Source organism: Phocoena phocoena, chromosome 8, assembly GCF_963924675.1.
Source record: "Phocoena phocoena chromosome 8, mPhoPho1.1, whole genome shotgun sequence".
NCBI classification, from domain to species: domain Eukaryota; kingdom Metazoa; phylum Chordata; class Mammalia; order Artiodactyla; family Phocoenidae; genus Phocoena; species Phocoena phocoena.
Window position 1 is genome coordinate 14587591 of NC_089226.1, and position 144179 is coordinate 14731769.

Below are 144179 nucleotides of genomic sequence, written 5' to 3' on the forward strand. Positions count from 1 at the left end.
TAAAAAAAAACAACCCAAAAAAACCACAACTTGATTTCTATTTTAAAAAATCCCAAATCAAACTTAACATCTGACAAGGTTTTGACCTTTAGTATTTTCAGATATTTGATTGAACGACAGTCCTTTAGAAAGATACATTCATTAAAAGGTTTTTTTTTTTGTTTTTTTGTTGTTGTTTGTTTTTTTTTTTTTTTTTTTTTTTTTTTTTAAATCAAGGGAGCTGCATGGTGCTCACGGCATTGGCCGGGGGTTTGACAGAGGCAAGCGGGGTGGTGGAGTGGATCCCGGCAAAGGAGTCTGGTTGAAAACGTATATGTAGCTGCCAGGGCTTCCCCCTTGATTCTTGTCATTGGTCTAAAAACAGGAGGGGCCGGGCTGGAGGTGGCGGACGGTAATGGAGGGAGCCAAGGGACCAAGTTCCGGCCAAAGGGTCAGCGCCATGCAGCTATTCTGGTTACACAGTTGTCACTGGCCACCAGGAAATGCAGCCACGACAGGTTCTAGCAGCGAAGCTGTGAGCTGGCTCTGTCACTGAGAACTGACCAGGTTTGCAGCTGTTACTCCCTTCGGGATGCCCCTTAGGGGATTCTTGGGAATGACCCACCACAGTTCCTCAGTCTGCACTTTTGTGCGGAGATTCCCTTGGTCACTTTCAAAAGAAACTCGGAGGTGTTTTGTAGATAGCTATGCCATTTTTTTTTTTTTTTTTTTTTTTTGCCTTCTTTCCCTCTTGTAGGGAAACCTTAGCTTATTCCCCAAGTTGCTGGCAGGTACGCTGAATTTTGGCAATGGACTCAAGGCTGAGCTCTAAGAGGAATTCCTCATTTCCGTGGTTGACAGGGAGTGGAAAGGCAAGGCAAACCATCTGCAGCTGGCAGGAGAAGGAGAGCTGGGGGTTCCTCCCCTGGCCTCAGGGTTTGGGACTGGTAGAAAGAGCTGAGGAGGGGCTCACAGTACAGCACGGCCTAGCAGGGCAGTAACTAGGTCTATTTAGCTGAGTTTCCCCCACCCCCGACTGGCCTTTGGGTCTTTCTCAAGATGAATTCGTGACCCATCAGTGCATTAATCATTTCAGTAACAAATGCAGCTTAAGGTATTTTTCTTTAAAAAAAAATAGGAATAAAAGGATTTACAAAAAAACCTCACACAGTGCAATAATAAAGGAAACCAGACACTAGTGGAACCCCTTGGGCCACTGTATCTTGTCACGGGCAAAAGGAGGAAGGGAGGTGAGGTCTGGGTAGAGTGCTTTTCCCCAGTCCCCTGCTGGCGCTTCTCCACGATGACAGGGAGTCTCTGCCTTCCTGGCCACAGTGCTGGGCTCCTTGCATGACAGTGAAAACAGTGACCATGTTCCAGCAGAGCCACCAAAGTTCTTAATTAAGGTCACGGAAGAACAGGGAGCCCAGGATGGAAGGCACAGCAGAGCCACGAGTCCCGGGGCAGAGAGCGCTGGGCTGAGTCGTATTGCTTCGCTAGACTTCCTTCCGTAGAAACGGGCTTCTCGAGGCGAGAAAAGGTGCCTCGCCCTCCACTGGACTACACTGCTCTGAAACCTTGCAGCTGACAGAGGCAGAGGAGAATCTGTTTTATCGTGAGTGGTCAGACTGTGCTTCAGTTTCAACGGGCTGCCCCAAAAGAGGGCCCAGGGGGATCCGGGGTGGGGGGGGGTGGTCTTTGCAGGCATGAGGACTTGGTGGGCAGAGGGAGAGGGAACGAGGTGACCTATGAGGCAGATGGTGATGGAAAATGTCAGGTTGCCGTTCCGCTTGGTTGCTAGCTCTGAAGGAGGAAAGACGAGGGAAGTGTAGGTTCCCACCTCTCAGCACTGAGCTGCTCCAGAAAGGAGAGAGACAGGGCAGGAAAGAGGAGAGGAAACTGCTGTGTCGAGATCCTACCGCAGCCTTTTCAGGAGCTTCGATTTGGGAAGGAGGGGAGTGGCCCGATGGAGTTGGGGGGACCTTCCTTTGCCATTTATTGTCAAAGAGCAAACCCAGGAAACGTTTATGTCAACAGGGCACAAACAAGCTACACATTAAACAACAAAAAGTACACCTTCCAGGGGGAAGTTGGGCAGGAAAAACCAGACTTTGCGTGTTCAGCTGAATATTTTCTCTAACTTCATCCTATGAAAATAAAAAATTATTAAAAACCGATCTTCTTTTAAATTAGGACAATACCGCGGTTTAAAAAATAGCCTTGTCATAAGTGCTTCTCCCTATGAAGTGCTTCTCATAGAAAAATATACAAAATATATTTACATTTATAAAACCTTAAATAGTAAACTGTAAACAGAACAGAGTAAAATCCAATGACTTAATTTAACAGGTTCAGGACACTGTCTTGGGGAAAGGAAGAGAAGAAACATTTGATGCTGTTTTGACCACATCCTAGGGAGTAATCAGGGCAGTAGTGTCATTTCATTTACTTTATCCATAGATTTTGTGCAGGTGGCAGAGTTCCCTCGGTACAAGGTGGTCTAGTCCCCAAGTTTTGGGCCTTGAAATCTGATTAGTGTTCTGCCTTCAACTGGACACTGACCATTTAAAAATTAAGTCTTCCTATGTCTTAACAAGGGGAAAATAAAGTTATCACGTCCTAGGAATGGGGCCCAGGGGTTACCCTGGTTGTGATACTCTGGTTGTTGCATGATTCAACTATTTAAATAATCTTCCTCTTCTAAAAAATCATGCTACATATATTTCTTTAAAACTCTCAGTGGAGTTTTATGAAAACGTCTCCAAATTCTGTCTGGTTATGGCCAATGGCTCCTGTCCACTTCCCCACTGGGAGTGCTTACAGGCTCAGGGAACATTTTGTAGGCACATCCTATGCCCAACAGGGAGTGTCCTCGAGCAGGGAGTCACTCTCCCCTACCACCCAGAGAGCACGGGAAAGCAGTGGGATGCAGAACGGGGGACGAGAAAAGTGGAGTGAAGAGAAGGAATGAGAGGGAAGCCGCTCCTATTGTCTAGAAAGGTGACTGTCTGAGATAAGGCTCATGGGGTTAACACTCCCACTTACAGCCCACAGGCTCAACGTCTGGTAATGAACTGGCACAACCCCAAGACAGCCTTTGACACCAAAGGTGCTAAGAAATCCTGTCTCCCAACCAGAAGGGAACTCTCAAGTGGGAGCATCGTAGGGAAAACCACCAGACCGTCTTTGTTCAACACACGGCTACAGGCTGGGCCCGGCTGGCAACCAACCCCGCCCGCACCGGGGCTGTGCCTGACCCCTTGCTTACAGTGCTCTGGAAAGGCCAAGGCAAGGATGGCAACTTCTCTCTGAGGAGGTGCTCAGGCCCGATCTCCCAACATAACTAACCCTCTATAGGCTCCTTCTAGGCAAGTCTGCTAGGGACCCGTTTCCCGCTTTTTAACGGCACACAGAGGGGCCCCAGCAGAAAGCCGATTGCGGATCTTTTCTTCAAGACCTCATCTCTCTCCAGGACTATGATCACATGTATAATGTGAATATGGGACCTAAGGGAGCCCAGCCATCACGGAGGCCCCTCAACTGTGCCCACTCAATCCTGGAACTCCTGGCTGCTGGCAAAGGCCTTCGGCACTGTTTTGGAGGCCCTGGGTCCTAGTGCTCCAACAGTGGGGAGAAGAGCAGCTTTAGTTTAGGAACTTCCGGCATTTCTTGGCACCACAGTTGCAGGGTAGCTTGTTGCTGGCATCCTCAATGGGGAACTTATAGTCGTAAGTGAGTTCCTCCCCTCGGTAGATTTTGCGCATGGCAAAGATGACAATGTGCTTCTGCCCGTCGATGTTAATAACCCGAGAGTAGCAGTTAGGCTCACATGAGTGATTGATGAAGCGGGCAGCGTTTCCGTGCATGGTGGCATCTACCACCTCGGAGTCATCGATCCGGAACATGTAGCAGCCGATGCCCTACAGGAAGGAGAGCGGAGAAGAACCTTTTATTACAGCGCAGGCTTGACAACATTTCCCAACCTTTTTCTGATGTGACCTTAGCCACTGATGAACAGGTTCTTCTGGTAAAATTTCTGGATTTCTCCCATCTTTCAGGATGCTTCCATGACAAATTCCTAGATTACAGGCACTAGACTAGAGGTTTCTTAGTGTCTCCACAGGCAAGAGAACTGTGTGCTTGTGATCCTGGGATCCATTCAGACAAACCTTCAAAGAGTACCTTTGTGTGCTAATCCCGAGAGTGGACTGGGCCAACTACAAATTCAGTGATGTTAAAATGTAAAAAAAAAAAAAAGTCTAATTAGAATATACTAATTCTTCTGCAATCTAGGGATCATCTTTTTTTTTTTTTTAGGGATCATCTTTATAGTTGATGGCCCCTTTCTATAACAAAAGAACTGGGGAATGAAAGTGTGGAGCTCACCTTGCTGTCATAGTACTTCTCTCGCTTGTCAGTCTGTATGGAACGGATGACATTACCAGCGTACTCAATCACCATCTCACCTGCATCGATGTTTCTCTTACAAAAAAGACCCCGGCCATGGATGGGAGACCTAGGACATAAAGATGGAAAAGACAGCTGCGGATTTTGCAAATAAGGTTAAATGTGTGAATACATGAATAAATGAATAAAATCTCCTGGCCTATTAGTTCCCCAGGAGAGACAGAGACTTGGAAAGAATCTGGACCCACCTGATTTGAGGGTATTAATCGCTCTAACAAACAGCCAAGGATTAAAGATTTCTCCGTTCCAAAGCCCACCAGAAGCAGCAATACTTTAAAGCTTACTGTGTTAAGTTCCTCGTTCAACACAAGGAGTTGCAGGGTCCCAGGACATCAGGTTAAATTAGAAATATCGATAAAAACCTCACTTACTGAATGAAGGAGGTCACTCCAGCATTTGATCCACTTTGATTTTGGAAAACTTCATTAGTTTTCTATAATTCTTTCTACAATTTTAGCCATACCTGTAGACACCAACTGCCTCCTTAGAAGTCTTTTTTAAGTGCCGGAAACGCATGGGCATTGGCAGATCCATACTAGTTGCCCTCCTAAAGAGAGACGGTTCGTTATTAATGAATTCTCTTCAGGAAATCATCAGTTTTGAGTCTTGGATCAAAGGTTCCTAGAACGTATGACTACACTATTCTGTGTGTTCAATCCCAAGCATAACAAATGCCTTATAAAATTAGGCCTAAAATATAGTATGTTATATATGAAGTCTGTGGTGGTACATGCAAAGCTGACAGAGTACACTACAGTTAAAGAAAATAAAATATACATCTTACAGTTATTTGAATTTCTCCTCTAAAACACATTCCTCTCTCTTTGCCAGCCAGCTACTGTTACTTCAACACAAACTCTATTTCAGTCTTCTTAAATGTTATCTGGGAAATTGTGATCTAAGCAAAACTGCAACAGAGGGAAGCAAAGAGTATTTCTTTCATTTTATTTTTAAATTTTTTATTTAAGTATAGTTGATTTACAATGTTGTGTTAGTTTCTGGTGTATAGCAAAGTGATTCAGTTATACGTATATTCTTTGCGGAGCACAGGCTCCGGACGCGCAGGCCCAGTGGCCATGGCTCACGGGCCCAGCCACTCCATGGCATGTGGGATCTTCCCGGACCGGGGCACGAACCCGTGTCCCCTGCTTCGGCAGGTGGACTCTCAACCACTGCGCCACCAGGGATAGCCCTATACGTATATTGTTTTTCACATTCTTTTCCTTTATGGTTTATTACAGGATATTGAATATGGTTCCCTGTGCTATACAGTAGCACCTTGTTGTTTACCTATTTTATATACAGTAGTTTGTACCTGCTAATCCCAAACTCCTAATTTATCCCTATCACCTTTCCCCTTCGGTAACCAAAGTTTGTTTTCTGTGTCTGTTTCTGTTTTGTAAACAAGTTCATCTGTAGCATATTTTTGATTCCACATATAAGTGATATGATATGGTATTTGTCTTTCTCTGACTCACTTCATTAGTAGGATAATCTCTAGGTCCTTCCATGTTGCCGCAAATGGCATTTCACTCGTAGAGAGCGTTTCTTAGGACCGCTCTCCACTCCAGACTTACCGAGCTGACTTCAGCTGCACCTCCTCCTCTTCCTCATCATTGGGGTTGTATTCAGGAGGCTGCCGGTGCTTAGAAGCCAGGAAGTTAAACATGTCAAATGCTGACTTCCTGGAGCCAAAAGATGAAAATATACTTAGAGAAATACTTTAATAGAACCAGTGAAGGACAGTGTTAACACTGGAAATCTCAAAGGTTAAGTGGGAAAATAATTATATCGTTAGATCATAAAATCAAGACCTCAAACTGCTTATGGAAAGGAAGAGAACTTGCCTCAGGTGGACTTCTGCCCTGGCCGAGCCATGAGGGTTCAGTGGAGGTTCATTGGCCTCCTCTGGTTTGTGGAAACGGAATTTGTAATTCCTACAGTGCTTGGCACCAGAGAGTTGCTCAATCAGGAACACAACTGCATCGTGGAGAATCCCCAGCATCCTCAAACCGTTCACACCTGCAGGATCAAAGGCACCAGGGTAGTGAGGAGCCCAGCCAATAGGAAGCCACATACAACCACAGAAATGCCTAAGCCAGGGAATCACTCTGCCAGAGGCTGCTCAGGGGTGAATTACACTAAAGACAAGCTAGAAATTAACCTTAGATAGCCGCTAAAATGATGCGCATACAGATCCATCAATATGGAAAACACTCATGATAGATTAAGTGAAAAAAGCATGCCACCAATCTATGGACTATTTTCTATGTTCTCTACGTACACAGAAATGCTATATGTGTTATTTCATTTCATGGCATAATGACCACAACAGGCAGGAAGCGCCAGCTTCATCTCAAGGTAAGTAAACCTAGGCTCACACCCAAGGTCACACATAGCTACTGTGACAGGATTTGAACCTTGGTCTGTATAACTCTAACTATGATCCCATTTTTGTTTACAGGTAATGGAGTAATAAGCTCACACACACACAGGCACCTCACTAAAATTTATAAGGAATGTTAGTGAACCCCAAACACAGAACTCTCTTCCGTGCTGTTACAGTGAGCTTATGGAGAAATACACTCAATAGCCACTTTGTTTTACTCACTTAGTCTTATTCCATTAATGAGCATTTCTTATTATTTAAAAAAAGACATTTACGTAAGTCTGCTGGCATAGATGGTGAAAGGCTTTCTAAAACGATTGGCTTCAGGACTTCCCTGGTGGTGCAGTGGTTAAGACTCTTGTGTTCCCAACGCAGGGCACCCAGGTTCAATCCCTGGTCAGGAAACTAGATTCAACATGCATGCCACAACTGAAAGTTTGCATGCCACAACTAAGGAGCCCGCCTGCCGCAACTAAGGAGCCCACGTGCTGTGACTAAGACCCGGCGCAACCAAATAAATAAATAAATATTTTAAAAAATAATAATAAAAAAATTAAATGATTGGCTTCTTTCCTTAAAGGATGGGACATAGTAGTAATTGCCACACCTCTTTTTAACACTAGCAAATAGCTAGTTAAATAAATAGTATATCACTTACAATTATTGTTTTTGGTATTAATAGATACCAAAATAATAATGGCATCTATTGTGGACAAGATACTATTTCATAGGCATAACTGTGTTAGGATCACACATGCAATTCCAACAGACCCACAGTTTGTGTTATAAAGCATATTTATAGAGATGTAACCCCAGTGTAACCTGGAGCCATACGCTATGGCTGGAAGGATATCCGTGTTTAAATGTTAACAATTACTTCTAGGAGGTGGGACCCCGTCCACCAATTTGTTATTGTGGTGATTAGCTTCTCCAAATTTTAGAATTCTACATCTTGTATAATTTTTTAAAAGAGGGGAAAGTTATTATCAGGTGCCTAATTTCCACTTCACTTACAAGAATCTCTAAGGGATATAATTTGGTTTTAGTGGCAAGCAGAAAGTTAAGTCTCCAGATAAGCAACATTCTTATGATCACAATCGTTGTTCCGATTAGAACTCAACCTATAAAAGTATAAAACACAAGTCGACAATATAAGAGATTGAAGTCATATAAGACAACGGCAAACATTTTTTTTTTTTCTATACAACACTGATTTTCCCTAAGAATTCCTTCCTAGGAGTTTTAGATTGCTGTGGATTCCTAGGTAGAAAAAGCCATTAAAAAACATACTTAAGTGTATTTTCACAAAATTCATTTTAATGTTTAGGCTGAGTGTTCAACCTTCACTGGAGGGCTTACAATGAGATTGGACACTGTGTCAATAATGGGAAAAGAAAGATGAGTTACACATGGCCCCTGTTCTCAAGGAGCCCTTGGCAGAGTGAGGCAGATATGAACACAGACCTTGCAATGTGAAAGCAACCAGATAAAGGTGTAGTATAAAGTACTACAACAGGGAACAATCTATTCTCGTGTGGGCCATTCACTTGTTCACCCAACAAATATTTACTGAGCACCTACTATATCTCCCGCATTCTTTCCATCTCTCCACTGTGCTGGACAGAATCTTGGGAAAACAAAGGTGAACAAGACAGGAAGGTACCCGAGACAGAAAGGTCTCAGATTTTTTTTTTTTAAATAAATTTATGTATTTATTTTTGGCTGAGTTGGGTCTTTGTTGCTGTGCGCGGGCTTTCTCTAGTTGCAGTGAGCGGGGGCTACTCTTCGTTGCGGTGCACGGGTTTCTCATTGCGGTGGCTTCTCTTGTTGCGGAGCATGGGCTCTAGGCACATGGGCTTCAGTACCTGTGGCTCGTGGGCTCTAGTGCACAGGCTAAGTAGTTGTGGCATGTGGGCTCAGTAGTTGTGGCTCACGGGCTCTAGAGCGCAGGCTCAGCAGTTGTGGTGCATGGGTTTAGTTGTTCTGCGGCATGTGGGATCTTCCTGGACCAGGGCTCAAACCCATGTTCCCTGCGTTGGCAGGCGGATTCTTAACCACTGCGCCACCAGGGAAGCCCAGGTCTCAGCTTTAATGTCACAGAACCCTTGGACCCTTACCTAATACCATACATAAAAATTAACTCAAAATGAGTCAAGGACCTAAACGTAAGACCTAAAACTATAAAACTCTTAGAAGAAAACACAGGACAAAATCTTCATGACACTGAATTTAGCAATGATTTCTCAGATATGACATCAAAGGCACAGGTAACAAAAGGAAAAACAGACAAATTGGACTTCATGATGATTAAAAAATTTTGTGCATCGATACTATTTTAAAAAGCTAGTATTCAGTGATTTCTCTGAATTCTATCTCAAATCCCTTCAGTCAGGATAATGATCTTAATTTGGCGTATTAGGGTACTTAAATAAATCGTGTCAGGTTCATTACTTTATTTTTATTTTTTAATTTTTGGCTGCACCACACGGCTTGTGGGATCTTAGTTCCCCGATGAAGGACTGAACCTGGGCCCTCGGCAGTAAGAACAGAGTCCTAACCACTGGACTGCCAGGGAATTCCCAGGTTCGTTATTTTAATTAATCCTCACAACAAATTTTGAAGGTTGCATTAATATTCCCACTTAAGGAGATTAAGCCTTGAAGAAGTACACCTGAAATAATACTGATAGCAAAAGGGCAGAAATAGGACTTGAACTCAGTTTCTGTCTCCAGAGTTCATGGTTTCTAACCACCATTCCATGGGGCAGCAAAAGACATGGATAAATGAAAGCAATCTTTGTGCCGTTGGCAAAAAGGGCTGAGCTACTCAATTTGAGACTGAGAACACTGAGCTTGGGATGCCGGTTTCCTCCAGGAGCAGAATCTTACACATATTATCAGTAATCATTTCAGAGTGACTCCTGGGAGAGGTCATGTACAAATTTAATTATAGTTCACCCAATGACTGCCACCGTTGGACAGAGCAGGACCTATGAACCATATTTTCCTGCCCCCAAAGTATCTCCCTCACCAATCTAAAAAAAACAAAAAGCAAAAAAGACACTATCCAGAGTAAAAATGGAGGCAGCCCACAGAATAGCAGCAAATATTTGCAAATCATGTATCTGATAAGGAATTAATATCCAGAATACATAGAACTTATAAAACTCAACAACAAAAAAACAACCTACCTGATGAAAATATAGACAAAGGACTTTGAATAAACATTTCTCTAAAGAAGATATATAATGGCCAATAAGCACATGAAAAGATGCTCAACATCTCAAGTCATTAGGGATATGTACAGAAAACAATAAGTACTGGTGAGGATACGGAGAAATCGGAATTCTTGTGTACCATTCGTAGGAACGTAAAATGGTACAGCCACTGGAGAAAACAGTATGGTGGTTTCTCAAAAAATTAAAAATAGCATCACCATATGATCCAGCAATTTCACTTCTGGGTATATACCCAAAAGAATTGAAAGCAAAGTCTTAAAGAGATCTCTGTACACCCATGTTCACAGCAGAATTATTAAAAAAAAAAAAAAACACAAAAATTTGGAAGCAATCCAAGTGCCCACAGATGGATCAACTGATAAAGTAAACGTGATACATACATACAATGGAATATTATTCAGCCTGAAAAAGGAAGTAAGTTCTGCAACATGCTACAGCAAGGATGCACCTTGAGGACATTATGCTGAGTGTACTAAGCCAGTCACAAGAGGACAAACACTGTATGATTCCACTTATATGAGGTACTTAAAACAGTTAAAAATCACAAAGACAGAAAGAATAATGGTGGTTACCAGAAGCTGGGGGAAGAGGAGAATGGGGAGTCATTGTTTAATGGATACAGAGTTTCAGTTTTACAAGATGAAAAATTATGGGGATGGATGGTGGTGATGGCTGCACAACAAGGTGGATGTATTTAACACCACTGAACTGTATACTTAAAAATAATTAAGATGAGATATGGGGATGTATGTACATGTATAGCTGATTCACTTTGTTATACAGCAGAAACTAACACACCATTGTAAAGCAATTATACTCCAATAAAGATGCGAAAAAAATAAAAGAATAATTAAGACAGTAACTTTTATGTTATGTGTATTTTACCACAATAAAAGATATTCATCTGTAAAAGAAAAAAAAACGAATGAAGTACTGAGACAATGTTACAGTAGAGAGAAATCTTGAAAGCATCATGTTAAATGAAACAAGCCAGTCACAAAAGGCCACGTATTATATGATTCATTTCTGTAGGAAATGTACAGAACAGGTACATCCAGAGAGACAGAGAATAGATTAGTGGCTGCCAGGGGCTAGGGCTGAGGAATGACTGCTAGTGGGTATGGGGCTTCTTTAAGGAATTATGAAAATGTTCTGCAATTACACAGCAGTGATGGTTTACACAACTCTGTGAATACACTAACAGCCATCGATTTGTATGCTTTAAATGGGTAAACTGTGTAGTATAAGGTTTATATCTCAATAAATCTGTGAAAAATGATTTTTTTTTTTAAAAAAAGGTTGATTTTTTTTTTTTTTTTTGGTGAAATCAACCCTGTAGCTTAGACCCACAAGTTACCAGAGGATACTGAGACAGGAGTAAAATGACCGCTGCAGCATTACCTGCAAATGAAAGCTGCTTTAGGCGGGCGTTTGACCGAGCCTCCTGGACTTTGTCTGTCAACGACTTCCAGGCATCTGTGAGGAAATAAGATAATTCAGTCAAACATCTCTTAATACCAATGATGTGAAAAGATCCCCTGCTAGAACAGCTTTTTGTTGTTTTCTTAGTTTAAATCAGTTCAGTGAATAAGAAAGAAGCTGGGAAGGTGCCCCACCCAACTGTGCTCCTTTCTGTTACAAAGGATACAGAAGCGGTGAGGAGGTTCCCACCTTCTGAAAATGACCCCTGCATCCTCAAAGCACTCACTTCCCCTGAGGGTAGTCCAGGTCCCAAACCTGAATGTGTGGTATTAACTCTACTCCCTGTACTGCTAACCAAAACAATACCAGCACTAACGGTTAACCAGGACTGGGGGAAGGAGATCACAACCTCTCAGTTCCTTACAATTAAGGGGTGTAACTAGAAAACCTTTACAATCCCTTCCAGCTCTAACCTAAGAGTCTACGATCTCTTCCTATCTGTTGGATTTTTCCCACACTCCACACTCAGTACATCTTATGCGGAATGTGTACACTCAAACTAGTTATTTTTTTGTTCTCCTCACATATGTTTTTTTTTTTCAGTCACCCAGGCCGGAATCTTCAGAGCCATCTTTGAGTCCTCTCTCTCTACCCTCTATATCCAAGCAGTCATGAATGTGTCTGTTCTTCTCTCCTTTCCTTTCTTCTTCTACTGGAAGTGGGCTTTATTACCTGACATCTCTATTGCAGTAATACTCTCACTAGTGGCCTCTTGCCTTCTAGTGTCTCCAACTCAATCTATCTCATATGCAGCTGCTCACATAAATGGTACTACTGCAGCCCTAGCTGAGCAGAGCCTGTGCTGTTGGGCTGACCTAATTTAATCCACTCACCTTCGATACTTTCCGCACAGATCTGAAAGCCATCGTCACTTGAAATTTCAAAAACAAGTCCTTTTTTGGGCTTTTTCTCAGCAATGCTTTCCTTCCGCTTCTGTTCTTGCTGGAGCCAAAGCATCAGTGGAGAGCTGAAATTACTGTCTTCTTCTTCCGCCGTCTTAGGTTCTGTGAGGGAGAAAATAGATAGGGGCCAAAGTGGATGCCACAGCAAACACTTACTGAGGACTTTATGCACGTTTTATCTCCAAGCCTAACAACATTACACAGCTGGTTTTATTACTCCCATTTACAGATAACAAACCTGAGGTTCAAAGAGGTAGAGCAGCTTGCCTGAGGTTACAGCTAGGAAGTGACCAAAACTAGAATTTTTTTTTTTTTTTTATGTGAAGTTATGCTGTCTCTCTGGTAGTTTCTGGTATGACAATCTGACAGTTTTCCAATAAGTAACTGCCCTCAACAGAGTCAAAGCTAAAAAATAACGATAGTTAACATGTATGAAACACTACATATGAGGCACTCTTCTAGGAACTTCCTGTATTAACTCAGATAAACCTCACAACAATCCAATGAGGTAGGTGAGAAATGATCTAAACTTTAAAGGTGAGAAAACTGAGGCAGAGAGAGGTTAGGCAGCCCATGTTCATAGAGCTAGGAAGTGGTAAAGCTGGGATTTCAACCTATTTGACTGCAGAGTCTGTACTCTCAGCCACCACCCCTCACACTGCCTTCTTACAGAGACGTATCAATCCTCTCCAGGAATCAGCAAAATCAGCAGAATGTGACTGCATCCCAAATCGTATGGCTAAGCATTTTCTCTGCCTGGTCTTCTTCTGGGAATCCCCTCAACGGAAAAGGACAAAGTCTTATATCCAGAGTTCTCTAGTCTCGAAGTGACTAGTTGTTTACTGATGAAATTCATCAGGACAGAAGTGCTATGGAGATGTATCTGGAGCCATAACCTAAATCTGGCTATATTATATAATAAAAATGGTTCTTGGTCTTCACTAGTGACAACTAAAGGATGAAGACAGCTTATTGTGAGCTATTTCAGTCACACTGCTGTTACAGCAAACAGAGCAGAAGAGTATTTTATAGGTTTTAGTTTCGTGTCCTTTGGCCAATCACTTAACATCTTTAGCGCTTTGACTTTTTCTTTTTTTTTTTTTAATCTAGAAAATCAGTAGGTAGAGAAGGTGACTTTTACAGTACTTCTGGCTTGGAAATTCTGATTCTAACCCGTTACCCACCCACATACCTGAATTTTCTTGTTCATCTGCTGGATTCTGTGTTGTCTGAATCTCAGGAAGAACAGCCACTTGCCTACATGAAAAGAAAACCAAATGTGAGATGTAACACCAGCTAGTTCTTCAATTCAAAGATAAAAACTGTCCGCAATCTACCATACAGCTGTATCAGTCATACAACCACTAGACGTGAACCACAGGATGCTGTGTGAACAACCTGTTGAATGAACACACCACCACACTACTGTAAGATACATAACATCAACTATCTTCTGTGAGATTCTCTCCCAAACATTTGACATGAAGTTTCTGCTTTTGGAGTTGTAGACTGTGTCCTTAAAATTCTTCTCATACCCTTAACCGTTAGAAAAAAATAAAAGGACGCTTGTTAGAAGCAGTTCCGGAGTTCCTTAAATGAATTAGCTGGTTTAATTAAAAACAAAAGCTGGGCTTCCCTGGTGGCGCAGTGGTTGAGAATCCGCCTGCTGATGCAGGGGACGCAGGTTCGTGCCCTGGTCCGGGAAGATCCCACATGCTGCGGAGTGGCTGGGCCCGTGAGCCATGGCCGCTGAGCCTGCACGTCTGGAGCCTGTGCTCCCACAACGGCAGAGGCCACAGCAGTGAGAGGCTCGCGTACCGCCAAAAAAAAAAAAAAAAAAAAAAAAAAAAAACCAGCCTGCATGATGAACTAGTAAATCAAACCTATTTTCACCTTTTACAATTAAATAAATCCTGCAAACAATTCAGAGGCAGATCAAGAGGGAACCAGTTAAATAAATTACTGTAGGTCTACACAACAGAACTGGAGGCAGCCATTAAAAAATGAAGTGGCATAGAGATATGTGCACAATACAACAGCTGGAAAAAAAACAAGTATAGAACAGTATGTACGGCATTATTTATTTTATGTAAAAGGTATATACGGGGGCTTCCCTAGTGGCGCAGTGGTTGGGAGTCCGCCTGCCGACGCAGGGGACACGGGTTCGTGCCCCGGTCGGGAGGATCCCACATGCCGCGGCGCGGCTGGGACCTTGAGCCATGGCCGCTGAGCCTGCGCATCCGGAGCCTGTGCTCCGCAGTGGGAGAGGCCACGACAGTGAGAGGCCCGCGTATCGCAAAAAAAAAAAAAAAGGTATATACATATTCAAATGTACACCATGCATATCTGTATGCATAGAAATGTTGGTATGAACGAAAAGAAATTACAAGCAACAATTACCTCTAGGCAATAAATTGGGAACAGGGTAGGCAGGAAGAACGTGGAACCGTTACCCATTACTTAAATAATTCTTTTTTTTTTTTCTCTTTACAAGTATGTATTAATTCCATTAAAAAAACTTTGGCCCAAAAAAAAAAAAAAAAAAAATCAACACAAATCAGGAAGGACTATTTTCCAAATGAGGTGGACAGAACTGAGTGCTTCACCTCAGGGAACTAAGTCTTACACTTACCCTGCAGGCTGCCCACACTCTTTCTGTGGTGACTGCTCCACGTTAGCTATATCCTGCTGCTCAGCCTCTGCTCCTGGAGCCCTGGAACAGAATCATTTGTATCTTTTCAAGAAAAACAACAGTAAATATGTACCCAACAAGGAGGTCAGTCTAAAGAAGACTCTAACAGGATCTGATAAAATTTATGGGCTGAAAAAAGTAACCTGTGGTGATACGGGTTAGACAGTGGTTACCTTGGGGGGTACTGACTAAGAGAGGGCACCAGGAGCCTTCTGGAAGACTAGAAATCTTTTATGTTATGATCTGAATGGCAGCTACATGGATGCATACCTAGGTAAAAATTCACTTTGTGTACTTTATGTATATTTTAATGAAAATGTTTCAGAAAAGGACACCATGAGATCTACAACAGGTGGTTTTGCCCTCCAGACAGGAATAATCATCCCTTAGTATCCTACCTAAGCCTCAGCGAAAAAGAAACAGGCGCAAACAGCAGCACTGTTCTAAGTCAGAGCAAAGAGCAATGAAAGACGTGGTTCTGGGCTTCCCCGGTGGCGCAGTGGTTGAGAGTCCGCCTGCCGATGCGGGGGACACGGGTTCGTGCCCCGGTCCGGGAGGATCCCACATGCCGCGGAGCGGCTGGGCCCGTGAGCCATGGCCGCCGAGCCTGCGCTTCCGGAGCCTATGCTCCGCAAGAGGAGAGGCCACGACAGTGAGAGGACCGCATACCAAAAAAAAAAAAAAAAAAAAAAAAAAAAAAAAAAAAGATGTGGTTCTATCCAAGGGACCAACTGCCAACGGATGGAACTAAATTTTACTCTATAAATCAGCACTGTGAGGGAAAAAAACAAAAAGAAAATCAAATCAAAGCCCAGAAAACCCAAGTAATACAACGTGGGCAGAGGTGTGTCCCTCCCAGAAGACCACTTCAACAGCCTCTAATCCAGAGCATGAAACCCCTCAGACCCAGCAGAGCCAAGGTCTGCATCTCTCACCCTGTGACTGAGGTCAGGGGTGTCGTGTTGGCTTCTTGGTCTGGAATGTGTGCTTCAGAAGAACTGGTCCGCAAGTGGGAAACTTTGTGCTTCTTGCCACTCCCTTTGTCCAAGGGCAGCTGAATCCGTTTGATTTTTGGTTTGGGTTTCATGGGCCCCGGCACTGAGGGACTTGCTGACTGCTGTCCAGAGGACGGAGAGCCCCCAGGAGAGGTGGAGCCGGCTTGCATAGCTGAGGATAAAGCCTTATTCTGCTCCAGCCCCATGCTATTAGGAGCATCTACCGTCTGGGTAAAGTTGGAGCCCTGGGTCCCTGGAGCAGAATCAAGATCCCGCTGGGAAGAGAGAATCCCGGTTTTGCTGGCGAGGAGCTGGTTCACATGCTGGAGCTGATAGTGTTCTTCCGCTTCCCCTGAAGGCGAAGCAGCTGTTATGCCCGCAGTCTGAGTCGAGGGGAGCACACAGATGCTAGATGCTGCCGTCATTGCAGCAGTAGCGGGAGTCTGTGACGTCCCCAGTTGTGGAAACATTCCTGAACTTGGCGGTAAAGCCACAGGCTGGTCTTGAATCCCCAGGCTCTGCTGGCTGGCTTTGATTAAAAGATTGCTTATGGAGCCGATATCCGGGCTACCAAGCAACCTCGGGTTGGTTAACGCGACATGCCCTGGAACGGACGCGCTACTTGTAGGGGCGGTTGTAGTTTGCATGGATACAACGTTCAAGACGGAGGAACCGGAGGCCAAGCCAGACACAGGCCCTGACGTGAGGTGGCCGGTATCCTGGCTCATGGTGGCTGCACCCGCCGCCGGGGCAGCAGCTCCTCCCACGCTCTGCGGTAACAGGGGCGCCTGTTCAAAATACATGATGCCGGACTTAGACCTTTTTATGATGTTGGGGACAGTTCGGTGAGATGAAGTATTAAGTGACCCCAAGTCTAACAGATTGGGATGATTTGGAAGCTGGGAGGGTGTGAAGTTAATCAATGTCATGTTGGAAACCACGTCGGAAGGGGCGATATTTGAAGGGGTACTAGAGGGAGCGAGTTTTTTATTCTTTCGGGTCTGCAGGCGAGATATGGGTCTTTTCTTGAGTCCAGAGGATGGAGTGGCCACTGTGGTACTGAGATCTGTCCTCTGGCTGGCTTCTGAGACCAAAAGCTGGGGATCTGGAGGAGGCTGGACCCCGATAAGCAGGCCTGAAGGTGGACTGTTGATGTTTGGTGGGAAGCTACTCTGAGTAGCTGCAGGGAAGGAATGTAAGTGCTGGTGATGAGGCATGGGGAGCAATCCTTTGCTAGCAGGAGGGAATAAAGCCTGGGAAGTCGGCAGGCTTGGACTGAGTCCTGTGGTTAAGGTGAGACCACTTCCCATGGGCCCCAATACTGACGTGCTTGTCTCCATCACACTGGGTGCAGAACTAACAGAAGAGGTCAGCTGGATTTTTTGGGTCACTCCGTTCGGAAGAGTCTGGAGAACGTAAAGTGGCTGCATGTTCTGGTTAACGACAATGAGTTTCTCGGTGGCTGGTTTCAGGTGGGGCGGAGTGGTCTGGACAGCGGCATTAGAAATCTGAGACGGGCCAGGGCTATCGGTAGAGTTGGGCACGTATTTCTGGTTCTGGATAGGAACGGTAGGGGAAACAGGTACCTGAAGGCCAGGGGTGCTACTATTTCTAGTTAAATCCTGATTGTTGCCATGACCTTGCTCCACCGAACCACAAGGAGGGCTGGAGATGTGGTCTGCATCCATGTGACCTTGGATAAAGTGGTCAGGAGTCATGTGGCCTTCAGGGCTGGGATCTACTCCTGGACTCAGCAGGGAGGAGTCACCTTCAGAGGAGGCCACAGATTTTTCTGGGATGGTTCCTCTCTTCTCTCCTGAGTCTGAGATTACAGCTAGCCTACTGGGGTTCTGGCTTGGGACAGTGGGACTCCGGGTGGTCAGGACAGAGAGGTCTGATGGCAGCTCTAGTGGCAACTCGAACTGCTCCTCTGCTGAGATGGAGGAAGAGACACTGCTGTCCACGGCTTCCGTCGTCGGCAACTGCTGAGAAAACACTTCGAAAAGACCCATGTCTTTTTCACGATTACTATCAAGACCCAAACCTTCACCAAGATTCAGGAGTTCCGACGAAGAGGACTCTGGGCTCTCACCCAAAGCCTGCATGGACGGAGTATTCTTCAGTACAAAGTCCATAATGTCCGAGGGCAGGATGTTCCCACAGTCGTCACTGTTGTTGTTGTCTGAATCCGATTTCAGGAGCTCAGTATTATAGGTGTCCAGTAAGTTTTTGTCTGAGGGGGTGCTTGTGTGGACCCTGCGGCCTGACTCCAATGAGCTGAGCTGAGCTTCCAAGGAATCCTGTCCCTGTGCTTTCGCTCTGCTCACAGCGTGGCAGTTCTCCATCTTTGGCTCATTTTTGTGGCCCACAGAGCTCTTAATGACGTGCTCTTTCTCACCAGTGTCTTCAGGCCGATCCATCTTCAAGTTCTCTGTTCCGTTTTCTTTACTGTTTCTTTTTGGGATCTGGCTGCCTTTCCTCGTTGTGGCTGTGACGCTAGTATCACTCTCTGTCCCATCGTCAACACCATCCAACTGTGAGATTTTTGGGAGATCACATTGCTCCTCCTCCCGAAATAAATTATGGGGTGTCAGCCGTTCCTCTCCCCCTGAAGAAATCACTGTCCTAGTGAAATTGTAATAGTATAAATCGTCTTCGTCGGAAGTGCTCAAGTCATCGGCCCCGTCCACCTGTCCTTCGGCGGATCTCTTGCCTCGCTTCTTCCCAGTTGAGCTGCTGTAAAACGGAATGTCTTCTTCGCCATAGGACCTTACTCCATAGAGTGGGGTGAGCCCAAAGAACATGTTAGAACGTGCCCGGGCACTGCGACGGGGATATCTCCTCTTGAAAGAGCCATCCTCCTGAGGTTTGGGGCCATCTGGAAGCATCAGGTTTCTGTCCTGTACTGGAAGATTCTGATAGTTATTACTTTGAGAATCCTGGGATGAGGTATTATTCGGGCTTGCTTGGGCGACTGGACCATCCCCTGGACCTTCGGAAGTGGAAACTGGTTCTGTTGGAGATGCTGACTCTATCTGCAAAGGGGAAAGAGGACTACTTTCTTTTAGGGTATTCTTGGACTGACTCTCACCCTCCATTTTTAGAGGTGTCAGTGTTACTTTGACTGTGCGTTTCCGGGGTGTCTGTAATTCCTTGGCAGACCCTTCTACTTGCATGGATGGAGCTTTGGGGACTCCTGGAATAGAATGGACTTTGTCCCCAATCTTATCAGAGGAAACATTATTACATGGTCGTTGCCCCATGAACTCAGGAGGCAAAACTTCATCAACAAACTCTGGCTTTAGGTTTCCTTCCTCACCAGTTGCCACCTGACCAGGTTCCAAAAAAGATTTACTGGAATGCTTTTCTTTGAACATTTCTTTACAAGATTTTTTCCCTTTCTGTCTCCTGTCTCTGGAGCTGGATCCCACATGTTCGTTGATGATGGACGATCTGTTGCTCACTCCAGATAGCTTCAAGGTTTTGACTTCAGTATCTTCATCGGGAGGGGAGTTTGCTGACTGGTTGGAATCTGTCTGTTGGTCTCGATCGTTCCTCTGCCCTCTCAAATGGAGTGGCGGGAACGGGAGGGCCTCTTTAGAAGAAAATGGCACTGAAGACAGTTCAGCAAAAGTGCCCGTTTTACTAACATTTAATTCTCCAGCTGTTGCATTATGAACCTGTGGGGCCAGTTTCGGAAGGCCAGGGTAAGCCACATTATGTGCCGATCCCTCTGAGTTCTTGGAACTCGGCATTTTGGTCTTCTCTCCCTTCGAAGAGGAGCTCTTGGATGTTGAGTCTGAAGCACTGGAATGCTTCATTTCTGAAGATGAAGAGCCATCGAAGTGACTGGTTTTAGTGCCCATAGTAACTACCGTCCTTTGCAGATGTGAAGAGGTGGGAGTGTTCTGCCCTAAATTAGTGTTAGAATTCAGTGGCCCTAAGACATGATCAACCGCTTTGGCACTTGACTCGAGATCTGCAGCGGTCCCTACGGTGGCGGCTGAGGAAACACTGTTCCTGGAGTAAGCGCTCCCAGTTCTCATTGGAGACATTATCCGGAGTTTAGACCGCTGGGGTGACAGGGAAGAAGTACTGTGACGCCTGGAGCCAATGCTTCGAAGTCCAGAGGAGAGTAAAGGGTCACCCACTGTGACTATCTCATGAGTGGTTGGGGTAGGGCTTCCTAAACGAGAGAGAAAGTAATAAAGCCCATTACAGATCGGACACATGTGCTATACCACTGGTTTCAATGACTTGGCTAGGTATGTTTACAGCTAACGGAAAATCAACATTTTCCATTGGCAGAAGTCACCAGGATAAAGGTGCCTGACAGCATTACAAACTAATCTTTGAGCTGACCTCCTTGGGTCGGGTAGGTCAGTGAAGTCCTTTACCTGCAGAAGGCAGTGGCCGACAGCCAGGGGATCTCTGTGTTGGAGAATAGCTGGGTGTTCGAATCCTAGGGACCTTTGAGATGACGTGATAGAAACAGGAACCAGAGGTTTGTGAATGAGGAGGTCGATCTGGTGATGGAGGACTTACAATTTCAGCTGTGTTTTGACTTTCTTTAGGTGAAATTTCTGTGGCAGGAAATAAAACCTCTTACTAAAAAAGTTTAATTAAGATATCAAACAAATGAACCAAGAAAAAGCCAGCTGTCAGGTAAGTACCAAAACAGAAGCAAATGTGACCTCCCAAAGCAATGCCTTTTTCCCACCCGTCAATCACAATATTCCCCCAAATCTAATTCAAGTCCCACCTTGATTAAAGACTAACCTGCAAAAGATGTTGGACTGTGAGCAATGGTCCTGTTTTCATCATGTTCAACAGTGCTGTTGATATCTGGCTCTACAACCGGAGGACGGCATTCCACTATCTTGCACGTGTACACGCAGCGTTTGCGAGCATCCGTGGTGCTCCAGTACACCCGAGAACACCTGCACGCAGATGGTAACGATCACCGTGAGTGCGAGGACAGAAGCAGAGACTGACATTTGTCAAAACCTCTTCTCAGCCTAGGTTCCCTGGCCTCCTTGCTTTACAAAATTTAGCTTTATTTCATGGATTCTTATTAGAGGGTCTCCTGGTTAGGGTCCTCCAAGTTTTTTGAAGTCCTTGGTTTTTCCTGGCCTCTCAGAAAACAGCATCAAATTCTTTTTTATTGTGTTGTAAGCAGGGGACAAAATTAGTAAAACAGCCTAAAATGCAAAGAAAAAAAAAAAGAACTATTGATACTACAAGAAATAGTTATTGGCCTTCAGGAAGGGATAACTGCCCCACCATGTGTACAAAGTGAGGAAAGAACAAACCTGGCATGTTTCCTTTGGGAGAAAAGCCCCCCGAGACAAGAGAAATGGAACTGCTTCAAATCTGCTGGATGCTGATGGAGCCTAGCTCTTTAAGAGCTGCCAGCTAAATGTGGAGTAGAGACTGTGTTTTCACAATTGAAATGCAGAATAAATCAGAGTATATAGAACAAAAGGGAGACTCCAAAGGGGAAGAGAGAGGAAGCGAATTTTAAATTTATATCGTCAGTTTGCTAGAAGTTTAAACAATTTGCTTCATGTGGGAAAGATTACAAATTCTTACTGGACTATTTGATTGTTATCATAGGGGTTATTTTTAGAAGGACCTATAAAATGTAAAATGAGGACAGAGGCATGAGGTGTTTGATCCCTGACAACAAACTGGACTTCTGAACTGAAGTGAACAGAATTTAGTGGAATCTTAAAGGGACTGGCCTGGTGTTCTACCTAGGTTTTATTTGGAAATGATTCTGAAATTATGTCAACAATACTTTCCTCCTACAACTGGATCTAGCTGACATAAAATGATACTTTAGTCCCAATCTACGAGAAGTTGCAAAAAAAAAAAAAAAAAAAAGGAATTAGTTAAAAGTCGCTAACAAGTATGGCTCTACCTTTAATGACCTACTCACTGCTTCAGGGTGCTCAGGGGGTGGGGCTGCTGTCTTCTCTCTACAGAGCTACTTACTGATATCCAATAGGAAAGAGCTTATCCTCACAGTCAGAGAGATCGTTCAGAATCCCTAAGCAGTCAATTGTCATGGAGCCTGAGTAAGAAAAGAAGAACCGATCAGAGGCAATCATGAGAAGGCCCACTTTCTAACTGAACACTAGGAAGTACCCCAATGCCACAGCCAGCCTTCCCCGACAACCAAGGCCCAGGTCATACCAATCATCATGTGGATATTTTCTGGTTCTAAGCCGTTGAGAAACTTCCTTCTCAAGCTGATTCCTTCAAAGTCCACAAACACTCTTCTAAAAACTTCAAATCCATTCTCAGGAACCACCTTAAATGAAAAGCCAGGGGAGCTATTAGGCTATCCCTTTTACACACCATACTCACGACACTGACTCAGAGGGAAAGTGCAGAGCATATCTCAAAATCACCCTTCTGTTTCACTAGCAGTGCCTCTGTTATTCCTCCTAAGAGGAGGTGATTCTAGGAATACCTAGAATCACCTACTAGGAACACCTAGGAGGATGGTGAAATACAGTTTACCATCTTGCTATTTTCAGCCTCTTTTCCTAGAGAATTCAAAAAGCAGCTAAAGCTGTCTCACCTCGCCTTTGATCAAATCCCGATGTCGTTGGCAATATACTTTTTTATCATCCAGAAACACACAGTTCTTGGCTCGGGAACACATGAAATGATAGTTGCTGGTGCAGGATGTGAGGCAGCAACCCACAGTGGCTCCTGGCTTTTGGCAGAATTCACATCTCTAACAACCCAGAAAGAACAGAGTCCAAGTCAGACTTTCAGAAGTTTTAGCCATTTTCCATCTCCCCTAGAGAGTCACCCCATTCCGGGTTTCCCACAATTCATTTCGCTATTGCTAATCTGCTGAATTACAGAGAAGTGATACGAGCCATGAAGCCTCCTCTACAAATCCTTTCTTTCCTAGGGCCCATGCGGCCTATGATTATTAAATTTAAATACTACAATTTGATTTAGAACTTGAATCAAAACAGTTTTTTCTAGGATGCACAATTGATTTAGAGAAGATGAAACTTTTAAGATCGATGTTAAAAACATCATCTTGGTAGAAAGCTGTTATATCCAAAAGAACTCAGTTCTGGTAAGATTATACTAGTCAGAGACGTTAACAGTTCTTAATTACTAGGCTTAACTGATGAATTTATGTGATTCAAAGATTTCCTTCAACTAGGCTGTATGTTACTACCTCATTCTGTCACAGTCACAGTCTGGGCTCCTCTCCAGGGAAGACTTTTTATTTGTGCTCTCTGCACATTTTACTTATGTTTCTTATGCATGTGCTATTTTTTGTTTCTTCCCGATAATCCTTCATTTTCTCCCCCCATCAAAATATAGCTTTAAAAATTTTACTCCTTCATAGCCTTTTCTGATTACTCTAAGCTGCTACCAATCGCTTTCTACATCTCCGTGTATGTATTTTGTGGGTTTATCCTATGGGGCCTCAGAGTGCTGATTCAACTGGAACCTCTGAGGTCATTTTGTCTAAATCACTTAATAAATTAATACCTTTCTTGGGCATCTGAATTATCTCCCCAACTGGATAAGACTTTGTTTTCCATTTCTTTTGTACCCATCCTCCAAGGGTCAGACCAGCAATCTGCCTACAGGGTACACCAATATTTGCTGCTGGCTAACCATTCTGAAGGAGCTACGAGAAACACCAGCGAGGCAGCATTTAGCCCCAGAAAGAACATCTGGACACTGAGACGGAGTCTCTTCCGTAACATTCACCCACAGGTTCTTACCAGCTGCTTGCCCCTGATCACAGCCATATGCACATTCTTCAGTGACCCATCATCATCTTCAAACACTTCTGCCGACCACAAAGCGCAATTTACATGTGTCCATTCGTTTTGGCCAATGTAGAGCAAACGGCCAGCATCCTATGAAACAAGAGATTTCCTTTTTTCTTTGAAGAATATAATGTCAAATAGGGTTTTCCTTGGTATTAGCTTTCCCTCATTCAGGATAACTTCAGTAAATCAAGCCTAATTCTTTAACTTAGGGGTGCACACAAAAATCACAATTCGAAGTTTCTTTGTTTTCACTTCTCACCTTTTTCGATTACCTTTTCCACAGGCTGGAAATATTTTATAATCATAAAGGATTAAAGAACAAGCAATATGTGTTAGGTTTACAGAAGTGCCCACTGACTTCTTTAATGCCATATTTCAAAGCCAGTTCTCTCAGCTTGCCTTAAAAACCTTTTTTAAAAAAACTGTAAGCTTACTATGTGCCAGGACCCAAATAAGGCTTTACATACATTATTTCCTTTAATCCTCATAACCATTCTGAGGTAAGAGCATTATTATCCTCATTTTAAAAATGAAACTGAGGGTCAGAGAGGTAAACTCTCTGCCACGGTCAACAAGTAGGCGGCAAAGCACAGCAATGAATCCAGGCAAACCGCCAGACCCGGGGACCTTAACCACACTGCTAACAACTACATGAAACACAAGCTATTTAATGCGCAACTTCTGTTTTATTCGCTTTCATAGAATCTTTTTTTGAGGAACTGCCAATAGAAATTACAAGATATCAGCACGTTAATTTAAGGCAACTCATCTTTTAAATCAATTAAATCAGTTATAGAAAAATAACCCCCAAATGCCACAAACTAAGCGACAAATATTCACTGAATAAACGGCACTGGTCACCAAGTTTAGACGCAAAGAGGTCGTTATTGGCTGGTCTACTAAGCAGGACGGACCCAGTGCACCAAGGTACTTACATTAGCACTGTCGTCACCGTACGTCAAACACAATGCACACTGTCTATTATCTTCTATGCCCGGGGGTGGGTTCAGTTCTGGACTGTCTTCTCGACTCCTATCGGTACCTTGGAACCCAGAAGACATACAGTTAAAATTGGCAATACTATGTCTGATACCCAGGAAAAAAGAAAACAATTCAGCTTAAATAGCCTAGAGCCTATGAAATCAACACTTTCAAAAAGTGTTCCAAGTTACGCTACCTTACTATCCGTTACATTACTTGTATCAATTCTCTGTTAACATTCCAAGTGAAGCAAAAATGATGATTTTATTACATTTAAGGATCACCGGGAAATTTTTCCAATACGGAAGTACATTAAACTTAGAGTCACAAAGTCAATCATTTGCACCCAGAGAGAAATGGATAACAAGTCTTCATTTGGTGTCTTACTCAAAATTGGTGGTGTAGGAGGATGCAGAGGAGTTGGTGAGTCTGGCTCTCCAGGCCCTTTAGGTTTGGGAGCTGGAATGATTTTCTTCATTAAAGGAGGCTGCTCAGTGTGGCTGTTTTCCTCTCGCTCCTGCCACTGAGCATAATTATGGTCAAGTGAAGGTGGAAGCACTGCGTTTGGTAACATCCCACTGCTGGAAATAATTGATTCAACAAGTATTTATTGAACTCCTACAAGATACCCAGAACTGTACAAAACAGTCAAATTCTTGATATCATCAGGTCTCAGGCCTGGGCATAAGCCTCACAGACTGTAAGAACAAGTCACAGAATTTGAAAACTGCCTACACAGGACTTTATTATTTTTAAAAATATAATCCCGATGTATTGTGACTCTTGGTTAAACATCTAGAAACAAATGATAACCTTATCAATGCGTCAAAAGGATTTACTGGAATAAAAATTTAAGGTTATACACGGAGAATCAAGAACTGTTGAGAACTACTGAGCCTGTGCTCCGCAACGAGAGGCCGCCATAGTGAGAGGCCCGCTCACCACGATTAAGAGTGGCCCCCCACTTGCCACAACTAGCGAAAGCCCTCGCACAGAAACGAAGACGCAACACAGCAAAAATAAATAAATTAATTAATAAACTCCTAAATAAGATAGAACCCAGCTATAACTGGGCTATATATATAGTACGTGTATTGTACATATGCCACAAGTTCCCTAAAACAACAAATACATAAATAAAGAAAAAAAGGGCAGCAGACTGCAATAAACATTAAGTGTTGTCTCTAAACCAGCAATAAAAAGGCATTTCAGGGCTTCCCTGGTGGTGCAGTGGTTTAGAATCCGTCTGCCAATGCAAGGGACACGGGTTCGATCCCTGGCCCAGGAAGATTCCACATGCTGCAGAGTAACTAAGCCCATGCACCGCAACTACTGAGCCTGTGCTCTAGAGCCCGAGTGTCACAACTACTGAAGCCCGCGTGCCACAACTACTGAAGCCTGCGCGCCTAGAGCCCACGCGCCTAGAGCCCGTGCTCTGCAGCAACAGAAGCCATGACAATGAGAAGCCCGCGCACCACAACGAAGAGTAGCCCCCGCTCGCGCGACTAGTTGCTCATGCAACTAGAGAAAGCCCACACACAGCAACGAAGACCCAACACAGCCAAAACACAAACAAATAAATAAATAAAATAATTTTTTTAAAAAAAGGCATTTCAAATGATTAATCTTTAATATTAAAACCTAGTCTAAAAAAACCCCTCAATCTAAAACTATAAGAGCGCTCAGATTTCTAGCTGATGAAGCGAAAAAAAGTAATACTGAATTTACTCACTTGCTTGATACTTTATTTGGCTCCCAAAACCTGGACTTTTTGACACTGAACCATGGAAAAACACGTTCCATTTGCTAACAGAAAAACAAACAAACAAAATGTAAGCATGTGACCATTCATTTGGAAAGCACATAAAACCCAACAACTTCACACCAGCTTCTCTGTCAATATGAGGATGATTTCAGGCCACCAAAGGAAAGATCCATCCACTCCGGAACCTCACTAATCTCCTCCCAAAGAATCAGAGGAACGAATCAAACGAAAAATGATTTATACACATGACAAAGCAAAACATAGATGAGAACAAGTCTGTTCTGTTCATGTGGTAACAACCCACGGATTAAGCATCAAAGACATGAACTATTAATATCATTCACCCGAATAAAGAAGGACTTGACCATGCTGTTGGCTTTTTTAATCTCTGGCTGCCCTCCATCTGAGTTAATGGCTGCTTGAATGATCTTCACGATATCATCACTGAACTCCAACTGTATACAAAAACAAAGCATTAATTATTCATAGAACAGTGTGCTCTCAAAACCACTTCCTCTTCCCTCCTAAATCATCCAGCACAGAGAACCAATAGAAAATGCACACCCCATTCTAATACAATGCAAGTTCTCTTCAGTGGAGGCCTTTGGGATTCAGTTCATAATTAACTTGTGGCAGTCAAGACATGCCAGGCTAATAAGGTAAGAATGCAGATAAATTAGCTGTATCCTGGTAAGTTACCAAACAGGGCCACGATTTCTTACTTAGACTGAAATGAATAAACAACTGAATAGCAAACACGGACCATGACATAACAGATGATCATTTCCTGCACTTCCTTAAAATCATAAAATTAAAAGGCATCTATCTAGAAGTGAACATCCATCATAAAAGGACATATTATTCAGATATGATCTCAAAAGGGGCAAACCAATTAATTGCAATTAGTAATTTTCCATAAACAGTTTTAATATAAAAATAATTTTAATATAAAAATAATTCTTGAAGAACTCAGGTGAAAGCCAAATAAAAAGACACTACCTTGCCTATCATAACCCATCTCTTCCAAAACACAGAACTAAAATGACTCACATATTTTTAGGTATTTAAAACCACATGACATTTCTAAATACAATACAAACCATCCTTTAATGCTAACACCCAGCCTCATCCCCCAAAAGACCCAAGGAAGCTAAACTGGAGCTGGAAATTTGGGTAGTTTGCTGTATAGACATACCACAGATGTGTAGTTCCCTTGGTCCATTTTCCTCTTGACTCCTTCCAGATCTAAAGGCTGTTGATCTTCCTGTTTGCTGACCTCAGTAAGCACTGGTGGATCAGGGCCTTCTGGGGAGCTGCGGGAAGGTATACTCTCCTCTGTCTCAGGATTTAAGTCCGGAGGTTTGGCAGCCTGTCGTCAGGAAAGATATGTTTCTTTTATCTAACACTGAAAATGAGGCACCTATGTAGATTCTACTAAAATGAATAAAGATGGTACTGAATGATGCGTACTATAAAACCTAAAGAACTTGAAAATAATCAGAGATTTCTCAAATACGAGAAAAGGAAAGTTAAAACAAGCTGGCTATCTAATAGCTTGGCTAGGCTCACTAAGGAGCTTTGCTTGATAACTCCCAACCTAGTATGAAGAAACAGAAACCGTCCAATTCCTTTTGAGTAAGACACAGATACAGCTAATTTTCCTATTCAAAAAACAGACTCTGTTAAAAGATAAAGCAGCAGCCTAGCTCTGAGTTAAAGCTATCCATGTGGTTCTTCCAACATTATACCTGTGTTCCCAATGACTACTTTATGTATATAGTTCATGACTTAAACGGACAAGAAGCAGTGATTTTCAAATCGTGTCCTGAGGAGCCCTGGAACTTTCCTGGAGCCGAAGGGTCTCTGGCTCCACTACCACCCTCACAGATCAGGCCGCCATCCTGCTCCCTCTTGCCTCGAGCACCACCACTGCCTCCTAACCACGGCTCCTGCCTGTAGGCTCAGTCCTCTCCAATCCTTCCTCTCACTCCAGTCAGAATCATTTTTTTATTTTTTTCTAAGAAGCAACTCTGATCAGGTTACTCTTTTGGGTGAAGTCCTTCATTGGGCTCCCCATGGCCTTCAGAATACAAAGTCCAAATTTCATATTACAACAGCAAGACCTTTGAAAGAGATATGGCTCCTTCCTTCTTCTTACCCCAGAGAAGGGTTTTACTCTTGGCGCTAAAAATTTTCTTAATAGCCTAAGGCCAAAACAAGGAACTCGACAAAACTAAATAAAGAGTGAGGCAAAAGAAAACAAACTGAAAAGCACACACACACAAAAACGCACACATTCCACGACTAGGCACAAACCACCATTCGGAATACAAAATGAGACGTGGGCCTACCTGTCGGTAGCGCAGCAAGTGGCTGGTGGTCCGAGAGTTCAACAAGGCTGTCAGCACTTGCTTCAGAGAGATCTGGAGCTCTTTTTCAAGGGCCAGTCGCCACTCCGCAGGGTGCCGCTCAGTACAGTTCACACAAGTGTAGGCCACACTTTCCGGAAGATTAGACAGGATCTCATACATCTCATCTGGGAAAACAAAAACCTACAATGATGAGGTGCTCTGAAGAGTGGGAGACAGGGAAAAGAGAAAGCTATTCCACTGAACTTAATATCAAGCTGCATGTTCGAACAGTATTAAGACTCTCACACCCCTGAAGAACTCAGGATTTAGTCACTAGAGAATCAGTAGGTTATGGTATCCACAAAGGACAGCACATAAATATCTTAAAGAATGTGTTCAAGATAAGTGAGCACAAATTTAACACAATGTTCTTATTTTACAGACTAAACAATAAATTTAAAAAGACTTCAAGTAACAACACTACCATAATTTTATGTTTATAGTACTTTGGGGGCTGTAAATGCAGCTGTACCAAGAAAGAAGGAAACTGTAATAAAAAGACTCCAACCTTCTGTACCTGAAAGATTCTCACATTTGGAATGGACCCATCGATCACATTTCCCACACTGCATCATCTTACTCTCGTAGTCATCGTCATCATAACACTTATCACAGAGAGGGCAGAAGTTTCCTGAAAGCAAAGCAAAGTTTTCAGCAGAGCTCTGGTTCACATACCAACGCCTCTAAAGCCCTTGACTCACATATGCCAACGTGATGTAAAATGCCAGCCACCATATTCTGCTTCTGAAACTACTTACAAATGCCAGCATGCATCTACCATGGAATGTTTACACATCTGTAAAGTGTCAAGATTATTCTGAGCTCTCAGAATATGCCACTAGTTCTCTTCTTTAGACCCATTTTTAAAGGTCATGAGGTAGATTTTATAGACAACGTAATAGAAAAAGAATGGAAGAGAGAACTTTCTCTCTTAAACATTCCAAAGAAATGTTTAAATTTTTAAGAAAGAGGAGAGGGTAATGGGAGTAAAAAAACACAGTTAATTTACACTTTTCCCTTATTCCTAGTGCTTTTACATTAGAGCTTAGAGCAGTGCTTCCCAAAATTCGGAAGAACATACACCCTTCATCAATTTGTTTTATCCACGTATCACCTCTTATTATTTTTTACTTAATAGACTTAACATTGATTTGCTTATTTTAAATAACTTCAGTAGTGAACTTTATATCGTTATTATCCTAAGTCAGTTTAATGTATTGGCTAAAATTTTTTTCTAGCACAACTATTAAGATCAAATCTTTGACTCAGTACCACCTAAAGTCATTTCTGAAACAATCAAATGGATATATACCTCACTTTGGGAAATAGTGGTTTAGAGCATTTCTTTGTGGTGAGTTACTATAAAAAGTCTCCTTGATTCATCCCCCCAAAGATAACAAAACCTTCCTAGTTGCTCTAAGCCTCTGTGTAAGGAAAAGAGCAAGACCAGAAACTTAGGAAATTTGTCTAAATGGCATCCTGGACAAGAATGGTAAGACCTTTTCATTCCACTGCAGTGTCCAGTTCACCTCCCAAAACACTAAGTACAACCTCTAAAAGTTGACAAAACTGGCTTTTCTGAGGTACCTTTAGCAAAGAGTTTGGCACAATCATGGCAGAGTGAGAAATCGTGAGACCACTGTGCATCCCACCCTTTGCCGGGAGTCGTGGATCCACAGCTCTTGCAGCGAACACACTTGGTACAGATCTGGAAGAGATGAAAGAAATTCAATAGGAACTTCTTATTTTTAATATCTCTTCTTATTTAAGAAGGTCTCAAATGCAATCCATTTCTAGAGTTGACTTCTCTACTGGGACGGCTTTTCTTCCTCAAGCAGGACAGTCCTCTTACAATTTGTGCACGCCTGACAGTCCCATGACAATTCTCTCTGAAACTGCCCATTGTGTGAGAAACTCACCCAAACTTTCTTTTTCTTTGTGGGTTTGGTGGGGTAATTTGGTCCCAGGCACTCAGGGTGATAGCTGTTTCGGCACTTATTACACTCCAGCAGCTGCTGTAAGAAAATAAGAAGGCAAAAAGGTGGGCATCACCTCACCTTCACTGGACACCTGTCACTTAGTACCCCATTTCATACTTATCTTCAAGTAAATACAGCACATCACTGTGACGGCTTAAATTTCCTCATAAATTATTTACTCTCAAGGCATAGGGATTTATGTCCTGCCAAAGGCACTCAGTGGTGAACATTCTGATAAAGGAGATTTGATTTATTTTGAGGACCTTATCCAATGCCACGTTTTCTGCTATACTCCCAAAATTAAATTAAAACACAACAATAGGCAATCGATTACACCCAGTTAAACAGTAAAAACAGGCTAAGCCAACAGAGGAAAAATATGCATACGAAATCCTAGATTAAAAGGCAGAAATGGAGATACAAAGTAATACTGTAAGTGGCCCCATTACTCAGCGCCGTACCTTGGTGGCCTGGTGCTGCCTTCCACAAACATGACAGAACTTGCAGCGCCGACAACACCAGTTTTCCAGCTGGTCCTCCAGAGGGCGCTCGTGCTCCTCCAAACAAAACTTGTGGAAGGGCTCACAACAGACTTGGCAATACACAAACTAGGGGTAAGACGGGAACACAGAGGCGCTCAAATAGCACGTAGAAATATCAACCAAATCCTACCTGCTTACTTTGAGCTTTAGGAGTAGTGGTGTACATACTTTATTCAACATGTTCACTAAGCAATGACTATGTTAAAAAAGGAGAATACTGGGGAGTTTCAGGGGACTAAAGTAGTAATAATAGTAGAATTATAAAATAACTAAATAGATACAATCTAAGATTTAATAGAATGTGCTTAAATGCCATAAAAGAGGTATCAACAAAGAGCTAAGGCAATGTAAAAGAGTGGAGTAAGGGGAAACAGGGATGGTTTTAAAGGCTCTCTATAATCTACTAAATGACTGTAAGCTCTGGTTTGTCCTTCCCATCTCTAATTTTAGAAATAAGTTATTTTCATACTGATAAAGAGATTTTCAGAAATTCAAATGAGTGTGACTCATAATTTTCTTCTGCCATAAAAGAATCAGTGGGACAACTGGTCAAAACTAAATAAAGTCTACTTAAATAATTGTAATATACCAACGTTAATTTCCTGATTTTGATAATTATATTGTGGTTATATAAGAGGATGTCCTTGGTTTTAGGAAATACACAGTATAAAATTTAAAGGTAAAAGGGCATATGTCTGCAACTTGCTCTCAGATTTTAAGAAAAAAAGGTCTACATATAAAATGTGTGTACATATTTTATTTCTTATTTTGTACAATACATATACAAAGAGAAAAGGATAAAGCAAATTAAAAATATTAATGCTAAAAGCAATTTTACTCCAATAAAAAAAATATTGGGCTTCCCTGGTGGCGCAGTGGTTGAGAGTCAGCCTGCCGATGCAGGGGACGCGGGTTCGTGCCCCGGTCCGGGAAGATGCCACATGCCGCGGAGCGGCTAGTTTCCTGAGCCATGGCCGCTGAGCCTGCGCGTCGGGAGCCTGTGCTCCGCAACGCGAGAGGCCACAACAGTGAGAGGCCCGCATACCGCCAAAAAAAAAAAAAAAAATTAATGCTTGGGGAATCCAGGTAAAGGGTGTATGGGAATTCTTTGTACCACTCTTGTAGCTTTTCTGTAAATCTGAAATCATGTCAACATAAGAAGTTTTAAAAAATCTGAATGGAGGGAAAATTCATCAAGCACTGGTTATGCTTTAGGAGTGCAATATAGGCAGTGGGCTATTCATTTTCTAATTTCAGTTTTTAGGAATCCTGTGGGATTGCTGTCACAGCTACACAATTTAAATTAGAGCAATTACACTCTGGAAAAAAAAAACAACCTGTTTTAACACAGAAGTTGAAGTACTGGTGTTACGAAAATAAGTTATTCCTGTGGGTAACGTGTATGGATGTAACGAGAGTTAAGATTATGTAGGAAAAGAGGTACAGTAGACCCCTAGCACTTATATAGACTGAACAGTCTCAAGTTTCAACGCTATCTAAAGCAACTCCAGCACTTAGAACAATATATTGCTCGTAAGAGGCACTAAGAAAATATTTCCTTAGCGAATACCAGGCAATAATTTTGCTAATGTAATTTATTTTTTTAATGCCCTTATTTTATTTTATTAAATGTCTGAATCACTAAATTTTTTAAAAAAATATTGCTGAACGTTTACAATGACAATTCTGCATTTCTCCGTATACTTTATCATATAATGATGTCATATATTTTCTAAATTTCTTGAATCTATATTTAAGATACAACCATATAATAAAAACCCCAAGGAAAACAAAACTTACACCTCAAAATTATTGTTCATCCCATTACTATTTAAGCTGCTAATTTTTGCCCATTAAAACTCCTTTTTTCTTCACATATTTAAAAATCCACATACTGGTATCATTTTCATTTAAAAAGTCACTCTTTAACATATAACTTTCAGCATACGGTTATTTGTGAATATAATTTTGCAGAAAAATTACTCTATGTCTGATAGTTTACTTTTGAAATTATTTAGAAAGCTTAAAGATGTAGAAGAAAAATAGCGTATCGGATTATATAATCTGCATACATAAAGGATTTGCATTGAACTAAATCACAGAGGCAGTTTTGGTGAACTCTTATTCAATATTGTCTGCACTTGCTAATGCGTAATTTAAAATAGCAAGTGGGCAGGACTGAATGTCTTAGTTAGTGAGTCTCAATGATTGCTCCACATCTGGATTACAACTTGGCTTTGGGTTTTCTTTATGACCTTAGAATACATATGTGACAAATAATAACCTAAGGAGGTATTCAGGAATTGAGAACTGTATGAACGACAAATTACTGCTTCCTAGTTAAAACTGTGCTACCTTTTCTTCCCCTTATGGTAAAGGTGGCACATACTCACTGCAAAAAAACTCAGAAAGATAAAGAAAAAACAAAAGTCAACCACAATCCAACTACACTCTTAAGATTCTGGTGTAAATCCTTCAGAATTCTTTCTACATATATATTTCAAAAACATTTTTCCAAACCAAAACGGGATCATGCTTTTTACATACTATTTTGTGACCTGCTCTTTTAACTCAGTGATGTGTCATGGACATCTTTCCATGTCAATATGATTCTATATTATCATCTTTAGGACTTCATGTGTGCCATTATACGCAAGTCCTATAATTACTTTAACCGAAGTACCAGCCCCTTATTGATGACTTTTCGGGTTGTCTCCAATTTTTTATTATCATAAATACTGAAATAAACCCTTCAGTTTATTATATATATACAAATATTTATACATTTAGAAGGGTTTATTATATACATACATGTATACAAACATACATACACATATAATTTATCTAATTATATCCTCAAGATAAATGCCTGGAGTGCAATTGCTGGGTTAGAGGGTATACCCATTTTAAAGATAAATACATACTTCCAAACAATCTTCTCAGAAAGACTGTAACTAATTTAGATTTCCAGAAACAGAAAGTCTCCATTTCCACTTGATCCTTTTTATCATGCTTTAATTTACAGTGTTTGGTAATCAGAAGGCTTAACGCTCCCCTCCCACCATGTATTTACTTCTCGTTTTGTGAATTATATACTCCTGCCCTTACACTGTTTTTTTTTTAACTGAGTGTTTTCCTTTTTCTTATTAATTGCTAAGAGCTCTTTATAGACAAGGAAGTTTTGCTATTCAACATAAAACAACTATCAACAGCATATCTCTTTTTCTAGAGAAACATTATTTCTTCCATGTTTGGACGTCTAGCAAAAAATCAGAACTCTACTAATGAGTGAATTTAAGAGATGAAACTATTAAACTTTTCACACTCAATAACTGCTACTCTAAAAACAAAAACCAACCTGCTACTCTAGTAAAAAGCAGACTCCTTCCTGAAATTTCTAAAAAACTTCAAAGCATTGCATTTGCAGGTTTCAACAGGATATAGTGCCTGCTATATACCAACAAAACAGAATAGAATGATTTCTTTCATCACAGCAAAATAATCTATCAGTATACTGTCTGGGGTACCAAGAAGCAGGATATCTTACCTCTACATGCCCACTACTGGCACAGAGAAAGCAAACCACCCTGGGTGTTATAGGAACAGAAGTCAAGATTCCTAAGCCTCCCATCTCCCACACATTTTCTGCTTCACAATCCTCCTGCGGAGAGAGAGAAAAAGATAATTTTGACAGTTTTACGACAACGCTGCACTGAAAAAACGCTGCATTGAAAATAAGGACGAAAAGCATAAAATTAGAGTGACACCAGAATGTCGAGAATATTTCATCTCAATGAGTTCAAAGTAACTGCCGCTTTAAAGATTTTAAATCTCAGACACAAACTCTTAAAAGGCTCACCTGTTAACTACAATGCAAAGATTTACTGGGATTGAATTTCCCTTAGAGTTTTGCTGATTCAAGCGATCATCACGGTTTGATAATACCTATGTGAAAGAAGCACTTCCTCAGATACTGTTCTCATCTAAAAGCACTTTACAGCTCAGGATGGGCAGGACTGGCTCCGTGCCTCTGTACTTCAGTCAGTTCACAGACTGACCTGGTAACACCGACCGGAGTTCTCACACACCTGAACCCATCTATTAATGGCAGATCTTCATTCGTCCGCCCCACCCCCCGAATGAATTTCCTCTCTTTCAACACCTTTGGTAACATCATTTTCTTGATTTAAAGTCCACGACACTCAATATACTCCGTGGTCACTGAACACTTTTACCTTAAAGTCCACTCTGATCCTGTGGACTCCATCTGCTGGGACTTTTTGCTTTGAACTATTGCCATTGGAGAGAGTGCTGAGGATGTTCAAAGTGCCTGCATTCTCCTGCTTACTGACTGGAGGTGGTTTTTCCTATGGGGATAGAAGATGGATAAAGAACAAATCCACACCCTGCCTGCCTTCACTCTTGCAACAGATAATAATGCAAATGACAAATCTTAATAGATCTGGAAAACATGTTTCCAATACAAGTATCCTAGAGAAACAGACAAGTAATCTTCAGGAGAATTTTTTTTTCCATTGAAGCATTTTATTGGCACGTATGTATTTATACCCCTAGAAAACACATCCCAGGCTTTTCCCTCCTGCGTGTCTTCATCTTGCTTCCTCGTGGTCCACGATGCCAGCTGAGGTTGTCAGTACAATGAAACCACACTGACCAGATGGGAGCAGGTTATTCTGCCATTTTTCTAGATCTTGGAGTTGCACACATCAAATCTGGGGCTGATCACTCCACACTTGTGTAACCTGCCTATGAGATTCAAAACAATTTTCCCAGCTCTGTGATCGTCAGTGATTTCAGATTTGCCAACGTAACCATGCTTCATCATCACAGTTTGAAACCGGACAGTAACTCTGGAACACGACTTAGTCAGAACCTGGCATTTGCCTCTCTTTTCAGCATTGCTGATGCTCTCGAGAGCATCAGCCTGGACGTGCATGCACACCACCATGGGGGGCACAGAAAGAACTGGAAAAGTCTTTAAGACCTCTCTCTCCACATAATAAAAATAGTGAGTGACTGTTATAGACAAATACTGCTAACGGACGTTGAGGGGGAAAAAAATTATACTCATCAGCCTGCAGCACAAGCATAAGCATGTGGGGCTACAAAGAAGGGGAAAACAACAACGGGGAAAAGAAGAGAAAAAAAAGGAAGTGAGCTAAAGCCTACACCTGAAGTTTGCTAATTTTAAGAAATTCCACTGCCATCTACACAGAAGCAGAAATGCAGTTTCACTCAATCACGTAAATGTCAAGGATAAGGCTATTTCCCTACAGAATAGAACACATCTTTGACAAATGGCAGGGAAACAAATCTTTCCTCACCTTTTCTTTAGGCTTTTGTTTTACAGGAATACTGGGGCGAGGAGCCACTTTTTTCTGCTTGCTTTGCTCTGGACCTAAAGAATTCAAAATAAACTGCCGTCAGATGCCACTAAATTTACAGTTAATGCTAAACAGCAACGATGACTCTAGCACTGATTGGCCTGCAAAGAAAGGGGCATTAGAAAAAACAAAAAAACATTTAAACTCTAGGCTTTAAATAGGAAATTAAGACAGTATCTCCAACTTAACTGGTTTTTGCTTCTATTTCTTTATTATTATATCACAGTTAAAAGAGAGCTAATTGGAACTTCCCTGGTGGTCCAGTGGTTAATACTCCACGCTCCCAGTGCAGAGGGCCCGGGTCTGATCCGCAGTCAGGGAACTAGATCCCGCATGCATGCCGCAACTAAAAGATCCCTTGGGCCACAACTAAGACCCGGCACAGCCAAAAAAAAATTAAATAAATATTTAAAAGAGAGCTAGTTTTCTTGTACCAAAGACTTAAAAATATACATTTCAGGTTTCCAAATGCTGTTTAAGATGTCAGTGTCCTGTGCTGGTACTTCCGGTTCGGCAGCTCTTCCTGCTGTCCTCACTCACCTGACTCTGGAGGTGGAGGCTGCTTTTTCTTGGGCTCACTAGGAGTGGTCTTGGGGACCTCTTTTCTCGGTGGTGCTGTGCTGGGGGGCTGTAGGGGGACGGCTGGTGCCGGCTGGGAGACCTGCTTGCTGGACTTCCTGGAAGAGGGCGTGGCCACTTGTTTGGCCTCAGGTCCTGGGGTGGAGGCATTCCCTTCCTCACTCTTGTCCTCCGGGGGCTTGCGCGGAGGTGGCTCACTGTTGCTTTTCTTGGGGGCGGGATCCTCTCTTGCCGATGGCGTAGACTTCTGACTAGAGTCCGCCAAGCTCTTCACAATACTGCTCTCTTTGCTCTCTTTCTTTTCACTGGTCTTAGACTTTTTCTCTTTCTTCTTCACAGCTGGGGGTGGGGGGGGAAAGCAAGATTATTTTTCTGTAAGTGAGAAAATTTTATTTAAAATATAAGTATAGGAAAAAATAAAAATAAAAAAAAAATAAAATAAAATATAAGTATAGGAATGTAACAATCTTAGTCTCAGTTTCCTACAGCTAAAGTTGACACTGGAAGACTCAAGAAAGTTAATGCCAAGTTGGCAAGTGAAACAGGTATACTCTCACTACTCTAGGAAATGAAATATAATGTAATTTTTTGTATGAATTTTAAAAAATTTTTCTTATGGAAATATTCAAACATACTCCAAGGTGAAGGGAAGAGTAAAATGAACACTCATGTACCTATCACCCAGCTTCAACAACCAACAGCTCCCTGGGAAACAGCAGTACTTGAAAAAAGGCTCGTATTCTCTTTACACTAGATGCACACAACTATATGACATTAAAGCAGGAAGCATTTGGGGGAAGATCTTTTGACAACACTACCTTTTGCTTGCTTCTGAAGGTAGGCTTTGGAAGGCATCCATTGTAGATTCTGACATTTTCTCATCCTAGAATAATAAGGGATACCATAAAGTAAACTTCATTTAGGAGAGAAGCAATTGAAGCACGTATTAATTCGTCTGCAAGAATCCGTGAACCGTGGGCTTCCCTGGTGGCGCAGCGGTTAAGAACCCACCTGGCAATGCAGCGGACACACGTTAGAGCCCTGGTCCGGGAATATCCCACATGCCGCGGAGCAACGAAGCCCGAGCACCACAACTACTGAGCCCGCGCTCTAGAGCCCGTGAACCACAACTACTGAAGCCCGCGCGCCTAGAGCCTGTGCTCCTCAACAAGAGAAGCCACTGCAATGAGAAGCCCCTGCACCGTGACAGAGTAGCCCCCACTCACCACAACTAGAGAAACCCTGCGCGCAGCAACAAAGACCCAACGCAGCCAAAAATAAATAAATTAATTAATTTTAAAAAAATAAAAAAGAATCCATGAACCTTTACTCAGGTTCATTTTGAGAGTTGAAAAAAGGACTACTCATTATTTAAATTCAAGCCTTTAAATCCTTTGATCAGCAATTTCACCTACCTTGAGGATCTAAAAGGAGCAAATATCAAATTATTTTTGAAATGGGACTCAAATGTCTTGCCACCCAGTACTGACTAGCACCACACACAAAACGATCAGTCGTTATTTCTCGCAGTCAAATCAGTTCTGCTCCCTTATGAGATTATTATTCATATAGTAATCTGAATACAAAATGGACTAAAATTACCCGAGTCCTTTGTCTGCCACTACAATGCTACAGGTCTATCTCAGGGCTTTGAGAGATATTTCTATCCTCAGTTTATTGAAACTCAGAACTTAATTTGAAGTTTAATATTGAACTGAATCCACTGCAACCCCTAAATTTAGTGCCATTTTATCTTGCTATCATATACATTTTTTTGCTGTTCTGTGAATTGTCTCACTTCTTTCCACTAATGGGACTGAGACAAGATTCTTGCTTAAGGCCAGACTAAACCAAAGCACAGAACTTCTCAGTGTCTCCTAGAAACTGTCTCCCCTTAAGTAAGTAATGCAGCATTTCTCCCAATTATGTTTTATATAAATCACTTTCATGTTTTATATAAATCACATTTATATCACACTTTCATGTTTTATATAAATCACATTCCTGGTGCCAGGCACTTGATGAGATACTCAACCACCAAAATTTATTTATGCAATTCTCTTGATCCACTTTAAACAAATTATCCCAGAGAGCAGAAAGTGCATCCACAAACTGACTAGAAAAAGGGAAAAAAGGTAGAGTAATCAAAACTCCCAGGGAATTCCCTGGCGGTCCAGTGGTTAGGACTCGGCGCTTTCACTGCCGTGGCCCGGGTTCGATCCCGGGTTGGGGAACTAAGATTCCGCAAGTGGCATGCGGGGTTGGGGAAGACTTCCACAGGCATGAAAATATGCTGAGAGTTAGAGAGTGGAGAGACTTATATCACCAATATTTCCTGAATGCCATAAAGATAAAGGTAATTTCAGTTGACCTGATAAAGAGCAGGCCTAAACTCATTGGTGATTCAGTAGAAACCCTCCAGAGTTGCACTGATACGGCAGCTCTAGACACACGTGGCTGTGTGAATTTAAAATTACATGGAGTTCCTCAGTCACACCAACCATGTTTCAGGTGCTAAACAGCCATATGGCTAACGGCTACCACACCGACCTGAGCAGATACAGGACATTCACAGCACTGCACCTGAGGATTTCTGATTTAAACACAGCCCAAACCCAGCACAGCCCAAAATCCAAGTGTGCAACTCATCTGGCAACTTGAGGTGACTTGGTACAGCCACACTGGGCGTTCGGGCGCATTTTCTCTGTGACAAGCAGGACGGTGGCCGAGACCAGCCCCCCAGAGAGACGCACACTCACTTGCAGCACTGCTTCTTTATGTTGCGGCCGCCGAACTTGGGCTTGTCCAAGCAGTTAGTGCACACGCCACAGTCCTCAGGCACCTGGCAGCCGGGACACTGTCCACACCGCCTTGACCGCCGCCCCTTCTTTACTGGAGGTTCCTGCGGCGCCTTGTTTCTGGTGACGGGTTTAATTGGTTTGATGGGCGGAGCAAGAGGTTCGGCGTCTTCTGAGCCAGCAATCGATGACTTGTCTGTTAAAGAAATGTGGCATTAGCTCTGACAGAGTATCTGGCTCCTTCCTGGGAGCAGAGGGGAGATTCTCAAAATCTACTGACGTTTGTATATACATTCAAACCTTGTTTTAACTGAGACTCCAAAAATCAAATTCATTACAATAAAAATATTCATATGCAGAACACAGAGCCTGTTTCAAATAATTAAATGTTTAAAAATGCCTATAACTTGCAGCTTGATGAAAGCAGAAATCCAAACAATGAAAACAAAATACAGTGTAACCGAAAGTCAAGAACATGAATTGAGGGAGTTCCCTGGTGACCTAGTTGTTAGGATTTGGCACTTTCACTGCAGGGGCCCGGGTTCGATCCCTGGTTGGGGAACATCCTGAAAGCCACGCAGCGTGGCCAAAATACAAAAAATAATTAATTAATGTTTTTAAGAAAAGAAAATATGATTACAAAAAAGAAAGTAAAGAAAGCATTTAAAAAAAAAAAAAAATGAATTGAATGCTTCTGAAGACTCTCCAAACCTCTCAATTTCATCTGAGCAGTCACCCATGAGAACATGTCTCACAGACCTGAAACCACAGGGCCCCCAGCTGCTGTGCTCTGAAATCCAGGGGTACAGAGGCCACAATTACCACAGAGGCTGCTCTCAGGCAGTGACAAGCGTGGCGGGGATACTAGGGCAGGCCTGTTCCAGGGAGACACGAGACTCCTCGGACAGTCAATGTTTGCTCAAGGGCTCCCTGACAGCCTTGCCGAGCTTTCTCACACTGCACGGCATCCAGGAAGATTCTGCCCAGCCTTCCTTCCCACTCTCCTTCACTAGGGTCAGACTTACAGAGCAGTCTGACAGCTCTCCCAGCCTTTCCTGACTCCCTCCCCATTTTCTCACTCAGGCATTTCCTCTAATAACACCCTTACACATTTAATCCCCCCGCCCCCTGCCATCTGGTTTTTGGAGGACCCAGCCTAACATATAATGCTATGAAGAGCCTACTGGGCACTCCCAGGATGATCAGCAAACAAACCCAGTGTCTGCTTAGACCTCAAGGTTGACATCCCCGACCTACCATCATTTCCCATGGAAGACAAAATCTTTTCTCGTTCTTCCCAAGGTAAGGCACTCAGGGTGGGCATGTCATCAGGAAACACAGCTCGTTTTCGGCCAAGGGCAACAGCAGCTCTTCTGCAGACGTGTTTAATCCGGGGTCCTCGCACAGAGGTCTCCGATGAGTCACTTTCTTGACCCTGAGGAGGAGGCAAGCCAAAAACAAACAATAACAACCATATGCGTTGAAAATATAATTGAATGAAGCCAAGGTATAGTTGATTAACTTATAGATTCAACACATACAACTCTAGTTTTTCCCAGCTGATATGCCATATCAATATATAGAAATCACCTACTTCTAAAATTGGCAGAAAAGGATTCTAATCAAAAAACAGAAATCAATTAAGCTTCTATTCCCAATTATACTACTTCTTTAAAATTTTCCTCAAAAAAAAAAATCAAGCTGCCAGTCTGCATTATCAAGAAGCTCATTCTCGTGTAAACTGGGCTTATCTAACCACAGACTGTTTCTTATATTTCCCTGATCAACAGAGAAGTAGGGGGAAATAACCTATAAATGGAAGTATAAAAGGCCACGGCTCCAAACAGAAATGTCTCACACTTTAAAGAGCCACGGCTCCTACCACTAGGAGGTTAACCAAAAACATCCAAAATGGTGTCGGAAATAAGTCTCATCATATTCCTGCTAGACCTCTCAACTGGCAGAATTACTAAATGTAAATGTGGCCCGACGTTGAATAACATTAAAACCTAAGTTTGTGGTCATCTTAACCTAACTTGACATGTTGGTATAAACACGCATCTACTACATGACGATGTTTAAAAACAATCTAAAGATTGGCAGGTTTTCTCAGAAAAGACCAGTGCGTAGCTCGCTTTGTTAATTAAAAAAAAAAAAAAAAGCTCTTCTTTACAAAAATCTGTTTGTCATCATCTTAACTAACTGAATTGTACAGCTTTTCTGTATCACAACTTGAGGCTAAGTGCTTCTCATATGTATTCTGCAGATACCTATTTTCTATTGGTCTGATCACTCACAACTCAGAGGAAGAGATTCCCCCCGTCCCTGTTTCCTACAGGAAGCAACAGTAAAACAATCGGACTGCAAAAATGCATCTTCAAAATTAAGTCACAGGGCTTCCCTGGTGGCGCAGTGGTTGAGAGTCCGCCTGCCAATGCACGGGACGCGGGTTCGTGCCCCGGTCCGGGAGGATCCCACATGCCGCGGAGCGGCTGGGCCCGTGAGCCATGGCCGCTGAGCCTGCGCGTCCGGAGCCGGTGCTCCGCAACAGGAGAGGCCACGGCAGTGAGAGGCCCACGTAACGCAAAAAAAAAAAAAAAAAAAAAAAAAAAAAAATTAAGTCACAGATTCCATCACACCAAACCCATTAAGTACAAAACAACTCAGCATTCAGGGTAATGTGGCCCCACGTACCTTTCAGTCTTGGTTCACCGCTTTCCTACACGTACCAGTCCAGCTATCCCCGTTCCTCAAGTATGCTTTATACTTTTCTATCTCTACCCTACACTGTTTCCTCTCCTTAAAAAGTTCTCCCCTATCATTTTCTACCTATCAAAATCCTACCCGTCCGTAAAGGACCACTGTGAATGCCACCATCTTTTCCTGATTCCCACACCTGGATCTAACTGAAACACTCAGCCTAAAACTTGCTCCTAGATGGGGCTCGAGAAACTGTTGATTTTAATGGGCAAGATGGAAAAGAGTACCTGTGCTTTGGGCTGGTCAGTTTGTTTAAGACTCTTACTCTTCTCAATCTTGCAGAGCTGGGCTTTGGCCTTTTTTAGGAGGCTGGCAACCCTCTTGTCAGTCATTGGAAGCTTGTCTGCCTGAGCCAACATGGAGCCTATGGAGGAAGTGGAATGTTTAACAGTGCTAGATGAAGGAGTGGAAAGGCAGAGGGTTTTCTCCTTCTCCAGGGATGGGGCAGTTGGGCCGAGGTCCAAGTTGGTTTTTTCCAGATTTCCTCTCCCTTTCTTTATAAGTATTTTGGTTTTGACAGCTGTTGTATCCCCAAGAGTCACAGAAGCAATATCAGTCCCAGAATCAAGTGATGAAGACTTCTTCCGCCCGGTTGCTTTTTTGGCAGAAGATGAAGTGGCCACATCTTCACCAACAACCTTCTCTTTGGAAACCCTACCCACAGGATACAAAGCAGAGCTACTCTGAATTTCTGATCCCTTTTTCCTTTTCTCTTTCCTGGACTCCCGCTTATTCTCTTTTTCTCTCTCCCGGTCTCTCTCTCTACTCTTGTCCTTCTCCATGCTCTTGTCAGCATCTCGCTCTTTGGACAGCTCCTCAGGGGCTTTGTCTTTATTTCTCCCTCTCTCAGTCTGAGAGCCTGGGGTAAACCAAGGGAAGAGAGGAGTGGGACTACTGGACGAAAATGGCTCTGCCGGAGCACTAGTCTGCTTCCTTGGTCTCTGGTTTTTCTCTGCAGATTCCCCAGACTGAGTCAGGGAGTGAGAAGGAAAAGTAAAAGTCGGGTTTAAGGCACTAGTGGCAAGAGGACTAACAGAAATGCTTAACGAGGAAGAGACAGAAGACGGTGGGGTGAGAGGTGACAGCTCAGAAGTGCTAAGCCTTCCACTTCTTGTCCTCATGGAGTGAGAAGGAGATCTTGGTTCTGATCGAATAGGGCTAAACACTTTTCTTTTCCTTTTCCTGTTAGATACTCCTGAAGAAGATGTTCCAGCAGAAGTTCGATTACTAGGCAAGGTTACAGACTCAAATATCCTAGAGTGAGCCTCACTTGGAGTAAATCGTGGAGCTCTCAGAAGAGGGCTCCTTTTGTGCATATCAAACCTTGTTCCAGAATGGAGTGGCGAAAACAATCGAGCTGAAGCAGCAGTACCAGATGTAGAAAACCCGGACGCGAAGCCGACATCCTCAGGAGTCAGTGGAGGGGGGCGGAAATTATCAAATATTGGTTTGCGAATAAGACCTTCTTTGGCATACTTTGCTGAGGAAAAGTACTGTGGCTCTGACCTAGAGTGCTTTAAAGAAGTCCACCTAAATGTCGGTTCTCGCAAAATAGACTTTCGCTTCCCTTGCATGGGAGCGGCAGAAGTAGGCAAAAATGGTGATGCTAAAGGGATGGTTGGAGGCATGAGCCAAGGTGTGTGGTCAGAGATACTGGAGGCTGGCTGCAGCGGGGGCGGTGGAGTAAGCAGGGGTGGAGGTGGCGAGGAAGAGGTCTGCTGCTGGGGGGCACTTTGTAGGGTGGACAACTTTTTCGTTGTTCTAGATCCAAAACTTCTCTCTGACACTGAATACCTTCTGCTTCTCCTGTCATTACTATCGTTTTCTGGGGACTGGGAAATAGGCAGTGGAGTGTGAACTTCGGGGGTATCGCTCCGCTCTTCAGGAAGTACCTGAATCTCCTCAGAGGCCTGAGAATCTGTGGAGGTATCAACACTGGGGCTACTGGACCGGGAGGAGTCTGAAGACATCTGAGAGGAGTGCTGAGAAGCTGCACTTGATTTTTCGGAAGATCCACAGGACGCGGCACTGAATCTACTATTCGGTGTAGACTCTAGTCGGGCAATTTTAATTGGAGGGTCATAGTCCTCATCCTCTATGAACCGCCGAGGAGTTTTAATGATCCTCGAGGAGATGGCACTGACAACAGGCATAATGAACTGTCGGATGTTTTTGACCTGTGTCTTCACCTTCCGTCCTTGCAGCTGCGCTGCTTCTTTCTCAATTTTCTTCCGAGCCCCCTTTCTTGCCCTCTGCAAGAGCTGCTTAGCAATCGTTGCATCTGTCCTTTTAGAAGAAGGAATAATCCTAACCGGCTTAATCCTTCGAGGGCTTTGTCTGACTACTGTCTTATCTTCTTTTGTGAGTGGAGGTGTTCCTTCCTTGTCTTTCCGGACCTTCTGGGGCTTTTCCAGTTCAGAGTTAATGAGGAGACCTGAAGGGGTCTTTATCCTTTCCGTTGATGGAGGCCTTCCTCGCCGGCGTACAATCTGTACCCCCTTCCTTCCTATTTGAAGCTTCCCTGTCTTAAACTTTGACTTGAGAGGAGAGAGTTTACCTGCTCTTAATTTTTTAATCTTTGTGGCTTGCTGAAATGTAGCAGAAGGTGTTCGTTTCATTTTCTTCAGGCTATCTTCTTTGTTTCCCTTTGGTAACTCTGAAATGTCCTTTCCATGCGTTATTTTGAGTTTTACTCCAGGGAAGGTGGGAGGTCTTCCTCTCTTCTTTTCTATACTTTTAGAATCTTTCTTCTTGATCTTATCTCCAGATTTGGTCTCTGATTTATTTAGAGGGGAGAACACAGATGGGTCTGAGAGGAGAGCTGAATTTCGGTCAGAGCCACTTCTAGGTCTCCCGCGAGGTTTTCGAGGACTAGTTTTAACTGTGTATAGAAATTAAACAATGAAGAGCATATATTTAGCTTTGTAGTTTAGGTCTTAACTAAGCTGAATATAATTTAGCACAAGCCATTCTGTACTGAACTCTACCTGGGTCTAATCAGTCAATAAAACATCTTAATTGTGCTTAGTTTCTTTTCACCAAAAACCTGCCTCAAAGAAATCAAGTAAATAACATCCTACCTAAAAGAACACTTAACTACCTTTTTGATAGAAAAACTAAGATAATAAGAGGTTTTCAACTGAGCAATTAATATATAAAACTAATTTTCCTACAACTTTGGGTGAACAAAAAGGTTTTTTCTGAATTAAAAAAAGGTGTGTTTTAAAAAAATCTGTATGAGCTTTTCCATATCGTAGCCACCAAGAGTTAATATCTGAGAACATATTTATAGTAAGTCATCCCATTTTTTAAACTCAGAATTTTGCCTTTAATAAATCTGAACAAGATGCTCTTCAGTCAACAACATACCAACTTCTACAGGCTACAATAATATACCAACTTCTATAGGCAGCTCAGCTTCCTATATTTTCAATCTGCTTTGCCAAAGTAAGTTTAAAAAGTTTCACTGGGGCTTCCCTGGTGGCGCAGTGGTTGAGAGTCCGCCTGCCGATGCAGGGGATGCGGGTTCGTGCCCCGGTCTGGGAAGATGCCACATGCCGCGGAGCAGCTGGGCCTGTGAGCCATGGCCGCTGAGCCTGAGCGTCCGGAGCCTGTGCTCCGCAACGGGAGAGACCACAACAGTGAGAGGCCCACGTACCGAAAAAAAAAAAAAAAAGTTTCACTGAAAAAGAAAAACATTCATTCATGAGACATCAGAATAAGATCACTGAACTCAGTGGTAGTGAACTAATCAGTGAAATGACATGAGATGTCCATTAATCTATTCCCCTACCTACAGGTTCTTGAACTAGTCTCAAATTACAAAAAAGATTTAACCATAATTGATGTCAAGAGCAAACTGACAATTTAAATCAGATTCCTTCTATTCTAAATAAAAGGAATTTGCCAACTTATCAATCAGCTCAATTTGCTGCTTATCAAGAGACTTCAGAAAAACCACTGTTTTCTAAAATTCTCTTTTTTTGTTTTTGTTCTTCTTTTTTGGCCATGCTGCACAGCTTGTGGGATCTCAGTTCCCTGACCGGGGATTGAACCCAGGCCCCGCACTGAAAGCAGTGAAAGCCTGGAATCCTAACCACTAGACCACCTGGGAACTCCCTAAAATTCTTTGTATAGTCTGTACTTTCTTTTCTTTTTAAAGATGCATTCTTTGTTATTGAAGTATAATTGACATACAATATATATTAGTTCCAGGTGTACAACATAGTGATTTGATTTATATACACCACAGCTTGATCACCACATATAGTCTGTACTTTCTAAATGTATTATGAGTTGCCTCCTCTATCATATCATCTCTTCTCTCGTGACTTTTCAATGTTTTATATGACTCAACATTCTTCTGAGATTAAAACCTCCCCTAAGAGGCACCAGAAGAGATTTATGCCATTATGATGAACATTTTAGACTATGGAACCAGCTTTCTAACAGAACAGAAATCAACAAAGGTCTTATTGTTGAGCTTTCTAAATATAAATGCTTTCCTCACCAATTAACTTGAAACTTCTCTTAATAGATTAAGATTCACAAATCTGTTCTCAATATATACTAATTACAACGAAAGTAATGGACTAGAAGACAGCAGAGAAACAGTTTCATTTCTTAATAAAGTATACACAGATGGTTTAAAAAAACAAACAAAAAACAACATTTAAGGTACACTTACAGCCAAGAAAAAAACTTGAGGAAACCATCAAGAAAGGGTTGTGAATTAACAAAATAAACTCCTACCCAGAAGTACATCACAAGATTCCTTACAATCTTGGTAGACTTGAAGCTGGCTACTCATAGGCCTTTATTAATTCTGAAAACCTCTTCTATCCATCTTTTAAAAAAAGCTCTTGGTGGACAGGTAGAAAAAGCAGAATAGAGAAGAGTCCTGCTCTGTTAACTTCCATAATCCACAACACATTCAAAGAACTCACAAATCAGTCAGAAGTAAACTGCTCATCATGTCTTTTCTGGGCCTCATTTTATTATCTATAAATGAAGGGTTAGACCAGACAATCTCTAACATCACCTGATACGAAGTTTTAAGATTTCATCACATCTTAAAGAGAATATTGCTACTGTCTAAATGGCAGAGATACTGGAATACTACTGGCTAAGTCCTCTCAACTAGAATGGCAATACCACCACCACTTGGGAAAGGAAAAATTGTCAACTTATGTGTTTGAGTTAAGATTACTATATAATATACGATGACTCAAATGAAATGCAAATGCTAACAAACATCACAAACTATGTCAACATCAAGGACCAAAAGCACAGCTAACAACATCATATTTAACTAGACTGTCTATGCACATAAAATCAAAGACAACCATACAAGAAGTCAGAATGGCAGCACAGATGGGGAATGTTTTTTTCATCAAAAGATCTATAGCCCTCTCCTATACAGAACAATTCTGCAAGCCATTAAATGTTATTTCCACTGAGGATCATCTTGCAGGAAACTGCTGTTAAGTCTAGAATTTCAAGACATTCTAGATATATTCTTATTGAGAACAATGACAAATATTGCTAATAAATGGAAATACCCATGTCGTTTTTATTTTCTTTATTTTAACACAGTTTTTCAAGGATCAGATAAAATAGTTTCATACAGTGCCAACATTTTGTTTTTAGTTCTTTGACAATAGTAGACCAAATTTCATCTGTAAAAAACAATGGCCAAATTATTTCCAAAGTCATATTTACTGCCATACAATTCAAAATGTGTAAATGTGAGGATGCTGCTCTCAGTAGGTAACCTTCAATTTGCCTACCAGGTTTTGCAAGCATTCCATGGAAACCCAGCCCCCAAGCATTATCAAGGATAAACCAAAAGCAGCCTGACAGAGAGGTCCCTTAAAGAGGTCTAGCTCATAAGCCATTTCCTACTTAGTGTGAGGGAAAGGGAAGGATGCACCCAAAAAACCCCAGTATTTAAGACCACCCTTTACATGCAAAGAAGGCAAGGGGAAGTCACAGTCTCTTAACAAACAAAACGTAAAGATGCCATGCATTTAACTGGCCATACCTGAAGGAGACCTTGTGGGACTTCGTACTCTGACTTCTTCATCTGAGCCAAAACCTAAGAACTGCTCATCCTATAACAAAGGAAAATTATTTTAAAATCAGGAAAAAAACAACAAAAAAAACATGAATCTGAACATATCCCAAAGAAATGCCCAGAGGAGACACAAATGAATTTGGAAAATTTAGCCTCTATGTATTACTCATCATCATTCATATGGATATTATTATAAAATAACTTAATACTGAAATAAATGGACCCAGCCATATGGCTTCATTACAGACAAATAGGAGCTGTGTAGTAATTGAACAATGCATCGATAAGTCACCTTTGGTGCACAGTACATAGGGGACAGTCCTAAATTTCAAACTATAGATACAGCCCAAAACAATTAAAGAATGACTTTAATTCAAGTAAGCAAATCAGTACAATGGCAGAAATATACAGCCCCAATAAAACAAATACCTTTTCAACAGGTAGTTAAGTCTACAGACACATAAGGAATAATCTACAATATCATAATCTCTTGTCTACTAAACATTAATAGAGACTGAAATTGCCATTATCGTCAGTTCCTTAACTCAGGAATTGACATTTAGATGTGATTTCTATACATTTGAGATCCAGAGATTCTCAACATGCATTTTATGGCATCATTTTTAAATGCCCTGTGATAAGAGACTTAATGGTGGGCAGCAGCATTTGTGAAAGGGATGATGAATTGACTACACCAATTCAAGAATGCATCCAAGAATAACTGAAGGAAGCATCTTATTTTCAGTCATACTGAGAAAAGGCAAAAACTTCTCTTTCCCTCTAACTTTTAACCTGCCTTTTAAAAAAATACTAAGGATTTAAACGATTTCGAACAAATTGTCAAGAAATATGGTCTATTTAAACAACCTGATTAATAGAAATTCACCGATTCAGAAGCTAAGAGTTCTCTACAAAGAAATAAGAATTTCAGATGCCAGAAACAAAATCCACATAAAATAAGAACAAAATAAGGAATTATAGACAGATTTTCTTGTACCTCCAATTTATACTGATAATCCCCAAACTAAGTTCCAACAGTTAAAGCCCCCCAATTGTAGAGGGGGCCACTTCATCCTCTCGTTTGTCGGCACGTGCCACCACTGAAGAGAGGGAAGGGCTTGTCTGAGGTCTCAATTCTTTTATTTATTGGAGCGTTGTAAGGAATAAATGAAATAATTTATGTAAGTTATGTAATTTATGCAAAATCATTCATAAAACTATAATGTGGTGTCCATATTGTAGTTATTATTGATGTGGTTTTAGAAGCTGAAGTTCTGAAGGGCCAAATGACTTGCCCAAGATCATACAGTTATTTGCAAGTAACTTCCTACCATAATGGCTACAATCTAAAACTATAAATAAATATGTAAAGGAATCCAGTAAGTCACCTACAGTACAAAATACCCTATTCTTTCGGCTACTATTAAAGTAACATGACACCCATTTTCAAATCCTTAAAGTTTCTGATTTAATTCATTCTTTCCCTGCATTATCCTTATGGAACAACTGCTAATCTATGCATTTCACAAAGACATCTGAGGATTTCCTAACGCTTGCCAGGGGACTACATTGCTAAATGCATAAGTTCTATGCTCCAAGTGTTGCAATGAGAGAGTTCTAGCAACTATACATACAATAGCCAACAGGTAAAGTAACCAACAGCTGAAGTAATGAAAAATGTTTAATCTTTAAAAGAAACATGAGATCCACATTGCTATGTTTATTATCAGCAACCTTAGTGAGTCGCTTTTCTATATTTCTAACTTTCACAACATGTAACTGTACAACCCTAATTCAGTGTGCTCCGAAAGAGTACTACTGAGCTGTCAAGCGGTAATTTAACTAACTCTGCCAATGTTTAAAGTTTCCAAGTACTTTCCAAAATGACAGAAGGCATTAACTCTTTCTTTGTGGTCTTGTAGTTGGAATAAGAGAAGAATGACTTGACTTCCACCCAAGAGCTTTCTTTTCACTTCAAATATAGACTGACTTCTTGAAGCATGCTTAAAAAAATAAGCACCCATTGTTTAAACAATCCAGACAGTTTAGCCAAAAACAAAAGCCATCATTGTTATGTTAAAGAGCTCTGGTCAGCTAACTCTGAACTTCCAATTCCACGTAAAAGTCCCCCCAAATCTAAGGAAAACCAAGCTGAGAAAGCACTGGGGAAAAAAATGCTGCAAGAAGCCGCTACAAATGAAGTCCTTTTTGCCTCTCCTGTCGCTCCCATCACCCCCTTTAAACACACGGGGTTCCTGGAAGATGCAGTAAACAAGGTAACAGTGCTAGCTTCCCAGGGATTTAGGCTTGCCTAGAAATCAAAAGACTAAGTCAAAATGTCTACAAAAAAAGGTAACAAGAGAAGCTGCAATTAAATCCATGTTTGGCACTATGGCATCGTAAGCCTGGACACTCGTGAAGAGAGGAAACAGGAGACCCCACGCTACACAGGATGAAGTATTCCTGGAAACTGGGCCCAAACAGCCACCCGTACTTTTCCTTTCACTCTGGCGTCCTCTGATGAGCACAGCACTCCAAGACAAAGTATAGGCAAGAGGCAACAAACCTATTCCTTCTTGATAATGATGTCACTAGATCGTCAAGATTTTACCCTTTTCTTACCTCCAAAGATAGAAAAACATCCTTGCCAAGTTGAGCACCATAAAATACTGTTGGACCATATTGAGCTTCCAGAGATTAGGAATGCAATGAAGCTAATGTTGTTTCCCAAGCGAAAGCTAATTCTAAAATAATACATGTGTGGAATTTCTTTATTATCCCTACCCCTACCTCTAGGGGTTATTTGAGAACTTCCAAACATACGTTTACTAGTAAATTCTACGTTACCCATAAATATCTTAACATTTGATTTTTATTTTAATGGCAGAATTTTAATCCTTTAGTGGCTATTATATTTGTGATGAAGCAACAGGAAATATGTTTTCCACAAGTGAATCTAAGTGAACCCAAAGTATTACAGACAATGATGTTTACAGATAAAATGTAATGATGAAGGTATTTTAGAAAAATACATGAAGTTCTGTATTTCAAGGAATTATGTACTACTAGGACAACTCTGCAAACAAAACACTATTTCTTTTACTTGTCCATTCATTCAAAAACCATTTATATGCTATCTGTTCCCAATGCAAAGATAAGCAGTAAGACATGATCCTGCTCCCAAGAAGTATCTAAAGCAGACAGGCAGACGCACAATCTCAGCCTTCCTTTAGAAAAGCCAAAATCCCTTAAAAAGTCGGTGAAGGAGAAATTACTACGTAATTCATATTCTGGAATAAAAAACTGGCTTAAATCTTGGAATAGTTCATTCTTCCACTTGTATTAGTATTAGGTTCATGGAGAAACAGTCAACAAATCTCAAAATTCTTCCAAAGGATGGCAATGTCTATCTCCATGCCTCAGTGTTGTACTAGGCACCACTCCAGCATTAGAAATCTGAGAGAGTTTAAGTAATCGAGACCTAAATCATCTGCAGTGATTAGATGCGACACAGTTCCTAGTAATACCAGTGATCTGATAAACTTGCAACTGAGAAAGTCAATGCCTTTTCCTTCCTACCCCCAACTAAAATAGATTTTAGCTCCTCCCGTAAGTTCTTCACAATTTTTAGTCAGAGCAGAGATCATTCACCTGGAGTTCTTCACCTCCCAATCTAATGTGCAGGTTCCAAAGCTATTTTGAAAACTCTTCTATTAAACAAGCTTGGCCACACCTGGCCTTTGATGAATAAGGCCTAGGATAACCGCTCATAACCTTCTTTCTTTTCTAGCAAGAGACTCAGCATTTCAGAGCACTGAATTAGATGGTAAGTACCTTAGCATTCTTCCGTCTCCAAAATGGTTAGTCTTTAGAGTTAAAAAAAAAATCAAATTTCTTCACCTACAGAGGTTTATTGATGAATCAACTGAAAATAACATCAAAAACCATAGACAGTATCAAAAGCATCCGATACGTAATTGTTTGAAATTCTTTGTTTTGAAGGCTTATAATTTTTGGTATCATCATATATGGTTCCATCATATGAGGAGGCCACAGAACTAAGAAAATTACTAAGAACAACTAAAGAAGACAAAGAAACGTCAAGGAGGCTTATTGTGCATCTCAGTAGCTCTAGTTAAAGAAGAGTACCACTTCTCCTTTGGGAATTTATTCCAGTTAGCTACCACTGCTGCTGGCACATTTCTCTGAGTGTCTATCGCTACAAGCTCTAAAATAACAAGGGCTTGGGAATTCCCTGGTGGTTCAGTGGTTAGGACTCTGTGCTTTCACTGCTAAGGGCCTGCATTCGATCTCTGGTTGGGGAACTAAGACCCCACAAGCTGGGCAGTGTGGCCAAAAAGATAAATAAATTTAAAAAATAAAATACCAAGGTCTTAGCGCTGCATTTTAAAGACATACATAATCACCAGTACTTAATTAGCATAATGGATAAAGAATGTGTTTACAAGTTTGTCTCCTCTAGAGCACTCTTTAAAGACAGGGAAAGTTTACTTATTCATTGTTGTATTTTAGTATCTGGCACAAATTTAGAGTAATAAATGTTTGTAAAATGAAAATAAAGGAAATGCAGTACACTAACTGTTTAAAAAACATTACGTGGTAATAGCACAGTAGCATAAAATACTGGTGCACTCAGAAGAATTAGACAATAAGATTCTTCTTTTAAGAATTCATAGGGAGGGGTCTTCCCTGGTGGCACAGTGGTTAAGAATCCGCCTGCCAGTGCAGGGGACATGGATTTGAGCCCTGGTCCAGGAAGATCCCATGTGCTACGGAGCAACTAAGCCTGTGCACCACAACTACTGAGCCCACGTGCCACAACTACTGAAGCCAGCACGCCTAGAACCCGTGCTCCGCAACAAGAGAAGCCTGGCAATGAGAAGCCCACACACTGCAACCAAGAGTAGCCTCTGCTCGCAGCAACTAGAGAAAGCCCTGGCACAGCAACGAAGACCCAACACAGCCAAAAATAAATAAATTAATTAATTGAAAAAAAACACAAAAACTAATGGAATGCAGTGTGTTTCCTGCTATGCCAGAGGAATACACATGCCAGAGAAATGAATATGGAAGCACAGCAGAAAGGTGACTAACCCAGTCAAGGAGAAAGAGTCAGGAAAGCCACTGCAGAAAGGGTGAAGGCTTACTCAAACTTCTAAAGGATGGTAAATTAGGGTTGAAGGGAGGTATTTCAGGCAGAGAGAATAACACATACAAAGGCACAGAGATACAAAAGAGCATGGCATGGAGTGAAATTACAGACAGTTCAGTAGGGCTGAGGCCCTAGCTGATGTGGGAAAGGAGCATAAGATATTGAGGAGGAAAAAAGGCAGAGGCAGATCATGAAAGGTCTTAAATGCCTTTCTGAGTTTGAAGTTTATCTTCAAGGAAGTGTGGGCCTCATCCTGAGGGCTACAGCTCATCAGTAACACTTTTGGGCAGGAGAGAAGCATGATTAGATTTATATTTTCAAAAGATCACTATGACAGCAGTGGGGAAGTAGAGACTCCCTTTAAAACCAGAGGCAGTAAGAACAGCTATAAAATGACTGCAGTGGCAATGGGGATTAAGGAAAAGGGCAGATTCCATAGACAGTCAGGAGGCAAAATGAACAAGGTTTCAATATAAAGCGTTCAGGGGATGGAAAGAATCAGTAAAGACTTGCAGGTGTTGGCCTTAGGTTGATTAGGTTTATGGTGATATATTTATAAGACTGGGAAAAAAGAAAGAAGAGAGGTTTCTAGGAGCAGGAGGGAAATCAGTTTAGACGCATGAATTTGAAATGTCTGTCCAAGTTGTAAGATATAATGATCTGGAGAAAACGCATCTGATTCAATGAATTTATGAATGCTGAAACTGTGTGTATAAACAGTCACCCAGGGAGAGAATACAGAGAGAAAATAGAGGATACACGGCAGATCCCCAGGGAATACCCACACTTCACGTACAGGGGAAAGGGACGCTAAGGGGGGAGACAGAGATGGAATGGCCAAGGAGACAGATCATGTATCTAAGTACAGAGCAGTCAAGGGAAGAATACGCATCAAGAGATGGCCAAGTTGGGGAGGGATACAAAAGGATTTTGTACAGAGGATATCAAAATTGGGAGGTCACCTATGACCTTACCAAGGTCAACTTCAAGGCAGTGTTAGAGGCAGGAGGAAGCAAAGCGCAGTGGGTCAAGGTGTGATTAGAAAGTGACAAAAATGGAAGTCAGTATAGACCACTCTTTTGGAAAAACTCAATTACATGGGAAAGGACACAATGGGCACAAGTAAGAAAAGATCTGCCTGGGGGGATTACTTATTTGTTTGTTTATTGGCCGCACAGCATGTGGGATCTTAGTTTCCCCACAGTGTGGAGTCTTAACCACTGGATAGCCAGGGAAGTCCAGGACTACTTTTATTTATTTTTTTTTTTTTTTGCGGTACGCGGGCCTCTCACTGTTGTGGCCTCTCCCATTGCAGAGTACAGGCTCCGGACGCGCAGGCTCAGCGGCCATGGCTCACAGGCCCAGCCGCTCCGCGGCATGTGGGATCCTCCCAGACCGGGGCACGAACCCGTGTACCCTGCATTGGCAGGCGGAATCTCAACCACTGCGCCACCAGGGAAGCCCCAGGACTACTTTTTGAGTTGAATGTGTTTACATGCTGAAAGAGAACACAGCAGCCAGGAAGAGACTGAAAATTCTCAACAGCAAATCACTAATAAATGGGAAAGGGATGGGGAGGAGGGGTTGGCACTGAGAGAGAATGAAGACAAAGTGCAACGGAAGGGAGCTCTCTATCAGAAAAGGGGCTAAGATGCATTTAGTTGCAGACAAGTTGATAGGCAGGATTTAAGCTTAGAGAGTTTGCTGAAATCACAGGCAAAACTCTGTTTATATGGGCATCTGCCAGACGAGAGACACAGATTTCTTCAGATTCTCAAAGAAAAAAAGCGGCTCACAACCTACAAAAGTTTTTTAGACCGTAGCTCTAAAGGAAATAAATCATGGACAATGGCTGATTAAGAATAAATGGGAGGGTTTCCCTGGTGGCGCGGTGGTTAAGAATCTGCCTGCCAGTGCAGGGGGACACAGGTTCGAGCCCTGGTCTGGGAAGATCCCACATGCCACGGAGCAACTAAGCCCATGCGCCACAACTACTGAGCCTGTGCTCTAGAGCCCGCGAGCCAAAACTACTGAACCCACATGCCACGACTACTGAAGCCCGCATGCCTAGAGCCCATGCTCCGCAACTAGAGAAGCCACCGCACTGCAACAAAGAGTAGCCCCGCTCACCACAACTAGAGAAAACCCGCGTGCAGCAACGAAGACCCAACGCAGCCAAAATAAATAAATTTATTTATTTTAAAAAAAAGAATTAAAAAAAAAAAGAATAAATGGGAGGGGGGGTACTTCCCTGGTGGTCCAGCGGTTAAGACTCCACGCTCCAAGTGTAGGGGGCCCAGGTTTGATCCCTGGCCAGGGAACCAGATCCTGCATGCCACAACTAAAGATCCCCACAGAGATCCCGCATGCTGCAACAAAGATCCCCAGTGCCACAACTAAGACCCGGTGCAGCGAAATCAATCAATCAATTAATCAATATTTTTTAAAAAGAATAAATGGGAGGGGTAATGGGGAGAAGTGGGAAATCAGATGCAAAAATTGATAAAAATTGATTTGGTTGGAAAGGGGTAGCCACAGCAGGGCCAAGATCAAAGACAAATGAAGTATCAGAACCTTGTTAATTCTAGGATGGTATGGTCAAAGCTCATCCAATGAACAGCAGGAGCTACCTCTGGGTCTCGAATGTAGACAAGGCATAACTGAAGTTTGAAGTTTATTCTAGATACATACATACGAAATTAGAGTAGGAAAGAGACTGAATAACTGGAGAGCAGATAGCAGCCTACAGCCAAAATTCAAATGGGAATGGCATTCAATCACTCCAGCAAGTATTTACTGAGTGTTGCCAGGCACTGTTTTAGACTACACAGGTGAAGAACTGACAGAATTCCTGCCCCATGAGAAAATAACCATGTAACAAATAAAGAACGCAATGAGGGCGTGAAGGATTGATGGGGGTTACCTGTGAGGGCTGTTTTCACTGGGGTGGTCAGAAAAGGCTTCTGACCTTGGCAAACTGTGGGCCACAGGCCAAATCTGGACTGCCACCTGGTTTGTTCAGTCCATGAACTAAGAATGGTTTTTAACATTTTTAAATGGTTAAAAAAATCCAAAGAAGAATATTTTATGCACATGAAAGTTATAAGAAATTCAAATTTCAGTGTGCATAAATAAAGTTTTATTGGCACACAGCCCCATGTGTCATCATTTCTCTATTGTCTATGGCTGCTCCTGGACCACAACAGCAGGGCGGAGTCGTTGCGACAGAGACCATCTGGCCCTTTGCAGAAAAAAGTGGCTGAACCCAGATTTAGACCTAAATGATGAGAAAAAGACAGACATATAAAGATCTAGGTGGCATAGTATTCTAGCTAGATAGTAAGTGCAAAGGCCCAGAGACAGCAACGAGCATGGCATGTATGACAGACCAAAAGGCCAGTGTGGCCGTGCAGGAGAATGAGTGAGATGAGAAGAGGTGGTGCTGGAAGAAGCAGACCTGACCAGAGGCCAAATCATGTACGGCTTTGCCAGACAGGGTAAGAAATCCGGATTTATCCAAGCAGTGGGGAGAAGGGAGATGCGGGAGAGATACCAACATGTTTAAAGTGAGGGAATAGTAAGATGTGACTGATTTACACATGGAATCTACAGTTGCTGTGTGAAGAACAAACTTCCCTGAGGTAAGAACACAAGCAGGGAGATGAGGGAATAGTCCAACCAAAAGATTATAATGGGCAAGTGTGGGGTTTTGGTAGGAGAATTAATAAGAGGAAGTTGGATTTAAGGTATCTTGGAGGTAGTACAGACAGAATTTGCTGATGGGTTATTTGGAATGTGAATATAGAGAGAAATCAAGGATAACTCTCAAATTTTAGGCCTGAGCTATTGGCTAAAGGGCAGAGTCATTCTGAAACAAGGAGAAAGGAGAAAATCAAGACTTTCTGGACATGGGAAGTGTAAGATACCTACTAAACATCCAAGTGCTTCAATGCATATCTGTTTCCTTGTCTGGGAATAGCAGTGGCTACCTCAGCAGGTGGGCAAGAGTAGGTGAGATAATACATGTGAAGCACTGAGAATACTGCCTGACCCACAACACTCAATAAACACTCATCATGCTTATTATTATTATGCAAATGGAATGTCAAATAGGCAGCTGGAAATACAAGCCTGGGACTCAAAGAAGTAGTCAAGGTTTAGAGACAAAGATTTAGGAGTCCTCAGCATACAGATGAGGCCTGGATGAGGTCACTGAGGACAAGTGCACAGATAGAGAAGGTGGCCAAAGGCAGACTCTTAGGTGACGCCAGCATTCAGGGGAGTTAAGCAGAGGAAGGAAGCCATACAGAATACTGAAAATTAATAACCAATGAGTTAAGAAAAAAGCAGATGAGTGCAGTGTTACAGAATCCAAGAAAAGAGTGTTTCAAGAAGGGAGTGGTCACCTGGTTCAAATGCTGCCCAAAGGTTGAACAGGAGGAGGACTGAGAATTATCTATTCAATCTGGCAAGAGAGAGGCCCTTGAGGATTTTGATAAGAGCAATTTCCTAGAGTCATGGGGATAAAAGCCCGATTGCAGGGGTTGAGGAGTGGCTGAGAGGTGAGAAAGTGGCACCTGCAATTACATACTGCACTTTCAAGGAGTTCTGTTGTGAAAGGGAGCAGAAAATTGGGTAGTAGCTGGGGGAGGACCTGGGGTCAAGGGTTTTTTAAAACAAGGATTATATTAAGACAGTTTTATATGTTGATGAGAGAAAAACTGGTGATGCAGGAGAGAGGGGGAATAACTGCAGGAATGACCCTGAGTAGATGAGAGGGGATGGAATCCAGAGTACAAGTGGAGAGTGGCACTTCTTCAGTTGTAGAAGGCAGTAAAGGATGTGCTAGTGCTTAAGTTCCCTTTTAACAGGAAGGGGGAAGCTATTAAATACCCTGGGAGTGGGCTTCCCTGGTGGTGCAGTGGTTGAGTCTGCCTGCCGATGCAGGGGACGCGGATTTGTGCCCCGGTCCGGGAAGATCCCACATGCCGCAGAGCGGCTGGGCCCGTGAGCCATGGCCGCTGAGCCTGCGCGTCCGGAGCCTGTGCTCCACAACGAGAGAGGCCACAACAGTGAGAGGCCCGCGTACCGCAAACAAACAAACAAAAAACACCCGGGAGTAAATATCTTGATTCATATCTTGATTCACATATTACATCTGGTATAACTGACTCTCAAGAATCAGTAAATCAGTAAATGAAGACTACTATTTGAATTGCTCCCAAGAACAGTTCTGTTAATATTAGTTTTGAGAGCTTTGGCCTTCAAATTACCAACTTCCAAAGTATCTTGCAAGGTATTATAACTTTAGTATTTATATTCATGCTATATTTTAAGCCGAACTCAGTAAAGAGAAATTAGACAGTAAGTTCCATGAGGGAAGGGGGGAAGGGACTTGTTCAATGCTAATGCCCCAATACTTGGTCATCTGCCTGGTACATAAAAGATGTTCTTTGAAAAACAGATTAGATTTCCAGTCACCGTTTCTTACTCTGTAGAGTGCTATGTTTATGAATGCCATTTAGGGGGAAGATGAGCCTCTTTGCAAGCAGTTTTTCACCATTTGTAAAAGAAAAAAAGATAGTGACACCTGTAAATCATTTCCAAAAAGTGAATTTAACAATGATGTTTTTGAATTTATAAGAAGGGAAAAGAATAAAATACTCAAGCATAGTCAAATACACAGATATCAGGAGACAAACTTCTTAAGCCAAGATGGTTTCTGAAATCCAAGCAGTCTAGAAATGTACACAGTTACTGAACTGACATCACAGTCTCTTGTCAACAGAATGGCAGGGACAGGGCCAAGGCCAGATTTTTCTCTGGCTACTGGTGCCTCGAAGAGAACTGTGGCTGTTTGAATGCAAAACAGATAGGAAGAGATTTACACTGTTTTAAATATGATCTCTGCCTGATACTGATAAATGTTAACCCCCAAAGTCACCTAGGATTAATGAGTGCAAAGACAGTAATACAATGTCCTTCAATAACAATAGTTGGTAAAATTTTCACCCACACAAGAATGAAATTCTTTTCAAATATTTAATTCAATTCTACCTAGCAACTCTCACCTAAGAAATACAAATGATACCCACTTTGTAATTAAAGAAAGAAGTATTTCCTCATCCTCACTCCATTATCAACAAGAGCAAGAAGCAAAGATGCTCAAAACAGCTAAACAAATGAGACAGGTGAACTCCACCCATCCTGCTCCGGAAAAAGAGGTCGACAAAAAGAAGCTCATTGTCTTAAAAAAAAAAAAAAGGCAAAATGAATGCACTACATCAGATAGTAAGCTATACAGATTCTTGGCAATGCCCCAAATCACTTCACACGACCTTAAAAAACAAAGAAACAAAAATCAGGACTTCCAAACTCCTAGGTTCCAAGTCTGAACTTATCTACTTGCTGAAGCAGAAGAAATAAGCCCACTTAACTAATATACTGTAGAAATTAATCAGCACAATGACAGGGTTTATTCTTCTCTGTTTAACAGGAAAGTACCACAAAATGACTAGATCCACTTGAATAGGCTGGAAAAATTAAACAAACACCAACACTGTTTTCAGAGATGGTTCTTTTTATTACAAGAGGTTTTGGTCCTCCATATGCCAACTTTCAGCAGTTAACTTCATTTTGAGCTATATGTTCATTCAACTACAAGTTTCTACTATAAAATTTGTAGTTTTTTCTTCCAGTTTGTTCTGATCTTGCTGCAAAAGTCAGGTTGCATCTTTCCTTCTGGGCTGTCGAATGATCAACAGCAACTAAAGTAACATTGAGAAATTCACAACTTTCTTTCCTCTAAAGGTAAAAAGAGTTACCTCTCCAAAAAGCCAGTTTTCTGAAGGAGCAAAGTGAAGTTACATGACAAAAGTAAACAATCCCTTTGGCAAAACAACAAAGCTACTAAGTCAGCCAACACAATTTTGACCTAACATTTTTGAGGAATTAATGTACAATATATGAGTCGGGAAGTTTTGTGTTCTTACTAGCTTAAAAAACCAACTGACTCTTCTGACTACTACATCATATTTGGAAGTTTCATCACCACATTCTGAGAAGCACACATTAGGTGGCATTAACTTACTTAAAAAAAAAAGTCCCTGGTATTTTATTAGTCAACACTGGAATCTCTCAAGTAGAATAAAGAATCAGGAGAGGGCTTCTCTGGTGGCGCAGTGGTTAAGAATCCGCCTGCCAAAGCAGGGAACACGGGTTCGATCCCTGGTCCAGGAAGGTCCCACATGCCGCGGAGCAACTAAGCCCATGTGCCACAACTACTGAGCCTGTGCTCTAGAGCCCGTGAGCCACAACTACTGAGCCTGCATGCTGCAACTACTGAAACCTGTGCTCCTAGAGCCCGTGCTCCGCAACAAGAGAAGTCAACGCAATGAGAAGCCCGCGCACTGCAATGAACAGTAGCCCCCACTCAGCCCCTGCTCGCCGCAACTAGAGAAAGCCTGCGCGCAGCAACAAAGACCCTACTCAGCCAATAAATAAATAAATAAATGTATTTATTTATTTATTTTTTAAAAAAGAATCCATCTGCCAATGCAGGGGACACGGGTTCGAGCCCTGGCCCAGGAAGATCCCACATGCCGCGGAGCAACTAAGCCTGTGTGCCACAACTACTGAGCCTGCGAGCCACAACTACTGAAGCCCACGCGCCTAGAGCCTGTGCTCTGCAACAAGAGAAGCCACTGCAAGGAGAAGCCCGCTGCACCGCAATGAAGAGTAGCCCGGCTCACTGCAAGCAGAGAAAGCCCGCGCACAGCAACAAAGACCCAATGCAGCCAAAAATAAATAAATAAAAATTAAAAAAAAAAAGTTACGGGAAAAGTATGCCTCCCTTATATTTCCAATTCCCAGTTTCTCAAATGACACCAATTTTACAATTAGGGAATCAAGCTGCCCTTCACTTTGCCACCACTTGCAGAATCCCTGCAACAATCCAGCTTCACCTTTGAACTCCAGTCATTTTATGAGATTATCTGGTTAACAGCAGACAGCATTTACTATACGAAACTTAGAAAACATTCATTATATTTTTAATATTTAAAGCCAAATAACCTTAAATAAGCCTGGTATCCATTTATCTACAAGAAGGAAATTATACACAATTCCAGTACTAAATTCCAAAGTCCTAAAGCTTCAATAACCCACTCAAGATTTTGGGACTAAGAGCTAGTAGGAAAATGAGCTGGTGTTAATATCAGCTCTGCCCAGACTTTTGGTAATCTATATGAATAATCCCAATTCACAGTTTTCATTCTGACTGTACCGGAAATGCTTTTTGCAACCCAACATATCTAAAAAGGTTTCATTCTAAGTAATGTAAGCCCTCCTCATGGCCTCAAAAGCCAAGGGTCAGAGGCCTTTATAATCCTCATTCACATGAAGCCAACTTATTAGACTGGAAAGGATTTACAAAGCACTTGTTATAATGCATCCACAAGCAGTGATACCCTTAACAAGGGATATTCTGAAGCACAGCTCTTTAGACTACAACTGAAAATGGACATAAAAGCTACAAATATTTATTTGTTTCCTATATTGAGACCACATCTACTACTTTCCCTGGTTTCTCTTGATGTTTAAGGTTTCCCTCTTAGCTCCCTCTTAGCTCATTTTCTAAGTTTTTATTCTCCTATAAAACCACTATAAAATCATTTCATAAAGACATTTCTTTGGAGCTTACTACTGAAAGTTAATTATTGCCATAAACTGACAATTCAAATACTTCTTAGGGAGCCAGTGAGACCCTAGGACCCCTTGGGGAATATTAAAAAGTATAAAACATGATCCATGCCCTCTAGGATCTAAATAGAAATATACTTATTGATTCAGAGAATGAGAAGGTAGCTTGAGAAGTCATTTTACACATACATAGGCAGGACTCCTGTCCTTTAAAATTCACCTCCAGAGAAGATCATAAAATTATTTCGGTAATCTTTTCGCCATCACTATAATGAAAACCATCATTAGCAACAAGTTCCTTACACAACTACCCTTTGCTTCAATTTAAACCTATTTTTCTCTTATTTTAGCATCAGTAGAGCTGGAAAACAGCTGGTTACCATTCCTAATAATGGATCCATTCATGTTTTTTGAAGAGTTATTAAGTTGCCTCTTAACTTTTCATTCTCCCAACCTTTCTTCATAGGTCTGACTTCCAATCATATAATCATCTTTCGAGTCTCCTCAGAAACCTCTCCAAGGTATCCTCATCCCCTCTAAGTTGAGGAACATAGAAGTGGAAACAACACTCAAGTAAGTGGGTGATCAGTGCCAGTATTATCTATATAAAAGATGATGCTGGGCTTCCCTGGTGGCGCGGTGGTTGAGAGTCCGCCTACCGATGCAGGGGACACGGGTTTGTGCCCCGGTCCGGGAAGATCCCACATGCCGCGGAGCGGCTGGGCCCGTGAGCCATGGCTGCTAAGCCTGCGCGTCCGGAACCTGTGCTCTGCAACGGGAGAGGCCACAACAGTGAGAGGCCCACGTACCGCAAAAAAAAAAAAAAAAGATGATGCCATCCCATCAGGATTCCTCAACATCACTTTTTTTTTTTAACATCTTTATTGGAGTATAATTGCTTTACAATGGTGTGTTAGTTTCTGCTTTATAACACTCAACATCACCTTTAAAGCCCCAATCGGTACTTTTACAAAAATGTCCTTTGATGGCTCTTAAGACTTTCCTCTGCTGTACTTAAGTTAGCTTACTATTTTTCAAAATTACTCAAAATTATCCTGCTAATAGTCTTCAACAACATAATAGCTTATGCGATATGTCCTTGGCAAAGTGTTCCTAGAAGTTGTATGTATACCAAATTTTCAGTTCAACAAACATTCACTGATCACCTTCTATATGAAAAGTCACCACTGTAAACAATATAAAACATAAATGATGACTCAGAAATGGTCTGTGTCTTAAGGAAATCATAATCTAATGGGGGAAAGACAGACACAATCAAAAGTATTTACAACATAAAGTATTCTGGAGTAAATTCTTTAAGGGTAGGTATAAAGTACAGTTAAGAAAACAGGAAAGAAGTTGAATTTCAGCTAGTAAGTGGTATCTTGAAAGCTTCACGGAAGAGTTGGGATCTGGGGATCTGAACTGAGCCATGAAAGATGAATAAGTCAGAGGCAGGTCAAGATGGGAAACATTTTAAGGCAAAGGAAAGGCATTAGCAAAGGTACAAAGGCAGGTACACACAGACTGTGGAGAACATCTAATAGACTGGTAGTTCAATATGGTTGAAGCACTTTAAGTGAAAATGTGTGTTCAGGAGATAATGTTCAAAATGTAGAAATGTAGGCCAGCTAGATTATAAAGGGCTGGGAATTCTAAATCTTATTTTACATTCAGTGAGTAGTCAAAGAGTTTTAGGAATAAAGTGACAGAATCAGATCTGTATTTAAGAAAACCACTGGCACCACTATACAGCGAAAAGGAAGGCAGTGAGACCGGTTAGGAGCTTATGGTTTTAATCCATGCAAAGGTAATGGAAATTTAAAGTAGGATGGTAAAAACAGAAAAACAGGGACACATTAAAGAAACAATACAATAGTATCACAGACAAGCCTCAGAAATTTATTGGATGGGGTGAGAAGAGAAAGGGACTGAAGGTACCACAGTGCAGAGAGCATGAACAAAGCTTCGAATAGTTACAGATTTGGATTTGAATTCTAGCTCTGCCACTTACTAGCCATACGACTTAAGGAAACCTATTTAACGTGTCTGTACCTCGGTTTCTTCATCTGTAAAAGGCAGTGTATTAAGTATTTCAGCAAATCTTTTTTTGCAGTACGCGGGCCTCTCACTGCCGCGGCCTCTCCCGCCGCGGAGCACAGGCCCCGGACGCGCAGGCTCAGCGGCCATGGCTCACAGGCCCAGCTGCTCCGCGGCATGCGGGATCCTTCCGGACCGGGGCCCGAACCCGCGTCCCCTGCATCGGCAGGCGGACTTCCAACCACTGCGCCACCAGGGAAGCCCAAACCCTTTTTTTTTTTTTAAGTGAGATAAAACAGAACTATATGTTTCCTCCTTAAGCATACTATCCTCTACTAGGTGAAATTTAACTTCTTTTTGACTATTCTGCTCGTGGTTATTTTTATTTCTCAAGTTAAGTTCCAACCTACAACTTAGCATTTCTTCTGTAATTAAATTGTTAGCTGCATTGATCTCCACAGACCAACACTTACTCTCCACTCTCCCTAAGCTAAAACTTGAGAACAAATGTCAAATAGCTACCAAGTATAGACTAATGAATCTGAACTTGGGGGCCAAGAACCCTGAAGAACCTTGGAGTTGTTTTAGGAAATCACCAAGTACTCATACTCAAAAAGATAAGGAACACTAGTTACAGGGACCAAGGGTAGCAACCCCAATATAGCTGCCTTGGCTTGACAGTTATGCAACTCATGAAGGCACTGCCTTCCTTGGTTACCTTCCTGCCTATTTACTGTCCTTTTCTTTTTATTCCCTTTTGTGCCTTATCGCTAATTACATTCTAGTTGGATACCAACGGTACCCGCTGTTACCAAGATGTGTGACTGGCTTCAGTTTGGTTCCACCTAGCTTACTGATGAACTTGACACCCATACCAAAATCAAGAACATTCTAAAGTCAAGATTATAGCACTCGAATAGGTATATATGTGTACACATATATATGTATACCTCCAAGTAAAAAAAACCTGTTACCTCGGTGGGAAACAAACAAAAAAAAAAGATTAAGCACTCCTGTCCTTACAATCTGAGCCCTACTGAGTCCTAATAATTAGGGATTCCTCTGTACCAGGCAAAGTGCTAAATACTTTGCATGCATAATTTCAATTAAGCCTCACAATAAACTTATGAAGCACAAGTACCACTGATTTACAAATGAAGAAACTGAAGCACAGAGAGGTTAACAAAGTTTTTCAAGGTCATTCAGCTAATAAATAGTGGAGCCAAGATTTGAACCCAGGCAGTCTGAACCCAGAGCCCATGGTCTTAATAAACTCTTAAATACTGTGCTGTACTATCTCACACTATTACAGATTACATAATGAGATTCTGTCCTTCCTTTGTAAAGGTATTTATATATGCACAAATAAAAAATCCTTGCTGGAGAGATTACAAAAGGATTTCCTCATTAACTAAGCTTAAAGAGATGTTATCCACATGGTTTTACTGCTTATAATTAAAGGCAATAATAATCTAGGGACAATGCTGTATGCTTGTGTTTGATCTAAAAATCAGTCAATACTCATGGATGGACAGAAGTTGAATACAAGCACGTGTAAATATTTATTCCTTTAGGCGTAGATATTTATTACAGATACGTGTGATTAACTACTCCCCAGTTTTTAGAACTGAGATAGTACAAAGGAGAGCTTAGTGAAAAAAAATTTCTCCAAAAACACTCCTCACAAGTAATGTTACTCCCCTAATTCAAGACAGAAAGCCACAATTACTTTGATGCTGTAAAATGAGAATGAAACAATGATGCTTCAGCAAAGCGTGGACCATAAGGGTTGGATCTCTCTAAAACAATTCGAATGTTAGAAAGCTTCATAGCTCTCACTGATGAGAGACATCAAAACGTCTACACCCAAACATTCCAACCAAACCCAAAACACAGAAATGCAACAAAACAGATAAAATAGATGGAAAAAACTCCAACTCCAGAAATAAATGGCAGTTGAATAGATCCTACCCACTGGTGCCCCACAAGGCATTGCTGAAGCGATAATTAAAGGTAAAACAGCTGGGGAAATCCCTTCAGTCTATTTGTCCAACAGAAAAACAACTACTCATTTCAAAGAAAGGGGAATTTTCATACACCACACAGAAAACTGCCAACTAACTCTTACATTTATATCTTTAACTGTTTCCTTAAAACTAAAACTCATTAGAATAGTTGCATTCAAAATCTAAAAAGTTAAACCAAGTTTGAACTCTAAGAAGTTTCATACGAATCCTACAAGGGGATTTATATCATCCAAAACAACTGCAAGTCACACAGCAGCATTCTTCTTTCAAATGTCTTAGTCTTTAAAAGCAAACGCCTAGCAGCACCTCCAGCCTCCTGGTTGGCTTCCCCTGGTGTGTAACCTGACAAGGTACAAAGCTCATTGAAATATTTAACAGTGGTGGTATGGATTTCTTTGGATAGATCAAGAAAAGCAGCTCATCCTTTTTAAAAACATAAAGAACCATTTTATGGGATGCCATTCCCTCAGTCCAAGTGTCTCTGTATTTCCTCAGGGCTTTCTCAGAGAAGTTATTGAAGGGGAAAATGAAAAGGCTAACAAAAGGACCCCTTTTCTCTCCCTATTCCCAACATAATCCACCTCAGCCACAGGGCCAGTTGCATCCACACTGTCATAAATGCCAGCAATTAGAGAATTAGGCCATAAAACCACCCACTCAGGTATAAGAGCACAGGCCTCCAGCTTTATTTCATGCATGCCATAAACTTCCTTCTTTCAGGCCTTCTTCACAACCAAGGAAATGACAATAACAGCAACAAAAAAGTAGCCCTTTGTCCGCCTCATACTGATGTGATCAATGAAACCATCTGGGTCCAGGTGAAGGATTCAAGATTCCTTCTTCTTAATAAAGACTGCATTTCCTCTAGCATGGCACATATAGATCCGTTAAAGGACGTGCTGTATTTTGAGCACTAACATAACGCGAACTAAAGTGAAGCTACATTTTCCAGAAAAATTACTTTCCCTTCTTCTGAAACTGCTCTAGAAACCTAGCCAATTCCTGGTCTTCTCAAGAAATACTGGAGGCTACAAGAGTATTCTTAATTAACTCAATAATTTCTAGATCCTCCTGCAGTCTTTTCTAATCAAAAAAGTTAATTCAAATATCAAAGTTAACTCTATGCTTTAAAATCTGATACAATTTAGGAACAATCAGTAATTTCATTTGAGTGATTGTCTTCACAACCACAAAACCCCGAAGTCTGTGATTTACTCCATAAGCTTTTATTTATCAAGCTTTAAATCAATCTAGATAAGACCCAAACACTTTTCAATAGTAAACTCTTTAGCTTCCTTCTTCCTACTAGTGCCTATAGGGTTAAGAATCTGACTAAAATGTAGGTACCTCATGTCAGACTCATTAGTAATTTAACTTTTCTTAATTCCTGAAAATAACGTATGCAAACAAAAGAAGGTCCCATCCCAGCAATCCTAGAATAAATTCCTCCCAAAGTAGTGATAGTCACAAAGCTTCCCCCTTTCTCATAGGTCTATGCCACTGGGCTCTCCACCTTGGCAGAGGAAGAATGGAAAGAGACAAGATATTCACAAAAGGCCGGATTGAAGGCCTTCAGTTAAGTGCTAGAAGGAAGCTGAAGTTCTGTGCCAACACTAGTGGAATGTGGGCAGGCACAAAGAGATCTTAATTAGGAAACCTACAATTAAAACAGTGAGTCTCCAAAGGAGAGAGGCACTGCAGTCTGTTATGCCTCAGAGCAAGTGAAACAAGTGTTGCCACCCCCCCTAGCCACAGGGCAAGGAAGGCAATGGGTATTAAGCCTGCACAGCTGCTCTATGGAAGGCCAGATCCCAGGTGAGCAGAGATGGGAGGGGAGTCAAGATGGGAGTATTTTCTCTTCTCAACTTCCAATCAAAAGATCAATCACTATTTTGTGTACGATGATTTCCTACAAGAGCATGTGCCTTAATTAGACGGAAGGTAAAGATGGGGACAAGTGATATGCCTTTCAGCGAAAGATGAAGAAAAGTTCTAAAGACTGCATTTGTGATGCTCAGTACAAACCAAACTACGTTTTAGAGCGTATTAACAACTACTCCCTGCAATGCAGGTACCATCACTTTGGATTTGTAAATACACTAGTGTATTGGATTTTTTTCATTTAAAAGCTCACACATCTAAAGGAATATACCACCTAGACTGAAAATAACTTCCCTTTTGGAGAGTCAGGAATCTACAATATTGAAAACATGAAAACAAATTTGGCCAAACAAGAGGGCCTCTCAACACCAGATAATGAGTTATACTTAAAATTTTATCTTCACTTTTCTTATAAATGAAATTGGTCAACTTCAGCAAAGAACTTTTTCCATAAAATCCTTACATTTTGTCCATACAATGAAAACTATCCCGCCAAGTTCAAATTTCTCTTCCCAATAATAATGGCAGTTTAATGGCAAATGTACACACTCTGACATTAAAAATTACCAAACAGGGCTTCCCTGGTGGCACAGTGGTTGAGAATCCGCCTGCCAATGCAGGAGACACGGGTTCCATCCCTGGTCCGGGAAGATCCCACATGCCATGGAGCAACTAAGCCTGTGCGCCACAACGACCGAGCCTGCGCTCTAGAGCCCGCAAGCCACAACTACTGAGCTTGTGTGCTACAACTACTGAAGCCCGCGCACCTAAAGCCCGTGCTCCGCAAGAAGAGAAGCCACCACAATGAGAAGACTGCGCACCGCAACGAAGAGTAGCCCCCGTTCGCCACAACTAGAGAAAGCCCGCGCACAGCAACAAAGACCCAATGCAGCCAAAAAAGAAAAAAAAAAATTACCAAACAGGCTCACTGACTCTGACTTTTTAAATAAATTCAGAATAAGAAGTTCCGACCTGAGCAAATAATTAATATAACAGAGAGGAATCAGAATACTAGAGCAGAAAAGATTCCTGCGCTGACATTTAGCCCAACCTTTTCATTTTACTGATCGGAAATTTCAAGTTAAAAGTGAAACTGTCCAGACTGGTGAGTGACAGAGACGAGTGCGAGGAGAGCCCATGTCCATCGACTTTCACGCGGAGGGGCTTCTTCTAGTCTACTTGTGTTCTCTGCTTCACTTTCCTTCTGCCCAGCTCAGGATTAGCTGTGAAGGCAATGAAGGAGCAACTCCCACTCTTGGCACATATGCCCAACGAACATCAAAAAAAAAAAAATCACAGACACTCTCCCACTCCAGGACCACCATCTTTCCTAAGCCCAACCCAAGAGCCCACCTTAGTCCACCCGAACTAAACTGCCATTTCAAATACAGACAAATACATACCAATGTTGTGATTCGGTTTCCATTTATATCTAATCAAAGTTCGCCATGTTATGATCAGGGTGGAAATTCTGCTTTTAACATTTTGTGAGGTGGTAGGAATGGTAACTGGATTATGAAAGTAATAAACAAAGATTACTTGCTGATAAATAGACCATTTCTGGGGTTCACATTAAAACAGCCCAAATTCTAGTCAACAGAGAGGATGCTGTACTATGTTTAATTAGATGGCAAAGTAGAGTCACATATATACCACCTGAAACCATCCTCAGAAAAGTGGGACCCTGACACCATGCAGGGGAAAGGGAAGGCGGAAAAGCACACCTCCGTGATTTCTCACAGTGCTCAATCAAATAAAACTCTAATTCTACTTCATAACTGTCACACAGAAAGCCCAAATAGGAGATCAGCAACATCTATATATTTTTTAAAATAATCCCATTCTGACAGACCTGGGTCATGAAGAACTCTTACATGTAGTTATTACTCAGAGAGATATCAATTCCGAGGGAAGTTCAGAACCTATGGCAGTAAAGGACAAATCTACAGCTAAAGGAGTTTAAACAGGGAACTGATCTGGAAGTTCTGTCACCTTTCAACCACCTTAACTTAGCATTCAATAAGTATTAACTTACGTTTGGTTATGAAGTTATAGTCATTATTCACTGAAAGCGAACCAGAATTTAAAGAGGCTAGAATCCTTTTGGATCACAAACCATCTCTTCACGAATCCAGACAAGCCTTGATACAGATCTGTGAGCAACTTCTGAGAAACAATCTTTAGAACTCTATGTCAGCCCGTGGGAACCCTAAACCTCCTTGTTGGAACTTTATCATTGATTTGTAAGACTCTGTAACAAAATGCTTGGTTTCCACCTTGAAAACAACCAGGTCAAAGGATATAATCACATGGTTTAGTACTAAGCCATACCATGGGTTAGCACTCATGAATGCATACCATTAACCCATCCTAGATTAACTCAAACTACCACATAAAAGGCTTACCAATGGAACAACAGCTCATTCAAGCCTAATTCAGAAAAAATACTGAAGTTTAATGTAAGGAGTCAACCACTTTCCTCATAATGAAGTAGCAACTACTGTTCAGGCAAAAGTTTTAAAGAAAAAAAGTATTAATATGATCTTATTTGAAATTACTGCATTTCCTTGACAGGCTTTACACTACATACTACTGCTAAGCAAAATAATGCCAGTGGATAAGAAAATGTTAGCACCCGATTAAAACTTTAAAGGTGATTTGTCAAAGACCAACAGATAAAATATTCTGGTGCCCAGACATTAGGTCCCTGAATCCAGGTGGCTCTCTTTCTAACCAGTCTCTTGAAAAGCTATGATTGGAAGCTGTCAGCATAAAACTTTGCTTTTGAATATGCGATAACAACATTTGGAATGTGAACACTTGGTCCTTCAGTATAAAATAAATAAGCATGCTAAACAAGAAGAAAATGCTTCTCAGGATCCCCTTAAAAATAGACTAACTTCTCCTAATAGAGACTTTCTTATTATACTCAAATATACATGGGGCTAAAATTCTACATATAACCAGGCAAGTCTCAATTTTGAAAACAAGCAGGTAAATGAAATGTCAGTAAGTCTATTTTTTTTTTTTTTTTTTTTTGCTGCTGTATCTTTTAAAAAAGCAAAATCAACTCACATTTAAGCACCAACTCCATGCAAGTAACCTGAACGGTTCAGTCTTTTTGTCATGTATGAGGCCTTTGGTTCTCCAACTACATGGGATCTGTGTTGTTAGCTTAAAAAATACAGAATTGGCCTTTCAAAAAAAAAATAATAATCTACAGCAACCAATAAATAGTCTCAAACAACCCTGCTGACTGCAGCTGCCTTCTGAAGGCTGGGAAAAGGAGGTGGAGAGAGAGCAGAGAGAGGCAGGGAAAAGGGACGCTGCAGCTAGCTACATCGCAAGGAACACGCCCCCATCATGTCCTCCTTGCTCTGTCAGAAGGCGGGTTGTTGTCAGTCTCCTGATCAGGATGCCTTAGAAACGATTTAAAAAAGGAGGCAGGAAGACTAACAACTAAAAAATGCCAGCTCCTTGAAAGGAGGGGCCAGGGTCCCTGGGATCTCCTCCCTCCCCTTCTGCCCAGGATCTTTCTGTAGATCTAAAGGGGTGCGGGGCACAATAGGGGACGAGGGGTTTGCCCAGGATATTTTGTGTGCACCAACGGCAGAGCACGCAGGAAACGGCTGGTTGTTATCTTTCCCTTTCTGTTTCAATCAAGAGCACTCCAAAGCAGCAACCCCCTACCCCCCTCCGCTTCAGCCCCTAGCAGCTGCTCTTCCTCCTAGCATCCCCCATCCCATTCTCCCCCTTCCCCTACGATTCAAACTCCCCCTTCTGCATCCAATGTAAAACAAATGCGCAACGCCACTGGCTGAACCTGAACTCAACTTCCCTTCCCAGGGCAACTTTCCTTTTGGCTGAAGGGGGCTGAATAATGCCTATCAAAGCATCCCCATTCTCGCCCCAGTACTAAATGGGGAAGGGGCAAAGCTGGAGATCCTTCATCCACCTTGGGTCCCCCTCAAACAAATCAGAGAGAGAACGCTAACTCCTTCTAAGGAATAACTTTGCTTCATAACCTCTTCATAACCCTCTTTCTCTCAACCAGAAGCAGCCACCACCACCGCACTACAGTAAAACTGTCCCTTATCTATTCTCCTCACCCCAACCCTGCTTCCCCCACCCCTTCCAAGCCCCAGGATTGGCCTAGGAAAAGGTGGATCAATAATGAAATGACGGAGAAAAGGAGAAGGGCGGGAGGGACCTAGGTTTGAAGACTGCGTGCTCTCAGGCGCAGTGGGTGGGGTAGGAGAGCAGCTGCTTCCCCTGGGAGGATGCTGCCCAAGTACCCCACAAACACCGCCCCTCACAGGGGCCCCCTTCCCCAGAGCTGGAGGGAAAACCTGCCTCCTCTCCAGGGGGAATGGTGGAAAGCTGCTCTTCTCTGAGCCTAGGGGACAGTGGACAATTTTGCCCTCGAAGATGCCACTAATCCTTCATTCTAGAGGAGGGAAAGGGTGGAGTGAAGGTAGAGTAATCCCCTGCTACCAATAGGCTAGAAACTGCAGCTCTGTAAAATGGGGGAAACAGACTGCTGTAGGAGGAGATCGCCGTTATCTTCAGAGGGAAAGAAGGCGAAGGGAGGCAAGGTGGAGAGGAAAGTAGCTTTTTCCTGATGGGGAAGGGCGGGATGAGGGGAGGACCTCTCCGCTGGGGGTAGGGGGGTGCGGGTGGAGGTGAAGGAAGGGGGAGTGGCTGGTAGTGTAGGGACCTGGCCCGGGGACGGAGCGAGGGTTCATCAGGTTTTCGAAAGCAAGGTGCTAGAAGGGACATCGGTCCCCAAGGGTGGGAGAAGAACGTGGCTTTGGATGAGGCCATCCCCCGAGAGATGCCCAAGAGGAAAACTGCCCCAGGAGTAAAACATCTGCCCAGAGAAGGAGGCGGGGATGTGGCGGGATCAAGTCTCTAGGAGGGAGGGAGGGAGGAATCTCGCTCGGATGAGGTAATCTGTGAAAGGGAGGAGGGGTTCAGTCCCGGGATGGGAAACCCGGGCGAGGGGTCTGTGCCAGAGGATGTGGGGAAGGGTCAGGGGAAAGAGGGTGGGGGGGTCAAACGCCCTCAGCCAGAGGGCGAACCCCGGGGTGGGGACGCCTGGGGGCCTGCACCCCTGGATGGGGGTCCCGAGATGGGAGGGCCATCTGCCCCGGGTCAGGGACCCCAGGATGGTCCCCCAATTGGGATGCTCCACAATCCCGGATGGGGGAGGGGAGGGGGCTCCGCAGAGGGTCGAGACCCCGGACCTGGGGGTTCCTCGCCCCCTTACCTCTCCGCTGCCGCCTCCCCCGCCGCTCTCCCCAAACACGGCCCGGAACCGGCGCAGGTTGGTGCCGATGGCGGCCGAGACCTGCAGCGCCGCGTCGAAGCCCGGGCCCACCCGGAGCAGGGCCGGCCCAGAGGAGGCTGAGGACGATGACGAAGACGAAGACGAGGCGGACGACGAGGAGGCTGCTGAGGCGGCGGCCGCTCCCCCTGGAACCCCAACCCCGCCGCTTCCCGCCGCCGCCGCCGCCGCCGCCGCCGCCGCCGCGGCCGCCACAGCCGGGGGGGAGGGGGGCGCCCCGGGACCGCCGCCGCCGACCAGGGGCCCGGAGGGAAGCAGCAGGGCCGGGACGCGTTGCCGCGGGGCGCCCCCTAGGCCCCGGCGCCCCCCGCCGCCGCCGCCCCCGGTGGTCCCGGGTCGGGCGGGGAAGCGCCACCGACAGCTGTGCGCCATGTTCGCCCCGTGAAGTGAAGCAGCGAGAGGGAGAGGCGACAACACAGGGGGGCGGGGAGGCGGAGGGGGGGGGCCGCGGGCCCCGGAACCTGCCTGGCCCGCTCGGCACCGCCCGGCCGCCTGCACCCCGTGGCCGCTATGCCGAGGGCCGGGCCGCGCCAGCCGGCCCAGCAAGCTGTATAGCGGGCTCGGGCCCGCGCTGCCGACGCCGGGCCGCGGCTACGCCATCCCGAGGCCCGGGCCGCAGCCTGCCGCCCGCCCGCCCGCCCCGCAACCTGGATAACTGCGTGCCCCGCCCTCCGGGAGCGGCATTACTCGGGAAAAGGAGGGGGGAAGGAAGCCCAGGAGCCCGACGCGGAGCGCGGGTTCCGGGGAGAGGGGGAGGGGCGAGGACTACGGAGAGGATGGAGGCGGAGGGAGGCCGGCCGCCTGCAGCCTCTAGAGCCGAGAGGCCGATTACACACGTTCCCGGGATGCGCTGGGAATCGAACCGCCCGGGAGAGCAGCTTCCAGTCTAACGCGGCTGCCGGGCCGGGGACGAGTGCGCGTTCTCCGCCTCGAGGCACGGATACGAGAGGGGTTAGCCCGGATTTAACGCTTCTAGAATAAAAGAGCCCTTATTGTGCTACAGGCAAGACGGAATTGTTGCCCAGTTTACTATATGCAAAATAGAAAGGGCCTCAATGAATGCGCTTTAAAAAATAATAAAAGAGCCCCTCCCATTTTCAGGCTGGAGCTCTCTCCAAAATGCACACACCGAGTGGTCGGCCTCTCGCCACCTCCTCGCCCTACTGTGCGCTCGCGGCTGAGAAACCTCTGGCTTTGGTGCCCTTCTGCAGAGAGTTGGGTTGTGTTTCTCCAGCCCGGGCACTGGGGCCGCGGCGTGCTCCGCTAACGAGGCGGCGTTACAACGAAGCTGAAACTGGGTGGCTAACGGGGCCTGGAGGGAAGAGGCGGGCAAAAGCGCCCCCGCCCCTTCTTCCTCAGTTCTCTGCCTGCCGCTGCATGCAAAGCAGACCCTAATGTATGCACGCAGAGCCGGGGGGGCTCGCGACCACGTTTCTGATTAAGAGAGGGGGAGGAGAAGAGCGTTGGGCATTATGATACACTGGGTGGAAGGGGCCCGCCGGCGGCGAGCTCTGTGCGCGGGGTTAGTAGGCAGAGGGGGGAGGGGGAAGGGGAGGGTTAGGGCGGGGGATGCATACCCACCCGGTTCACTTTATTGCGAGAAAGAGAGGAGGGCGCCACAAGCTAGGCGTTAGAAGCCTGCAAGGCTGGGAAAGCACAGAAGGGAGGGAGGGGTTTGTACCGGGAGAACTTGTGTTGGCTGAGGCTGGGGGATCGATACACAGCCAGCAGGCCCCGGGGCAGCCTCCATCCCTCCCACCCCTGGCCGAGGTGGAGTTCGCTGGAAGGTCACGCAGCCTTCCTGGACTCCCGCACCGGTACAGCGCCCCGCCTGTAATATAACAGCCTGGGGCAGCGAATTTGGGGAGGAGGGGGAGGGTCGTGGTGAGCGGGTTGCAATCAGCTCTGGCCCTCTGGAGGGTGCACTGCAGCCTCCAGAGAAGGTCCACGGCCTCCTGGTGCTGAAAACCTACGTCCCTCCACCCGCGAACGTTTGTGCAGAGCGAACGATGGGGTGGGGGCTAGAGAGGAGCAGGGAGAGGAGACACAGGCAAGCTCCAACTCCCCCAACTCGTCCTGGATCGATCGTGGTTCCAACCGCGCAGGATGGAGCCCAGATGGTTTGCAAAGCTCACACTCCCACAGCGCACACACAGAACCAGATTCCGTTGTTACATCGCGTGGTTTACTAGGTGCAAAAAGGGTGGGAGTACGGAGAGAGTCTCTTAAACGGCAGCCCCAGGACTCTGCTAAGGACATAGACACCCCATTGTGGACGGTTTCTCCATTGCAATATATTTAGCGTTAGGCGTTGGGGGTTTTGCTTCAGTGTCGCTGCTCTGATCAGTTACAGATTGGCGACCACGTGGATTCCCTCAAGCATCCTGATTTGTTCCCTCTCTCACTCACTCTCGCTTATTTTTCTTTTGTATTTGCCGCCCCCCCTTCTTTAATATGCATAACGGTCTGCAGAGGTAATAGGCAGGGGACTGAGTGACAGGCTTTACAAAACTGTGTCAACAGGGTTTCTTCCCGACCTCCGCCCCTGAGAAAACAAACCGGCTGGGTTCTGAGTAACCTCTTCCTTTCAAGCACTCTTCTTTGGGCACAGGTGGGAGGTCTGCAGGCTGAGTGGGGACAGCAGGAAGGAAGAATGTCTGTGAAGATTGTGTGAAGTCCTCAGACTCAAGCCTCTAAGTAGAAAACTCCTTGATAAAATCATCTAGTTTGTCTCTTTGCCTCCTGACTCGTCCAGAAGGAGCCAGAGCAAGTCGGAATTCGGTTTATTATTGGAGCTTTTAAGGTGGAAAGAATAATAACATATTTCTTGAGTGCTTTCTGTGAGCCTGAGTGCTTTATGCACATTCAATTCTCACCAACCCTCCGAGATAATTCTGATTTTACCAATGGGGAAACTGGCATAATGTCCGAAGTCACACAGCTAGTAAGTGGCAAGACCAAATCTCACTGGGGTCTGACACCACTATCAACTAACCATACTGCTGATTCCCCAAAAGACATACTATGCCACCTCACTCCCATTAGGAAAACAACAAGTGTTGGTGAAGATGTGGAGAAATTGGACCCTTTGTGCACAGTTGGCAGGAATATAAAATGGTGCAGCCATTGTGGAAAACAGTATGGTGGTTCCTTGAGAAAAAAAAAAAATTACTATATGATCCAGCGGTTCCACTTCTGGGTATATACCCAAAAGAACTGAAAGCAGGATCTTGAGGAGATATTTGTATACCCATGTTCATGGCAGCATTATTCACAATGGCCAAAACATGGAAGCAAACCAAGTGTCCATCAACCAGTGAACAGATTACCAAAATGTGGCATACTCATACAATAGAATATTATTCAGGCTTAAAAAAAGGAACGAAATTCTGTAATATGTTACAACATGGATGAATCTTGAGGACATTATGCTAAGTGAAATAAGCCAGACACAAAAAGACAAATACTGTATGACTCCACTTATCTGAGGTCCTCAGAGTAGTCAAAATTGTAAAGACAGAAAGTATAATGGTGGTTGCCAGCGGACAGAGTGAGGGGAGAATGGGGCGTTATTGTTTACTAGGTATAGAGTTTCAGATTTAGAAGATGAAAAGAGTTATGGGGATGGATGTGGAAATAACTTCACAGCAATGTGAATGTATTTTTGAAAAAAGGCATTCTATGCCTTACTCATAAGGTACCTTAAACTGCATGTGCTTTATTTAATCTCTTATTTTAAATTTTAATTCAGCTTATTTTTCCTGACTACATAATATATTAATATGGTTAAAAATTTAAAGAAATAAACTTTTCACTCCACTCTTACTTTAACTACCCTCTCCTCCCGCAGTCATACCTTATCCTTTCTTAGGGGCAACTAAGATTATCGGTCTCTTGTATATTCTTCCAGAGGTAGTCTGTACCTTTACAAGCAAATACATATAGAAGTTTTTCCTCAAATGAAAAAATATCAAACCCATTTCCTGTATCTTGCTTAGAAATCTATATCTTGGAAATCATTCTGGTCAGTAGACAGCATTTCCTCATTCTTGGGGCTGCATGGAATAGATGTAGCATACTTTATTTAACCAGTTCTCTGTTAGTGGGCATTTATTTCCAAACTTTTGCTATTTCCAACAAGGCTGCAGTGCACAACCTTGAACATATGTTACTTTGCAGGCATGCAAATATATCTGTTGTATACATTTCTAGATGTGGAATTTGCTAAGTCAAAAGGTATGTGCACCTATAATTTTGATAAATGTACGCCATGTTGTCCGCTGTAAAGATTGAGTTGCCGCCCTGTAAAGATTGTACTAATCATACTCCCACCCGCAATGTCTGAGTGCTTTCTCCACACTCTTCCGAAAAGGATTTTTTAACTTCTTGATTTTTGCCAACTTAATAGACACGCACATATTAAAAATTTTTTTTCCAAATGATATAAGGAAATTTTTAAGAAGGGCACCCCAAATTTTGCCCCTTCCTGCAAACTCGTGAATTGCTTCTGGTTTAAAGGGACCTCTAGATGTTCATTCCCTTTTCTCCTGTCTGGAAAGATTTCTAGTTGCAAACCAGTATTGTGGTGAAACTAAAATGGACTCAGATACAGTCATTGTAACTATGGGATCTCGAACCAGGCACCTAAGCTCATGATGCCTCAGTTTCCTAATCTGCAAAAATAAGGATATTAATAGCAACCTCACAGGATTATTATGAAGACTGAATGACCTAATCCAAGTGAAGTGCATTCTCTCGCATTCAGATAGAAACACTTCCTTAGTCATTGGTGAAGATACCCCCTCTCAAATAAGCAATTTCCTTTTTCCACACAGGCCCCCAATGGAAAACATTGCATTAGTAGTCCCCAAAGTCCTGGAACTAAGAAAAGAATGGTGGCTGAGTCATTTAAGCTTGCCCATAGGAAGGCTTGATCACCACTGAACAGAGAGGACTGTTCAGAACCCTTAAATGCTGCTTTCTTCTGGAGAAGGAAGAGCCAAGTCCATTACTCTTCTACGAAGGCACCCTTCCATTAAGGAAGCAATGGTTGCATTTTGCTACTGCCCCTTCCATGAGTTTCCATTCCAAAAGAATTGGGTATAGCTATATCTGTGACTAAAAAGACTTTAAATAATCACCCCAGCATGAACAGCTGGCTTTCTGTAAAGGATTAGGTGTAGTCCTGGCCAAAGGCAAAGACTAGATAATTTGGGGTGAGCTCCTTGAGAACAGGAGCTGTATATTGCTTTTCTTTGTATCCCCTGTGCCAAGCAGTGTCTGTATCAGCTAAATTAATATTTGTGGAATAAATGACCCTTCCCAGCTGCACTGTTGGACCTTGGGATTTATATCCAAGGGGTCTTATTTTGTCAGAGGCAGTCGCGTGTGCTGGGTTTTAAAAAAGTACATTTTATTTAAAATCAGTTAAGTTGTCTCCATTTGAAACTGTACTGATGATCAAAGTTTATATCTCTCAAAGAGAAAAAAGTAATAGGAATAATTATTATTTGATTATTACTACTTCACCTTGTAGAAGCTTGAAGGAAATGTTGAACGAAAGCATTTCCTTTTCCTCTCTTCCTGGTTACCTGTAAATTGTACTCATTTTTGTTTTTTTAAATAGTTATGGGATTTCCCTGGTGGCACAGTGGTTAAGAATCCTCCTGCCAATGCAGGGGACATAGGTTCGATCCCTGGTCCAGGAAGATCCCACATGCCCCGGAGCAACTAAACCCGTGTGCCATAACTACTGAGCCCGCGCACTCTAGGCCCTGCGAGCCGCAACTACTGAAGCCTGTGCACCTGGAGCCTGTGCTCTGCAACAAGAGAAGCCACCGCAATGAGAAGCTCATGCACCGCAGCGAAGAGTAGCCCCTGCTCGCCGCAACTAGAGAAAGCCCACGCGCAGCAACAAAGACGCAACACAGCCAAAAAATAATTAAAAACAAATTAAAAACAAATATTTATTTGGTTGCATCGGCTCTTCATTGCGGCAGGCAGGCTCCTTAGTTGCGGCTCCAGGGCTCCTTAGTTGTGGTGGCATGCAAACTCTTAGTTGTGGCATGCATGTGGGATCTAGTTCCCTGACCAGGGATTGAACCTGGGCCCCCTGCATTGGGAGTGTGGAGTCTTATCCACTGCACCACCAGGGGAGTCCCTAAATTGTACTCTTATAGTAAGTCTTCTGATTGGTGTTCTTACCTTCAACCTCTGCTTTCTGATTTTCTGTTCTTTCATTTATTCAACTAGCATTTATTGAACATCTACTTTGTACCAGATATTATGTTAGATCTGGAGATACAAAGATGTTATGTCACAAAACTTCCATAGAAACATGAAAAGGGAAGAGGTCTTTGAAAAACAAAGAGTACTTCAGTATTGCTCGAACACTAGGTACACGAGGGAAAGTGTCAAAAAATGACTGGCCAGGGGATTCCCTGGTGGTCCAGTGGTTAGGACTCCATGTTTTCACTGCTGAGGGCCAGGGTTCAATCCTTAGTCAGGGAACTAAGATCCCACAAGCTGCGTGGCAGGGCAAAAAAAAGACTGGCCAGATCATAGTAAGGAGTTTGGGATTTATTCTGGAAGGTTAGGGGGAAAGGACAGATTTCAAACAGAGACTGACATGAGGGAATTTGTGCCACACTACTGTAGCAACTGGGTGGAAGGAAGCAGGCTGATGGTGAGCCTAGAGGCAGAAGATGCAGTGAGGATATTTCTGACCTCTTCCCACGCCTTCAGACTCACATGTCTGAAGTACACTGAAATACTACTACATGCAGTAGTCCAGATGATGGGAGCAGTGGCAGTGAAGATGTAGGAATGAGGACAGATTCCAGAGGTATTTAGCAGATAGAATGACTTTTGGTGTCCATTTAGATCTGGGGGATGAAAAAGAGGGGCTTGTCTCAGGTTGCCAGCTGCAGTCGATCAAGCAGATGGCAATACCACCAACTAAGATAAGGACAACAGGAGAAGGAAGGTGTTTTTGCTTGGAGATGATGAGCTTGGTTTTAGAACACTGGAGTTTAAGATCCTGTGAGATCTGCAGGTGGAGCTGTCTAATAGGCAGTTGGATGTCCTGGACTAGAGCTCAGGAGAAAAGGCTAAAGATACAGATCTGGGACTTGAAGCATGAAGATGGTCACTGAAACTATGGGCAGGGATGAGACCACACAGAAAGACTGTGTGTGGCACACAGAAGCAAATGCGTCAAGAATAGAACCAGAAGAAACTTATCTTTCTATCTAGTAGGCTAACAAAAAGTAGCCAGTAGAAGGAGACTGAGAAAGAACACTCAGTGTGGGACTTCCCTGGCGGTCCAGTGGTTACGACTCCGAGCTTCCACTGCAGGAGGCACGGGATCCCTGGACGGGGAACTAAGATCCCGCATGCCACATGGCATGGCCAAAAAAAATTTTTTTTAATGAATTATTTTAAAAAAATGCTCAGTGAGATAAAAGGGGGCAAGAGGGAAGCCAAAGGAAAAAGAGGTTCAACCAGAGGAGCTGTAAACAATGTCAAATGTAGCAGAGAGTTCCAGAAGCAAAAAGGACTGAGGAGTGTTCCTCGTAGTCCCAGGGAAGTCGCAGGTGAGCCCTGTAAGCGCGGTGGCTGGGGAGACATGAAGTCTGGAGTCGGACTGTATTTGGTTGAGGAGGACAGGGAGAGAGCAAGAAGCCAGTGGAGGCAACTTTGGAGAGGCTCAGCCATAAAGGGAAAGAGGACTTTAGCTTGGGCCCCTTAACACGTGGTTAAGAGTTTTAGCTATTTTTTGGTTATTATAAAAGTCACATATGCGAGGTAAAATTTTCCAAATAGTAGGGAAGAATATAAAATAAAAAGTCTAAATATCCCTTCCTTCCCTCAAAAGATAATCACTATTAAGTTTGTTGTCTATTATTTCAGAATATAAACACATTTATATTTATCTATCTATCATCTATCTATATGGCTGTACACACAGACACACACATACTTCTTTACTCAATGTGATTATACCATACAAACTACGATGCCTTAACCCTTAATCTTTTTCACTTAACAGTATGTCCTGGAAGCCTTTTTGTACCTTTCTGACCTTATCTCCTGCCTCTCTCTCCCTAGTTCATTGTGCTCCTACCTCTTTGACCTCCTTGCAGTTCCTGGAACACACCTGCACACTCACACTTTAAGGCTTCTGCACTCACTGTTCCCTCTGCCTGGAATGTTCTTCCCCCAGATATCCTCTTGGCTCACTCTCACTTCCTCCAGATCTCTACTTCAACGCCACCTCCTCAGAGAGGCCACCACTGTCATTTGTGATACCTTACCCTGCTTCCGTTGTCCTTCATAGCACTTGTATCTGCACCTACGGACTTGTTTCACGTCAATCACCCCCACAAGGATATGCACTCCATGAAGGGAGGTACTTGGTCCACTTCACTGCTCTGTATCCAGAGGCTAGAACAGTACCTGACCTTAATAGCTCCTCAATAAAATAGGAAAATGCATACAGAGCTGGCACAGTATTCTATTAAGGATAACAACATAGTGTTTAAGAGTGCAAGCTCAAACTGTTTGGGTTCTAATCTTTATTTCTCAGTAGGTGGGTGCACTTGGGTAAGTGAATCCATTTCCGCTCTGTAAAATGGGGCCATACTAGTGCCTAACTTCCTGTGTCATTGTGAGGTTTAATGTGTGACCATATGGAACATGCTTAGAACAGTAACAGCACGTAGCCAACTGTTAATAAATGTTTTCATTGCAATGATTAGTAGTAATATTCTAGAAAGACAATATAGTAGCTTCAACCTCAGTGAGCTTCTGTCTTGTCTTTCTTCCATTCTTCCAGCCCTTCTTCACATCTTTGATTCTTCTTCTTTGCTGCTTTCTCTGTCCTTCACCCCTTAGACACTGATGCCTCCTGAGTGCTTTTCGTTTCTCACATTCTCTTAGAGTGAACTCATGGTTGTAACTACTACCCAGGCGGAAGAGTGCCCGAACTGCTGCCCCAAACCACACTGTTCCCCGGGGCCTGACTCTTGCATTCAGACAGCTTTGAGCATTTCCATTCTAATTACTTGTTAGGTTGTATGACTCACTGAAGTGTGGGTTCCTCAAGGGCAGGAATAGTTCCTCAGTTATCTTTGTCTCTGCTTCTCCAAGGGAGGTGCTCTTGGTAGGGACACTTTGTAGGTGCTCAGAGGCTAGTGAAGGGAAACAAACAACAAATAAGTTACTATCATAAGTCAGCTGGTGACAAGTGCTCTGTAGGTACAATGAAGAGGGTAGAGAGCTGGGAGAGGCTAAGGTGCAATTGTTTTTGAAGGCTGGCCAGGGGAGACCTTTGGGTTAAGGGGCTATTTGAACAGAGTGCTGAGGAAGTGAGAGAGTAAACCAAATGCAGATGGGCTGAGACGGAGTGTGTTAGGGGACAACAAAGAGGCCAGTGTGGCTGCAGTCAGGTCAATGGCGGGAACAGTGGTAGAAATGTGTTGAACCAAGCAATGGGGGAGGGGGTGCTTCAGCTCATACAGAGACTTGAAATGAGATGAAGAGCCACTGGAGGGCTCTGAATAGAAGACTGACAAAATACTTAATACTTGAAAGGATAACTCTGGCTGCTAGTATAAGAATAGATAATAGAGAGGCAAGGGTGAAGGTGGGGAGATCTGTTGGCAGGTGACTGCTGTGGTCCAGGTGAGAGATGAGGATGTCCTGGCCTTGGGTGGTAATGCGGAGGTGATGAGAAATGGACAGATTCAGGATATATTTTGAAGATAGAGTAAGGATTTGTTGATGTACTAAGTGTAGGGAGAGAAAGAAAAGAGTCAAGGATGAATGGATAAGTAAATGAACAAGTTTATGGTATATATATAGTCATTACAGAGTGATACATTACAAGGGCTGCCTAGGTCAGAAAATAAATGAAAGGGAAAGTTAACAGAAGAAAGAGGATTCAAGATACACTCACATACTTCCATTCGCTTGAGAAGAAGGGTAATGAAAGGTCAATAGCTTGAGAATGAATTAAAGGGAAGATGGTGTTTTTGTTTGTTTTTAAGAGAGGGAGCCTATCTATAGCTTCAGGGAAAAGTATCAGTGAAAAAGGAAAGAAAAAATTGCTTAATGAAGATGCAGCCAAGTTTCTGAAAAGAATCATCTACCTTCAGAGCCTCCACTTCCTTCCCATTTTCCACATACTCTTCAAACACTATCATCCGGCCGCCCGCTACCCTGACTGAAACTGCTGCCACCAAAAAACTCCCATGACTTTCTAGTTGCTAAAACTAATGGAGACTTTTTAGTTCTTGTTATACCTAGTCTTTTTGCAGCATGGTTGAACTTCTGGAAGCTCTCTTCCCTTGGTTTCCATGACCCCACTCTCTCCTTCTTGCTTTTCCTCCCACCTCTCTAATCTTTCTATCTCAGATCCCTTCAGTGGCTTCTTTTCTGTGTCCATCCCTAAATGTTGATGTTTCTCAGAGTTATGTTCTTAATCCTCTTTTCTTTTCATTATATCATTCATGTATTCAAATACTCACTGAGTGCTGACTACATACCAGGCACAGCTGTAGGTGCTGGGGATACAGCAATAAACAAAACCTACAGAAACACCTACCGTCCCCTCCTGGAGCTTTCCCATTCTTCCTAAGCAATCTCATCTCAGAAGCCAGGCCCCTGTCCCTGCAGTGTGCTTGTTACTTCCAAATTTACACCTTCAGCACTAACCGCTCTTTCCAATTTCAGACACACAGAACCAACACTTTGTTGGGCATCTTCACTTGTATGTCCTTAAACTAAATTCCTGTTTACACCAAAGTTTGCCTCTTTCTGTACAGCCTCCTCTAATTACACCACTGTGCACTTCCAATTGCTCATTTCTTTTCAGGATAACTGCTATAGTTCCCAGTCTAATCATCCTCTGATAGAAGATTAATCTTCCTAAAATGCAAATCTGACCATATTACTTCCATCCTTAAAATACTTTAATAATTCCTTATCATCTTGAAGATCCTGTGTTATTTGGTCTAACTCTCCCTCACCCCTTCCTCCAACACACATCTATTCCTTGTGTTCCTGCCTTATTAAATTTGAATTCTCTCCTACAGTCCTGCTTTGGTGCATATTTTATTCCCTCTGTCTAAAAAGTCCTTCTTTCCCCTTTTGTTCTCTTGGCTAACTTCTAGACCCATCTCAGGTGCCAGCCCCTCTACCCCAGCATTCTTCAACCTCTCCTGTGTATACAGCCATAGCATAATATGCAGACTTCTCTTGTTGATCTTTACATGATGTATCATAATTGTGTGATTTGTAATTGTTTATTTTGCTACCCCTTCCCTTTGAGCCCTTTGAAGGTAGGATATGTGTCTTTTATTTTCAGTATCCCAAGCACTTAATATGCCCTATAACAAGAGTGTAATACATGTTTGTTGAACAAATAAATAAATGAACAAAGGAAAATGGAGAATGGGTAGGTCTCTTCAGATCACTGAAGAGTGGAAAGGCAGAGAAGCAAGAGCAAATGTAGAAGGATAATTTCGGAAAGAGTGTTCTAAATGTTTTCCTCTAGGACAGGAGAAAGGAGGGAAGAAATAGATCAGTTTGAGGTTGGGGAGGAAACTGAAGGAGTCCTTGCTAGACAGTTTCTATTTTTCCTTAATGTAATAGGTAAGGCACTCCTCTTTTCTCAAAGACTGTCATGTGAACGAAGGTGTATAATGGCTTCTTTGAATCTCAAATTCCATGCCTGTCAAACACTTGATTCTATATTCTTTATCCCATAAACCTTATCTCTTGTGAAGTTTTAAGAGCCAAGGAGATCATACCATATAAGGCTTTGGGATCTTTAGGTAAGTCAATGGACCTACTGATTCTCACTTAAATATGACTTTAAATCCATGTCGCCGAAAGCTGCTAAATTCCAAAGCCCTTCCCATTTTAACACTCCTTTTAATTACTTCTGTGTATTGTCAATGCTGCAGTTCCTAGAACTGGAAACATTTTGTTTGCCTCCAAACTACTTTGAAAAAATTCACTAGACCTAACATTACCAAATAAAAATAATTTTTTTAACTACAGACAGAAAAAGGGTAATACTGAGCAATGTTATCCTCCCACCGATATGTCTAGAGTGTTTTGAGTCATGCTTAAAGTCTAACTAAATGGTCTGAAATTGGTTTAGGATTCCTTTCAGCCACCAATGCTAACTCACCTTAGGCTAACAAGACTAGAGTTCAGTTGGTCTAAATTAGAACAAATTTTTATCCATAGATGGGGTGGAAACTCTAGGTGAGGATTAAGGTCATGGCCAAGGTACAAGAGGAGGAGGAAGTCTGAGTTAATTATAACCTAGGTTCTTCAGTCTTAATTCCAGGAAGCTGTCCCTTAGCTAGGTGGACAACTTGTTGATTGAGGAATATTCTCAGACGAACTGGAAGCTACCAATTCCTGATTCTGAGATGAATTTCCACAAGTGAAGATGTTAGCATTGAAAGACTAGACTTGATGGTCACTTGAAGAAGCCTTTTGAGAAATAAGCATTTGGTTATTTTCTCTTCAGCAATCATGACTGGGCTGGAAGTTTTCCTAAAGGTTATCTTTTTCAAGGCTAGATGAATAAGCTTGTTTTGACATGTTTTTGAATCTATAATACAACGCATGCATTGTGTTTAGTTTATTCCTAGACTTAAAAGAAAAAACTCACTGTAGGGGCTTCCCTGGTGGCGCAGTGGTTGAGAATCTGCCTGCTAATGCAGGGGACACAGGTTCGAGCCCTGGTCTGGGAGGATCACACATGCTGCGGAGCAACTAGGCCCGTGAGCCACAACTACCGAGCCTGCGCGTCTGGAGCCTGTGCTCCGCAACAAGAGAGGCCGCCATAGTGAGAGGCCCGCGCACCGCGATGAAGAATGGCTCCTGCTTGCCACAACGAGAGAAAGCCGTCGCACAGAAACGAAGACGCAACACAGTAAAAATTAATTAATTAATTAATAAACTCCTGCCCCCAACATCTTTAAAAAAAAAATACTCACTGTATATCTTTTGGAAGATAACTGATGTAAAAAACCAAACAAACAAAACCATGAGAGCATGGCCATCATTGCACAAGGCAGACCTCATAATCTGATACAAAAATATAAGCCTAGGGCTTCCCTGGTGGCGCAGTGGTTGAGAGTCCACCTGCCGATGCAGGGGACACGGGTTCGTGTCCCCGTCCGGGAAGATCCCACATGCCGCGGAGCGGCTGGGCCCATGAGCCATGGCCGCTGAGCCTGTGCGTCTGGAGCCTGTGCTCCGCAATGGGAGAGGCCACAACAGTGAGGGGCCTGCGTACCGCAAAAAAAAAAAAAAAGTAAGCCTGCTTTAAAAGCTACGCTTATTAATGTCTCTAACAGGTGAAGTTACATGAGCTTCTGATACCAAGTTTAAAAACTTGGTATCAGGTTTAAAAACTTGAGAATTTATTTTGAAACATTATGGGTAGAGACTAGGTTGTTAAAGGATCACCGGTTAACTTGACTTTTAAGATAATTAGGATTAGGGTTTAGCCTTTTCTCTTCAGCCACATTCTCTTCTCTGTTCTGAGTCCGCTCTATTAACATCTAGACAATCCTATTGCTTAAGACCCAGGAAAAATCATGGGACTCAGACACAAAGAATACGTTATGAATCATCACTTGCTCCTGCTAGAGTTGAAATGAAGTGTCTTACATGTGGGTTCGAGTTCAGATGTAAGTTTCTGAATAAACACATAAAAAGCAAACCATCCCCCTTCCCCATTCCTGCCCCTAACGGTGCAATGACCAGGTTAAATATCCAAGCATATAGAGGATGTAGTTAGAGTTCGGAAACCAGGAATCAAGTCCTGCATTCCAGTCCTTCAACCCTGACTCACTCACCTCACTGCGAATGGTTCCACATCGTTTCATTCTGCACTGAACAGTGAGGAGAGTAACATTTTGTTTCAAAACGTCTAAGCGGAGTGGCTTCTGCTAACCTGCACCAGGCCTTTGCCTTAGCTGAGACTGGCAATAAGGAAAACATGCAGCTACGGATACCATTTTAGGAGAGAAAAGAAAAAGGGTTTCGTTGCTGATGTGTTCTTTAGGTGGGCCTTTCCACAGACAACTTTGAGAGGCTTGCTACTCAGTGTTTAGAGGCAGCTTTCTTCTGCGATGGGTGGCTCGCGGTGGCAGGCGGTGGAGGGGGTGGTGGTGTCAGACGGTGAAGGTAGAGCAAACAAACTCAAGGGTCTCAAATCCAGGGCCATTTGGCTTCAGTGTTTACCCTTAGTGCAGCGGGGGTGAAATTTGGAGCCTGCACAGAAGTGGAAATCAGTTTCCCTAATGTAGCAGTAACGTGGGTATCACATAATAAAGCATTCTTCTGCTCTCAATATTCAAGGCAGATGAAACCATAACAGAATTCAAAGTAAAGCAGGGACTTCCCTGGTAGCACAGTGGATAAGACTCAACACTCGCAATGCAGAGGGCCCGGGTTCAATCCCTGGTCGGGGAACTAGATCCCACATGTATGCTGCAACTAAGAGCTTGCATGCCACAACTAAGGAGCCCACGTGCTGCAGCTAAGACCCAGTGCAACTAACTAAATATTAAAAAACAAACAAGCAAAGCAAAGTAATGATGATCAAAATATCACTCCTGACAATATTTATTTGCCTCACATTACTTTAAAAAAACTCCCCAAAACAACAATCCTGGGCTTACATGGTTTTCGTTCCATTACTCCACCTGAAGGTCATCAAAAGTGGTGATCACTTAAAAAAAAAAAAAAAAGTGGTAATCACTTTTCTACCATCATGTTAGAATTCACTGTTATCTCAGAACTATAGTTATTCACTTGTTTTATTAACTTCCCTAAACTCTTGAGACCCAAAGTGAGATGACATCAAGGTAAAAATGCAGGCAATCCTTAGGGGAAACAATAGCTATTTTAACAAGTAGTCTATAATTCAAAACCACACAACAGTGTTTGAATTGCTTTTGGATTTGACAACACTGGAATGCATTAAAACTTCGAGGCTCTAAAGATAACCTTTTTTACTTTGTGCAAGAAGTCCAACATATAATTCTTATAAAAATCCACCATATCTATTTACAATAGCCAGGACATGGAAGCAACCTAAGTGTCCATCGACAGATGAATGGATAAAGAAGATGTGGCACATATATACAATGGAATATTACTCAGCCATAAAAAGAAACGAAATTGAGTTATTTGTAGTGAGGTGGATGGACCTAGAGTCTGTCATACAAAGTGAAGTAAATCAGAAAGAGAAAAACAAATGCTGTATGCTAACACATATATGTGGAATCTAAAAACAAAAAATGGTTCTGAAGAACCTAGGGGCAGGACAGGAATAAAGACGCAGACGCAGATGTAGAGAAGGGACTTGAGGACACGGTGAGGGGGAAGGGTAAACTGGGACGAAGTGAAAGAGTGGCATGGACTTATATATACACTACCAAATGTAAAATAGATAGCTAGTGGGAAGCATAGCATAGGGTGATCAGCTCGGTGCTTTGTGACCACCTAGAGGGGTGGGATAGGGAGGGAGGGAGGGAGACACAAGAGGGAGGTGATATGGGGATATATGTAAATGTATAGCTGATTCACTTTGTTATAAAGCAGAAACTAATACACCATTGTAAAGCAATTATACCCCAATAAAAATGTTAAAAAAAATCCACCCATACGCTGCATGTGTAAATCCTATGAGGAATAGCGTGGTGCTATAAACTTATATATGATGTACTTCTTTCAGCTCTCCGAAGGGTATAGTTCCTGAAAGGCAGGTGTGGCAAAGAAAGAGGGAGCTAAGATGATCAGTTCCTAAGGGATTTCTGGGATTTTCAGATTTCAGGCTAGGTCTTCTGTAAAGGATCTTCTGCTGCCCACCCCTCATTCTTCCCTCCTAGGCCTTCTGTGAAGGTAGCACTGCACTAACCTTGCTTAGTAGAGAAGGGCTGATAATCAGGGATGGAGATCTCTGAGTTTCATTGTTAGAGGTTGAGATGCAGGAGTGACTCAGCTGGCATCAGCTTTGTAGCAGTCTCAGCCTGCAGGCCTTCAGGAAATGAGTCCCCTAGGCCTGCGTCTCCCTCTGTGGCAAACTGCCACTAAACTCTGTTTTATCAACCTAGCACCAAACACAGTAAGCTAGAGTTGGCTGTTTTACTGTTTGAAAACCTACTATAGACAAGTCAGATAGATAATGGGATAGGCTAGGATTACAAAGGTGAATTAGATACTGTACCTTCCTTAAAAAGCTTAGCAAGGGGAATAAACAAATGTAAATGTGTCATTAGGGTACAGTGATGTGTGCTAGAAGAGGCCCAACAGGAGGGGAAAGGGAAGCAGTTTGGGAAAATCAGAAAAGACTTCTCGAAGTGGAACAGAGATGTACAGGTAGAAAGAGGGTAAAGGCCGAGAGAACAGCATTTATAAAGGTATAGATTCATTAATGGCTAAATTAATTTATTCATCATATCTGTATTGAGTGATTATGTGCTTGGAGCTTGGGATAGTATCAGTGAACAAAATAGATTTTTAAACATTTCTGCCTTTGTGGGGCTTTCATTTATTTTAGCAAGGTAAAATAATAATCCAGTGAATCATGTGGAATATTAGAAGTTGAACTTTTGGGATAAAAAAGCAGGGTAGGAGAAAAGAGTATTTGGAGGGAGGTTTCTTGCAATTATAATTAGGATGTTTGGGGAAGCCCACACTGAAAATACTGAATGAGGTGAGGGAGCCAGCCCTGGGAAGATCTTGGGGTAGAGTATTCCAAACTGCGAAACCAGTCAGTGCTAAGGCAGGAGTTGCCTGGTGAGTTTGAGAAAGAGCAAGGGGGCCAGTGGGGCAGGGTGAGAAAGGAGAAGGGTAGAGGGGGATGAAGTCGGAGATATAATGGAAAGCCAGATCTTGTTGGGCCTTGTGGCCCACAGTAAGGACTTTAGCTTCAAATCTGAGGCGGGAGCCATTGAGGGTTCTGAGCAGAGGAGTGACATGGTATGACTTACACTTTGATACAATCACTCTGACTGATGTAAATAGACTGTAGACAGGCAAGCTTGGCAGCAGGAGGCCATTTAAGAGGGCATTTCAGCAATCCCAGTGAGAGATGATAGCGCCTTGGTGTTAGTGGTGGAGGTGGTAAGAAATAGACGTATTTTGAAGGTAGAACCAATAGGACTTTTTGAAGGATTGATATAGAACATGAAAGACAGGGAGTCAAGGATGACGCCAAAGGTTTTTAGCCTGAGCAACTGGAAGGATAGAGTTGCCATCAGCTGAGAGGGAGAAAACTATGGAACAGGTTTGGGATGGGGGTGGGGAAGGAAATCGGGAGTTCACTTTGGATATACTAAGTTTGAGATGTCTATTAAACACCCAAGTGGAGGTGTAGTGGCATATAAGCCTAGACTTCAGAGGAGAGGTAGGGACTAGAGCTATAAGTTTGAGAGTCATCAGTTAAGAGGCGTCACTTAAACCAGGAGACTGGATGAGATCTCCAGTGGAATGATGAGAGAGAGAGGGAGAAAGAGAGCGAGAGAGCTGAGCCTTATGTTTGGGATACTCCAAAGACAGGCTGCCAGGGAAAGGAGGAACCAGAAAAGGAAACTGAGAAGTGAACAAAAAGTAAGGAAGAAGGAAGGCCAAAGGAAAGTTCTGGAAGTCCAGTCTATCAGAAAGTGCATGAAGTAGGAGGAGATAGTCAGCTGAGTCAAATATTGCTGAAAGAGCAAGTAAAATGAGGATTGAGAAGCGACCCATTTAAAGTGTCAGAGAGCAGTTTCAGTGGAGTGGTAGGAATGAATGCTGGATTGGAACGGGTTGAAGGGAGAACAGGATTTGGAGACACTGAATATCGGTAATTTTCAAAAAATATTTATTTATTTAGGCTGCACCGGGTCTTAGTTGCTGCACACGGGATCTTCGCTGTGGCATGTGGGATCTTTAGTTGCAGCATGAGGGATCTTTAGTTGTGGCATGTGGGACCTAGTTCCTGAGCAGGGATCAAACCCGGGCCCCCTGCATTGGGAGCGTGGAGTCTTAACCACTGGACCACCAGGGAAGGCCCTGAATATTGACAACTTTTGAGGTGTTTTGGTGCAAAAGGGGGCTAATTTTGTAAAAGATGGGATGTGTATACACTCACAGGAACAACAGACAAAACAACAGGAAAAGGGGAGAAATGATAGCACAGACATTGAACGGAGGGATTGGCTTTAAAAAGGAGCATGAATTGGGAATTCCCTGGTGGTCCGACCGTTGGGACTCTGCACTTTCACTGCCGAGGGGCTGGGTCCGATCCCTGGTCAGGGAACTAAGATCCCACAAGCCACAGGGCCAAAACAAACAAAAGGAAAGAGAAAAAAAAAAAAGGCACATGAACTATCTAGTATAGGCAAGGTGGAGAATATTTATGGGTGCAGACAGTTTGTGAGAATGATGCTGTGGGAGCCAATGGAAGTTCTTCAATTGCTGTAGTTTTCTTAGTTAAGTAGTAAGCAAGGTCATCTGCTCACAGAAATAACCGTGGCCCAAGGAAACACAGTGTGGTTGTCAGGTAGTACTAGGTACCATCTGAAGATTCTGATCATGAATATAAAGTGAGATTAGCCACCTTGGCTGTTTCCCCCAGCTACATTCAGCTACATGGGTGCAAGTACGGACTACGCAAACTTAGCCGAGGATGTGGTTTTGGCAAATGAGGACAACAAAATGAGTGAGAGGGAAAGAAGTTCAGGGTTTATTCAAAAGAGTGATCCCGATTGACCACAGAACATAAATAAGCCGGGAGAAGAGGGGACATCGAGGTGGTGAGGGAGATGGCAGCATCAATTTATTGATGGTCATGGTGACTCCAAATTCATATAGCTGGGATATTACAGGGAATGGGCTGGGAAGATTATAGGTGGTCAGAGAGAGGGATGCGTGAAACCGAAACTATGGAGTGGCTGAAATTCCTTGGTAACGACAGGAATGAATGCCCAGGGAAGGTGAGACATAATCATTGGACTTAAGGGAACTGAGTCCAGTTTGTTGGAAGGACAATTTATGTCAATAGTTCTCAAACTTTAGCATGCATCAGAATTAAACGGAGAGCCAATTCAAACAGAGATTGCCAGATCCCATCCCCCGTTCCTAGGTAGAACCTGAGAATTTTCATTACCAAGTTTCCTTACTTTGAAAACTACTGATCCACGTGTATGTTGAAATGGCCAAGAATTAAGACGGAACCCATTTTGTAGAATGACAGAAAGCCAGGAGAAAAAAAACTTATCAAGAAATAAAGAAGAGTGGCCTGGTGACTGGTAAAAAACTGCAACCATCAGGGGCAGTGGGTACATAATCTGAAAACTAGATTTAAAGCTTTTGAGTTTTTACGGGGACTGGTTAGAAGCTGTGTGGCTGAAACCCTGGTTGGTAGCAAAATGTGATTACACCAAGGCTGAAGGCATGTTGTCAAGGGCCTTGCATGTACTTATCAGTATTTTAATAGTATCGGGGCCTTTCATTTGGTAAGCAGGCCTAGTGTTAAGTTCCCTGGTAAGGGAATCTCTGGTGGAATTGCTACTGTATTTATCTCAAGAGTCATCCTGATCATACCAATTCGTATTCCAGTAGAAATGAAAACCATATTAATTAGGAAATACTTAAGTCTCACAAAGCTAGATATCACTTTATATAAGATTAGGTAGGCTGACATCTGATTTGCCAAGAAAGCTTAAACAGCTTGACAGTAGGGCAAAGGACTGAGGATATACAGAAAGCACTGCAGAATGGAACCATGAAAAACGTGAGGGAGTCTACAAGGAGTGAAGGCAGGGCAGAGGCTACACATGGGATCACCACCTGGGCCCAACTTGCGATTCTACGGATTACTCATGGGATCCTAGCCAAATCACTGAGTGTTTCTGCAGCTTAGTTCCTGACTTCTTAACACATTACTGACCAGGGGATTTTTTGCACAAACTAACTCCTGTGGCTGTAGTATGCCTCTGATCAAAAATGTCTTAAGTGGGTCTATCATTTGTGCCACATGCCTCAGAGGGAAGTTGAGGGCTAAATGAGATAGTGAAAATGTAAAGTGCTATACAAACATAAGATGTTAAAAAAGTAAATTATATTGAGCTATCCTTAGAAATCAGGGCAGAATATGTACTTAGGTATATAAAAGATAAGTGGAAAAGAAAAAAGAAGCTTATCCAAGGAGAGTAATGCTGAGGCATATAGAACAGAGAATTAAGTATGCAACGTGGACAGAATCACATTCAATGTGGTCTTGAAATGCAAGCCTCAGGAAGGCTTTGCTGTTATTGACAATTTATGTATAATAACTTTAAGACCACATGCACCCCATGCATATTTCTACCCTAGCTTTTGTTAATGGATGTGAAATTGCCCGCTGCTGCTAGACTATACAAAGTGAAGGCAGGGATTGTGCCTTGTCTAAGTCCTTCAATGGGTTTCCGTTCACAAGCCACATGGTACTCTAGCTGCATGCTTAGTTACCTGTCTCACCAGATCAAGCTCTGTGAAACAGGTAACAGTCTTGTTCATGAATGTTTCTACCATTTAGCATACCTGGATTTAGGAGGTGCACCAAAAATATCTGACTTCAAACTTAACTTCACTTAAGTTGCTAGTGGCAAACACCTGGCATGCAAAAATCCAGTGAAAGACAGTCTGAACAGTTCTCTGCTAGGAGGCAAGACTTTTGGGGTTTAGGAGGACAAAAAGTAACAGGCCTGCAGAAGTCAAGTGGCCGCTTCATAGTCCACTGCTATTTTAACCAAGGAAATTCTGTACATACACTATTAGCCACCCTACACCAGAGCTGTGCCATACGGCAAAGGAGGAGGAAGTAGCAGTGGAGTGAGTAGTAAACATTTATTTTGAGGACTTTCTGGTGTGGCCATGTAGTTAAAATAAAGTCACATTACATATCATGAATCGACTTGCCCTCTGTAGGTTCTTACTAGTGCTAGCTGATCTCATACCTTTAAATTTTTAAAAAATTAATTGCACTGCTCACTCACATATGCAGTAGAAAAATTCATGAAAATCACCATTATTGTAGTAGTGTCTTTTCTGTCTGTTGCTATGCATATTTTAAGTTACTGAATGCCTTCTGAAAAGAGGTAGTTTCAGTTTTGACCACCTGCAGTAAGTTAGGCATTACTTCACAGTTCAGAGAGTAGCAGTCTCTCCTTGGTGAGTTCTTGCCTATCACAAAGAAAAGCTGTGCCCTTTATTGGCTAAAGCAGCAGTGTTCAAAACCAGTCGGTAAATTTGGGATAAAGGTTCAATACTATCAAAGGATTAATACTATATTGTGAGCCATGATGCTTTTCCAATATGCAATCATCTTTTGCTTATCATCAGCTGGTATTCCATGTTGTGCAGTGGCTGCAAAGAGAGTTACAACAGATTTAGAAACATACCAACGAGACATTCATAGATGGTAAGAACCCCAGGAAAGGCCAATGAATGATTAAGTCGCTCCCAAATCCCCAATAAAGTGGCTCAAGATGACAGACTGATACCAATCACTTGTATTTATTTCAGGACATAATATATTATTTTGACCCACGGACGATACTAAACTATAATCCTGTTAAATATCTATAGGATATTTTATTTTTGTAAAGGTAGGTCTTTAAAAAAAAAAAGACAGATTAATAACATATCAAAATTAAATTGAAAACATAGGTCATTGCTTTCATTCTCTGTCCTAGTGTTAAAGATGTTACAAAGACACACAGAATATCACCCAGCTGGTCTCTTTTGGGGAAGCTATATTCAAATTGACAAAAAGTACCCCTACATTTACAGACACAGCTGTTGTCAAAGGGGTCTTTCTCTGACTTTAGCAAAGAAAAACAGTCCAAATTGTATTCTTTATACTAGGTGATTTAACTAGTATATACCATGTTTGGCACATGGTATTATTTTTCTCCTACTGGAACAAGTTCTTGTTTTCTCAAAGCCTTTCCCCAACTTCTCTAAAACTAAGCTTAAATATCATTTATTTCAAGACTTCAAAGTAAAATGCTATCCTCATATATATATGTACCAGGTTGGTATATTCATATCTATCCTTTCCAATTGCAGGCTAAGCAGAGACATGCATTTAGAGCTGTATTAATGTATTAAAGCAAAAGACAGCCCAACTTAATATCAAGAGAAATTGTGACCTTCCATGTAGTGCTTGACAGAGAAAACACTGATTCTGACACATTGTCTTATTTTATTCAAATAGCAGTCTGCTCACACATGGTCCAAGAACACCCAAATAATAAAGCAAAGACTGGTCTTCAAACATTATAGCCAATGATGCCACGCTTGCCTATGATCTCGCCAACATAAAACCACATCCACACCTCAGTGGCCACCAAACCATTCAGTAGAGCTTCCTGAAAAAAGAAGCACAAATTTTAATGTACATTTTTTTCTTATATATTTAAAACTATTCTTTTCCAGGATTAAGTGACAGAGAATATAAGGATGCTATTCAAATTAAAGGGGAGTTTTAGTCAAAGTCAAGAATTACTGATGTTAACTTTAACTGCTGAGAACCCTTGAACTTTCAATTATGTAAGGTAAGTAGGCCAGAGCTTATAAATTCTTTCAAAGCATTCTTTAAAGACCTGAACTGACTTAACCCTTTCATTATTAGTTTATGAGACACTTTATGAGCCCTAAAACAACCCACATCCTGGAAATAGCTGCCACATTTAGACAGGGCATTCATATGAAAGGATGGCTATAGGAAGGCAAGTCTCTGAACAGAGAAACAGTCTGGCCAAAGAAAATCTGTTGAAAGTTGAAGGGCTCTATCATTCCCTTTAGACATAATTTTTATTCATTTATTATTTGGTTTAATTCTTTCCAAGTATTCAGTAATTAGTTTCACAGATCAATGTTTTATTGCCCTAAAGAGAAAAAGTACACACACACAGCTCCAGAAAACAGCGGTTCACACAAGCACAAATATGGATCTTGAAACTCCAGTTGAAAAAAACACCTTTCCACAACAAAACTGGGCCTTTTCCTTTTAGCACCTGGAAGTGAATTTGTTCCAATTCTTTTTTCTTTTTTTGGATGTGCTGAGTGGCATGTGGGATCTTAGTTCCCTGACCAGGGACAGAACCTGTGCCCCCTGCACTGGAAGCACAGAGGAGTCTTAACCACTGGACCACCAGGGAAGTCCTCAAGTTCCAATTCTTTAGAATTCTTAAGTCTTTAGATTTTATCTCCACCCTTCACATCATATTATATGCTTCTAGGTTTTGGTATTTTTACCCTCCATGAGTGTTAGCTGCTTGACTGTGATATAGACCAAGAGAGCTTTTGGCCAAATTGGGGATAGTTTTAGGACTACAGACAAAAAAAGTACAGAATCAGCAAAGCAAGCCATTCTATTTAGTACACTAAACAAATAGGAAAGGAAAAAAAAAAGCTGCCCAGTAAAAATGATCACTTCTTTGTTATAAGATTAATAGGAAACTAAGACATAAAATAGCCCAATTATTTCAACCCAGATGACAAAATTACAAAGTATCTTTCTCCACAGTCAAAAAAGAGATTATCTCTCATTATGTTGGTTTCAGCCTCACTGAAAAATACATATATTAATCAAAACAATCAGAAAAATCCCAAGGGGAGACATTTTCTTTTATGCACATACGTTTTCATTTAGCCCATAGTTACCTTAACTGTAAGCTGTTTGAAGCTACCAGTTTGAGCACTATTGATAATTTTTTTCAAGCTCTGAATAGCTGTAGGGATCTCAGCAGGGGTTGGAGGAACCAGCTCAACCTTGGCGTAGTGCCAAAATGTGGCCAATCGAGGCTTCGAGTAAGTCACAGCAGCTGGAAAACAAAACAAAACAAAACCAGGATGAACTCACTAGAGACCGAAAGAAGCAGATGTGTGGGCTGGACACAAATATTTATTCATGCATCCCATTCATCCAATGCTTGTACCAAATGTGCACCCGGTGTGAAAAGTCAAAGCTGCTCCCTGGAAACCAGAGGCTTTTAAAGATGCAGAACACCTGTGTCACAGGGCGGTTCAATCAGGCAGGAAGCTATAAGCACATTCAATTATGCCAGGACTTCACTAGTGGCCAGTACCAGAGTACTAGTACTTCATTTACGAATGGCAAATCTAGTTAACTATAAAGTTACCAGAAATTGTGTTCAAAAACAAGAAGACAGCAGCAATGTAATCATATTGTCTTGTAGAGACCAAAAAATTTGGAGGGAAGAGGTGCAGAAGGGGAGGGAAGGAGCTCTGTAGAATGGCATCCTTAAGAATAAGATTAAAACTTGTCACTATATTGGCCACAAATCCAGATAGAATTATACCAATTAGCACCCATTTTTGGTATCCTCATCAATATGTGCTGGATTAACAAAAGCACAGCTGCTCCTCCTTCAAAATACCACAAATAATAAAAATAAAGCCTACATGTATTGTTAAAAGCAGCCAAAACTTAACTGTTATTAAGCTGAAATTCCTCAAGGTATTTACTATTTCAGGAAAAAAAATTTTTAACGACCAGGGTAGATGTGAGACTATGGTAGTGATTTCAGCAAAAGAAAAGGTATTTTATATAAAAAATTACAAGACAGCATGACAAAAACAGCACAAATACATGAACATCCATAAAGTGTCTACTGCTTAAAGACAGATAACCCAAAGCTCCTGGTACTTTCCCTATTATTAACTGCCTGTATTTAGGTATTTCACTACTCTTAAAGTTACTATCTCCATCATCCTCTGGCTTAGGGCCATGGGTAAATCTTTAAGGGGACCCAAAGCTCTAACAGATAGTTCTAAATAGAACTGCCAACGCCTGTAAGACGGTGCCATCAAAGAGAACAAAGTCTTGTTTAACAGTCAACAGTCTTTAAAATTATCTTCAACATACAGATATGTTATTCTTTATAAACAAACAAATCAGTACAATGTACACAAACACTGTACTTTAGTTGGTAAATTTGTTTCTCAGGGAGTTTAGGTTAAAAAGTTTGAAACTCCTTTACATGTATACAAGGGATGAACAAAATATAAGTAAATGAATGGTGGATGATGGGAGCCAGGTTTCACACTGTAAGAGAGGGAAGTTATAGATGTGGAAGAAAAGAACAAAACTTGTGGTACTGGATTAGAGTTGGAGACATTCATTATGAACCCATGTTTAGTTTTATATACAGATTGATCAATAAGAAACAACTATAGCTGACCTTTGAACTGCACAGGTCCACTTATATGTGGATGTTTTTCAATAAATATGTACTATGGTACTTCACGATCTGAGGTTGGTTGAATGCATGGACGTGGAACTGTGGATATGGAGGGCCAACTGTAAAGTTATATTTGGATTTTCAACTGCATGGGGGTCAGCGTCCTTAATCCCCACATTGTCCAATGGTCGTGTGTGTGTGTGTGTGTGTATACAGACACCCATGGGTGAATATACAGATGGTCCCCAATTTTTTTTTTTTTTTTTGGCGGTGCGTGCGCCTCTCACTGTTGTGGCCTCTCCTGTTGCGGAGCACAGGCTCTGGATGCGCAGGCTCAGCGGCCATGGCTCACGGGTCCAGCCGCTCCGCGGCATGTGGGATCTTCCCGGACCGGGGCACGAACCCACGTCCCCCGCATCAGCAGGCAGACTCTCAACCACTGCACCACCAGGGAAGCTCCATGGTCCCCAGTTTTTGATGGTTCAACTTATAATTTTTCAACTTTACAGTGTGAAAGTGACATACATTCAATAAAAATGATACTTTGAACTTTGATCTTTTTCCAGGCTAGCGATAGTGGGTACCATACTTTTTTGTAATGCTGGGCAGTGCCAGCAAGCTGCAGTTGGTCTATCATGTGATATGAGGGTAAACAACCAACACACAACCATTCTGTTTTTCACTTTCAGTACAGTACTCAATAAATTACGTGAGATATTCAACACTGTTTTCTAAAATAGGCTTTGTGGTAGGTGATTCTGCCCAACCGTAGGCTAATGTAAGTATTCTGAGCACAATTAAGGTAGGCTAGGCTAAGTTATGATGTTGGTAGGTTAGGTGTAATAAATGCATTTTCGACTTACAATATTCTCAACTTGTGATAGGTTTACTGGTACGTAATTTTATTCTAAGTAGAGGAATATCTATACGCACACACCTCCTTGTCCACTGAGAGGGCCTAGAGGCAATGATATTCTAGTACAACAGTCTCCCCATATCTGATTTTGCTTTCCATAGTTTCAGTTACCTGCAGTCAACCACTGTCCGAAAATATTAAATGGAAAATTCCAGAACTAAACAATCCGTAAGTTTTCAATTGTGTGCCTTTCTGAGTAGTATGATGAAATTTCGTGCTGTCCCTGTTCCATCCTAATGCTGTGTCACAATGCCTACATCATCTGCCCCACCTTATCCTATCATGTAGGCATTATAACATCTCACTCATCAGAAGGGTGAGTACAGTACAATAAGATATTCTGAGAGAGCCCCCCTCACATAACTATTACTGCAGTATTTTAATTGTTCTGTTTTATTATTCTTGTTAATCTTTTACTGTGCCTAATTTTTTTTTTTTTGCGGTACGCGGGCCTCTCACTGTTGTGGCCTCTCCTGGTGCGGAGCACAGGCTCCGGACGCGCAGGCTCAGCGGCCATGGCTCACGGGCGTAGCCGCTCTGCGGTATGTGGGATCTTCCCGGACCGGGGCACGAACCCACGTCCCCTGCATTGGCAGGCGGACTCTCAACCACTGCGCCACCAGGGAAGCACACTGTGCCTAATCTATAGATTAAACTTTATCATAGGTATGTATGTATAGGAAAAAACAGCATATATAGGATTCAGTACTATCTGTGGTTCCAGGCATCCACTGGAGGTCTTGAAACTTACGTTCCATGAATAAGGGGTGACTAGCATAGTCTAGTGGCAAGGAACATATCCAGTACCTAGATCTTAGTTTCAAAATACAACTGTCCAATAAAAGGAACTAGGGTTCCTTGGAGAAATGGCTAATTCTAAGGCTGGGGCAGAGGATACATAAGATGAATCTGGAGAATTCCCTGGCGGTCCAGTGGTTAGGACTCTGCGTTTTCGCTGCCGGGGCCCGGGTTCAATCCCTCGTCAGGGAACTAAGATCCTGCAAGCCATGTGGCATAGCAGGGGAAGAAAAAAAAAAAAGTCTGAAGCATCTTGTAGTACCAGAAAGTAAAGGGGAATGTCGAAGGGACAGAGGTGCCAAAGTGACAGTTCTCAATGACCAAAGCTGGAACAATGTGAGCAACAAAATAAATAACATACTACTGTACTACTGGAGGTACAAAGTTTGAAATGAATGTATGTGAGTCCATACAATAAATGACTGAATAAAAAAATGGGGTTAGAAGAGACAAATCTTTCTCACAGAAGAATTCTATTTAAATATATGTAAATATTCCCTCTTACAGGAGATAGAATCCTGCCCCTGCCTCCCCCAATTTAGTTACTTGCTTCTAAAGAATACAGTATGGAAAGGAAAAAACAGTAACTTTAGGAGAAACCTAGTGAAACTACCTTAACCAAGTGATGAAAGCTAACTTCACTAGTGATGTTATATGGATATCACTTACATCATGATATGTGATTAGGGGACTTCACTTTTGTGGTATTCTTTCTCAAAATCCATAGCTCCAGGGACTTCCCTGGCGGTCCAGTGGTTAAGACCCTGCACTTGCACTGCAGGGGGCACGGGTTCAAACCCGCATGCCGCGAGGTGCCGCGAGGTGCGGTCAAAGAAAAAAAAAAAACAACAACAGCCCCATAGCTCCAGACTAATCATGACAAAGACACCAGACAAATCCAAAATGGGGAATATCTAAAGGATACCTAGACAGATACCTACACAGACATCTTGAGACTGTCAAGGTCATGAAAGGTAAGGAAAGGTTGGGAAACTGTCACACAGGAGACTAGAGAGATAGACAACTCATTGCACTGTGGTACCCTGGACTAGTTCCTGGAACAGACAGAGATTAACTCAAAAAGCTGGTGAAATCCAAATAAAGTCTCAAGTTTAGTCAATAGGAAAAAAAAACAAAAGCCAAAAAAAACCCCCAGACTCTATGACCTTTCCAGGGAAGTTTGATGAATTAAAATTACTGATTTCTGTAAGTGTCTTTGTCCTCCAGGAGAATTAACAGATACAGTTAGCAATATTTTAGATATTTAACATTAACATTTAATACACTGAGTTAAGCTATGAAGCAAAATACAGCTCCATTTTAACATTCTGGCCCCAGTTGAGTTCTCCTTTCTGAGTACTTCTGGAAGAATAACAACCTGTATCTTTTAATTATTCATAGTAACAGAGGAAATGGTTGATATATTTCATAATTATTTTCACATTACTTTTCTTTTTGTAAATTATCATTAAAATTAGTTTGCAATTCCCCAAGATGCACCACCGAAAAGATGTGAAAGCCCTGGTAGGAGAAAAAAATCCACCTGAAATTTAAAAAAATTTGCCTCAAATCAACCACAAAGTCCAAATAATCAAGCCACTATTCCTTCTCCTTGCATATGTAAAAATGTAGAGCTTTATCTTAGTCAAGTTGTAAACTTAAGTTCTTTGGTAAAGTGTGTAAACTTATAATAGTAGTGGACTGTGGGGTTCTGTAGAAGAGGATCAAGTATTTAAAGTATGTGACACTGTCAGGCATTCAGTAACTCATTGTTTGACTGCTGATGGAGAAAAGGGAGGAGACAACGAAGAAAATTTGAGCGAAAGCCGTTCAGAGATCTGCGCTTCAACCACTTACTAGAATATAGCACATCTAGCGAAGAAGCTTCCGTCTACTTAACTGATCTCACTATGGGGATAAAACGAATAGCTTGCTACAGGAGACAAATGAAATATTTACTGACATAAGATTACTACCCTGGGCTGTGACTACTCAGGGCTGTTTTGAAACACAGCGTTCTACCAGTAAGGATACATCCAGCTTTTTCGAACAGAAAATCCCCACGAACGCTAACCTATGGTAATAAACATTGCTGCTTACCAATATCCCTTCCTATGCTTACCGGGGCAGGAATATTCGTTCGTAAAGCTCAATTTCACCTAAAAATTCCCTTAGATTAAAGGCGAAGTATCTCAGGATCTGGCCAGGACAAAATACAAAGGCAACGTTCCAAAGGTCACCCATCCTTAAAAATTCTGCAGACTTCCACATACTCCACTGAGAAGCAGACAAGCTGATGCGGCCGCATTTCTGTGCTTTCATGTACTTCTACCTGCCGTCTCCCACGCTCTCCTAGCGGAGCCATCCCCTCTCTATTCCTCCTCCTGGAGATCGAAGGGCGTCATGGCGGCGGCTGCTGGGCAGCCCCGGCTGCCCACACACTCCCTCCGCTCGCTGTTGCGGTCAGAATTCAGAATCTCTAGGTTGTAGACAGAACCCAAGCCGCAGGCCTGGCCAGCGAAAAGCTAGAGAAGAGCCGCCAATCCGCCTCCTGCCCCCGCCCAGCCTCCACGTTCAGGCCGTGCCCGCCGCGGCTCCCGCCGGCCGCTCGGGTGATCGCCTCCCGCGTCCTCCCCTCGGGTCCTCGCAGGCCTCTCCACCCGCCCGGCTACCCGCGTAGGCGGGCTGATGCCGCGCTCACCGCTGACCAGCGCCGGGGCCTTCTCCGCGAGGTTACGGACAAACCGGGCCATGGTTCTAGGACGGAAAGCCCGTCGCGCCGACCGGCCGGCTGAATGTCACCCTCCCGGAAGGACCTTCCGCAGGACCCCGTTCCGCTTCCAAGGTCAGGCCTCCCCTTTCCGCGCCGGTCCAAGATATTTAGGTGTCCTAGTATTTTTCCGGAATTCAGTGGGCCAATTCATTTTCTTCAGTCACAGATGAGAAAGTGGGTACGAGAAGATGAGACTAGAGATCACGTAAAAAACAACGGAATTCCGCAGAGAAACAGGCATTTCTTGGGGCAGCCGCTCAGGGAGGTCCCCGAAAGGCCGGCGCGAGAGGGATGGCGCATGCGCCCTGCGGCGGCGCAGACCTCCACTTTTTTTTTTTTTTGCGCAGGGTGATTTTGCAGCTTTTCAGAGAGAACGAGGCAAGTTAGGGCTGGAAGGCACCGCTGCGACTTTTCTAGGCCAACATGATCGCCTTACAAAGGCAGAGAGGGTGGGTCCTAGGCCAAACACGGACAGTTAGGTGTAATCCTGGTCTCCCCCGCATCCTGTATTAGGATTGGAATCCAATTCCTCTAATTCCCTAACCAGCCGCAAGGAACTACGGGGATATAAGGAACAAAATCACATTTACTGAGGGCCTTCAGTCTGTCAGGCATTTTGGAATTTAAAGAAAGCCTGTGTGTTAGGTAGTGTGCCCATTTAAGACTGGCATTGGTAAATGGCCACAGTAGCTAGTGAGTGGCAGAGTTGGGATCTGATGAGGTTGCAATGTAAACAGAGAAGAGGCATTAGTATCGGATTGGGCGTGGTGCTGATCTGGGAAGACTTCCTAGAGAAGGAGATCCTTGGGTTGATGCGTAACAGAACAGCTGTGTCCTACGGAGTTGAACTTTATAGTTAATATGACTGGAAGGAAAGATATACGTAGGGATGTGGCATTTGATGAGAAAAACAATAAGTAATGGACCCGGGGAAGCCTGAGTAGAAGTAAAACTCTGATTGATGGAATGGTTAGAGGTGGAATGAAAAATTAGGAGTGACATCAAGGAGTCAATAACAGCGCTTCAGTGAAGGAGCGATTCAGTTGCCTGATACTCCAGAGAAGTAAAATTAAGGATGAGGAAGTTAATGTAGCAATACAGAAACATTAGCTAGAGCAGTTTCAATTAGGATAGAAGCCAGAGTGAAGAAATATGGCTATAAAGGAAGACCAGCCAGAAAACCAAATGTGAGTTACGAAACTCAAGGGGAAGATTGAAGATCGAGAAGCGGGATTGACAAGATTCCTGATGAGGCTGGAAATAAGATTGGAGGGATTAGCCTTGAAACTGTGGGGCCTTTTCCACAGATGCGATGATGGAAGAGAAGTTTGAAAGTGGAAATTCTGAAATCTATGAAGTAGAAGGCAAGGTCATCTGAGTGTGAGGGTTAAGTGGGAGGGTGGGAGAAAATCTAAGGAAAGAAGTTAAAGTTTGGAATAGCTGTTGTAGTTAAGGACACACAGAAGGGTTGTTGGTCACACCACTCTAAAGTTTGTGTCATTTTTCTCCAACAGTAGCCTGTAGCTGGGATATTGGAGCAGAGGGAAATGGTTGGGTTAATCTGGGCTGAGGTTTTACATAGCAGAGGTGCAGAAACAAGGGGCAAGAAAGGGAAACTTGATAGTGAATGATTAAAATGAAAGACCTGGGGTTTAGGCCAGATGAAGAAAAGTGAAGCCAAAAGTGAACTGCTTAGGAAGAAACGTGCCCTGAGACTCATCTGAAGATAACTCCAGGGTCCAAAAGCCTGGTAAGGCAGGTTAGGTCGGCCAGACCACACATTTGATACGACCTTTAAAAAAAAGTAAAGTTCAGAGCCCTCTAAGTTTTCAGAGGGATTTCTGGAACTGCCACTAGCTTTTGATACTGTAATAAAGCAGTGATAACAAAGGTTAAGTCAGATGTTCATTTATTAAATACAAGCTTTGAACAAACACCCCCAGGCAAGTATGACAAGAAGTAACCTTCCTGGAATGTTCCAAAATACAGTTACGTTGATCAAGTTTTATTTCAATCAAACTTTTTGTCGTTTTGTTCTTCATTTTGTTTCTAGGTTCTTTTTCTTTTCCAAGCAGTTAGAGCATGTGCATTATTTCCTCATATGACATCAACAGTGCAGCATCAGCCTCTGGCTTGTAAAGGCACCCAGTCGACTTATGCTCTGTGCAATGGCTGCTTAGTAACCAGCATCAAATAAAGTAATGAAGCTTTTGTAGAGTGTGATACCAAATAGCAACTGGCACCTTCACCTGCACCATTAAAAAACCTTTGACATTTCTTTCAGTTTTCACATATCCATTAAAAACTATATTAAAAACAAACAAACCCAGATTGCTTGATAAAACCTACTTAATTTTCCAAGTTTAGTATTACCCTCTTAGTAAGCAATACTAGAGCTGATTAGAGTCTTCACTTTCCTATCAAACGCTAGCAAAGCCAACACATAAAACTAGGTATCTCAGAAAGTCTGCTCTGATAGATTTAGAGCTTGCTGAGTTCCAGAAAACACAAGCCCTCTTTAAGCTTCTGAGTGCACATATGCACCATGTTGTACCACGATCATAATTTTTTAGTCGCATTTTTGGGATGTCTTAAATTACTTCAAGGAAAGGAAAAAGGCACAGAGGACACTTGGTTTCCTTACCAATAGTGGCCTTAAGCTACGCACTTGCCTTTGTGATGAGTTTATAGATATTCAGCAGCATTAATGGTGCCACAGCCATTCATAAAAAGTTTCAGGAAAAGAGATTTTTAAAAAACAAAAACAAAAACAAAAAACCTTGCCAGAAAAGGCTTACAATCTGAAGACTTAACTTAATACAGAAGTAGAATACAGACACAGATACAAGAGGCAGCATAGAGGTTGTTAACTAGAAAGCTGCTGGGAACAGCTGCCTTCTGAGGTTTTGTGCCCGTTTTTTCCTCCAATTTTCTCCTATAAAACTCTGGTCTTTTCCCCACTTCTTTTAAAAATGAAAATATCCTTCTACATTGGGTTTGGAAGATAAATGCAAATAAATTGAAGCTTATTTTATACAGTTCATTCTCAGAGAAGTAAAGGAGGATAATAAATATGAAAAGAAGCTCATTTTAAGAAAATAAACAAATCCTGTCAACCCATGCCTTAAAGACCCAGGGAGCATACTGAATTACTATCTTACATTCTGGCATTTGCGAGAGTCCTAGACTGCCTTTTTCATTTATAAGCACAGCAATAGGCAACATCTACTTTATATCTAGTGTGGGATGCCTTCTGACTTGAGGGTTTCCAGCTGATACCATCAAAAACACATCAAGGACTGCTTATAACAACTTGTGTTGGATTACCGTAAAACTACCATCTTATTTGAAAGAGGTCGTGGTTAACAATAATATCCTCTAAATGAAGCAATGACCCCTGTTTCTAGATCATACCACTTTTCTTGTTAGTTATATTTTGGGGCTTAGAGGGATAGTGATGTAGACAGTCCATAGGGGAATGTGCCTCACTCAGCATGTTAAGTTGCACAACTGAGTAGGGAACTCAAGCTCAACCTGTAAAAGTGGGGCCCATCCATCTACTAACTACATAGGCCTAAGTGGGTATTTAAAATGGTCTGTGGACAAGGTTGTGCTCAAATTCCTGCTCTGTTAATTGATGACCTAAGGCTGAGTTAGAAGCAGCTCTTAGAAGTCAGGTCATAAGCCCAAACAAACGTTAACTATATACATTTTACAGTCTCAGAATTTTGTCTAGAATAAGTGTAAGTAAACATGGCCACACACTGCATACATCTTACCATGGAAGAGATAATATAAAGTGGTACTCTGTTTGCACTAGACCAATATAAAAATGTACATGGTGTGTGTATGTAGGTGTATATATATATATATATATATATATATATATATATATATATACACACTGAGATATACTGCTGATATTAGTGTCTTAAAATGACATTTTTCATAGTTACAATATTTGTTGCCTAACTTTTCTACTCAAGCCTAGTCCTTGATTTCCAGCAGATGAAAAGGGCCCAACAGCCTTCTTTTTTCACCTCAGAATTTTCTGAATAAAGTGTCAAAACTGCAAATTTGTTCTACCAATCCTCCTAAAAATATTATAGGGCTAAATTTTCTGTGGTAATGACAACTCCATGGGGGAGTGTTTGGCCTCCAAGGTGTCTCTGAGTTACAATGTAACACAAAACTAAGAGCTACCAACTGAAGTTGCATAAGATTCCTTTTTTCATGTCATCTTTCATCTTATTCAAAAATCTACTCAAACATCAAGGTATCTGCTTTTTTTTTTTTTTTTTGCGGTACGCGGGCCTCTTACTGCTGTGGTCTCTCCAGACGCACAGGCTCAGCAGCCATGGCTCACGGGCCCAGCCGCTCCGCGGCATGTGGGATCTTCCTGGACCGGGGCACGAACCCATGTCCCCTGCATTAGCAGGCAGACTCTCAATCACTGCGCCACCAGGGAAGCCCAAGGTATCTGCTTTTATACAAAATGTTATTCTGTAACATTGCAGAGCTGTAACAAGGAAAAGGGCTGAAGTCTGGGTCATAAAGTCTAGTAAATACCTTGATAACACAGGACTTTCTGATATCAGCTGTCAATACGTGACATCATATACTTAAAAGCAGTGCTCACCGAAGATGTCTGAGCAGTTCTTGGAAGAGAAATAGTAGAGTGGCAGGAGGTTTTAGTAGTTGAAGTTAATGTAATTTAAGGTAAGAAAAGGAAGAAGAAAGTACAGGAAGAGATATAACAAAGGGTAAAAATTAGTGATGATTTCCAAACGTGGTGATGCTATAAGTATAATTTCCTGCAAGCCAGGAGCACTGTAAAGTTCTTAAGAATTTTAATTATCATAATTTGAGAAAGAGCAGTTCTCTAATTTAGTAAAGGGTGAAGAAAAAAAAAGAAAGCAAGAAAAAGGAAAGGAACAGAACCAGAAAGAGAGAAACCACAAACAATTGTTTATCTACACTCTGGGGTTGGTTTTTGGTTTGTTTAGGTCACAGTATTTACTCAAGTTGCTCCTTTTGTTGTTGTTTCCTCTCTGCAAGCCACCGTTGGATTTTTTCTTTTAGTTCTGTGTTTGGCCGGATCTGGTCCATGGTGAGGGGACTACGGTTAAAGGGATCTGTTTGGTCACTGAGACAAAGAGAAAAAGAGAAATGGGGTTATTTCCGTAAGTTCTAACATCTTCAGCCAAAAAGAGAATACCTAGGCATCCCACCTTGAGACTGAAGCTAGAGTGTATTACGGTTCTGAATCAAGTGCTGACTTGAGGTTAGAAAGAATGGGATGACAGAGAGTGATTTGGGAGGTTTTTTTTTGCAGATTTTTTAGCTACTTTGTCTCTCCGCTTAACAAACTTTATCTCAACATTGCTCTTCAGATGGTATTTGATTCCATTTCCCCAAGACAGAGACCCTATAACAATCATGTCAGCATAAAGAGCTGTTTGTAGTTTTAGTGACAGACTCCTGAAACAGTATAAGGTGTTAAGGGATAAAGCTTTGTAGGCTGACACTCGATTTAGCTAGCTGATTGCTCTTCAAGTAAATGCAGATTATGGCTTTCTCATAGGTAAGATGATATACCTTCTCTCTGTATTCTCAAGCCACGATAAAAATATAAACTCTCACTGACACTTTGGAAAAAACATACTACCCAGCACAGCATCATGCATATAGCGAGTGCTTAATACCAAATACCATCAAGTAGAACATCCTTTTTTCCAATATTTAAAAAACATCATTTCCCTAGATCTGGGTCAACTTATATAACTTCATTTTAAATAGGCAGAGTCTCTCAGTACCCATTTGTGTCTAATGCTGCACTTAGAGTAGGCAGGCTGGGGAAAACTTGTAGTCACCATGGCTGAGTCCAACAGCTGCAGCACAATGTGGGTAAACCCATACGATGAGTGTAAAACCTGAATTTTTTTTTCAATCTGTCTTTTATATTTTTACAACTAAAGTAAAATTAAAACAATTTCAAGTCAACTTATACTCCAGGTTGACTTTTTTTTTTTTTTTTTGCGGTACGCGGGCGTCTCACTGTTGTGGCCTCTCCCGTTGCGGAGCACAGGCTCTGGACGCGCAGGCTCAGCGGCCATGGCTCACGGGCCCAGCCGCCCCGCGGCATGTGGGATCTTCCTGGACCGGGGCACGAACCCGTGTCCCCTGCATCGGCAGGCAGACTCTCAACCACTACGCCACCAGGGAAGCCCAAGGTTGACATATTTTATAATTGATAGAAATTATTTCCTCGAGGAAGGAAGAGGTAAAGTTAGCTCCAGCATTTCTCAACAGGTGTCTTGTTTTGGATGTTGAAATCCTTAACAATCAAGTGATATACTTCTACCAAAATGCCTCCTCAACACAATACGTTAATAAACCAACAACGTGGAGTACCTATTAGGTGCACAGAACTGTACTGGGAGAAAAAGATGATAGCAGACAAATGTACACCTGTACTCTTGAGGCTGCTTTTGGGGGCTGGCTTACCTGAGCAAATGTCTGGCAATGGTGGATCTATCCACAGTGACTCTGGAAGACGGCAGCACCACAGGGTCAGACATCAGTGTGCTCATGATGGGATCCAGAAACTCATCACAGGCATCTGCATAGGTCTCCTCTTCCTGTTGCTGGAGGTCTGCTAGAGACTGAGCACAAATACCGGGCAGTTACGGGGAAATCACAGAAGCAGCTGAACTCAAAATGCTCAATGACTATACCTTAATCTTCAAGGGTTATTGTTAGTAACCCTTTATGGCGACAGTAACAATTCTCAGCTTTATGTTCTAAACAAGCCAATATGGATACTATAGGAGCAAATTTAACATTCAGCCCCAACTCTGAATCTTCAGTTTGGCTCAGCTGCTAGCAACCATGGCCAGAAATGGATCTAAATGTTAACAGGGAAAAAAACCACACCACGCTCAACATCCATCCTTCTGACAACAACCCGGCTGTAAGGGGTGGGGGTTGGAGGGGGTTATTATTTGTATAATTACAGAGTTACCCCTGCAGTCTGTGTATGAAAAGCAGTTTCCGGTTTTAGGTACAAACAGGTATGGGAATTTAAAAGTGGCTTCAACATCTGCTTGAACTTTAGTTCCTCAGCGATCCATCTGCCTAAGCTCTAGGCAAAGATGAAGCCCAATTCAATAAATAAGTAACTCAATGAAGGGAAGACTGTTGTCAATTAGGAAGCTTTTCCATTAGACTCCGTGCCATAATTTTTCCTTCTTCATAAATGCAAATGAAGCTGCTCCAACGAAAGGGATTAGCTGAGTACAACACAGTATTTTAATCTTTAAAATGTATGGCCATTCCTATATAAGCCAACTACCAACTACAAATAGAGAGAACAGAGAAAAATCAATAAAAATCAATGACTAAAAGCTACTAATCTTGAATTGTATTCTAAAAAGTTCTGTATAAATATCGTAGATTTTCAAGTCTATTGGTAACACTGTACAGAGAAGTTTTCATAAAAACAGCCTATTAAAAATCTGTAAATTCTTTTCAGTAGAAGCTTCTTAAATTATTTTTCTGTTCTCACCCTCATATTGAAAAGAGTAGTACTATTAAAGAATATGGTAGCTTTAGCTATTGACTAATCAGGAAGAATCAGCTATTTATATTTTCTCAACCCAATACTCTTTTCCCCCCTCAAATTGGGTAAAAAAGCAGAACGGCTGAATTGACATAGTTTTTATTGAACATGTTAATAAGCAAATTATCCTCCTCCTTACCTTGATTCTCTCTGCTAAGTTGCTGAAAGCCACAATCATATTCCCAGGCTTATTTATTTTCTTCAGGACTCGGACTGTCTGTGCAAAGAGAGTTGGGGAATAGGAACGTCCATCCTTGGGCACAGTGGCACAGAAATTCTCCTCATCCCTAGAAGGTCAGCATCAGAAAGAAACTGAGCATCAGAGGATAGGTCAAAGAGGGCAAAAACGGATGGGTTGAGGAACAAAGTTCCCCATCACTTATATACCATGAATGTTCTTTTGATATAGAATGATTTCTTCTAATTTTTAGGAAGGAAGTCTTATCAAGTATCCCATGACCTTAAAAATATACTGCTTTTCCAAACAATGGATCAGTAAAGTTTATCTTTGCACAGATCAAGGCAGAATGTTGGAAATTCCAAATAACGTCCCATAGGTCGTACAAAATCTCATTATTTAAAACTATAGAAGATTCCTTCATCAGCCAACTAGAAACAAACCATTTCCTTTCTATTTCCACATAATTACCAGCTAGTCATTCCATTGTCAAAACCCCCAGTTAAAACATGAGCAAGGCCTCTGGCCTGCCCAATTAAATCTCAGGTACCCAAGATTTAAGTAGATGGTGCAGATATCTGAAACGAGCTGCTGGGGTTTGAAGTCAAATTCACTGAAGTCCTTGACTTTTAAGGCCCCCATCTTGGGGCCAACCAGGTGCTGCAGGAAGTAGTTCAGCATGGAGATGATGCGCTCAGCCAGGAAAGGATGCACAAAGAGGGATTTGATCTCTGGAAAAAAAGCCAAAGTCTGTGAAAACTCAATCCATTAGCAATCTTCAACTTACAATGTCTTAGAGTTTTACTTGGAGACCTCTGGGGACTGCTATTTTTTTAAATACATTTTCATTGCATTTTCATTACATTTTCTAATATTAGAAAATATTAGACAAGGAACAGCAAACAAACAAAATATAAAAACTACTACTCAGATGTAAACACTGTTAACATTTTGCTAACATATCCTTCTAGTTTTCCTGTCCTTATTTACATACATATACATTTATAAAACAAAATGATTATCATGTTGTACACATTCTGTAACTTACTTTTTTCATTAATGATATCGTAAATACCTTACCATTTCAGTAAATATAGGTTCCTGTGCTGTCCAACATGGTAGCCACTGGCCACATGTGACTATTTAAATTAATTAAAATTAAGTAAAAAATTCAGTTTTTCAGATACACTACCCACATTTCAAGTGTTCAATGGCCACATGTGGCTAGTATCTATAGTATTGGACAGTTCAGATTTATAGAACATTTCCATCACATAAAGTTCTATAGGATAGTGACGATTCATACCTTTTTTTTTTTTTTTTTGCGGTACGCGGGCCTCTTACTGTTGTGGCCTCTCCCGTTGCGGAGCACAGGCTCCGGACGCACAGGCTCAGCGGCCATGGCTCACGGGCCCAGCCGCTCCACGGCATGTGGGATCCTCCTGGACCGGGGCACGAACCCGTGTCCCCTGCATCGGCAGGCGGACTCTCAACCACTGCGCCACCAGGGAAGTCCTCATACCCTTTTTAATGGCCACATAGTTTTCTAATGTGTGACTGCACCATGAGTTATTTATTTACTCTATCTTTATTGCTGGACATTACTATTGTTTTCAATTTTTTCTTATTATAAGCATTTCACTAACTGATGAACTTCACTGTGTACATACCTTGTAGACATTACTTCTTCCAACAAATTTGTAGGTCACAGCATGAATGAATGAATGAATAAATAAATAAATACCAAGTGCAACAAGCCAAGTAGTATAAGGCTTACTTAGTACTGCTGGCTCTTAATTTTTCAATTTTAGTCATTATCTGTTGACTCTACTACTGATGAGAGTTTAGCTCTCATTTCTGTCCCTCTTCCCCAAATACAAATTCCCCTAATATATAAACAAATCTTTGGTGAAATAATTTAGACTTTGTCATTAAGATTATATAAATATCATATACAGCAGAGCCACATGGTATTCTAATGATTATATATATAAAGTAATATAAACTTTTTATTTTTATTTATTTTTAAAATAATATACATTTTAATTAAAAAATTTTTTTTAATTTATTACTATTTTTGGCTGCATGGGTCTTTGTTGCTGCACACGGGCTTTCTCTAGTTGCAGCAAGCAGGGGCTTCTCTTCGTTGTGATGCACGGGCTTCTTATTGTAGTGGCTTCTCTTGCTGCGGAGCATGGGCTCTACATGTGCGGGCTTCAGTAGTTGTGGCACGTGAGCTCAGGAGTTGTGGCTCGCGGGCTCTACAGCGCCGGCTTAGTAGTTGTGGTGCACGGGCTTAGCTGCTCCACAGCACGTGGGATCTTCCCGGACCGGGGCACGAACCCGTGTCCCCTGCATTGGCAGCCGGACTCTCAACCACTATGCCACCAGGGAAGCCCCTATACTTTTTTTTTTTTTTGCGGTACGTGGGCCTCTCACTGTTGTGGCCTCTCCCGTTGCGGAGCACAGGCTCTGGATGTGCAGGCTCAGTGGCCATGGCTCACGGGCTTAGCTGCTCCGTGGCATGTGGGATCTTCCCGGACCGGGGCATGAACCCACATCCCCTGCATCGGCAGGCGGACTCTCAACCACTGTGCCACCAGGGAAGCCCCTATATATACTTTTTAATACTTTTTTTTCCCGCTTATTTTCAGAGTACCTATCATTAAATCTTTCTAAACTCTCCACCAGAAATGTGAAACTCTCAAAAATAGTTTTTGGAGATGTTCTTTCTGGAAGCTTCCATTCCTCACTCCAATCTGGACTCCTTGTTTTATACGCCTATGGTGTGGTGGTCATACAAGCTACCTCTATCATCAGCCTGGGAACTTCCTTTGCATCTCTCTTACAGGATTCCACTTTCCTCCTTCATTTTGATGGAGTATATTTATCCTTTTGTACCTTCTCAAAAAAGGGTACACCGGAAGTAAATCTGATACCTTCACATCTGAAGATGTCCTTACATTTTACCCTCAAACAGGGTAAAATGGTTTGGTGGGCAGTAAGATTCTAGGCTGAAAAGATATTTTCCATCAGGACTGTGTTCCAGCTTCAAACGTCAGTGCTGTGAAATTCAAAGATGTTTAAACTATTGTACATGACCTGATTTTTCTCTGGAAACTTTTAGATACCCTGATTTTCTGAAATGCCGCAATGATATACCTTAGTGTGGGGGTTTAAAAATTCCCTGCGCTGGGTACTTGGTGGCTCCTTTTAATTTAGACTTAGTTTTGGGGAATTTGGGGGGTATTATTTCTTTGATAACGTCCTTTCATTTTTCTCTTTTGACACTTCCTAGATTGATCCTTTATTTTCTTGTTTCCTCTTCTAATTTCCATCTCTTTTTCTGTTCTACTTTCATGGAAGAGTTCCTTGAATTTATCTTCTAACCCTTCTACTGACTTTTCAAAATTTCTGAAGTTTTATTTGCAAAATCCAAGAGCTCCTTCTTGTTCTTTGCATAATCCCTTGTGTTGCCTCTTTGTTTCTGTTTTATGTATGCTGTATCTTCTCTCATACCTCTGAGATTATAAAGATATTTTAAAGCAGCAGTCCCCAACCTTTTTGGCACTAGGGACCAGTTTCGTGTAAGACAATTTTTCCACGGACCGGGGGTGGGGGTGGGGTGATGGTTCAGGCGGTAATGCGAGTGATGGGGAGCAATGGGGAGCGGCAGATGACGCTTCGCTCACTCGCCCGCCGCTCACCTCCTGCTGTGCGGCCCTGTTCCTAACAGGCTGTGGACCGATACTGGTCCGCGGCCTGGGGGTTGGGGACCCCTGTTTTAAAGAGTTTTCATCTATTATCTGTGTTTCACATTAGAGGATTTCCTCAAATGTCTGGTGATCCTTGGTTGTCATTTCATATATAATCAATATAAAAATTATTAATGAAAGGTTTTACTTTGTTTTTAAATACCAAGTCTTGCAGTGTGTATTTTCTACTTATATCACATCTCAATTCCGACTAGCCAAAGTTTAAATGCTTGAGAGCCACATGTGGCGAGTGACTACTGAACTGGACAGTGAAGCTCTAGAGGGAGTAGAGATAAATATCTCTGTTTGATCTACCACATTTAACCAGAGCTCAAGAATATTTTTTTCAGGTAACACAAACACCCCCAGCTACACTGATACGGGTAAGTTGTGTCCTCAAGAAAAATGATACTAACTTATGCTTTCTGGCAGCTGTGTGAGGATGACCATTTCCTCATTCCCATGTCAACAATGGACAACATCATTCTTTTTGAAGCTTTTCTAGTGATTCACTTCCTCTCAGACTGTGGAGGAGGATACTGTCACCAGAGTCTCAGTGGGCTGATCGCTCAAATGAAGCAGATCTTAACCACTGCATGTTTTGGGAAAGCAGTGTGTTGTATCCTTACCTGATGTCAGAAAGGCAAGGGTACCAATTGTTTCATTGGACATGATGTTATGGAAACGTGCCAGCTGTCCAAACATCTGTAGGCCAGCCTCCTTCTCTCGGCGGGCTTCTGGAGTCAGACTGTCCCATTCACCTCGGTCCTTCTCAATTTGTTGAATTTTTATCTTGCTCAAATACTACAGAAACAAGAGGTGGAAGGTATCAGGGAACAAAGTGTATTGAAGGGAAGATGATATTTAAGAGGTCCTATTTAAAATCTAGTCTACTAAGCTGGGAAAACCACAGATTACCTAAGAGACATGAGGCTTTATTTCTCAGCACAGGGCTGAAGTTTAAAAAGAAATCGTGGGGAGACTTCCCTCGCGGTCCAGTGGCTAAGACTCCACGCTCCCAAAGCAGGGGACATGGGTTCGATCCCTGGTCGGGGAACTAAGAATCCTGCATGCCGCAAGGCACAGACTTAAAAAAAAAAAAAAAAAAAAAGACGAAAAAAAGATAAAAAAGAAATTGTGGGAAAAATTGTTTCAGCCTGGGTAGACTTATGGGTAATTCCCCTGGAAATATTATAGTCTATGAAATAGAAATGAGGATAAATAGTATATGAAATATTGGTAAAAGCAAACAGGCTACAGGGAAAAGAAAGATGAAAGATGAAAAAAAAACCACCCCCCAAAACTGCTTATCAAAAAACAAAGCTCTATCAAATATGCAAAATGTCTGGAAGGAGAACCATAAATATTTAAAACCCTCTACCTCTCACCATTCTTGCTGTTGTAGCAAGCATGTTAAACTTACAGTCCCATGAAAACGCCGTTTGTGTCATTCTGTCACATAGCTGTTCCTTAGAAACGTCTATTTATTACAGGACTTGTTTTCTAAGGCAACAGATCTAAAATCTTCAAGTATGGGATTATGAACAAAGCAGGAACATTTGCTCACAAATTAAATACAAGTTACTGGGAGATTGCTAATCAATACGAGGAGTGTGTGGGTTATCCAACAGGCTACCCTCATGATTTACCTGCTTTGTCTCCCTTTGGGTCACTGCCCTATCTTACACCTGTCGCAGATAAGGGAAGTTTTTATAGGAGCAATAAGCAGCTCCACAAGGGAGGGTTGAGCTGAAGGAACTGAGAGACCCCCAGGTGTATACTTTGTAAAACTCATGTTTCAGATATAGCTAAAGATTTGGGAGGCAGTGGACAGATGAAGAGTACTGATGACTTGGAGTCTTTATGTGAAAAAATAACTCAAACCAGAGATTTTTTTCCAAATAGTGGTATAAAAGTCAGAATCTTTTAGGAAAGAGGGCTAAGAATCATTGCCTTGGTCAGTCACTGTTACTGATGTCTTGGGATGGAAGAAAGCTGAAAGTCACTAACTGAACGAAGATCCTCTGATTTCCTTCTGTAGTGCTAGACTGATTAGTTCTGCCAGTGTACCTTAGTTTGGCCTTTCACACTTTCTTTTCCACTGTCTGCCAGAATATCATCCTAGCTCATAAGGCCCTTGGTCTTGGTCTCTAATGGAACAATACCTATCAAACTCTACAAGAGCAAGGTTGGTGGTACATTACTACTTGCAAATTTCTGGTGTCCAAGACTGGTACTAGGGGACTGCTAGCATAAGGATTGCTCTATTATGACTAAGAGGTAAAAAGTATGTATGATGGTATAAGGGCAGTTAAATCTGTTTTTTTTTTTTTTTTTTACCTGTATGGCTTCATCCAAAAGGAAGATGGCATCGTTCATTAGCAGGTTAAGAAAGCGGAGGAAAAGTGGGGGATTCATGGCTTCTAAATTCTTAGAGGCATAGTCAGCCAAATCCTGTAAGTCCCAGCCCAAGAAAAAAACATTTTAGTAATGAATCACAACCCATTGGGGCTTATGTGGAGCAAAACTGAGATAACTCAATTTTGGTTTCACCAAAAACATTCTCACCTTAATGCTCTCTCGATAGGTATCTGTTCCCCACATGTACCTGAGGATGGGATACATGGGGCGGCGGTAATTAAACTTCTGCTCAAACTGATGGGGGTCTCCTGGAGTAAGGCAAGAGCAAAACATCAACAAAGGTGGTGCTATCAGAGAAAAGGCAAGAGCTTATGTTTATGTGTAGCCATTTTATAAAAATTCTGAATGTGTCAAGGCTACCGGCAAGACCTGCCGCGGGAGTTTATGAAGGCCTAGAGTCATAATCAAGTGTTTGCTTATCTCCTTACCGACAGAACAAGAGGGGGACATATAAACGATACAGTACTCGGAAAAGGACAAGGACTGAGCTGCAAAATAAAAGCCAAGGGAAACAAATGCTTCCACATCCAAACGTAGACTACTTATCAGACTTTGAATGAGGCCTCTGAGCTGGCCATTGTGGCAGTGCCGGCCACGTGCAGGATGGGCTACTAAAAGTCATCCCCACATTCTTCATGGATAACATCCCAACTGTGTGGCCAACTGGTTCTTGGTTACTCTAAAAAATCAGGCCAGGAGCTAAAAATCTGAGGCTTATACTGCTTTTGACATGCCAGCGGTACCACCAGAGCTCTACAGGTTGGGTCATATAATAAAGGAGGGGCATGGGATTTGGAGTCAGGAGACTTAGGTTTTCCTTCTGGCTCCACTTAATGCAAGTCTCTTACTCTTTCTCAACTCCCACTTCCTCAGAAAATAAAACAGGAATTATAATACGCCCTCTAATATTACAACCAAAGGGTCATAGTGGCTGTATAATGAGATAACTGCAATGATTTATTGTGCAACTTCTTATATGTTATAAAGATTTACATACACTGCCTCAACCATCACTTCAACCCCTTTTACAAATGAGGAAACTAAGTCTCAGAGGTGAGCAAGTAACAAAGTCAAAATTCAAATATGGAAAAACAGTCAGTAAAGTGTTAAATGTCTCTTTAATGTTAATTGTATTTATCACTGGCTGGTAGGACATCCCCTTTAAAAGGGGTCTTAAGTAACTGATTTGCATATCTTGTTTACTGGTTGAGAGGGGGCACTGTTTACTCAGACATAGCATCTCAGGGTTACCGCTCAAAAGGGCATGAGAGAAAGGGAATGTAGCCTGCTGTTATTCTTAATCTAACAATTAAACTGTACGAGGGTTAGACTGTCTGGATAAGACAAAAGAATATCTCAATCGGCACACTGTCTCATTATCCACCATTCTGTAATTTTGAGGCAGAGAAAAATAAAGACCTGGGGTTTTAACTGGACAGCCTAATTTATTTGAGTATGATTCTATCAAAAATTATAGTAAAGTTGTTAACAGTATGCGTTTTTCTTTTTTAAGGTGAGAGAGACCTGATTCTACCACTTAATTGTATGACATAAACAAATAATTTAATCTTTTTGAGCATCCATGTCTTCATAGGTAAATGGGGATAATAGAGTAAAACTTTCCAGATGGTGACATATTAAGGAAACAATGTGAAAAAAGCACTTAGCATCAAGGGTAGCACATGGTAGGTATTCAATAAATAATGACTTATGATTATTTTCCTGACATTTAAAAACTGATCAGCGATCAGTTTCTTGGTTCTAGACTGCTTTACCTGTAAACTCAATGTCCACAAAGACCTTGATTAGAGCTTCTGCAAGGTGGGATGCATAGGGAAAGTTGCAGAACACACGTTTCCGGTGGAACACACTGGATACCAAGGGATTTGGGGTCTGATCCATGTGGGGCATCACTGCTTCCAACACCTCAGCGAGTTTGGCCCTTAGGTGGGGATTCTTCATCCTATGAATACGGCAGAAAGCAAACTGAGCAGGCAGAAAATTTAACTCCCAAATTTATAACTATCCTCTCCATACGAGGAGTCAAAACATCATATATCATCTGTACAGAGAGTTACAGGAGAAAACACGACTCCGCAGTTTTACGTCGGTCAATTTCTGGGGGATATGCAGAGTGTACCATTCAGCTCTTTAGGATCACAGCTTATCAATTACGAGGATGAGTACAGTTTCTATTTAATGCTCTGCCATTCTGTTTACCTCTCTATAACAATGCACGACTTACTATTCTCTGACAGCTTCATCTGGGATAAACTTGCCTTTCCAAGCTTTGTGAGGCTAAGGGCCAGGATATAATTATTCCACGTTACTTATAATGCATACCATGTGCGCCTCATACTTGTTGACTTACGATTTTTCATTAGGTCTGCTCAGTTCAGTGAAGGACTGGCTTCTACCTACGTCTCACTGACACGGCTCAGGGGATTGTGGGTCTCTTCTTTGTGCAGCAAATTCTCACTTACATACATACTGTTTCCTTTGGCCTACCACCAAAAAATCAGAGAAGCAACTCTACAGGTCAATGAGCATCTTCCTTTGGGAAGGAGGACTAGAAGCTATGAATGCTAAGACTTGAGATCAGAGAGCATTTACCCAAGTTTACTGCTCATCCAACTTAGAATTTTAAGAGCAAACTTTGTTATCATACATTAGAAGATCATTAGCACCTGGCAAGGTCTCTGGCATTAAGGTAACTATTTTAACCAGGGACTAGCAGTGAAATTCCCATCAGGTACCTTATATGCAGGTTCAAATTCTCTGTGGGCAAAGTCCTTTGTTTATTATGCCTCTCAAGTGTGGGATTTTGGGCTACCCATAAGGGTAGTCAGGTGATTCATTAATGTTAACACAACTTCTGAAGGCAACCCCTTATGATTCAGGCTCGTTTATTTCTTGGTTTAGAAGTCTTCTGAATGTTTTGCAGCTCTAAACTGTGACAGAGCCACGCTTTCAGCACTTCACCTTTCTATGCTTCCAGTGAAAATGGTGATAAAATGAAGGACATGTTCCAGGGAATCTGCTGATGTCTCCAAGATGTCATCGGCAAAGCGGCGGAGAAAAATGAGGAAATCACCCAAGTTATCTGCAAAAAATTCTGAGAAAGAAAATATTCACTGGAATTAGCCAAACATCTGACCCTTTGTATTATGCAATATTTAAATTCCTGCCTTTTACTCTACTTAGTGAAGGTTAAAAAAACGCCAAATGTCTTGTAGGTACTAGAAATGATGATAAATTAATATAGAATCTCCTTTGAATGTAAGTCAATTTTAATTTTTATCCAAGTAAACAGAATAGTAGAGACATAAAATGTTAACACACCAGTGCAGTTTAAGAAAGTATACTGGTAGGCATATACTTCCACACTCAAGGTTAACTGTGTGTCAAAATAACCCTTTAGATGAAAAAGAATCTTGAATAGAAATGAATACATTAGATGACTATGGTCTTCACTCTCTGGGGTCCTCCACTGGTCTTTGCCTTCTAGTATTTATGCCCTTGTATATCTCCTCCTATACTATTCCAGGGTAGAAGACACACTATGGGGCACAGAGAAGTGATGGCATGTCATCTCCATAATTAGGTTATAGAAGCCTACAGCTTCCATTTTGGTTCCCTGCTCTGAGGGAAGCCACCTGCCATACCATTAGCAGTACTAAGGAGAGTCCTGTGTGGCCTGGAAAAGAAGCCAGCAAGCAACTGAGGTTTGCCACAACCACACGACTAGGCTTGTAAGCAGATCCTCCAGCTCTGATCGAGTCTTCAGATTCCCATGGCACTGGTGGACAGTCTGGCTGCAACCTCACGAAGGACCAGAGTCGGAACCATGCAGCTAAGCTACTCCTGGATCACTGACCCGTGGAAACTGTGTGTGATAATGTCTGTTGTGTTAAGTTGCTATGTTTCGGGGTAATTTGAGACTCAGCAACAGATGACCAGTACAGTGATCAAGAACATGTAACTTGATTTTGACGGACAGTTTCTGCCGGCCCCTCACCAACATACATACATACACAATCTCACTTCTGGGTTAACCAAGAGGAGATGATTTTATTTTTCCAAAGAATAGCACAGGGGGGTGGGTTAGACAAATAAATCTGTAAGTTGAATGACAAACAACAGTAATGATAGAAACTAACAGCTCTGAAAACCCTGACTGCACTTCGTCCTTTGAAGACTATTTTCTTATCTGCACAGCAGTGGCGACACAATGCTGAGGAACAAGCTATCAGTTCCCCCAGGCTTCAGCCAACAGACATTACCTACAAGTTTGAGTTGTTTCTCCAAAAACAGCTGAATGATAACTAAGGAAGGATATTTTGAGGATTAAACTTCCAACGTGACCCAGTTAAACTTAGATGGCTATAAATAGGAAGCTCCCAAGGGAGAGCCTGCTTACCTGGCACGTAAGCCAAAGAACTGTAGCCATCTGGCAAAGGAAAAGTTAGCTCTCTCGGCTGTGAGCCTTCATTGCCTATGGCCAGTTGAACTAGGAGAACGGCCATGGACACCTGCAAATTTAGGCAGTTCTGCAGCATTTGCGGCTCAGTCATGGCAGTCTTAGTAGAAAGATAGACGGTCATCAGTCGTTCAAACTGCTCACGGAGGTTGTCAGCAGCCGGGCTAGAACTTTGCTGAGCATCCCGCCAGGCTACCTGCAGCCGATGCAGATTTTGGTTGATTTTTACCATCTGATCATGCAACCTGCCCCCAAGAGAGCAGAAAAGACTGGGTCAGGAGGCTCATATAGGGACAGTTGAGTACAGACCTTTTTTTTTTTTTTTTTTTAAATTTTAACATCTTTGTTGGAGTATAATTGCTTTACAATGTTAATTTCTGCTGTATAGCAAAGTGAATCAGCTATACGTATACATATATCCCCATATCCCCTCCCTCTTGCACCTCCCTCCCATCCTCCCTTACAGACCATTTTTGAAAACCAAATCCTCACTTATTTATTCTATTATTCCCTTTTAGGATGTAGGGAGCTGCAGTTGTGATGACACAGAAGGCAATCACAAAAGTTATTGACAGGACATAGGTGGGGGCATAGCACCGGGAAAATGTTACCAAGTATTCAAGAATTGAATCTAATTACATAGATTAGTTGTCTTCGGCTGAAATGCACCATCCATAGAATGGCTCGGTTGAGCAGGGTGTAGATTGGGCTTTTATTATGTACAATATATAACGATCAGGCAAAGTACAAGAAGCCCAGCAGGGTAGTTTGACACCACACAAGTGCAATGATTGTACCTGGATGTGATTATATGGACAGTCTTTCCATGGTTAGTAGAGAACTAAAGCTGGTGAGAAAGGAGTCTAGATTACTAATGACCACATATCAACCAGTAGCCACCTATGATGCAGCCTAAGAGCAGCTTCCAGTCCTCTTGATGCTCAATATAAAATTAAATGATTCTTCAAAAAGGGTCAGCTAAATGTTCTCTAATGAAAGGAAGACCCATAATTCAATGTTATAGATAGTTGTGTCTATGTGTACAGTCCAAAGTCATTCTTGGCCTTGTGGATAACGTCTAGGGTTAGCTAGCCAATACTGGGAAACTAGATGACGTTCATTTTTGTGTTTAAATCCAGGTGGTTGAACAGGTTAAACACATGCTAAATGTCTCACTTAAAATGTCAATGATAGGGATGGAAAATGTCTCTAATAAAGATATAATTTCATTTTTCCAAAAATTTGCTGAGTTTTGAAAAATGCTGTGTCAGTTTAAGTATCCTGAAAAGGCATTAAAAACTGCTGTCTTCAATATACCTTCCTATAGACTGTGAGTGAGTAGCTATTTTCTCCCCTTATTTATACTTGTCACAGTCAGCTAAATCAGAGGGAAAAAAAAATCATAGAATGACATACGGTTAGCCAGAACCAGACAATTTTTGGAAGTCATACACTTTAGCTCTCAAATCTTTACACTTCCAGAATCCTCCTTATCTTTGATACATAGATTTTTATGTTCCTACTGATCTTATTGAAATACCTTATAAACATTTAATTTTGTCAATTTTGTCTCTATACCATAGAATAAAGCTTTCTCTTTTTTCATCAGGAATAATAAGTAATGAAAATTCAAGAGCAGAATGTGAAATGTTAAATGAAAACAATTCCACTTTAGCAGATGACAAAAGGAAGATAGTGATTTAAAAATTTGCAAGTTTAGAGAAAAATACTAGTGTATCTTTAATTTTAAAAAGTTTAACAGGTCAAAAATTAAAAATAAATTCAAGTTATATGGATAAAGCCACTTCATGTAGACACAAATAAATGCATATAATGCCCTTTTCCTACTAGATCCTAATGTCAGCCTTCAGAATAAAGTGAGATTGTTATCTGTAAGACGTACTTTCAACCTTCTGGTTATCAACACAACCAAGCAGTTCTCTCCTAATGACATCCGAGGAGTTACCTGTGAAATCCCAAGTACAAGGTGTACTCTGTCAGGACAAGGTTTTCTGTTACAAGGTTGTAGTTCTGGGGAAACTTTGGCTCCTGCACAGCTGGGATCAAACAGGTTTCTTTGTCCAAACCTCAAAGAAATTAAAAGGAAGAGTAAATGGCTTGCCAGAGACATCTATCTTGGCTCCAGTGTCCCCTTATTCTAGTTCAACTTCCACCCTATTAGTGAATTAAGTAATATCTTCTTAAAAACACATCTTCTCACATTCCTACTCTCTTCTCTAAAAATGTAATTTGGCTTCTCAGTCTATAGAAATGCAGTTAAATCTCTTTAGCTTGATCACGAAATCACCAACAATTAAAAGGAATGATAGCACTGTAGATTCTTCCAGGGGATAGATAATAGATCCATTTGTATCTATTCTGTGCTTTTCTGTATTTAAGATTATTTGCTTTTGAGCATGTTACTTTTTTTTTTTTTTTTCTTTCTTCTCTGCGGTACGCGGGCCTCTCACTGTTGTGGCCTCTCCCGTTGCGGAGCACAGGCTCCGGATGCGCAGGCTCAGCGGCCATGGCTCACGGGTCCAGCCGCTCCGCGGCATGTGGGATCTTCCCGGACCGGGGCACGAACCCGCGTCCCCTGCATCGGCAGGCGGACCCCCAACCACTGCGCCACCAGGGAAGCCCAGCATGTTACTTTTATAATTAGAAGAGTTATACAACTGGGAGGAAATACATCAAGATCGAGTGATTCGTTTTGAGTGGTAGAATTAAGAGTGATTTATCTTCTTCTTTTCACTTCTCTGTATTATTTGAGTTTTCCCCAATATTCTTCCTCCCTAGGCTAATATTTCCTGCCAATTCCCATACCCCTTCCCCCATCTACCCCTTGTTCCAGCCACATTGAGCTTCTCACTGTTCCTTAGTTAAGACATTTCACAGCTGTGTACCTTCATACTTGTTTTTCCCTCTACATAAAGGGCCTCCTTTGCTCCTTTGCTTGATAAACCCAACTCATTTTTCAGGACTCAGCTACGAAGACCTCCAGCTTCTGTAGAATTAATCATTTACTCCCTCCTCTGTGCTCCTGTAGATTAGCCCTAGACCATATTATGATGATCTGTTAACATATCTGCCTTCCTGTGGAGACTTTGAGTTCAAAAAGGACAGGGAATGTACTTTATTCATTTTCATAATGAATGAATGAATGAGCGAATATCCAAGTCTGCCAAATTCAGAGAGAAGGTCTCATTAAAGGATAACATCTAAAAAATAACAGTTTTAAAAAGCTTGCTTTTTTAAAACTCATAATAGCTTTTCTTTTCGTCTCATCTTCTTTGAGAAAGAGGGACCTCTGTGAAAAAGGATATAGAAGTGAACGGCTTAGATGTTACGCACACACTGTTTTGACAAGACCAGCTCCCCCTTACCTCTCATGTGTACATTTTTTATTTTTCGTTCTTCATCATTCAACTCCTTCAGGGCACAGTAAGTGGGATTAAAGGTGAGGAGCCGAGAGGATCTGGGTTTGCAAAATGGCTGGCATAACTTCAGGAGAGCAGCACCCAAATTCAGAAAGAAGGCATCCGAGGCATACATTTGGAAGAAGATTTCTGGCATCTGATTGGCCCAAATCTTGGTGCGGCCTGCATTTGCATGCAAACAGTTTCCAAGCCAGGACAAGATACAGTGTTTGGTTTCTGGAGAGAGCTGGAGTAAGTTCTTCAACATCTGGTAGATCTTTTCATGGAACCGAGCCATGAACTGTTTAACCAGAAAACACAACCACAGAACATTCCAGTTTCACAATCCTAATATTTGTTACTCTCAAATCTTAGCCACTGGCAATTTCCAAAAATACACGAATCCTAATCCTCTCCCTCACTCTCCCTGTGCCTTACGCCACCATTTCTGATTAAAAAAAAAAATTTTTTTTTTTCTGGGAACTTTTAAGAGATTTCCTGATGAGCTGCCAAACTGCAGGTAGCATTTACATAGCTTTAGAGTAGGGGATGGTAAACTTTTTCTGCAGAGGGCCAGATGATAAATATTTTTGGCTTTGCATGCCATATGGTCTCTGTAGCAACTATTCAACTCTACCACTGTGGCATGAAATCAAGCCATGAACAATACATATACACATGGGCATGGCTGAGTTCAATAATCCTATTTACAAAAACGGGCGGCAGGCTGGATTTGGCCACTGGTATAATTTGCCAACCCCTGCTTTAGAAAGTTGTGATGATGGGAGATTTAAACTGCCCCCAATTCAACCATTTATTGTCATATGTTGGCCAGACTTCTACCATAATTTATGCTAAGCCCAAAAAGAGAGGACATAAGTAGAAGGAGGAAAAGGAAAATAATTTGGCTTTTAAGCTGGAGTTCAGTCAGAAGATTTTAGGAGCTGAAGTTATAAGAAATAGCTTGGTGAGAAAAATGAGGATTGAGAGCAGGTAGCTGTGCTACAGCACAGGGCAAAGAAGAGCAGCAGCTCACTCTTAAACCACACAAAGGTTTGTGCTCTGCTCTTAGCGCCTGCTAAAAAGAGGGCCATTTCCATACATGATTATGGTAGACAGCCAACCAGATTGATCTGCTTTCCCAAAGAGGCTCAAGCAGCCTTATCTGCATCTGCTTTCTGAGGAAACGATACTTAATCTAAGACCAGGGGGCCGGGATACACCGGTAAACAGCTCCACCTGGTGAATGTTGGCCTCTTGTACTTTGATCTCCTGGGGACTGGAACGAGATGGATTCAGGAAGTAGCCATGATTTTCTACTACACCCGGAGTCTTTAATAAGCAGGAGATATTCAGGATTACTCCCAGCAAGGTCTTCTGGTACATCTGCCCATTACTAGGATCCTTGGGCTGAATGTATTCTACAAAAACCTGTAGGAAAAGACAAGCCTAGTTATTTGTCTGTATGATGAGATAAATGATGGGATGAGAGGGCCTCAAAGAGTTAAGATTATACAACAACCAATGTATCTTTCTCTTATTCCATAGGTAATATTACACTGCCCTCAGGATAGGGAAGCATAGAGTATTAAGCTTCCAACTCAACTGAATATATATGAGCTTTCAGACCTACCTTTGCCATATCCTTTTGCTTAGTGAAATACAGAAGAATGTCCAGATATGCATACAACGGGATCTGGCAGAGTTCTAGATCTTTTATTCGGCCCAATAAAATATCAAACACTGGAATCATGACTTCTGGAAATGTTCGAACTTCCTCATCCAGTATCAAGGCTTCGATGACCTCATCCAGAAACTCAGTTACACCTTCAAAATCTGACAGAAGACAAGAGAGAGAGGAGGCCATAAGAATTTTTAGACGCCTCTACACACAGCTCTTTACTCTTCTGATACTTTTGATAATTCTATTGGTATTCAACCTCAAAGGTCAAGGTGTGAGCTCTCTTCCTTAATTTACGCTGGAACCATAGTGGCTCTGAGGCTTTCTAATGCAATTAGAGGAATGTTACACTTGGAAATCAAATGTAGAAGCTCATAGATGTTGCTTATGTACTCACGGCCTCCTAGGATGGCTTCCAACATCAAATCTACCAGTTGCTCGTGGATGTTTTGGTCAACATAGATCTCAGGGGTGAGGAGAACTGTTCGGGTATTGGACACAGTGAGGTTCCTGCACTGCACCGCAAAGGGTAGCAGGTTCTCTGGAACTTTGGTAATCTGGAAACAGCAATGAAGAGAGGGAAGAGTCTAGCTCTGTGACCTGGCACAAGGACAGATACAGCAAATAGAAGGGAAAAGACATTGTGTCCCAAAACAGTAGTGCTTTCCTGTGGATGCTTGAAAAGCCACGAGAGTTCATTCTTTGGTTTAAGGAATCACCTAACTGTTAGAAATTCTAATGCTGGAAGTGATCAAGCTTAATCTACGCTGTTATATATACCTTAGTGGAAATGAATTTATCAGACCTTTTTTTAATAAGGGTGTGATATATTAAGACGTTTGTAGAGAGAATAATAGGAGGCACTTGTTAATTGAGGAAAGGGGTAGACCCCAAGCCACAGAAAGGAGAGACTAAAACTTTAGAAGATAAACTAACAGTGCCTCTGATATCCAGTTCCAGATATAATATGATGTATATAAATTGAAATAATAGACACTGATCTTGGGACTTCCCTGGTGGTCCAGTGGTTAAGACTCTGTGCTTCCACTGCAGGGGGTGTGGGTTCGATCCTTGGTTGGGGAAGATCCCGCATGCTGCACAGCACAGCCAAAAAAAAAAAAAGACATTGATCCAACTCTCTGGCTTATGTGTTAAAGTCATACCCAAGAGGACAATAGAGTACTCAATACGGATTATTCTTTTACCTCTTCCTTGGCTCTTTGGAAACAGGAATAAAGGTAACAAAAAATGTGCCTCTCCCCTGCATCTCGATCAGCAGAGAGATTCAACGTTGTAGAAGAGGTCATGTTAATCAAGTGGTTGCCTGGATCTTGAAGTAATAAGCGAGTGAAGACGGCCTATTAAGAAAGACAAATAAACAAAAATACTAAATCATTGCAAAGTTAATTCATTTTTAAATTTTTTTGATGTATTTTTATTGAAGTATAGTTGATTTACAATGTTGTGTTAGTTTCAAGTGTCCAGCAAAGTGATTCAGTTACACACACATATATAGCTGTTCTTTTTCAGATTCTTTTCCATTATAGGTTATTATAAGACATTGAATATAGTTCCCTGTGCTATATAGTTGGTCCCTGTTGTTTATCTATTTTATATGTAGCAGTGTGTATCTCTTAATCCCAAACTCCTAGTTTGTCTCCCCTGACCACTGCAAAGTCTATTTTAGAACATTAAGATAAAAAAGATAATTTTGACACAGGTTATTATAAGAATCACAGAACGTAGAACAAACGGGGGAAAAAGGGCTCAGTGTACCATTACTTTAGAAAATATTACATATACAAATTTAATTGTTTATGTAGTTATCCTAAAGCAAGCTTAAGTGTCTAGCATAGCCCCTAGCACAGAGTAAGCATTAAAAGAATATTTGTTGAATGGTGTGGAGAATTGGAGATTAAACTCATATGTGAAATCTACTACTCTGCGTCATTGCTGACCTCACTCAGACTTATATAAACACAGTTTAAATGTACTGGGTTGGCCAAAAAGTTCGTTTGGGTTTTCCCACACCACTGTACAGAAAAACCCGAATAAACGTTTTGGCCAACCCAACTATGAAGTTAAACTACAAGTTGTCAAGTCTTCCCTATCAAACTTTTATTCCTTTAATGTTAATTAGGCATCTGCAAGGTAAAATGCATTGTTTTGATTTTGGAAAAGATATAAAAAAAGAGATGGGGCTTCCCTGGTGGCGCAGTGGTTGAGAGCCCGCCTGCCGATGCAGGGGACACGGGTTCGTGTCCCGGTCCGGGAAGATCCCACATGCCGCGGAGCGGCTGGGCCCGTGAGCCATGGCCGCTGAGCCTGTGCGCCCGGAGCCTGTGCTCCGTGGCAGGAGAGGCCACAACAGTGAGAGGCCCGCGTACCACAAAAAAAAAAAAAAAAAAAAAAAAAAAAAGAGATGGACCTTGGCCTTGATAAATATTAGTGTCTATGGGAGAGAGAAGACAGGCTCATAAAGAAGCCAAGACATGAGACAGAAAGAGACAATTCCCATAAGAGATGCATGGAGATTACTGCCAGAGCCCAGAGGAGAAAATAACTCCTACTTGGCAAAACTTTGTAAACAGGATGGCATTTTAACTAGGTCTTAAAGGATGGGTAGATTTGGACATGGGACCATGGTAGATGAGAAGATTCCAAAAGAGGAACACCACAAACAATATAAGAGATGGAGCTAAGCAAAGCCATGGTTGGAGAAAGGTGAGCAGAGTTCAGCTGCAAGGCTAATTTTTCCTGAAGCCACATGTAAGGAATGTAAGAATGGTACCTGCTCTACGTTGTTCATATCAAGCCAGTCTTGATCTTCCAGGTCTACTGCCATTTCTTCCAAATACACACAACGGCTGGGGATGCCATTCCCACTTTTCAGGCTTGGGTCACCTAGCAAATGGTTTTAATCTGGTAAGTTAAGGATAATGCTTCTGTCTTATACAGACAACTGATCTTGATGGCATTTCTCTTGAACCCCAAGTTTGACTCAGGTAATATCAGAATGATCTTGCCACACAGAGCAGTACCTAAAGATTTAAATCATTTTTACCCCTCGAAGAGTATGTGCTTTGTTATAAATCTAACATCATGACATTTAAAGAGTAAATCCCAGACATCAGCACTAATTCTGGGGTTTAACTACAGATAGGGCACAGAGGGGAAACACTATCTGACCCTTCTTGGGGCTTTCATCTAAATGTTTAGGTCACCTCTGAGAAGAAAATGGATTTAGCTACCATTCCCATTTCCCTTTTAAGGTAGTAAAGGCAGTAGCTACATGGCCCAGTCAGTATCAACACAGAAATGAAAGTTGTAGCTGTGTCAAAATTCTGCTTTAGGTCACATTAAAAGCTTCCTTGAAATATAAACCCTGTGTTCCAGGGAGTATGATGGGCTTGTTTAGCCATCAGATACAATAAGTTTCTAGGAGCAAGTCCCTAGCCCAAGCAGGAAGGGCAGAGTAATAAATACACTAGCTGCAAAGATGTAACTCACTGTTGTCCAGAGTGATGAGGAAGATCCTTTGGATCATGTGATTGATGTTGAGTTGCTCACATATTTCCTGCTGTGAACGGAATGAGCGGCTAATCTCAGCCACAGAGTAATCAAATTCATCCAGGCTCTCTGACACACTATTATCTGAGTCATCTGGGCTGGCTGGGAGTTCATCTGCCAGAAGATGTAAGTCGTTAACAGTTACAATGCTCTCTTTAAGAGAAAACCAAGTACACATGATAAATGTAACCAAGAGGAGGATAATTTGGGGTGTTAAACAAGTTAACTATCTAATTAGTGAACATCTCAAATCAGGCAACATCTTTTTTTTTTAATTAAGGTATCATTGACATATTAGTTTCAGGTGCACAACATAATGATTCGATATTTATATATTGTTATTGTTATATAACAATATATATATATTATATATATAATATATATATTATATATTGTCATTGTTATATGATCACCACAATAAATCTAGTTAACGTCTGTCACCATACATAGCTACAAATTTTTTTCTTGTGATAAGAATTATTACGATCGACTTTCTTAACAACTTTGAAATACACAATACAGTACTGTTAACTACGGTCACCATGCTGTTCATTGCATCCCCATGGATTCTTTATTTTATAACTGGAAATTTGTACCTTTTGAAACCCTTCACCTATTTTGTCCATCCCCCCCACCCCCTGCCTCTGGCAACCACCAATCTATTCTCTGTATCTATCAGCTTGTTTTTTGTTTTTTTTTTAAATATTCCACATAAGTGAGATCATATGGTATTCGTCTTTCTGACTTATATCCCTCAGCATAACGCCCTCAAGGTCCAACCACTGTCCACCTGTTGTTGCAAATGGCAATATTTCTTTTTTATTTATGGCTGAATAATATTCATGTGTGTGCGCATGTATGTGCGTGCCTGTGTGTAATTACATCGTTTTCTTTATTCATCCGTTGATGGACATTTAGGATGTTTTCACATCTTGGTTATTGTATACTGATGCAATGAACATGGGGGTGCATATATCTTCTTGAATTAGTGTTTTTGTTTTCTTTGGATAAATACCCAGAAGTGGAATTGCTGAATCATATGGTAGTTCTATATTTATTTTTTTTAGGAATCTCCATTCTAGTTTCCATAGTGCCTGCACCAATTTACAATCCCAGCAACAGTGCACAAGAATTCCCTTTTCTCCACATCCTTGCCAACACTTGTTATTTCTTGTCTTTTTGATAATAGCCATTCTAAGAGGAGTGAGGTGGTTTTGATTTACATTTCCCCAATTAGTGATGGGTTTTTTTTCATAGATTAGGGCACCTTTTAATGTACCTGTTGGCCATCTGTATGTTGTCTTTGGAAAAATGTTTATTCAGATCCTGTGCCCATTTTTAAATTGGACTGTTTATATTTTTTGCTATTGAGTTATATCAGGAAACATTTTAAATACAGAATTCTGAAATCCCTGGCTATAAAATCTACCACATTTTAAAAACCAAAAGTTTTATTCTTTGTACTCATAATTAATTGTATTCCAAAATGCCAATAGTAGCAACACTATCTTCCCTACAGAATCCTAGTGGGCAAAGAATTACCCAATAGATCAGTATGCCTTTAATTATATTAAATATGGCTTGGGGCTTCCCTGGTGGTGCAGTGGTTAAGAATCCACCTGCCAATGCAGGGGACACGGATTCAAGCCCTGGTCTGGGAAGATCCCACATGCCGCGAAGCAACTAAGTCCGTGCGCCACAACTACTGAGCCTGCGTTCTAGAGCCCACAAGCCACAACTACTGAGCCCGTGTGCCACAGCTACAGAAGCCTGTGCGCCTAGAGCCCGTGCTCTACAAGAGAAGCCACCGTGATGAGAAGCCCACGCACTGCAATGAAGAGTAGTCCCCGCTCACTGCAACTAAAGAAAGACTGACTGCGCACAGCAATGAAGAAGACCCAACGCAGCCAAAAAAACAAAAAACAAAACTTCATAGACTAAAAACTATCCTAATTGTTCTTTTAATGAGCATTTCTCTAATTATTAGTGAGACTGGATTTATTTTATTTTGGCTGCATTGGGTCTTGTTGCTGCTTTTCTCTAGTTGAGGCGAGCGGGGGCTACTCTTCATTGCGGTGCACAGGCTTCTCACTGTGGTGGCTTCTCTCGTTGTGGAGACGGGCTCTAGGCGCATGGGCTTTAGTAGCTGTGGCTCAAGGGTTCTAGAGAGCAGGCTCAGTAGTTGTGGCACACAGGCTTAGTTGCTCTGCAGCGTGTGGGATCTTCCCAGACCAGGGCTCGAACCCGTGTCCCCTGCATTGGCAGGCGGGTTCTTAACCACTGTACCACCTGAGAAACCCGAGACTGGATTTTTAAAGTAACTTGATTATCATATATAAATCATTTCTAACTTATTTTTGGTTGTACTGTGTGGCATGGCATGCGGGATCTTAGTTCCCCAACCAGGCATTGAACCCATGCCCCCTGCACTGGGAGCATGTGGAGTCTTAACCACTGGACCACTAGGGAAGTCCCTGTTCCTAACTTTTGTTGTTTTTCCAATGAGTTACTTTTTTCTTCTTTTTTTTTTAAATGGATTTTTTTTTTTTAAGGAATTCCTTTATTTTTAATGTATTTATTTTTGGCTGTGTTGGGTCTTCGTTTCTGTGCAAGGGCTTTCTCTAGTTGCGGCAAGTCGGGGCCACTCTTCATCGCGGTGCGCAGGCCTCTCACTATCACGGCCTCTCTTGTTGCGGAGCACAGGATCCAGACACGCAGGCTCAGTAGTTGTGGCACACAGGCTTAGTTGCTCCACGGCATGTGGGATCTTCCCAGACCAGGGCTCGAACCCGTGTCCCCTGCACTGGCAGGTGGATTCTCAACAACTGCGCCACCAGGGAAGCCCTACTTTTTTCTTCTTGATTGTATCCTTTTATTTTTTACAAAGCAACTTACAAGAGCTTCTCAGAATGGCACTCGTGTTACAGTGGTATATAAGTAGGTTGTTCATTAAAAGCTACACACAAGTCTGCATCTGCTTTTCTCCTCTACTGACAAAACAGTTAACTCTAAAAGTCCAGGCAAAACTCGCAGAAGCAAGAGTTGTGGGACTTCCCTGGTGGTCCAGTGGTTAAGAATCTGCCTTCGAGGGGCTTCCCTGGTGGCGCAGTGGTTGAGAATCCGCCTGCCAATGAAGGGGACACAGGTTTGAACCCTGGTCCGGGAAGATCCCACATGCCATGGAGCAACTAAGCCCGTGAGTCACAACTACTGAGCCCACGTGCTGCAACTACTGAAGCTCAAGGGCCTAGAGCCCGTGCCCCACAACAAGGGGAGCCACTGCAATGAGAAGCCTGCGCACCACAATGAAGAGTAGCCCCCGCTTGCCACAACTAGAGAAAGACTGTGCGCAGCAACAGAGACCCAACGCAGCCAAAAATAAATAAATAAAATAAATTTAAATTTATTTAAAAAAAAAAAAAAGAATCCTCCTTTGAATGCAGGGGACACTGGTTCGATCCCTGTTCAGAGAACTAAGATCCTACATGCTACGGGGCAACTAAGCCTGTGCTCTAGAGCCTGTGCCCCACAACTAGAGAGCCTGTGTGCCGCAACTACTGAGGCCTGTGCGCTCTGGAGCCTGTGTACCACAACTAGAGAGAAGCCCTCACACTGCAATGAAGATCCTGTATGCTGCAACTAAGACCCGATGCAGCCAAATAAATTATTTTTAAAAAATAATAATAAATAAAAAATAAAATAAAATATCTTAAAAACAAAAAGAAGCAAGAGTTGCTTCACTGGTGACTTTTGTAAAAGTGAAGCTCAATAAAGGAGGCCAAAGGTTTTGGTAGAGTACTAACTGCTGGTGGAAAACAGGTTAGATCAGGTGGCCTGAAAAATTCACTGTAAACAAAGATGATGAGGTGCCAAAATAGTAACAGAAGGGCATGCACCTGATTTGTCCCCACTGCTTGGTGGCTGCAACGCTCCCAACCCTAGCCAGCCTTATGTCTGTTTATAGCCAGAAGGATGAGCGTTCTGTCACTCTATTCCTATACCACTCTATTCCCTTTTGAATTCCAACAGTAATAGGTGCTGATTAGCAAAATTTCCCTCAACCACATACTTAAAAACTTTATTTTCTCATTTCCTATTTTTCCAACTCCTCACTCTCCATTCTCTCCTACAATCTCTCATTCTCATCCTGTATTTTAGAAATCTGGGAAAGTTTTCAGAGATGGAGACTCAGAGCTGCCTATTTCTATCACATTAAAAAAGTCAGCATTACATGTATTTCTCCCTTGTTTCATCCATCACTTTGTCTACTACTCGTGTGTCTTCCCCTGACCTCCTTTTTCTTTTTCTTCTTTTTTTAAAAATTTTTAAAAATTTATTTTTGGCTGTGTTGGGTCTTCGTTGCTGTGCGTGGGCTTTCTCTACCTGTGGTGAGCAGGGGCTACTCTTGGTTGTGGTGCGTGGGCTTCTCATCGCGGTGGCTTCTCCTGTTGCAGAGCATGGGCTCTAGGCGTGCAGTTTTCAGTAGTTGCAGCACGCAGGCTCAGTAGTTGTGGCTCACAGACTCCAGAGCACAGGCTCAGTAGTTGTGGTGCATGGGCTTAGCTGCTCCGCGACATGTGGGATCTTCCTGGACCAGGGCTTGAACCTGTGTCCCCTGCATTGGCAGGCAGATTCTTAACCACTGTGCCACCAGGGAAGTCCCCTGACCTCCTTTTTATCCAATCCTAATCAAAGAGTAAGGCCACAACTTAGCTACATATCTGAATACTTCTGAAATAAACAAAATAAAGGGAAAATATAAACATTTCTCCTTTCCTAAAAACAATAACACTATTATTCTTTTTGGAGGAAGGAGAAGGGGAGCAATTTCTGGCTTGTAGGATTGTGAATACCCTCAGAAGACTAATATATTTGAGAAACAGCATCCTACTTCTTCTAGTCCATATGTCACCTTATAGGAGGGAGGTAGACTTGATGTTAATTTTGGTCCCAGGTGAGGAAAATCATTTTTCTGATTAATAAGATATTATCCTAATTTTTTTCACATTAAGGTTAAGGATCAGATTTTCCTAGATGTCTGTTCTGAAAGCAGTAAGTTATGAAAGTTGGCCACTCTATGGAGTGAAAGAAGCGTTCTGCTTGAGATAGACTCTGAAGCACTTGGCTTAAGAACAAATCTCATTTATTTCTCTACAGGCCAAAAAGCTTTTATAATTCTTCCTTCAACAAATCTGCTTTCTACAGCTGCATGTGACTTGGTTTCCACACCTTCGCCTATAACCTCAGTTTCCTATGTTAAAACAAATTAGTATCCTGGTTAAGTATCTTTCACTAGGTGATGTTTAAAATAAAAGAGCTTCACAGCTTTGGGATCATGACTGGCATCTGTTACTCTGGAACCACCTGTCATCTGGTCTCTTCTTTATGCAGGAGATAGGATAGGGAGAAGAACCCAAAACAAAACAAACAACAAATATGAACAAAAAAAACCCTTCTGCCCTAAACTTAAATTCTAGTTGCAATGAAGGACCCAAAGAATACTTAAGTTGGGAAGACCCCATTCTAGGTCACCTCATCTGCTGCTACTGGCTCGTCCACTTACCAGATTGCTGCTTCAGCTGCTCTTTTTGGATTGCTGCAAACTGCTTGGCATCAGCCAGGGAGCCAAAAAGAGCAGCAAAGGGGTTACTTGAGATGTTGTTGTTATTCTCCTGGTCTGTCATTTCACTTTAAAGTATCCTCCATCCAGACCTAGGGGGAGGGGCTATAGAAAGGACAGGTATTAGACGCCAAAGGGCAGATAACACAACAGTTATAATATTATCATAGTTGTTTCTTCTCTCATTTCTTGAATACATTTTAAAAGGGTTTGGGTAAGACTTGCCAACTCCTATTCCAAGATTCAAGACAATTTTTGGCAAAATGGTTAAAAACCTACCAACTGGACAAGTTGACTTGATTTGGGGGTGGCTAAAACCAAAAAGCTTAAAAAATGTTCAGCTGGAATGCATTTATCTATTGACATGTTTCTATTTACTATACCTTTAAAAAATAGATTAAATAGAAAGAATTATTGAAGTCAAAGAGGAAACTCAGCTACTAATTGTAACAACAATGTGGCACTTAAAAATAATATGACAAAAACTATGGATCTCCCATAAATCCCTAGGCTGGCCGACTAGTTCTCATTCACCACGAGCATAAGGTGGTGCTTGCACAGGCTTCTGTGACTTAAGAGTTGGAGCTGGGAATTCCTCAGCTACACAGAAACTAAATGTAAGTCTGTATGTCAGATGTGGAATTGCAAACCAGGACAGGGATCAGATTAGCAGCATATCGTGGGTTTTAAATCTATATTAAGCAATCTATCTCTACTTCTAGGCTTATGACTACTGATATTTTTTCCTCTAAAAACTAAATGGTCTTTGCTTAATTCTATATTTAACTTTCCCTATTTATCTGACTTTACAATACTGAAGAAACACAAATTCCTAATGTATAATATGAAATAGATATATACCTCAAAGGTATTTAAAGGAGCTGACTGAGCCTGCATTTGCACTCTTCTGATTACATTTCCTCATCCGGGCGCCAAGGGGACTCAGTGGCACAACGGGATGAGCAGAGCTCCCTGAAAGGCTTTCTCCCCTTTCTGAAATTTTAAGGCCAAAGCACAGACACACAGCCCTGAAAAGGGTGAGAAGAGACAAAGGGTATGAATATTCTGTTTACAAGGATGCTGAACTGCTACAAGGACAGAGGCCTTAGAAGGAGTTGGGGTCAGGAACACAAATGTGGGAGAAAAAAAAGAACGTTCGGTCTACATTTAATTAATTGAGTTAAGACTCCTTACAGAATCCTATTAACAAAAGCTAATACAAGTCAGAAAAGTTACCCTTATTTTTTGGAGGAAGAGAGACTATCACTTTTTGACACTTCTGAGGCATCTCTACCAGTTGCTTCATGCTCCTCTGTTGTGCTTTCTGCATAAGAGCTAACGGCTACTGAGCTGTAATGACTCAGGCAGACAGTCTAATCTCGTCTCAGCATGGTGCTGGGCTTTACTGCTTCAAGGAACTGAACTGTTAGATGTTGCTCTATGATTTTACTTTCTACTATGTATAGTTTAGTTGAGCTTAATAATGCAGAAAAGAAAGACAGCATATTTAGTGCTGGAATTAACAATCCTTGAGAGGTCTTTCCTCCCATTTAAACATTGCATAAGCTTAATTATTACCCCTAATTCACGTAGAGGCACCAAGAATTGTGTCACTGTTAGCTGACCACCACCCTACCTCTATTCTGAGGTACCCAGAGGAATGCAAAAAGTGTAGTGAGCTCTAGTTATTTTTCTGTCTGCAAAATATCAACCTCTTTTTTCAACATGACACCCACATTTTTCTTTTGGGGATCCAACCCATTCCTGGTCCATGTGTACAGAAGGGGATGACCTTACCCATTAGCTCTAGAAATGGGCATATGAATCTGGCCTGGCCCAAAAGAATACAGTATTCTCTGCCCAAAGTGACTGATTCAGGAGTGGGCACAAGACCCTAGCAAGGCCTAACAGAATCAATGAACACCAGCTACAGGCCTTTGGCTACATCTACAGAAAAGAGGACTCTTCTTTCCTGCTTGGGTTGTTAGGCTAGTAAGATAGGAAACTGGAGTTGCCATCTTTCTACCATCTAGAGAAGGCCTAGCCTAAAACTAAGCCAACATGTAGGAAGAGAGATGTGAGATGGAAAGAGTCTTCTCAGTTATAAAAAAGCCAGTAGATTTCCCTACATTGTGGAAGCCAATACAACTGAAAAGGGTGCAGATTAGTACAAAGGAAATGCATCACCTGTACCATCAATGCAGAAAGGAAGTGAGTGGAAAGCTAAGAATCAGAACATAGGACACAGGCTCTTAAGACTACCAAGAGAGATAAAGAGGATTTATCATCACAAACGGCATTATTTCCTCCTTTTAATAATATACTGTTGCAGTATATAAAGCTAGCTTCCCACTACGTTTTACCTATATTAACAGGATTTATAACTTTCTACACTGTATTCCTAATGTAGATCTTCTATCTTACTAGAAGGTAAGCAATTTGAACACAGGTTCATACCTGATTATTTTTTTCTTCTGTACCTGGCATAGTCCATAATCACAAAATCCCAAACAAATATGTAGTGAATGATTCAATCTTACATGTAATTATTCCTGACCTTCTTGTAATCAATAGCAGCACCCATAGTCCTACTTCAAGGTAAGGGTTTTACTGTTTGTCCTGGGTTGCAGTGGAAGGTCAAACTATTGGGCCAGACACTTGTGGCTCTTTGATATCTCAGAACGTGTAGAATAGAGAATGGAAATAAATCTCTGTTGTCATCTATGCTGTCTTTCTGAAAAACAAAAAGGGCTTTGCCGACCTCACTAAGCTCAACTTTCTCATATGTACTTAAAATCTATTTGAAGTAATAGTGCAAAAACTATTTTCATAGAAAAATAGCTAACACTGTGCAACCAGGAAAATTTTACAGGAAAAAGGAGGACTGATCACTTGATGGGAACCTTTGTGGAGATGTCAGTTTAGATTTGTTCAATGATCACACAAATGTAAAAAGAGTACCCACTCCAAAAGAAAGGTCTGATAAAATGGAACCTTGATATTTTGTTTAGTATTCAATGTCATCAGGAATTTATAATCTCCTACTTTCAACTGCCATACAAAGATAAAGTACTATCCTGTTGTCAGCCTTTCGCAAATAACCAATCAATATAACCACCAATCCTCAGATGTTTTTGGATTTGATTTTTAAAAGACGTCCTCTTTATTTATTTATTTACTTTTGGCTGCATGGCTTGCAGGATCTTAGTTCCTCCACCAGCGATTGAACCTGAGCCCTCTGCAGTGAAAGCACCGTGGTCCTAACCACTGGACCGCCAGGGAATTCCCCAAATATGTCCCCTTTAAAAACACGTTTGCCTCTTTTTTTTTTTTTTTTTTGCGGTACGCGGGCCTCTCACTGCTGTGGCCTCTTCCGCCGCGGAGCACAGGCTCCGGACGCGCAGGCTCAGTGGCCACGGCTCATGGGCCCAGCCACTCTGCGGCATGTGGGATCTTCCCGGACCGGGGCATGAACCCGTGTCCCCTGCATCGGCAGGCGGACTCTCAACCACTGCGCCACCAGGGAAGCCCCATGTTTCCCTCTTATACGTATGCTGCAAGACTCTACATTTATAAATGCTGTCTATCTCCAGTCCTACAAAATCCTCTCACCCTCCCCTGATTCACTCTTTTGTTTATAAAGAGTACTGCTAATCCCTTAAGGGGCACTGTCAGCTTTTAAAGAGGTGAGCACATAAACATTTTAACATCAGATTTGGTATTCCTTTTAAACAGAAATACTTGGAATACTTCACAAAACTAGGATTGTCAAAATCAAGCTTTAGGGTTTCCCTGGTGGCACAGTGGTTGAGAATCTGCCTGTCAATGCAGGGGACATGGGTTCGAGCCCTGGTCTGGGAGGATCCCACATGTCACGGAGCAACTAAGCCCGTGCGCTTCAACTACTGAGTTTGTATTCTAGAGCCTGTGAGCCACAACTACTGAGCCCGTGCACCTAGAGCCCGTGCTCCACAACAGGGGAGGCCACTGCAATGAGAGGCCCGCGCACTGCAGCGAAGAGTAGCCACCACTCGCCAGAACTAGAGGAAGCCCACGTGCAGCAACGAGGACCCAATGCAGCCCAAAATGAAATAAATAAATCTATTAAAAAATCAAGCTTTATTAAATTATACTCCATAAGGTCTCTTTCCTGGTGAGTAATACATAGATCAAACCAAAAAAAGGAATTTAAAAAATGTTTTCATTGTTACACGTTCAGGCCTTTGTTGTGGCAACAGATCCTTCCATCACATCAGCAAGCTAGAAGGATCTCATCAAGTCGCAAAGCACACAGCATTCCTTCCTGGGCCCCATTTTATCTCAGGACGGCTCCCATGTGAGACCAAAACAGATCAAGGCAGTGAGACTATACATATCCTTGTTCTGGGAGTGAAAAACTGAATCCAAAGAGAAGACCCAACAAGTATAAGCTCCTGAGCTCTGGTAACTCAATTTTAGAAATGTCTTCTAAACCCAACTGCTGTGGGAGCAAGAAGCAGAGTGCCAGGAGAGTTTTGAGTGGTGAACTGATCACTTGCCTTTAGAAATATCAACACCTTGCCATACGGATTCGACTGGTTTGACTACTGCGACTCGTGCTTAATTTTCTCTTCTTTTGCACCTAGCTATTTGTTGTCTACTCTTTATATTTTGTCCCTCCAGGTTCCATAAGGGATTCGCGGCACAGAGGGAGACCCACCCACTCGGGGCACGTTCTAGAGAAAGAAAACCAAAGATAATGCAAGGCCAGGATTCGGCCTTTTCCAGGAGGGAAATGGCAAAGAGGGGCAGAGATGCCAGTAGCTGGAGCACTGTAAGGGGTTCCCAAAGCAAACAGGGTCGAAGTTCATGAAGGAGAGAGACAGTGTTTAGGAAAGCACAGGAGAAGGCATTTGGAGGAGGTAAGAGTGCAGACGTTTGGACTGGCATTCGACTAGGAGAAGAAAAATCCCATTGGAGACTCAACGATCCCCTCCCCTCCAGCTATATCCTCTCTTACCAGAGCCTGAGGGCCAGCAGCGACGACACAACAGAATCTCACCGGCCGAAGCGTTCCCACTTCCGACTCAGCACGGCCACCGGAGCTAACGTCATGACAAGGCGCCGGGCCTTGTGGAATCTCATCTGGGCGCCGGAAGCTGGGTGTGTCGCCCTGCGCTGGAAGCGGGCGCGCAAACATCCCCACTGCGCATGCGCTAACTGGCTTGGGCGGGGCGGAAGTGGCCGGAAGTGGATTTGGGGTTGGATTGGGGGCGGGTCAGGTTGACTTGGGAGCGGATTGTGGTGGAGCTCAACGGCATATGCGGCTCTCGGAAACCCATGTATCAGCAGCACGTATGACTTGGTGAACCCTGGCCTCTGTGGACTCAACGCTGATTGTCCCACCGATCTTAGGCCTTTTTGAAACAGCTTCTGTAACTCTTCATAGATAATTATTATCTATGAAGCAATAACAGTAGCATTAACAATAACTGAAACTTGTGAACTGTTATTAGGTACCCGGAAATGTGTTAAGCTTTGCTTTGATTGGAGTGCAGTTTTCTTATTTGTAAAGTGAAGACGAGTACATCCTAAAGGTTACTTTGAGGTACACAAAGGCAAAGGAAGCAGCATACTTTTCAAGCATGCAAGTGAAAAGACAATTCATAGAGTGACAGAAAAAATTTGTAACTCACATATCTGATAAAAAGTTAATATCCAGTTATATAAAAAGCCTATAACTCAACAACAAAAAACCTAAACAACTTGATTAAAGAATGGACAATGGGCTTGAATTAGCATTTCTCTATAGAAGATATACAAATGGCCAATAAGCACATGAAAAGAAGCTCAATGTCACTAATCATTAGGGAAGTGCAAATTAAGACCACAGTGAAATACCACCTCATACACATTAGGAAGGTGATTATGAAAAAGAATAGAAGATAAGTCTTGGTGAGGATGTGGAGAGACAGGAACCCTTGTGCATTGCTGATGGGAATGTAAAATAGTGGAGCACTTTGGGAAAACAGTTTGGTGGTTCCTCAAAAAGTTAAACGGAATTATCATATGATGCAGCAATTCCACTTCTGGGTAAATACTCCAAAGAATTGAAAGCAGGGACTCAAACAGATACTTGTACACCACTGTTCATAGCAGTATCGTTTGTAATAGGTGAAAGGTGGAAACAACCCAGAATGTCTATTGACGGGTAAATGGACAAACAAAATGTGGCATATACATACACATCATTATTAAGCCTTAAAAAGGAAGGAAATTTTGATACTTGCTATGAACCCTGAAAACATTATGCCAAGTGAAATAAGCCAGACACAAAAGGACAAATATTGTATGACTTCACTTATAAGTGGTACCCAGAGTAGGCAAATTCAGAGACAGAAAGTAAAAAAGAGGTTACCAGGGGTGGGGTGAGGGAGGAATGGGGAGTTATTGTTTAATGGGTAAAATGTTTCTTCAGGATAATAAAAAATTCTGAAAATGAGAGTGGTGATGGTTGCACAACACTTTGAATGTACTTAATGCCACTGAATAGTATACTGTAACACACACAGACACACACCAAATGTTGAGCAATCTTAGAGCGCCTATTATGTTCTAGCATTGTTCTAGCTCCTGAAGCTACAGTAGTAGAAAAAAAATACAACTTTTCCTGGAGCTTACAATCTGGTGAGAGTGGAGTGGTAATGTAGCTTTTAAAATTAATGTGCACAAGGTGGATTCTTCAATAAATACTTCCAGAATAAGTGGGTAGCTATGGATTTAAATGTGTCAATATATTAGACCTTTACACTAAAATTAATTCAAGGTGGATCAAAGATTTAAATATATAAAGTGAAACCAGGAAAATGCTATAGGGATTAATGGGAGAAGTTTTGTAAAAGAATAATCTAAGCCATAAAAGAACAGTGAATTCTACTACAGTCAAATATTTGTAAAATGTGTATAGAAAACCAACCATAAGTAAAGTCAAAATCTAAATAACAACACTGGAAAAATATTTGCAACTAATGCCACAAACAAAAGATCTATTTTCCCAAATATGTAAAGGGTTGTTGCAAGTCAATAAGAAGATCAGGGGCTTCCCTGGTGGTGCAGTGGTTAAGAATCTGCCTGCCAATGCAGGGGACCTGGGTTCAATCCCTGGTCTGGGAAGATCCCACATGCCATGGAGCAACTAAGTCCGTGTGCCGCAACTACTGAGACTGTGCACCACAACTACTGAAGCCCGTGCACCCTAGAGCCTGTGCG

General features: G+C 42.2%; 3 protein-coding genes and 1 pseudogene across 6 annotated transcripts; all 4 read right to left on the reverse strand.

Annotated features, from left to right (window-relative positions):
- Positions 1-3623: 3623 nt before the first annotated feature.
- On the reverse strand, positions 3624-74800 carry KMT2A (lysine methyltransferase 2A). 3 transcript variants are annotated; one of them, XM_065882946.1, is made up of 37 exons: positions 74351-74800; positions 72157-72255; positions 49228-49297; positions 43412-46065; positions 41682-41859; positions 40386-40620; positions 38445-38509; positions 37588-37965; positions 36988-37061; positions 35878-36009; positions 35190-35303; positions 31562-31708; positions 31041-31136; positions 30709-30829; positions 29639-29752; positions 29062-29246; positions 27906-28079; positions 27055-27165; positions 26678-26751; positions 25333-25526; positions 24900-25006; positions 23914-24051; positions 22734-22892; positions 22343-22460; positions 22142-22220; positions 20924-21084; positions 20542-20727; positions 16085-20330; positions 15090-15170; positions 13650-13714; positions 12389-12559; positions 11475-11549; positions 6290-6468; positions 6024-6127; positions 4910-4993; positions 4366-4495; positions 3624-3899 (listed from the first exon to the last, which is right to left on the reverse strand). In XM_065882946.1, the coding sequence occupies exons 1-37, from the start codon at positions 74798-74800 to the stop codon at positions 3624-3626; spliced, it is 12024 nt and encodes a 4007-aa protein (XP_065739018.1). The 3 variants fall into 3 exon arrangements, with proteins under 3 accessions (XP_065739018.1, XP_065739020.1, XP_065739019.1); XM_065882948.1 differs by lacking the exon at positions 72157-72255; XM_065882947.1 differs by lacking the exon at positions 72157-72255 and having other exon boundaries at positions 29630-29752.
- Positions 36214-36602, reverse strand: LOC136127424 (small ribosomal subunit protein uS8-like; annotated as a pseudogene).
- Positions 74801-96672: 21872 nt separating the features above from the next.
- ATP5MG (ATP synthase membrane subunit g) lies at positions 96673-104226 on the reverse strand. The gene is made up of 3 exons (XM_065882764.1): positions 104115-104226; positions 98159-98319; positions 96673-96861 (listed from the first exon to the last, which is right to left on the reverse strand). The coding sequence occupies exons 1-3, from the start codon at positions 104164-104166 to the stop codon at positions 96763-96765; spliced, it is 312 nt and encodes a 103-aa protein (XP_065738836.1). The 5' UTR covers positions 104167-104226; the 3' UTR covers positions 96673-96762.
- Positions 104227-109132: 4906 nt separating this feature from the next.
- UBE4A (ubiquitination factor E4A) lies at positions 109133-142020 on the reverse strand. 2 transcript variants are annotated; one of them, XM_065881434.1, is made up of 20 exons: positions 141931-142020; positions 136875-137036; positions 131252-131425; positions 130533-130645; positions 128947-129099; positions 128139-128298; positions 127694-127896; positions 127300-127491; positions 126028-126361; positions 124608-124728; positions 122582-122886; positions 121144-121276; positions 119937-120124; positions 118309-118409; positions 118081-118194; positions 116370-116544; positions 112536-112716; positions 111947-112094; positions 110694-110851; positions 109133-109332 (listed from the first exon to the last, which is right to left on the reverse strand). In XM_065881434.1, the coding sequence occupies exons 2-20, from the start codon at positions 136993-136995 to the stop codon at positions 109203-109205; spliced, it is 3204 nt and encodes a 1067-aa protein (XP_065737506.1). In that variant the 5' UTR covers positions 136996-137036; positions 141931-142020; the 3' UTR covers positions 109133-109202. The 2 variants fall into 2 exon arrangements, with proteins under 2 accessions (XP_065737506.1, XP_065737505.1); XM_065881433.1 differs by lacking the exon at positions 141931-142020 and having other exon boundaries at positions 128091-128298; positions 136875-136995.
- Positions 142021-144179: the final 2159 nt, after the last annotated feature.

What these genes read in the sequence shown, in the direction of transcription:
- UBE4A (XM_065881433.1), bottom strand. Translation starts at nt 136,995, where the DNA reads ATGACAGACCAGGAGAATAACAACAACATCTCAAGTAACCCCTTTGCT. An exon ending in AAAAAATGTACACATGAGAG is followed by an intron (nt 124,729 to 126,027) that starts GTAAGGGGGAGC and finishes AATTTCTTTGAG; the next exon opens with GTTTGGACAAAGAAACCTGT. An exon ending in CCTATCGAGAGAGCATTAAG is followed by an intron (nt 118,195 to 118,308) that starts GTGAGAATGTTT and finishes TGGGACTTACAG; the next exon opens with GATTTGGCTGACTATGCCTC.
- ATP5MG (XM_065882764.1), bottom strand. Translation starts at nt 104,166, where the DNA reads ATGGCCCGGTTTGTCCGTAACCTCGCGGAGAAGGCCCCGGCGCTGGTC. An exon ending in GGCCCCGGCGCTGGTCAGCG is followed by an intron (nt 98,320 to 104,114) that starts GTGAGCGCGGCA and finishes TTTGTTTTCCAG; the next exon opens with CTGCTGTGACTTACTCGAAG. An exon ending in TCAAACAGCTTACAGTTAAG is followed by an intron (nt 96,862 to 98,158) that starts GTAACTATGGGC and finishes TTCTTTTTTCAG; the next exon opens with GAAGCTCTACTGAATGGTTT.
- KMT2A (XM_065882946.1), bottom strand. Translation starts at nt 74,800, where the DNA reads ATGGCGCACAGCTGTCGGTGGCGCTTCCCCGCCCGACCCGGGACCACC. An exon ending in CCTTCAGAAGCAAGCAAAAG is followed by an intron (nt 37,966 to 38,444) that starts GTAGTGTTGTCA and finishes CCCCACCCCCAG; the next exon opens with CTGTGAAGAAGAAAGAGAAA. An exon ending in CAAATGTGAGAATCTTTCAG is followed by an intron (nt 29,247 to 29,638) that starts GTACAGAAGGTT and finishes TTGTTTTCCCAG; the next exon opens with ATGAGATGTATGAGATCCTG.